Genomic DNA, 144179 nt, shown 5'->3' on the forward strand with positions numbered 1-144179 from the left:
TTCCTTCATGGGTGATGAACTGCGATGGTACCTGCTGTTCAAAGGCATAGCCTCGAGTAGGACTACTAGCTACAACCCCCGGGGTAACGGACAGATGGAGAGAGAGAACGCCACTGTCTGGAAGACCGTTTTACTAGCACTACGGTCTAAAGGCCTTCCAGTCACCTGCTGGCAAGAGGTCCTACCGGAGGCACTACACTCCATTAGGTCCCTCCTATGCACGGCAACCAATGCCACCCCCCACGAACGGATGTTCGTGTTCCCCAGGAAGTCTTCCTCAGGGACTTCACTACCGTTGTGGCTAGCATACCCGGGCCCTGTCCTGCTTCAGAAGCATGCCAGGACCCGTAAGTCTGACCCCCTGGTCGAAAGGGTACAACTCCTCCACGCCAACCCCCAGTACGCCTATGTGCTGTACTCCGACGGGCGGGAGGACACGGTATCTATCCGTGACCTAGCGCCCGCAGGTGACTTAGGGACCTCTATAGCCCCCAACCCCTCACCCCCAACCCCCGACTTTGCCCCTACCACATCAGAACCACTATTCACTCCTCTCGCCCCCGTATACAGCTCGCCTGAGCCCCAGGAGTCGTCACCACGCACCCGATGGGCGGATGAGACTATGGATGACAGCAACGTTCCGGCGCTCAAAACGACACCGCGACCTGAAACCACATCGGAACCGGCACTACGGTGATCGCAGCGGCAGAGCAGGCCTCCGGATAGACTAAATCTGTAAATATTGTAAATATTGTTCACTCTGCCTCACCCCCGATGGACTCTTTTTTAAAATAGGGGGTAAATGTGGCAAACCACTGTTATCTGTTATCTGTGGTGGTTAACCACTGTTAGTTAGTATTTATTATTACCTGTATATGTGGCACATCCCTGTCGGTTCCGCCCAAGACTCCTCCCCCTGGTCTGGGTATAAAGGCGGTGGCTCCTCCCCTTAGCCTTAAGTACAAACCAGATCTCCGACAGGGATGGCTCCAAGTTCTTGCTAATAAAAGCCTATTTGTCTTGCTCACAACTAGTCTCGGCTCGATTGGTAGTGCATCAGTCCCGGCTCAGTGAAAAATTCCAGCCTCTGTATTTGATACTGGCCCTCCTTAATGTGTTTCCTTCACACTATTTTTCTTTTGTTGGTGCCACTCCAAACTACTATCAATCATGTTACCTCTCCTATAGGTCCAAGAACATTGAAAACAACAGCATTCTCTTGCATTACAACGTGATAATATTTCGAAACATATTTTATTGTCTGTAAAAGTGAATAGGAACCTCTTGCGGTCATAGTAGCATTAATTAAATGTCCTGGCTGGCATGGTGGCACAGTGGTTAGCACTGCTGCTTCACAGCACCAGGGACCTGGGTTCAATTCCGGCCTCTGTGTGGAGTTTGCACATTCTCCCCATGTCTGCATGGGTTTCCTCCAGGTGCTCCAGTTTTCTCCCACACTCCAAAGATGTGCATGTTAGGTGGATTGGCCATGCTAAATTGCCCCTTAGTGTGAGGGGGACTAGCAGGGTAAATACATGGGGCTAAGGGGATAGAGTCTGGGTGGGATTGTTATCGGTGCAGGCTCTATGGGCTGAATGACCTCCTTCTGAACTGTAGGGATGCTATGATTCTATGTAAGTATTTTTTCTTTCTATATCATGTAATTTCTTCATTAGAAGATTTTATTTATTACTAGATTTGCACTGTTGCTTCATTTTTCCCATGATGCCAACCTTGAAGCATATGTGTTATAATATTGTTGTGATAAATAATTGGATGCAACACTATAGGGATCATTTTAATCCACCATAAAATAATTACTTAATTTTAGTGTTGACTTAATTTGAGTCTGATCACTTTCTTGGAAAGCTAATGGCGATCAAAGTGTTAAAAATGGTGAATAATTTGAAAAGAAAAAAAGACAAGGAGTAGATAACAGGTGAGATATCAGTAATGATGATAGAAAGGGAGAGAAAAAGAAAGTTTGAAATTGAAAGGAAAAATAAAGAACACATGTAGGCAGCTAAAGAGAATAATCAGATGTGTGATAAAGGGCCTGATTTTACCATTTTGAGCCTAAGTGCCGAATCTGGACGTCGAATAGATCCACGCCTGGAATCCTCTTTCCAGCTTACAGCGCGGATGCAGAACAGGCCAGAAGACGGTAAAGTGGGATTTGGCAGTAGGGTTGGGCGCGCGGTTCATTAAGTCGATTTAAATGCCTGCAAATGCATTTAATTCGTCGGGCCGCCCGATTCGGGCCTGTATTCATTGAGGTTTAGAAGAATGAGAGGTGATTATTTTTGCATGGTCCTTTTAAGTGGTAAACCTTTGCAAGTCACATGACTGGGCTGGAGCCAATGGAGTGCGAGTGTGCAAACCTAAGCCAATTGGGAGTAAGGGCGAGCAGCACCGGGGCTGGAAGGCTTCAGTTGGAGTTAGGGCATTGTTAGGAGTGAACCTGTATTAGTTGTGCTATTAAACTCTTTGTGTGTATAGTTCTTGTTATTAATAAATCCTTTTAGATAATTATTTGCGACATTGAGTCCCCTTGAGTTACTACATTGGTGACAAGAAAAAACAGTTAAGAGGCCACAGTGCAAAGTCGGAGAGGGAGGAGAGTGGTCACTCGAAGTTGTAGTACAAAAAGGTAAAGACTCCATCTCATTTTTTGGGAAGATGGAACGATTTGACCCCGAGATTGAAAGTTGGGGGCAGTGTATTGAAAGTCTGTGGTATTTCTTCCTGGCGAACATAATAGCAGCCGAGCAGAAACAAAAGGTCATACTGCTCATAGTCTGCAGCCCAAAGATTTACAAACTGGTGAGGAGCTTAACATCACCAGAAGCTCCGGACTCAGAAACTTTCGAACAGCTAGTAAATTTAGTTACTACCATTCCTGATCTTCTGTAATTATGGAAAGATACAAACCTCATTTGGCAGTTAGAGAGCCAGGAGAGACAGTCTCCGGCTTTGTGGCCAGACTTCGATGGCTGGCAGAGCACTGCGAGTTCGAGCTTTCATTGGGAGACATGTTGAGGGACCGTTTAGCATGTGGAATCATCAACCTTAACACCAAAATGAAGCTGCTGACTTAAACCAAAATTTCACGGGAGAAGACAATAGAGATGGCCCAAGCGACTGGGCGCGCTGAGCAAGGCATGTGTGAGCAGGAAGATGTGCAAAATGAGCTGACTCAGTTGAAGCTGCTGCTAGGAACAGCCTGGGTGAGGGCACAGCGGAGCCTGAAAAGAGTAATTCAACATCAGGGTTGGAGCCTGATGCAGCATAAGGGTCTGAGACATGTTTTAGATGGAGGGGCGACCACCTCGAAGAGATGTGCAGACACAGAAGTTATGTATGCTTCAGATGTAAAAAGTAAGGTCACCTGCAAGCTACATGTAGAGCAAGACAGGCCGCACAAAGTACTCAAAAAAAGGATACAGTTAGTACGAAACCCTGCAAAGAAGTTGGCAGAGGAACCAAAGGAGAGAACCAAGACTTACACACTCGAAATCAAGTCCAACTCAGCAAGGTAACTTCTATTGAGATTGTCTTAATGGTAAATGGCTGGCCGCTGAAGATGGAGGTTGACACTGGTGCAGTTCCCACTATCATTGGGGAAAAGACATTCAAGTATCTCTGGAAGGGACTACAGCCCTAAAGCCTCAGTCATTCGGACGAGTACTCAGATCCTGCGTGGATCAGCTGGCGGGGATATTCGCAGACATCTTCAACCTCTCTTTACAGCAATCCGAGGTCCCTATCTGCTTCAAGAAGACGACCATCATCCCAGTACCAAAGAAAAGCCTTAATGATTATCGTCCGGTGGCTCTGCTTTCCATCATTATGAAGTGCTTCGAATGGCTAATCATGGCACAAATCAATTCCAGCCTCCCAGACTGCCTGAATCCACTACAGTTCGCCTACTGCCGCAACAGGTCCACAGCAGACGCCATCCCCTGGCCCTGCACTCAACCCTGGAACCCCTAGATAACAAAGAACCTATGTCAGACTCCTATTTATTGACTACAGCTCAGCCTTCAACACCATTATTCTTACGAAACTAATCTCCAAACTCCGTGGCCTGGGCCTCGGCTCCTCCCTCAACGACTGGATCCTGAACTTCCTAACCCACAGACCACAATCAATAAGGATAGGCAACAACAACTCAGCCACGAACATCCTCAACACTGGTGCCCCACAAGGCTGTGTTCTCAGTCCCCTACTATATTCCTTATACACCTATGACTGTGTAGCCAAATTCCCCTCCAACTCGATTTTCAAGTTTGCTGACGACACCACCGTAGTGAGTCAGATCTCAAACAATGATGGGACAGAGTACAGGAATGAGATAGAGAATCTGGTGAACTGGTGCAACAACAATAATCTCTCCCTCAACGTCAACAAAACGAAGGAGATTGTCATTGATTTCTGGAAGCGTGGCGGAGAACATGCTCCTGTCTACATCAATGGGGACAAAGTAGAAATGGTTGAGAGCTTCAAGTTTTTAGGTGTCCAGATCACCAACAACCTATCGTGGTTCTCCCATGCCGACACTATAGTTAAGAAAGCCCACCAACGCCTCTACTTTCTCAGAAGACAAAGGAAATTTGGCATGTCAGCTACGACTCTCACCAACGTTTACAGATACACCATAGAAAGTATTCTTTCTGGTTGTATCACAGCTTGGTATGGCTCCTGCTCTGCCCAAGACCGCAAGAAACTACAAAAGGTCATAAATGTAGCCCACTCCATCACACAAACCAGCCTCCAATCCATTGACTCTGTCTACACTTCCCACTGCCTCGGCAAAGCAGCCAGCATAATTAAGGACCCCACGCATCCTGGACATAAAAGTCTGAGATCACGTAACAACCAACTTGACAACAGCTTCTTCCCTGCTGCCATCAGACTTTTGAATGGACCTACCTTGTATTAAGTTGACTTTTCTCTGCACCCTAACTAAGACTGTAACACTACATTCTGCACTCTCTCGTTTCCTTCTCTATGAACGGTATGCTTTGTCTGTATAGTGCGCAAGAAACTTTTCACTGTATATTAATACATGTGACAATAATAAATCAAATCAAATCAAATTCGATATAGAACATATGGAACATATAGAACGTGGGGCGGCACGGTAGCACAGTGGTTAGCACTGCTGCTTCACAGCTCCAGGGACCTGGGTTCGATTCCCGGCTTGGGTCACTGTCTGTGTGGAGTTTGCACATTCTCCTCGTGTCTGCGTGGGTTTCCTCCGGGTGCTCCGGTTTCCTCCCACAGTCCAAAGATGTGCGGGTTAGGTTGATTGGCCATGCTAAAATTGCCCCTTAGTGTCCTGGGATGCATAGATTAGCGGGATTAGCGGGTAAAATATGTAGGGATATGGGGGTAGGGCCTGGGTGGGATTGTGGTCGGTGCAGACTCGATGGGCTGAATGGCCTCTTACTGTACTGTAGGGTTTCTATGATTCTATGAGAACATAGAACAGTACAGCATAAGAACAGGCCCTATTGCCCATGATGCTGTACCAAGCATGATGCCAATTTAAACTAATCCCTTCTGCCTGCCATTGGTCCATATCCCTCTATTCCATGCATATTCATGTACTTATCTAAAAGCCCTTTAAATGCCCCTATCGTATCTGCCTCTACCACCACCCTTGGCAGCACATTCCAGACACCTACCACTTTCTGTGTACAAAACTGATATGTAATGAATCAAACAGAAATAGTGAAATGTCTGCAAGTTAGAAAACAAAAGAGGTGGAAGATTTCCAAATGTAATGATCTCACCTTCAAAGACTAAAGAGAAAGAGAGAGTGAGCACATGGTTTCCTGCCAAGTTTTAAATCCGTTTCTTTCACAATTTGAACCCAGGATTACTTAAAGGTTAAATTGGATTTTTTCAAATTCCAATTTATATACTTTGACTTCAAATTTTCAGTTGACTTTCCAAAAATTGTGTTCAATGTGACTTCCCCCCCACACACACACATATATATATATATATATATATATATATCGTATATCGTCTATTTCGAGTAACTGTGGCCATCAATTATGCTCAAAATTAAGGAATTTCAAACATTTATCTTGTTTCAAATTACACTTTTAATCTAACTCATAATTGTCATTTGATTTTAAATTCTGTATTGAAACCACTATTGTAAAGTCACAAGTTACAGGGGACATGTTAAAGCATTAAAGCAAACAACACAACAAAGAAAATTCACACAAATTCTTTATTAGACACACATTCATTCATGGAAGCCTCCCAGCACACAGAATCTCCACAACAGTTTGCTTTCATTTAATCTTAACAATGTAACCTGGAATGAAAATGAAAGAAAATAAAGGAAATAGATTAAGACAGTAGTCTTCATTCTTCTTTCTTCAAAACTGCAATCAAAACTCAAAGAAAAGGTAACTTCTCAAGAAATTTAAAACTTAAATTTAACACTCTCACAGCCAGCTTCAAAATAAAACCAAAGTGTAATGCATCACATTTTATTACCTCAAAATAACCAATCTCACCAGAACGAAGTAATTGCTTTAACAACTCAAAAATAGAAAATGCTGGAAAATCCCAGCAGGCCTGAATAGGATAGAGCCTAAGGGTCACTTAGACTCAAAACGTTGACTCTATTCTCTCCTCATAGATACTGTCCGACCTGCTGAGATTTTCCAGCATTTTCTATTTTTGTTTCAGATTCCAGCATCCGCTTTTATATTTTTGCTTTAACAACTCCTCAATCCAATTTAACAACAACCACATTAATTGAACAAGCAACCAAACCACACAGAGTTAACTAAGACTCAAATAAGGGGAAAAAAATCAAACACACACACTGCAACGCAACCAACAATCTGAGGTAGACTGAGCAGGTTTTCACACTGACTGGGACAGCCTTAGACCCATTCCTGAGTTTTGTGATGTACAGCACGGAATGACCTGATCAGAGTAGCCATTATCCCACAGGACACTTTTGATACGCCCAATTTCTCTCAGGAGGAGTCCGTCAGGATAGTGTCCAGGCCCAACCATCTTCAGCTGCTTCATCAATGACCTTCCTTCCATCATAAGGTCGGAGGTCAGCTTTCAGCTTTCCTCAAATCAACCTTGTGTTTCAAATGTGCACTCAGGATGAAACAATTCAAAAATCTTCCCTAGACTGTTCATTAGCTTTTTTCTAAACCTGTGTTTGTTCTGTAACTGAACTGTGTTTCCCACCATGTTTGCTCCACAGAAGTGAATCTCTAGGAAGTTTTTGCATCTTACCATTAATTTACAATATTTACAATAATTTACAATATTTCCCGGGTAACGTGAGAGGACATAGTTTCTTTCTCTCTCTATTCTGCAACACCACACTGCTCACTACCCTCCCTTTTTGTTTTGACACAAAGGGCCTCTTGGGGTTCTTTGCAATTTAAATGAGGGTTTGAGCTCCTGCTCCTTGCCCCATATGGTCTGTTTGAATGGGGTTCATGGACATAGCATTTTCTAATAACGCAAGACTGTCTATTGGTGGGGGGTGGTTAAGTCTGCGTTCAGAACTACATGCCCTGTTTGTGAACAGAATTCCCACTCACCTGAAGAAGGGGCTTGGAGCTCTGAAAGCTTGTGTGGCTTTTGCTACCAAATAAACCTTTTGGACTTTCACCTGGTGTTGTTAAACTTCTTACTGTGTTCAGAACTACATACAGAGGTGGGGTTCCATAGCATTCATTCCTTCCCAATTAACATAATCTCCTGGTAATTCCTTGTCTTTCTTGTGACTGGTAGTCACAGGATATATCGGAACAGGGGCAATTTCTAAATGCACTGAAGGATTAGGTGCCTCCGGAAAGAGAAGTGGGGGTTCCCAGTTAACAAATATCACCCTTATCTGTATCGACAACTGAGATTTTAATGTACTAATCTCCTGCCGACTCATTGAGTGATCAGTCCCGGAGCTACTGTTCTCTTTACTAACTTGATGCAGATCATAGAAATCATAGAAACCCTTCAGTACAGAAAGAGGCCATTTGGCCCATCGAGTCTGCACCGACCACAATTCCACCCAGGCCATACCCCCATATCCCCCCACTAATCCCTCTAACCTACACATCTCAGGACACTAAGGGCAATTTTTAGCATGGCCAATCAACCTAACCCGCACATCTTTGGACTGTGGGAGGAAACCGGAGCACCCGGAGGAAACCCACACAGACATGAGGAGAATGTGCAAACTCCACACACAGTGACCCAGGCCGGGAATCGAACCCAGGTCCCTGGAGCTGTGAAGCAGCAGTGCTAACCACTGTGCTACCGTGCCGCCCTTAAATCTTAGATCTTAAATCACAGCCTGCAAATCTGTGCACTTTTCATTCAACTCGGCCACAACCCTTTTGGCTGTGGCTCGATTGCTGTTGGCACGTTGAATTTCTTCATATGCTTTCTCACATTGAGTTTGAAACTGACTCATGTATAATAAATTTTCCTATTCTTTTGTTTCTGCTCTACTACCTTCACAGAAACATAGAGGAGGAGGAGGCATTTGGCCCTTCAAGCCTGCTCCGCCATTTATCACGATCATGGCTGATCGTCTAACTCAATAGCCTAATCCTGCTTTCTTCCCGTAACCTTTGCTCCCATATGCCCCAAGTGCTATATCTAGCCGCCTCTTGAATACATTCAATGTTTTGGCACCAACTACTTCCTGTGGTAATGAATTCCACAGGCTCATCACTCTTTGGGTGAAGAAATGTCTCCTCATCTCCATCCTAAATGGTCTACCCCGAATCCTCAGACTGTGACCCCTGGTTCTGGACTCCCCCACCGTCAGGAACATCCTCCCTGCATCTACCCTGACTAGTCCTATTGGAATTTTATAAGTCTCTATGAGATCCCCTCTCATTCGTCTGAACTCCAGTGAAAATAATCCTAACCTAGTCAATCTCTCCTCATACATCAGTCCCGCCATCCCCGGAATCAGCCTGGTAAACCTTCGCTGCACTCCCTTGAGAGCAAGAACATCCTTCCTCAGAAAAGGAAACCAAAACTGCACACAATATTCTAGGAATGGCCTCACCAGGGCCCTGTATAATTGCAACAACACATCCCTGCTCCTGTACTTGAAACCTCTCACAATGAAGGCCAACATACTATTTGCCTTCTTTACTGCCTGCTGCACCTGCATGCTTACCTTCAGCAACTGGTGTATAAGGACACCAAGGTCCCAGTGCACACTCCCCGCTCCCACTTTACAGCCATTCACCCTCCCACCCAACTTGGTATTATCTGCAAAATTTGAGATGTTACATTTTGTTCTCTCATCCAAATCATTAATATATATTGTGACTAGCTGGGGTCCCAGTACCGATCCCTGTGGCATCCCACTAGTTACTGCCTGCCAATTTGAAAAGGACCCATTAATTCCTACTCTTTGTTTCTTCTCTGCCAACCAGTTTCTATCCATCTCAATACACTTCCAATCCCATGTGCTTTAATCTTGCATGATAATCTCTTATGTGGGACTTTGTCAAATGCTTTCTCCAGAATCACTTAAAAGTTTTAAAAGTCCAACCTGAAGCAACTCTTACAGTTACTACAGATTGTTTCCCTGTTCGGGCAACATTAATGTTGTACAAACCTGTGTCTTTTAATCTCTAATAGCGAATAAAGACACCAAGTCGACTTTAAATGTTTAAACACAATTTTCTTTGTTTAACACTTTAAAACTCAAACTCACAACAGCTGCAACACTTTAAGTCATATATTTCAGTATTAACTCTTAACTTTAACTCTTTAACTGAAACTCTTACTCTTACACTGAACTTTAACTCTTAACTAAAATGAATACTATCTGGTCCAGAATGAAATGGCCAAATCTGTCCCTGATGGAGATTTTCCATGTGATTCTTTGTCTTCTCTGAAGATGTCCTTTCAGGGCACAAGTACAATGGTGGGTCTCGGAGTTATCGCTGAAAACAAAGGGCTGAAACACATGCCTTTATCCTAAGCTTCTCAGATTCTTTCAGAAAGTTCTCTGGCACTCAGCCAATGGTGTAACTGGAAATCAATAACATTGCTTGACCAGACCAATGGAGTTACTCACAAACAACTCCATGATGCTTAATTTAAATGGCATATAGGTGACCTTGCCTTAACCCATATAGGGGCAAGGCTCCGCCGTGTCTAGCTTAGTCTAAACAACTATCTTTATTTGATCAGCACAGGAAATGTCTGTCAGGTTACAATTCGCAGGCCAGGTCACAGCTTGCAACAACTTTATGATTTTCATCTGTTTTTGCTTTACCAAAAATCCCAGCATGCCTGACGCTTGTTGTCACAATTGCTCTTGCAGCTAATATTGCCATTAATGTTGCTGAAATCATTGCTGTAATTGGCTCTCCAACCATAGACCTTTGAAACTGCCAACTAACTGCAGGCAGACGAATCAGCTGCTGGTCCACCAGGTGACTCAGAGAGGAATGTGCCTGTGCATAATTAATGAGGTTTCGAGCACAGAATCAGGCTTGGGATGCCGCTATTCTGACCAGCAGAAAAGGACAACCAAAGCCACCCACTGACACACCTAGTTTCAAATTGGGAGAATTCCGCCCGCCCATTGGTTTCATAAAAGTTAATGGACAGAATTAAATGACCATCACCAGTGGTGACTTTGGAGGCAGGGAGGTGACATTTGATCAGATGGGAGGGTGTCAAGTGGGAATCAGAATTCCATGCTGAACCCATTGGCTCCACATCCCCTTTTCTGGCTTTGGTTATTTTCAGAAAACCTACGCTTTTGATTATTGAACATTTTATTTATCTGCGACGTGTTTGGAATGATTTATCAACAGCTATGGATGCAAGCTGTTGTTCATTAGCAGCTTTCATTAGCTAGTCTTGACTCACTGATTTCAGTCAATGGTCTCAGGTATCCCATTGTTGGACTAGATCCTCAGGTGTCCCAATTTAGCAATAAAATGTAACGTTCATTGTGGAAAATACTAATTAGGAATTGTATTATTTTTGTCAGAAAGGTTTTATCATTATAAGATAACTTATACTTATGAGGTAACTAAGTGTGTTGAGAGGTAACTAAGTGTGTTGATGAAGGTAGGGCAGTTGATGTCATATACATGGATTTTAGTAAGGCCTTTGATAAGGTCCCCCATGGTCGGCTTATGATGAAAGTGAGGAGGTGTGGGATAGAAGGAAAGTTGGCCGATTGGATAGGTAACTGGCTGTCTGATCGAAGACAGAGGGTGGTGGTGGATGGAAAATTTTCGAATTGGAGGCAGGTTGCTAGCGGAGTGCCACAGGGATCAGTGCTTGGTCCTCTGCTCTTTGTGATTTTTATTAATGACTTAGAGGAGGGGGCTGAAGGGTGGATCAGTAAATTTGCTGATGACACCAAGATTGGTGGAGTAGTGGATGAGGTGGAGGGCTGTTGTAGGCTGCAAAGAGACATAGATAGGATGCAAAGCTGGGCTGAAAAATGGCAAATGGAGTTTAACCCTGATAAATGCGAGGTGATTCATTTTGGTAGGACTAATTTAAATGTGGATTACAGGGTCAAAGGTAGGGTTCTGAAGACTGTGGAGGAACAAAGAGATCTTGGGGTCCATATCCACAGATCTCTAAAGGTTGCCACTCAAGTGGATAGAGCTGTGAAGAAGGCCTATAGTGTGTTAGCTTTTATTAACAGGGGGTTGGAGTTTAAGAGCCGTGGGGTTATGCTGCAACTGTACAGGACCTTGGTGAGACCACATTTGGAATATTGTGTGCAGTTCTGGTCACCTCACTATAAGAAGGATGTGGAAGCGCTGGAAAGAGTGCAAAGGAGATTTACCAGGATGCTGCCTGGTTTGGAGGGTAGGTCTTATGAGGAAAGGTTGAGGGAGCTAGGGCTGTTCTCTCTGGAGCGGAGGAGGCTGAGGGGAGACTTAATAGAGGTTTATAAAATGATGAAGGGGATAGATAGAGTGAACGTTCAAAGACTATTTCCTCGGGTGGATGGGGCTATAACAAGGGGGCATAACTATAGGGTTCGTGGTGGGAGATATAGGAAGGATATCAGAGGTAGGTTCTTTGCGCAGAGAGTGGTTGGGGTGTGGAATGGACTGCCTGCAGTGATAGTGGAGTCAGACACTTTAGGAACATTTAAGATAGGCACATGGAGCACACCAGGATGATAGGGAGTGGGATAGCTTGATCTTGGTTTCAGATAAAGCTCGGCACAACATCGTGGGCCGAAGGGCCTGTTCTGTGCCTGTTCACCTGAAGAAGGGGCTTGGAGCTCCGAAAGCTGTAAGTTTTAGGGCAAATCCTCCATGATTAAAGAACCCAGGGATAAGGAAAATGGCCGGCTGGCTGTCAGGAACTTTACAGCCACATGAATATGCAAGAGGCTGGGAATAACGAGAAGGTCGAGACAGGGATGATCTAATCAACAGGAAACAAAGGAGAAACCATGGCCAGCAGACGAGGAGTAAATAGCCCAGCAGCAAGACAATGAGAACAGAGATCATTCCATCCACAGACAACATCAAGACTCATCTCGCTGATGGGATTCCAATCAGGCTGACTCAGAGAACATTTAAAAGACATTAAAATATCGATTAAGGGCGGTCCCGACAGTTCCGGCCCTTTTGTTCCAGTCAATCGAAACTACCAATGATTAGAAACTGTTTTGTGTGAGAGAATCACTGGTTCAGATTTTTAAAAAGGGACAAGCAAGCTCTGGTCTCTTTCTCTCCTCTCTCTTCTCCTGTTCCTGCCTGCCTCTCGTTCGTCTCCAGCACGCAGCCCGAAGTCCACTGAGCAATTTAAACTAGGATTGTGAGTATCCTCTGGTAATTCGCGAAGTTCCGAGATCATCATAGTGGATGAGGCTTTGGGGAAAGGGGGGGGGGGGAGGCTTTTGCATGCACCTTTCATAGTTTAAGACACTGGTAAACTTGTGTAAAGTAAGCATTCTCGTTGTGTCCGTTTTAGTATTCCTTCCATAGCTATAGTCTTATAGAGCATAAGGCATTGTGTGTTGTTTTCCTGGTGTTTGGTGATCTTGACCTTGATGTTTTAATAAATATATATATATCTTTGACTTCCATTGGAGTCCGTTTTGATCTTTTCAATTTCTCACCAACGATCTCTGACCAAGTTACAATATTAAATATCCCTTACCATAATTCCGGAGTCTAGAACTGAGGGTACTCTGGGCGCTTTGAAACCGCCCACTCAGGAAAGGCTTTCCTTTCCTCTCTCTCTCTCTCTCTCTCTCGGGGGCGCTACTCTAGCGGAGTAGGCGCAAGGTGGCTGTGAGTCCACCGGTAAGAGGGAGAGGATCACCCGGGCTGTGGTGGGGTTTGGACAATCGGTGTGCCAAGACCAAAGTGAGCCCGTTGGGTGGAGTTAAAAAGGGGATCCCGCTACAAAGCTTGTGTGGCTTTTGCTACCAAATAAACCTGTTGGACTTTAACCTGGTGTTGTTAAACTTCTTACTGTGTTTACCCCAGTCCAACGCCGGCATCTCCATGTTATGATGGCCACAGGGGATTTTCAATATATTTGCTTGTGGGCCTCGTAGAATACAAGCTCCTCTTTTCGGCAATTGGAGGCTTGCCCAATAGGGAAGGAGCAGTGGGGGGGGGGGGGGGGGGGGGTGGTGGGGGGAGGCGGTTCAAAACCAGCTGGCTCCACACAGGCTGACAGTTGAAAGACTTTGGTGCTGACCTGCGCTCTGTAGCTGTTGAGCGGCACTTTGAGCAAGTTGTACGTAAAGGATGATTGGTGACAAAAGACTGGCCTCGGTAAGATTATTGCATTGACGATGAGGAGTAAAATTAGTTTTTCTCTTCTCTCTGGACCAACTTTTCTGTCGAGGCAAGTAATCCTCCGGTACAAAAATGCCTTTTTTTGGTAAACATGAAGCCTATGATACAAGTGTAGAAGACTGGACCTAATATGCAGAGCATGTGCATTATTTTTTTCAGGTTAACAATATTGAGGTGGATGAGAAGCAAAAAGTGGTCCTGTTGATGGTTTACAGGGTCCCACCCTTCAGTTTAATAAAAAGCCTGACCAACCCAGATGCCTCTGACTCTAAAACCTTGAATGAATTGGTGGACTTGGCTAAAGGCTATTATGGCCCGAAACCTTCCATAATACTCTAGCGATACCACTTTAACACAGCAGGTCAGCCCTGGGGAAATCTGTCACCAAATGTCTGACCAAGTTTAGAGTACTGTGAATTTAGGCCAGTCCTGAACAACATGTTGCAAGATGATTTGATTTGATTTATTATTGTCACATGTATTGGTATACAGTGAAAAGTATTGTTTCTTGCACGCTATACAGACACGACATGCCGTACATAGAGAAGGAAAGGAGAGAGTGCAGAATGTAGTGTTACAGTCATAGCTAGGGTGTAGAGAAAGATCAACTTAATGTGAGGCAGGTCCATTTCAAAGTCTGATGGCAGCAGTGAAGAAGCTATTCTTGAGGCTGTTGGCACGTTTCCTCAGACTTTTGTATCTTTTTCCCGACGGAAGAAAGTGGAAGAGAGTGTGTCCGGGACACGAGGGGCCCTTGCTTATGCTGGCTGCTTTTCTGAAGCAGCGGGAAGTGTAGGCAGTGTCAGTGGATGGGAGGCTGGTTTGAGTGATAGACTGGGTTTCGTTACGAGCCTTTGTAGTTTATTGTGGTCTTGGACAGAGCAGGAGCCAAACCAAGCTGTGATACAACCAGAAAGAATGCTTTCTATGGTGCATCTGCAAAAATGGACTGCTCTGTGAAATTAACAATGTGATCTAGAATTCATTATCAAAGATTTTATAGCAAAACACTTGGAAAACAGTGGCAGGATTGGACAGAGTCAGCATGGATTTATGAAAGGGAAATCATGCTTGACAAATCTCCTGTGAGGACGCAATTTGTAGAGTTGATAGGGGGAGCAGTGGATGTGGTGTATTTGGACTTTCAGGCAGCTTTCGACAAAGTCCCAAGAAGAGATTAGCATGTAAAATTAAAGTACATGGAATTGGTGGTGGAGTACTGAGATGGATAAAAAACTGGTTGTCAGACAGGAAACAAAGAATAGGAATAACAGTCTTTTTCCAAATGGCAGGCATTGACTAGTGGGGTACCTTGGGATTAGTGCTGGGAGCCCAGCTACGCAGATTACATATTAATGATTTAGATAAGGGAACTAAATGTAATATCTCCAAATTTGCAGATGACACGAAGCTGCGTGGGAGGCTGAGCTGTGAAAAGGATGCAAAGATCCTTCACTGTGATTTGGACAGGTTGAGTGAGTGGGCAAATGACTGGCAGATGCAGTCAATATAATTTGGATAAATGAGAGGTTATCTACTTTGGTCGCAAAAATGGGAAGGTAGATTACTATTGCAATGGCTATAAGTTAGAAGAGTGAAATGTGCAACTAGACCTGGGTTTCCTCATACACCAGTCATTACCAGTCAAGGTAAGCATGCAGGTGCAGTAGGCTGTAAAAGAGGCAAATTGAAACATTGAATGTTTTCAAGGAACAGTTAGAAATAACACCTGAGGCGAAGGCCATCAAAGGATATGGGGGGAAGGTGGGAATCAAGGTATTGAGTTGGGTGATTAGCTATGATCATAATGAATGACGAAGTAGGCTTGAAGAGCCCAATGGCCTCCTCCTGTTCCTATTTTCTATGTTTCTATGACAGTCTAAAAAAAAATTCAGTGTGTAGAAACTGTAGGTTTTCTCACCTGTTTTTTCAATGTGCTGAGTTTTGTGAATTTATGATACTCTGTTCAATACAGAGGCCGTCAGAAGATTCATGCCAGTAAGGAGGTGGTCAGAGCCTAATCTCGCCAGGGAGGCCGGCTGATGACTGCATGCCTCCTAGCCCGCTGGCATTGCCGGCTTCCCACACCCCCCCTCCTTGATCACCTCCCTTGCAGAATTCCCCCTGATCATCACCATCCCTCCCCGATCATGCCCCCTTGCAGAGTTCACCCCAACATCACCCCCCTCCCTGATCATTGCTCCTTGCAGAGTTCACCCCATCAGCACCTCTGCAAAGTAGCCCTTGCCTCCCCCTCTATTGAAACCAAGTAGCCTCTACATTAAAATCCCTGGAATTGACTAAACGGGCATGTCACTTGCCCAAACTGTCTGCAGCTGAACTCCCTTAACAAGGGAGAGCTGCATATAAGCTGTAACAATGGACACACAGGCAATCATGCCAGGAAGATGGCATCAAGAAGGAGTGCACCATGCTTTTAACAATGCAGAGCTGGGCCATCTTAGAGAAGAGGCGGGCAATAATGTACCCCGCAGATGAGCAAAGCCCCAGAGGTCAGGCCGCCAATATGGCCTGGGAGGCTGTGGCAGTGGCCGTCATTGCCCGTGCACTGACATAGAGGACCGGTGACTAGTGCTGGAAGATGAATGACCTTCTTCGGGCAGGAAGTGTGTGTCCATCTTGTCCTGACATTGGTCCCATTTATTGCACCTGCAATGTCGAGCCACCCCCTGACACCCTGCGGCCTTCCAGCACCCGGCCCCCCGGAACATTCCCCCAACCCCTGTGGCATCCCTCGTCATTACCCCAGACCGGTGAGGCGCAGCCCTGAAAAACACCACTCGATCACTCCCACCCTGACACCCCCTACACCCCGTGTTCTTACATCCATCAGACTTTCAATGCCCTCCTTATATCCCCGCACAAAATTGGGACCCATAGCCACTAGGAGTGAGCCAAGAGTGGAGGCAGGGTCCTTGAGCTGTGTCTTCTCACTGCCGTTGAGGAGTGTAGTATGGAGCTGGCAAGGGAGAGTGAGAAAGGAATGGTCATTGACAGCCAGTTCAGTGTTTGCTATGGAAGTAAACATCAGCTAAACCCTAATTCAAATGGCTTATTCCAAGTAAATGGCATGCTGCCCAGACACTTGTCCCTCTCTTGCACTGAAACTTTGCCATTTGTTACAGGAAATGACCCTGATGCCCTGGTCCTTAGGGAGTTGCTGCCACTCCCCCCACCCCTCCCCCACTGCATCCCCTTCCTGCTGCGATGCCAGCTGACAGCAGCAACGGCACCTCAGGGGGAGGACCCAAGGAATCCTCCAAGGCCAGCACGCTCCATTCGACACAGGCATCCACCACACAATCCACCAGCACAGATATTATCACCGAGGTGGAATATGTTAGTGTTGAGGCTTCTGGGTCACTTACTTGTGCACACAACATTGCCGTAGATGCACTTCGGATGGAGACAGAAATGTCCAAGGACTCGTGTACACAGAAGTCTGCCGGAGGCAAGGATTTGGCTGGCCCCAAGCCAATTACCAGGCCTCTGGGATAAGTCACCCTGAAACTGCTGAAGATGCATCAGCAGAACCGGGAAATAGTGGAGGAGATGTCAGCAACCCTGCAAGGTTGTTTGGAGGAGTCCAACAGACTTCTGTCGCAGGAGGTGGTACCAGCATTGCGTAGCACCCAGGCCAACATTGCAAGGGTGGCATCTGCAGTGGAAAGCCTAGGTCAGGAAATGGCCCCATTAATACACAGGGTGCAGGCCTTTCTGGATATGCAGTGGGCCATGGCATAGACACAGCGCGCCACGGCTGAGGGTGTCACTGGCATTCTGGAGGCACAGTAAGAAGTTTAACAACACCAGGTTAAAGTCCAACAGGTTTATTTGGTAGCAAAAGCCACACAAGCTTTCGGAGCCTTAAGGCCCTTCTTCAGGTGAGTGGGAATTCTGTTCACAAACAGGATATATAAAGACTCAAGCTCAATTTACATGAATAATGGTTGGAATGCGAATACCTACAGCTAATCAAGTCTTTAAGATACAAACAATGTGAGTGGAGAGAGCATCAAGACAGGCTAAAGAGATGTGTATTGTCTCCAGACAGGACAGCCAGTGAGACTCTGCAGGTCCAGGCAAGCTGTGGGAATTACAAATAGTGTGACATGAACCCAATACCCCGGTTGAGGTCGTCCTCATGTGTGCGGAACTTGGCTATCAGTTTCTGCTCAGCGACTGCGCCGTCGTCTCCACTCACATTGTTTGTATCTTAAAGACTTGATTAGCTGAAAGTATTCGCATTCCAACCATTATTCATGTAAATTGAGTTTGTGTCTTTATATGCCCTGTTTGGGAACAGAATTCCCACTCACCTGAAGAAGAGGCTTAAGGCTCTGAAAGCTTGTGTGGCTTTTGCTACCAAATAAACCTGTTGGACTTTAACCTGGTGTTGTTAAACTTCTTACTGTGTTTACCCCAGTCCAACGCCGGCATCTCCACATCATTCTGGAGGCACAGCAGGTCATGGCCATGGGAGTCAGAGGCGTTCTGGAGACACAGCAGGCCCTGGCTTTGGACTCCACAACTTAGCCCAATCTCACAGGGCTAATGCTGAGCGGCACCAAAGATTTGCCCAGTTGCAGATTGCTGTCGTGGAGGGACTGGAGAGCTTTAAGCAGTCTCAGAGGGCCATCGCTGAGGGCTCGCACACCATGGGGCAGATGCATCTGGGCCTCCAAGACTGGCAGAGCCAAGTGATGACGAGGCGTCTGGAGCTCAGTCCAGCTGCCCTGCTGTCCCATGGAGTATCCCCGGGGCCAAAGGGCACACCATGGGAGGAGGAAGGGCTGGAACTCATGCTGGCGCCTTCCAGCCAGGAAACTCTGGACATCCCCAGACCTTCCAATTCCCTCGTTCCTGACACTTGAGCGTCTCACAGGCAGCGAGAGGAACAGGATAGCATGGCTCAGGGTCATCCGCAAGTTGGCCGGGGTCCTTCAGGTCTTGGCCTCCAGTGGATGCCCACCAAGGGCATCACAGGCCACGTGGTGCAGATCGCAGCTGAGCACCCCTCCTCCGAGGTGCATCCTGTGGAGGGGGAGGATGGCACGGATTCCACCACATTTCATGTTACCATTGAGAAACTACTGCAAAGTTTCTGTATGCATGGGCATTTACCAGCACTGACTTTCAGATCTTCATGCTTTCCAATGGAATCAAACACACAGGACAGCATCCTATCACCTGTCTTCAAATGGGTTGGCTGAACGAGCGGTGCAAACTTTTAAGCTCAGCATGAAGAGGTAACCCGCATTGTCCATACAGGTCAAATTAGTTCAATTTTTATTTGACTAGAAGACTACCCCTCACACAGAAGTCGTCCCAGCGGAATTGTTAATGGGACAGAGGCTTCAGACAAGATTAAGCCTAATGTTCCCATACCTGGTGGGGAGGGTGAAGACACAACAAAAGAACCAAAAGAAAAAATATGATTATGCAAGGACAGGGAAAACACTCAAAACCAACGATCCAGTCCACATGAGGAACTTCGGGGACGGCTTCAGTTGGGCCCCCGGGATCATCATGGAAAACCGGAGCCCGTGTTATGCAAGGTCTAAATGCAGAGCCAAATTATCAGGAAGCACCTGGACCACCTCAGGAATAGGAAGCCTGTGCTAGTGCAAGCCTCATTACCAGCCATGGGGCTGACCTCTGTCAGCATCAGGCCATGACAAGAAGTCGACCCTACACCTGCCCCTCTGGATGATGAGGACACGGATTCCGTGATAGAAGTGGAAGAGATTGGCATTCCAACTGAAGTAAGACTTCAGGAAGAACCAACATCAGTGGCTTTACAATGCTCCCCTCAGAAGCGACGGTCTCCTATCCATTTCACACTCCTGCTCCGATCTTGCATCCAATCGACCCCAGGCCAATCGCTAAGTGACGGAAAAGACCCTCTCATGGCAGGGCTGTTGGGGAAAAAATGGACTTGAGAGGGGAGGGATATTATGATGGCCATGGGGGATCATCAATAAATCTCCCCGTGGGCCCCATAGAAAACGAACTGCTCTATTATGCGAATGAGTCTCAGCTCATCGCAAAGGAACAGCGGGGGGTTTAAAACCAGCTGGCTCAACTCAGGCTGGCACTTGAAATATTTACGGACTGACCTGTACACTGTAGCTGCTGAGTGACACTTTGAGAACGTTGTAAATAAAGGGTGATGGTGATGAAAGATTAGTCTCGGTTACATTATTATACTGACATAATTGTGGATGCTGAAAACCTTGAACACAGATGGGTTGGTCATCCAAGTCTTGTGATACATCGAACTTCTGGAATCGAAGGTTTCTTGGATCCTTGGATAACATTTCCAGCTGATTCTCTTTGTTCCTGAAGTTTCTCTTTGTTGTTTTTGTCACTCTATCTGTTATTTTGCTTTCCATTTATTTCACTATCTGCTACTTCCATCTTTTGACTCCCTGGGCCCGATTTTACAATCGCGTTGTGCCCATTTTCACCCAAAACGGGCGCGACAGCCATTTAAATGCATTTGCATGCATTTAAATTGACTTAATGGGCTGCACACCCAACTTTACCAGCACTTCCCCCTTTACCATCACATTTGCCCATCTAGAATCGGCACGAAACAGACATGCTCCATAGAAATCCGATTCGGGCGCTCGAATGGTGAGAAGGTAGGTGCCTAGTGTCCGACGGCTCTCTGCTTGAGATCAATGGTGGGGGGGAAGGGGGGTCCGCTGCCACTCTGCCTGAGATCAGTGGAGGGGAAGGGGGACCACTGCCACTCTGCCTGAGATCAGAAGGGGGGAGGGGGTGGTGGGGGGATAGGGGGGTCAGTAATGGTGTGGGGTTGGGGCAATGTCTGTGGGGGTCAGGGGGAGGCATTATCTGGGAGGGATGTGGCAGGGGAACAGCACGATTCGGAATCGCTGATATTTTTGCAGACAGAGTGCATATGGGGGTGCCTCAGAACGGGTCTAAAAGTCGGATCTGAAACACGCCGGGCCCTATTTTACCATTTTAACTCAAAGTGCTGGACAGACTTGAAACTGGAAGTGTTTCAGATCCGACTTTTAGACCCGTACTCAGGCGCCCCCACACGCACTCTGCCTGAAAAAATATCAGCAATATGAATCGCGCTTCAGAAGCCTGTGGGCGGGGCTTAATGTGCCCGATTGGCGCCTCCAACTGCGCATGCGCAGAAAAAAAAATGATAGAATGCAGCTCCCCTGCCACATCGTTCCCGGGCTGGATAATCCATCCCCCTTGCCCCCACAGACATTGCCCCACCCCCACAACATTACTGACCCCCTTATCCCCTCATCCCTTCCGTCACCCAGACCAATCGCGGGCCCATCCCCCTCTTGCCCCTCAATGATCACATGCAGAGTGGCAGCGGTCCCCCCCTTCCCCTTCACTGATCGCAGGCAGAGTGGCAGCGGAACCCCCCCCCCCTCACCGATCTCAAGCAGAGAGCCGTCGGACCCACCTTCCCACCGCCACCGATCTCAAGCTGAAAGTCATCGACACTCGGCACTTACCTCCTCACTAACTGGAGTGCCCGAATCAGACTTTTGTAGAACATGTCTGTTTCGTGCCGAATCTGGATGGGCGAACATGGTGGTAAAGGGGGAAATGTCGGTAAGGTTGGGCGTGCAGCCTATTAAGTCAATTTAAATGCATGCAGATTCATTTAAATGGCTGTTGTGCCTGTTTCGGGGGCGGTTCCGATCACGGCCATTTTCGGGCCTTGGTAAAGGGGGAACCGGCGCAGAGGCGGGCGGGAATCACGCTACTCGCCTCACGCCCGACTTTACCAAGTTTTCGTGCTCGAAAACAGGCGCAACTTGATGGTAAAATTGGGCTGCCCAGTTTCAAGTCCGCCCAACACTTAGAATCAAAATGGTAAAATAAGGCTCTTTATCTCCTTCCTTTCACTTTTGTCTCTAATTCTTTTCTCCCACTGTTTCTTTTTCTCTATTCTCTCGCAGACAGATGTTACCGATGGACTGACAGAAAACAATTGGTAAAAAGAAAGAGATAAAAGGAAATATAATGACATAAGAGCAAATCCTGACACCACTGCCAGAAAAAAAAGTAAAAACTGGGAAATAAGAATACTGGTCCGAACTGCTTTTGTATGCCTTAAAATGAAGCACCAATAAAAACGGGGAAATAAAAAAACTGGTTGGAATTATGTTTTGCTATTGGGGAGTGGCAGATCAACTGAGGAATGCTGAGCAGTGATGAGGTAGTTCTGTAGGGGGAGTTGGAACTAAGTCAACTCAAAATGATAAAGAGACTTGATAGGTAGATAGAGAAATTATTCCCTTTTTGGAGGGAAGCCAGGATAAGGGGGCACTATCTTATATTTAGAGAGCTAAATCTTTTAGGAATAGAATCAGTACGTATTTTTTCACATAAACAGTATTGAAGTTTGTAATGCAGTTCAGAGTTAAATTAAATTTTCAGTACTATGATTAGTAGATTGTTGTTAGGCAAAGGCATCAAGTGATATGGTTACAAGTTGGGTTAATGGAGATGATCTCATTGAATGCCAAAAACGTCTCGAGGGGCTGAAATGACCTACTCCTGTTCTTATGTTTCAGGCACTCCTCTGCACTTACTAGTCACAATTATCTTGGCCCAGCTTTTGGTGGCGGTCTCTTGCCTGCTGCAGTCTTGTGTGTTAAAGAAGGAGCAGCAGATGAGGTTAAAAATATGTGAAACAAACAAAATCTTCAAATAAATAAAATCTTCACTCTTTGGGGGAATATTTTTATCCGAATTGTGTGTATTTTGCAATAAAGGATGAATGAACTAACTTAAAGCAATTTTTTAGACAGTATAAGCATCATTTAATTGCAGAATGAGATGTTTCCTTCCACTAGTTGGGTGCAGCAGCTCAAGTTGCGTAGCCTACACCCATGCTTCAATAATTTTTAGCAAGGTATTCAAATCAAAGACAAATGAAAGCCATTTTAAGAGAGTGAACTGCTTTTACACCCTCTACATGCTCTTATGGTTCAATGTGAATTCAACAAGATTGCTCAAAGTGCAAAAACATTATTTTTAATTGTAACTTTAAACTTGTAGTCTAAGAACATGACATAATAGAGGATTGTTAAAAAACAGTATTTATTTCAATTCGGGGTGAGACATTTGATTTTTCTTACTTATAGAATCAATTCTATAATTGCCCTTCAGTTGAATATATGGTTTGAATCTGGACGTTAACGAACAGGCCAGTGCTATGAATGTGTTTTCATGGCTGGGCCAACAACTGTGAAAAATGGTGTCACACATCAGCTGTTTAATTTACACAAAGAAACTGGTGAAAAAGCATTGTGTAGCAACCTGGCTGAAGCTTCTTGACCCGCTCAGTCACAGCAGGTGAACGCAACAAATAAACATTCCTAAAACCTAAACTCTTGATTTCAGATTAGCAATCAGACATCAGATGGATAGAATTGGATGATTACTTCATGAAACTGTTACTAAAAAGATCCAGTGAATATTATACTTCTCATCTTAGGTTGCATAATAGCCAGTAAAATGCTGTTTTATTTTTTTATTCTGACCATTGGGAGCTTAGTTATAGTAATTGCATACAACCATTAAATATTTTAACAAGTAAAACAAATTCTATTATTTAAGGAAATGGTAAAAAAATCTATTCTCTAAGACTAATTATATAAAATAGTTTTCAAAAGAAAACTATCTGACAAAACTGAGAAGATAGGTGTGGCTGAATATGTAAAATGAACACCACACCCAGAAGAACAACTTGAAAGCATATATATAGATAGTTCAGTGTATCTGGCTTATTCGAGCCGAATACACTTGTAAATATTTCTTTAGTAACTATTGAAAAAATGGAGAGTAAGGATCAAGATATCAATGAGCACAAAAGACAACGCCGAAGCAGGTAATTTTTAAAAAAGGTTTTTGTAATGTGCTATTGATGTACAATTTGAAACACATAAACAATTCATTAAAATGTTCTGAAACATGAATATTTGTCATATGCCAATGAATTCTTGATATATATCTGGATTTAGAGCTGTTTTGCTAAATTAAAAGAGTAATTGCAAACCTTAGAGCACTGTGTTTATTTGAAGCAATACATTCTGCATCTGAGTGCAGTTGAAAGGTCTGGATGTGTTGTGTAGGGGGAAGCCTCTAAAAGAACTAAGGGTTGATAAAACTGCAAAGCGTTTCCGTTACAATAGTGCAACTAAAAACTCTCATATTTGGTCATCTGATAATTGGTTTCCCTCAGAAGTCAAATTAATTGCAATAAATTTTACCAAATTGAAAACTTTGTATTTTGCAAGAATGTGTAACAGACGCTGAGATGTAAACAAATTCTGATATGTACTGTTCACCTTCCTACCTTCTCTGCTTCAGCTATTAATAATTATCTTTATTGTGCTATATTTGAAATATTATGTAAAATATTAAACAATTTTACCTAAAACAAGTTACCAAATTTTATATTTACAATGAACAATCTTTAAAGTCCACAGAACAGTGGGTGCTTTATTATATATTGTATATTTTTTCATTTAGTTTCAGGAAAACATGGGATCCTTTTACTTTGAAAACAATAAATGATGAAGAAGAAATCACTGGGAAATTTGTGCTGCTCCTGCAGTATATAATCTGCTTTATCTTTGGAGTTTGTGTGCTGGGATTTATCTTTCTCAGCAAGGTTAGTAAATACTTGGAGAAATAGTCCTGGAATTTTTTTTAAAAACTTAAGTTTTGTTGCAAATAATTTACAGTGTAGTGTTTGTTAAACAATAGTAGTATAATGCATTTTTGCTAAATATCTATCGATCACAATATATAAACACTTTTTAAGACCTCAGAATGCCCCAAAGCAATCTTACAGTCAATGAAATACTTCTTGAAAAATATAAATAGCAATGAAATAAATAGCTATATTTTTGAATGTTTGTTGAGAATTAAATGTTGACCAGGGGACTAGGATAACTTCTCTTTGAGTAGTACCATGTAATATTTTACACCCACCTGAGAGTGCAAACAGGGAATTCAGTTTAATGTATTATCACAAAAGTATCTACCTATGACAGTGCAGCACTCCATTGGAGTATCCACCTAGATTTTGTTCCCAGTTCTCTGGTTTGAGGTTTGAACTCAGTACCTCCTACCTCAGAAAGAGTGAAACCACTAAGCCATAGCTGACACAGATCCATCAGGCTGATGAAATACAAGGGATAAGATTTTTGAAACAGGATTCGATGAAAGGTCCTCAATCTGAAATGCTAACTCGAGCTCCACAGATTATGCCTGTCCTACCAAGTATTTCCAGATTTTTCTTATTTTTCCACAATAAGATTTTGATCCACAATAAGATTTTGATTCCCTTTGGGATAATAAAACAAAGAAATATCCCAAAATATCCCAAACCCTGCGCTTCTTAAAAATATGAAAGTGAGATTGTTTACATTCACTTAGAGGAAACAAACAGCTTAGAGGCTCAACAGCAATCTAACAGTGCAGTACTCTCTCAGTACTGCACTGCAGTGTTAGCCTAGTTTTGTGTTCAAACCTCTAGAGAATTCACAACTGTCTGACTCGCCGGCAAGAGTGCTAATTTTTTAAAATACTTTTCCAATTCAATCAAATCAAGTCCAATTCAGAGTCTCAACAAGTTGAGACAGTTCCGATCCAGGCTGACAAGACAGGGCATGCAATCCTCTACCCTGTCTTGGGCCTGATCTGCATGAGCCAAGCTGATTGGAGTAGCCGGAGAATTCCTCCTCCGAGGCTTGATCCCATTTGCATCTTAGCCAAAAGGCCGAGATACCGCTTTTAAAAATTGCTTCATATGAAACATATGAAGCTTAAATGCAACCCAATGACCTCAACCAAGTGCAGCATCCGCATAACTACACTTGATCTTAGCCAAAAGGCCGAGACTCGCCGGCAAGAGTGCTAATAGTTGAGCCTGCGACTAACTGACATCCAAGGCAAAGTGAAGAGAGCTCCCCCCATACAGCTGATAAGGTCCATGGGTAAAACCATTTAGTTCAGTATGGCCTCCAGATTCATTCTCATTTTCATGCTCACCTCAAATGCTAAGGAGCAGGAACAAATAATACAGTTGCTCCAATTGCTTTCAGTGTTCACGAGCTATCCTGAGAGAGTAACAATATGTTGGGGTGCCTGTTACTGTTTGTAATTCAGTAATTTATTTTTGAAAGTTAGAGGGGTGAAATTTACTGTCCCGCCCACCACGGGAATCGGAGCAGGCAAGGGGCGGACCATGGCAAGGTACGTTGACCTCGGGCGGGATTTTCTGGTTTCGGGCCGAATGCGGCTAGAAAAGCCCACCCAGAGTGTATGTTTGTTTGAGTGTTATGTTTGAAAGTTAGAGCTGAAGGGAGGGTTATACTGAGCTCTCCAGTTAAGTAACGTATGGAAACATCCCAACCTTGAATTTCCTTCTGGCCAGCAATATGTTCCTGATGTAAGTTGTCCTGGGGTACAGTCGAAGCTCAGGAATTTTCAGCAGGACCCAGATATGCTGGATTTCTGTCAGGACTGGCAATATGTCCTGTCCAATCCTGGTTAACGGCAGTGAATAGTGCAGAACTGGTTGGAAGAATTTCCCTTCCATCAAGCGACCTGATGCTGGGATGAACTTGATAAACATGTCAGTTTAGGAGAGACACAAAACCCATCACTTGGAGACCAGGCATGGAAAATGCCAAAAATTGTTTCAATATCCTTTTCTGATTGGGGCGGCACGGTAGCACAGTGGTTAGCACTGCTGCTTCACAGCTCCAGGGTCCAGGGTTCGATTCCCGGCTCGGGTCACTGTCTGTGTGGAGTTTGCACATTCTCCTCGTGTCTGCGTGGGTTTCCTCCGGGTGCTCCGGTTTCCTCCCACAGTCCAAAGATGTGCGGGTTAGGTTGATTGGCCAGGTTAAAAATTGCCCCTTAGAGTCCTGAGATGCGTAGGTTAGAGGGATTAGTGGGTAAAATATGTGGGGGTAGGGCCTGGGTGGGATTGTGGTCGGTGCAGACTCGATGGGCCGAATGGCCTCCTTCTGCACTGTAGGGTTTCTATGATTTCTATGATTTCTAGTCCTCCAAGGGAGCTAATTATTTTTGAAACTGTATGGTAATAACTTGTGGTTAGTCACTATTTTGTCCCACTTTGACATGTTGAATTGAGTGATGTGAATACTGAAGAATGTACCCTTTTATGTTTTGCAGACCAGTCTTCTCTTATTGATCAGCATATCAAACACTCACTCACCCTTTGAAAACAAGCCTTTCATTCACCTTGTCTTAGCTTGTGCATTGTTGGTGCCTAATGTTCTGGCACTTGCAAAGGCTTTATGGAAAACAACATTTGGATCATCCATTACTCCTCCACTGAGTATTCTGGGAATGGTAAGCTGAACCACCTATCCTTTAGTTTATAAACTTTTAGAAATTTACAGATTTTCTTAAAAGTTTGGAGATCAGCCAGTGCTAATTGTTAAGGTGAAATTTCAGGAGCAGAGCTGAATCATCAATCACTTTGCATAGATTTGTTTAACCTGAAATTACCAAGCAATGAATCAGAAATAGAACCTTCAAATTTATTTTTTAAGGGATTAACTGCTAAAATGACAGGGAGAAGAATCTTAGACAGATTAATTCAGCACAAGATGCACAAGACAATTTTAAGGTCTTAGACACTCCACGTCCTTCTGTACGTTCAAACAGAAATCTAATTTAAATGTCTTTTCAAGTTATACAAATATTATTGTGACTTTATATATGTATTGACATGGCATTAATACAAAACAAGAGATTTTAGGAAATAGTCAATGTTGACAAATTTAGTTTGAATAGTGTAAATCTGTGAACTGAGTTCACTCATCCAAGTGTGATCTTTCTGCAGGAGTAACTTAGTTGTTACTTTGGAAAAAAAATAAGTAAAAATAGTTCCAAAATTACTTTTTTAGAATACACACTGGAAGCAAAGAGAAAAAAAAAGATGAATTGAATATTTAATTCATGGTCTATTAAATATGACAAGTACGTTTCACACTTTGGGCACGATCTTACCAGCTCATCGCACGGGTTGATAGTGTGTGAGGCCAAAAATCTGATTTGCGTCTGGTGCGAATTGAATTGCTATCTTCCTGGCCCTGTTTTGCCAGTGAGAAAGGCTTTGCGCCCTTCCTATTAGCATGGTTACTGGGTTTGGCACAGCTGTTTCTGCACCCCCCTCTCACCCTCCCCCCCCCCATCCCAGATGCTCCCGTGCCTCACTGGCAAGACATGACGCTGATAAGAAGCACTACTGCTTTGCCGTATTGGAGACCAGGCGCCATGGCCATGCCAGGGTGATCGGATGCCATTAACCAGGTGGTCATGGCCAATCAGTGCGCATTCAGTAGTACCCACCAGGCAGTGCCCACCTGGCACCCTGGCAGTGCCTACCTGGTACCCTTGGCAGTGCTTGATTGAGCACCATAAGTGTGCCAGAGGCAGTGCCAAGGGTGTGGCCTAAGTGGGGGTGGTGCCTGAATGGAGGTGGGCTACAACGGGGAATATGCACAACGATGGGGGGCTTATGCAGGGGAGGAGGTCTACAAAGGGACGGCCAACAAAGGGGAGCTCTGCAAAGGGGATGGTCAGCAAAGGGTGAGCTCTGCAAGCAGAGGTTCATGCAAGGGGAGCATTCAAGGGTGGGCTGCAGAGGGGGCGAGGGGGCATTTTGGTAGTCTACCAGGGGTCTCATTGGAAGGGTTCTGATGCCTCAATGCAAGCAACCCATGTGAGGGAGGTGACTGATGTCCATGGTGGGGGTCTCTCGGTGCACTAGTAGTTCAGGATGCCCCCCCCCCCCCCCCACCTCCGTCAAAAAGCTGCCAACTGTCAGAAAAACTGGCAGTGCCAGAAGATTGCAGTACCAGGCTCCCCCAAAAGACCAGCATGGAGGACTCCCATTTTCATGCTGTTATGACGCATTTTTGGGGAAAATTCCACCATCTATATTTAAATCTCACATTTGTCACACAAAGTCAAACCTGCAGCTGCACATTTCTACACTGGATGGAGCTTCATAAACACCAGGGATAGGAAGTCAGCTCGAGTATATGTGATTGACCACTGTTATTGGCACCGCCTGATATTTAAATCCATTGACTTGAAAGGCTTGAAAATTCTACTGAAGAAATTAGTAAATGCGAAAGGAGTTATCTTGTGGGTATAACATTCAGAACTTATCTATCAAGATAGATTAAATTAACTGAAAATCAATGAAGAACCTTATTGACCCAACTTTATTTCAATGTTAACCTTGTGTTTGCAACCTTATAATTTTGCTTCTTGGACTTAAAAATGTTTTAATTCTTTTCTTGCCAGGTTTGCATGATCGAAGCAGTTGTTGCTTTTGGCACTTCAGTCCTGGTGTTAGTCTGCATGCCTCACTTTGACATTATAACCAATCTGTACATTTTGAATGGTGTTTGCCTTCTTCCTTCTCTTCTGCAAGTAGCCTTTCAGCTGAAACCACTCAAACCTTCTATGTTACTCCCACTGGTCGGCTTTGGCTTTGTTTTCCTGGGCCTTTTGCTTTTTATTTTAGCTCACAATCCTCAACAGCATTTAGATGAGTTTAAACACATCCAACCATATGTGGGCGTTGCAATTTTTGCCTTAATAATTGTATCCTTCAACTGGTGGGAAAACTTTACATTGTATTGCAAAATTGGAGTGATGGAAAATATAAGGAAAAGCTTGAGACATACCAGAAACATCACATACGTTTTTACCAGTGCAGTTCGAATTCTAGTTACTGGCGTTGTAGTGGCAGCATGGATTCCAATCAAGGAATATAACTGGGAAGATGTGAAAACAGTCTCGCAATTCGAGTTAAAAATTATTTTGAGCCTCTTTGGAATACAGGCGATTTCTTCTGCCCTTTGCCACTGGTTTGGGGTTCTTGTGTGTAAAATGCATGCAGTCAGACGCAGTTTCATCGTGCCTTCCATATTAGCCACTCCAATTGTGTTTTTTGCTATTTTGATTGTGTTGTATGATGGTTCCAATAAGTATGGTGAAGTGGCTACTTTTAACTTGACTGCCCTCTGCCACACTTTAAAAACCTCCAATGACAGCGACCCTGTACAAATCCTGCTTTTAGAAATTCCTCGCAGCCTTTGCAGAGCACCAGCAATGTTAAATTCCAGCAGAGTTGGTTTGGCACTGCTTGGCTCCTTTGCTATCTGCTTTTGGCTAGGGCTGTTCTTCTCAACATTTTACGTGTGGGGCCGACACATTCAAAGGATTGAAAGGACATCCCAGCTGTTTGTTCGATGGTTGTATGAAGCAGCCTTCATGGAACAGTCAATGCTGCTCAATACGCGTGTCCAGAGAAAGAAAGAGAAGAAAATTAAAAGGTACAAACCTCTGTTATACTTTCTTCCTGATATCTTAAGAGAAAGATATTTTTCTCCAAAGTTGGTTAGCACAAGGGAGTCCACATGCAATGCACGTGATTTCACAATTACCATTCTATTGTGGAAGTCATTTCAGCAGCTTGTTGCCTTCCTGAACAACAAAAGTAGATGTTAAGTAGAAAGAAATTCTCTGGCTCTGTTATCCCTTAGTAAGAGTTTTAACAACACCAGGTTAAAGTCCAACAGGTTTATTTGGTAGCAAATGCCATTAGCTTTTGGAGCGCTGCTCCTTCGTCAGATGGAGTGGATCTGTTATCCCTTACCCTGAGGCAAATTCCATTTGAACAACCAAAACCAGTCTATAAAGCTCCTCTGTGCAATGTAATGCTCAAAGTGTAATGCAGTGAATGACCAGCTTCTTACTTTTAAAATGCTATGACTTCACAAAATAAGTTGTAAATTTTGGTTGCTTTAAGCCAACTCCCCACCATTGTATAGTTATCTAACCCCCAACATTCACCCCTTCCATTACCTGCCCCCCCCCACTCTCAGGTTCACTAGTAACCCCCATTCCCTGCTCAATTGGTCAGCAACAACATTCTACGCCACCCCCCACTGCCCTCACTCATGATACCATGGTTGAAATGCCCCTTATCTTATTTCATAAGGGTTGGTCAACCGGGAGAAAAGTTGGTAGGTACAGAGGTCTGTGGCAATGGGCCCGGTTGCTGGGCAGTGGGCCTTCTGGTGACTGTCAGACAGCAGCAGCCAAAAGGTCCTGATAGCAAATAGGGATGCCATTAGCCCAGGATTGTCCTGACCTCTCCACGAATTAAATTTGATCCTCAGGAAACCTCTGCAACAAATCCAGGAGGAAAATCACAAGGGCATAACAAATGGTTTTATTTGAATGCTTTTTTGAAAATGTTGTTGATGCTAAAAAAAACTGATTAACTGTCAAGGTTCATCCAATTAAGTCATGGGGTCTTTTCACATTCCAATTGGTGTGGAAAGGCAGGATGACATGAAGATCAACAGGCCAATGGAGGGAGAGTAGAAGCAAAGTGGGTGGAGATAGGAGGTCATGTGGTGTACCCTTCAAGCTACCTTCAACCAGAGTTGACAACCCTGATAGTCAAAGATGTGGCAGGTATTTGAAAAATAAATTGTTCTAATATGGGGTCTTCTTTGGTTTGCTGCCACACCTTTCTGACTTAAATGCCGGCTTTATCATCTGAATGATAAGTCTCTGTCTCCTGCAGACATAGATCCAGCAAATGGAAAACCTCAGAAATCTTGGTAAAATGGGACAGAGGATGAGGGAGGAACTGATGCCTCCGCCATCTATTTTCCTGAACTTTGCAACTGAAGAGCAGGCATTCCCTGGGCAAAGTTTAGGGAAATGTCTAAAATGTCTCCCAAGTCATTGAGATTTAAATAATTTCCTTTACATTTAACAGATACAATTATAATTAATAACAGTTATTATGAATTCCCAGTATTGTACATTATTTAAAAGGATTTGATATTAGTAACAAATGAAAACATTTTTCGAATAGGAAATCGGACCATGTCATGATATATTTGTGCGCCACAATGTGGCATGAAACAGCGGATGAAATGGCAAAGATCCTTACATCAATATTCAGGTAAATTCAAGGAAACTGTTTATGTTGACACTGACATTAAAGCCAATATGGGAGTTTCCCTTCAAGTTGTTTAACCACAAATTACTGTTATGACATTGCACAATCTTTATAACAATGCAATAATAACATTTAATTATCAAAGTTGAAGTTGCCTATGTAGTTGAAAGTTTTCATTTTGTATAGTGTCAGTTTGCATTGTCTGCTTTCCAACAATTTCCTTGTACTTCCTTCCAGTCTGAAGCTACATTGGCAATTGTGCTTTCAAGTATAAATTACCGGTCTTTGTTTTTTTTCTCGGCTTGTTTGAATGATGTATCGTGGATTGGCATGACAATGTCATTGAGGTAGGACATGGGTTCATTGGAAGTGAATCTCCCATCCCCGGCACTGCTTTCTTAGCGCAGCGGGCCAGGAGACTCTAGCAGGGGGCATTTTGCGGGCTCTCTGCTGGGCGCCCGTTCCTGAGCGTGTCTGCCAGTGCCGAATATCTGGTGCCATCAGCTTCACGCCGTAAATTGGCACAGAGCTGAATAAATTATGCATCCCCTAATTTTAATATAATTTAAATGTCATTAGCGGGCCTGGGATTGAAATCTCCGGGCCCGCTAGCATCTCCCCCCGCCAGGAGTGTTTCATTCCAGTGAGGTTTACAGTAGCTCCCCACATGGAGAGCTGGTGGCCCAACCCCACTGGAGTGAGGTGGGGGGGCAATCGAGGCCCCACAGCGGGTCGGGTGCCGGGGGGCATGCCCCTTTGGCATTGGCATCACCAGCCTGGGCCCCCTGGTACTACCCAAGGGGCAAAGTGCCAATGCCCGATGGGCACCGTGGCACTGCCCACCAAGCATAGGGCAGTGATGCCTGACTGTGATTGCTGTGCTGTCTTCCTGTCAGATCAGTTTCCAGCTCAAAGATTGTCTTCGCTGCCTCTCTACCTGTCCGACTGAAGTTGACGGAATGCTCAGATATGAAGAAGAAAGCAGAAAGCGGAGAGGGCGGATCTCTGACGATCATCCTCTGGTCGGGTTGGCGGGGGGGGGGGGGGGGGGGGGGCGGCGGTGGGGAGGAGGAGGGGGGGCGGGACCCAGATCATCCTCTGGTCGGGGGGGGGGGGGGGGTCCGCTGCCAGTCTGCGGCCAGTCGGTGAGTAGGGAGGGGGCAGGGGGGTCTGCCGCCACTCTGCAAGCGATCCCTCCTCCCCACCGGAGGAACAAATCCCTCCTGCCGGAGTGGATGTGTGGCCATGCCATCCCACAAAACCTTCAGGACGAAGCGATTCCTCGCTAAGAAGATGAAGCAGAACCAGCCGATTCCACAGTGGATCCACATGAAAACCAGCTACAAGATCAGTACAAGTCCAAGAGGAGACACTGGAGAAGGACCAAGCTGGGCCTGTAAAGGGATACGCCATCAGATTACTCTTCCCTGCAGGGACAAGAGAGCGGGAGAGATGGCTGTGGCTGGTAGTGTACCAGTGATGGTGTATCCCTTTACAGGCCCAGCTTGGTCCTTCTCCAGTGTCTCCTCTTGGACTTGTACTGATCTTGTAGCCGGTTTTCATGCGGATCCACTGTGGAATCGGCCGGTTCTGCTTTATCTTCTTAGCGAGGAATCGCTTCATCCTGAAGATTTTGTGGGATGGCATGGCCACACGTCCACTCCGGCAGGAGGGATTCATTCCTCCGGTGGGGAGGAGGGATCGCTTGCGGCCGACCCCCCTTCCCCCTCCCTCCCCACCGATCGGCCGCAGACTGGCAGCGGACACCCCCCCCCACCCAACCAGAGGATGATTTGGGTCCCACCCAACCCCCCCCCCCCCCCCCCCCCCCCCCCCGACCAGAGGATGATCTGGGTCCTGCCTCCCCTCCTCCTTCTCCCCCCCGCTGACCAGAGGATGATCTGGGTACCGCCCCCCCGCCCCCGCCCAGAAGAGGAGCTGGGTCAGAGAGCCGTTGCAGGCTCTGACCCCACTCTTCGGAAGCTGCAGCAATGACTTCAGACTTTTATTTTGCAGGTCGCTTACAGCGCGGATGCGGAACAGGCCAGAAGACGGTAAAGTGGGATTTGGCAGTAGAGTTGGACGCACGGTTCATTAAGTCGATTTAAATGCATGCAAATGCATTTAAATCATCAGGCCGCCCGACTCGGGCGCGGGCCGAACCCACGCCCGAATCGGGTGTTGGTAAAGCCGCGATCTGCTCAGAATCGGGTGCAGATCGCGGTATAGGCCCGACGCCCAACTTTACCGCGATTTCGCGCCCGTTGGCAAAATTAGGCCCTCAGTGTCATATAGGAGGTTCATCTTCCAGCCTCAGTATGTTTTAGGGGATCCACCTTCTTTCTCATGAGGTCCATCCTCTGACCTCAGTGTTCTCCTGGAGATTAATCTTCATTTTCAGGAGATCCACCTTCTTTCTTCAATAATGGATCATTGATGTTGGACATCTTTTCAATATGGCGCCCAGCCACAATGGCAGACTCTGCCATCAGGCCTGCCCCACCACGGAATATGGTGCAAAACACCTGGTCGCATAATTTATGAGGTTGGGGCCGGATTGTTTGGCTTGTATTCCTGCTGGCCTCCACAGTGGGAAACACTCCATGTTCCCAATCCTGCCAAGGTACTCAGTCATGAGGTGGAGATGCCGGTGTTGGACTGGGGTAAACACAGTAAGAAGTCTCACAACACCAGGTTCAAGTCCAGCAGGTTTATTTGGTAGCACAAACTACTAGCTTTCGGAGCGTTGCTCCTTCATCAGGTAAGTGGGAGTTCTGTTCACAAACAGGGCATATAAAGACACAAACTCAATTTACAAAATAATGGTTGGAATGCAAGTCTTTACAGGTAATTAAGTCTTAAAGGTACAGACAATGTGAGTGGAGAGAGGGCTAAGCACAGGTTAAAGAGGTGTGTATTGTCTCCAGCCAGGACAGCTAGTGAGATTTTGCAAGCCCAGGCAAGTCGTGGGGGTTACAGATAGTGTGACATGAACCCAAGATACCAGTTGAGGCCATCCTCATGTGTGCGGAACTTGGCTATCAGTCTCTGCTCCGCGACTCTGCGTTGTCATGTGTCGTGAAGGCCGCCTTGGAGAACGCTTATCCGAAGACCAGAGGCCGAATGCCCGTGACCGCTGAAGTGTTCCCCAACAGGAAGAGAACACTCTTGCCTGGTGATTGCCGAGCGGTGTTCATTCATCTGTTGTCATAGCGTCTGCATGGTCTCCCCAATGTACCATGCCTCGGAACGTCCTTTCCTGCAGCATATCAGGTAGACAATGTTGGCCGAGTTGCAAGTGTATGTACCGTGTACCTGGTGGATGGTGTTCTCACGTGAGATGATGGCAACCATGTCGATGATCCGGCATGTCTTGCAGAGGTTGCTGTGGCAGGGTTGTATGGTGTCGTAGTCACTGTTTTCCTGAAGGATGGGTAGTTTGCTGCGGACAATGGTCTGTTTGAGGTTGTGCGGTTGTTTGAAGGCAAGAAGTGGGGGTGTGAGATGGCCTTGGTGAGATGTTCACCTTCATCAATGACATGTTGAAGGCTCTGGAGAAGATGTCATAGCTTCTCCACTCCGGGGAAGTACAGGACGATGAAGGGTACTCTGTCCACCGTGTCCCGTGTTTGTCTTCTGAGGAGGTCGGTGCGGTTTTTCGCTGTGGCGCGTCGGAACTGTCGATTGATGAGTCGAGCATCATATCCTGTTCTTATGAGGGCATCTTTCAGCATCTGGAGGTGTCTGTTGCGATCCTCCTCATCCGAGCAGATCCTGTGTATATGGAGGGCTTGTCCGTAGGGGATGGCTTCTTTAACATGTTTAGGATGGAAGCTGGAGAAGTGGAGCATCGTGAGGTTATCCGTGGGCTTGCGGTACAGTGAAGTGCTGAGGTGACCGTCCTTGATGGAGATGCGTGTGTCCAAGAATGCAACCAATTCCGAAGAGTAGTCCATGGTGAGTCTGATGGTGGGATGGAACTTGTTGATGTCATCATATAATTGTTTCAGTGATTGTTCACCATGAGTCCAAAGGAAGAAAATGTCATCGATGTATCTAGTATAGAGTCTTGTGTGGTGAAGAGTCTTGTTCGAACCTGTGCATGAAGATGTTGGCATATTGAGGTGCGAATTTGGTCCCCATGGCAGTTCCATGTGTCTGGATGAAGAACTGGTTGTTGAAGGTGAAGACATTGTGGTCCAGGATGAAGCGGATGAGTTGTAAAATTGCATCTGGAGATTGTCGGCGTTGAGTACTGAGGCAGTTGGAGCAATGCCATCGTTGTGGAACAGTCATGGGGACCAAATTCGCACCTCAATATGCCACAGGTTCGAACAAGACCTCTTCACCACACAGGACCTTCAACTGATGCGATACACTAGATACATCGATGACATTTTCATCACTAACTGTCCTGGCTGGAGACAACACACATCTCTTTAACCTGTGCTTAACCCTCTCTCCACTCACATTGTCTGTACCTTTAAGACTTGATTACCTGTAAAGACTCGCATTCCAACCATTATTTTGTAAATTAAATTTGTGTCTTTATATGCCCTGTTTGTGAACAGAACTCCCACTTACCTGATGAAGGAGCAGTGCTCCGAAAGCTAGTGGCTTGTGCTACCAAATAAACCTGTTGGACTTTAACCTGGTGTTGTGAGACTTCTTACTGATGGTACTTAGTCACCAGGTGGGAGAATTCAAAGACAATAAACTTGAGGGCAAAGAGTGCGAGAGAGGAGTCAGTGGGGTTAGAAAGTGGGCTGTGTTTCTATTCAACACCATATGAGCATTGAATGAGAGTGAGCCACTGGTTTCGCTAATGGAGGGCACCATGCTTTGAGTTCTCACTCTCTTGAATATGTGTGCTTTTACTTCCTGCAAAGTGTGAGAAAGGTGACACAACTTGTTATATTGATGGCCTGAGGGAGGACACCCTTGAAATTGCTCGGGTGGCAGCTCAGCAGGGAGTTGTTGAGGACATTTCTGAGACAGGTTGAAATAATTTTATTATTTGCATGTGAAGGGGATCGAACTATCTTCTCATTTGTTTACTGCATACCATGCACAAACTGGGCTGCTGCAGCTCTGCAGAAGTGGTTACTGGTAGAGAAGCACTTTCCCAACTAAAGTCTGATGTCTACCCCTCGGTTAGTTGTGGAGGGGTAGCCTCAGAGTACAAGCATGCCATTGGCTGCGACTTCAAAACAGGAAGGTACATCCAAGATGACTATCACAGCAGTCAAGCGTATCTTCCACTAGCAGAGAAACATCTCAGTCACAACTGTGCTCAACGAGGCCAAGGTGCAGAGCCTCAGTGAACGTATAAAAGACAATCATTTTTTGTGCTCATTAATGAGATATGAGTGGCACTGGCAAAGCTAGCATTTGTTATCCATCTCTAATTGTCCTTGAGAAAATGGTGGTGAGCTTTGAGAGTCAGCAGGTGATTTATTCACAGCAGAAATACTTGAATTTTGACTTGTTCTTGTAGCCATAATATTTATGTAATGGGTATAGTTCAGTCTCTGATCAATGAAAACCCCCACAGAATATTGATATTTGGGGATTCAGTAAAGGCAATGTCTATGAACATTAAGGGGAGATGATCAGATTCTATCTTGTTATATTGCCGGGCACTTATGTCATGACACAGAGGTTAATCCCATTTACCTTGTGTCGTAATCTGCCACAAATATTTGGAAAGGTGTTATCTGTTCTTAATTAATGGTTAGAGGTTCATTAACATAAAGGCCTGACACTCGCTTTAAGTGAATAATTAACAAGGTATTTTATTTAAATAACCAGGAACTTTAACTAAACAAGTTACATATTAACTAAGGTACGTTTCGACTGAAATGCTGTTCGAATAATACAAGGAACATTCTTTACCAAAACAGTAATAACGGAAGTTTAGTCATTCTCAAAAACTAATATATACCCAGTTCTGATACCATTTGGAAGTTTTGGAGTTCGTCGGTAGTTGTCCGTAAGGTCTTTCTGACTCAGTATCCTTCTGTTAGACAGCTGGATAATTCTTTCAGGAGCTATTTAAACTGGCAGGGTGGAGGGTTGCTCTAGAGATGGATGCTGGCCTTTTGACTGGCTGCTCTGGCCTCTGGAGATGTTCTTCCAAGATCTTCTCTCTTGAAATGGCTGTTGCTTTGGCCTTTATACCTGCTATGACTTCGCAATTTTCTTACACCACGATTGGTTTGATGCTGTCAACACTATCAAATTCAAATAGGCTCTTAATAGTTGAGTGTTTTCTTTAAACCCATAGGTTGTTAGCTGAATGTCTTCTTTGAACTCATTGGCTAACAAAAATGCAAAAACCTGCTGAGCCAGTTACCAAGGCAACCCTGATGCTTTTGGTCCTTTTGAAATAAATCTTCCAACCAGAAATCTGTGTACTCTGCATTTTAGCACAAAACTCAAAAACAGCTTTTAAAGGGACCACACACTGTTTTTTTTCCCTCTAACATTTTTGCAATTCTTTTACATCTTTATAAACATTCTTTATATCTTTACAAACTCAACTTCACAATACTTATATGGCACAAATGTTACTTTTCATTTATGAGGCCAAGCCTGAATATATGCAGCAGATCTTGTTGACTATGGACACAGGCTGCTTCAGTATCTGAGGGGTCACGAATGATGCTGAAAACTGCAATTATCAGTGAATATCCCATGTTTGACCTTATGATGGAAAGAACGTCATTAATGAAGATAGTTGAGCCCAGGACACTATGCTGAGTAACACCAGCAGTGATGTTTTGAGGCTGACATGATTGATTTTCAACAGCCAGAATCATCTTCTTTTGTACAAGAAATGAGTGCAGCCAGAGGAAAGTTTGCCCCCTTTTTCCCATTGATTTTAATTTCGCCAGGGCTTTGATGCCAAAGACAGCCAGATCATCTCACCTCACCTCTGGAATTCAGCTCTTTTGTCCATGTTTGGGCCAAGGCTGTAATGAGGTCCAAAGCTGAGTGGCCTTGGAGAAACCCAAATTGAGCATTGGTGAGAAGGCTATGGCTGTGTAAATGCCGCTTGCTAGTACTGTTGAGGGCACCTTCCATCATTTTTTCTGATAATGGAGAGGGGACTGATGGGGTGGTAATTGACAGGATTGGATTTGTCCTGCTTTTTGTGTATACCTAGGCAATTTGCCACATTGTCAGGTAGATGCCAGTATTGTAGCTTGGTTTGATGTACGACTTGTTCTGGAGCTAATATCTTCAGTACCACTGTGGGATTTTGTCAATATCCGTAGCCTTTGCTGTACCTAATACCATTTCTTGATATCATATGGAGTGAATCAAAATTGGCATCAATGATGCTGGGAACTTCAGGATGCGTATAGAAAGTTCAGTGGGGAAGAGAAGCAAATGAAGAGTATGTGCAGAGACTGGCAGTTGACGTAAAAGCAAATCCAAAAGTCTTCTGGGTTAATAAGAAGAGCAGAAAGGGTGATTAGAGTCTAAAAAGTGGATTTACACATGGAGGCAGAGGGCATGGCTAAGGTATTAGCCGAGTACTTTGCAGCTGTGTTTACAAGGAAGAAGGTGCTGCCAAGTTCACATTAAAAGAAGAGATAGTTAAAATATTGTATATGCTAAAAATTGATCTGCAGGAAATATTAGAAAGGCTGGCTATTCTTAAAGTTGATGGGTGGAATTTTATGACCATGTTCCAGTTTTTGGGCATGAAAAATTTGTAAAGTAGGGCGTGAAGCGATTAGCGCGGTTTGCGCTCGTTTTTGTGCCAGTTCCCACTTTACCAAGGGAAAAAAATCGGCACAATCAGAAGCCCACCCAAAATGGGCAAGACGTCAATTTAAATATTTTTGCATTCATCTGTATGCAATTAGCGAGCTGCACGCCCCATTTTACGAGCCTGCCTGCCTTTACCACCTCATTTGCCCCAGCCGGATTGGTCTGGAAAACACCTCTGTAAAAGTTGGCTCCCGGTGCTCCATCAGTGAGGGCTAGTGAGGAGGTAAGTGCCTGCCGTGGGATGGCTCCGTGGCGCTCACAGGGGGGTTGTTTCACGGCGGCCATGTTGCATTTCAGGCCGGGAGGATTCTGTGAGTCATAGAGTCAGAAAGGCTTACAGCATGGAAACAGGCCCTTCAACCCAACTTGTCCATGCCGCCCTTTTTTTTTAAAACCCCTAAACTAATCCCAATTGCTCGCATTTGGCCCATATCCCTCTATACCCATCGTACCCATGTAACTATCTAAATGCTTTTAAAAAGATAAAATTGTACCCGCCTCTACCACTACCTCTGGCAGCTTGGTGCAGACACTCACCACCCTGTGTGTGAAAATATTGCCCCTCTGGACACTTTTGTATCTCTCCCCTCTCACCTTAAACCTATGCCCTCTAGTTTTAGACTCCCCGACCTTTGGGAAAAGATATTGACTTGTCTACCTTGTCTATGCCCCTCATTATTTTATAGACCACTATACGGTCACCTCTCAGCCTCCTACGCTCCAGAGAAAAAAGTCCCAGTCTATTCAGCCTCTCCTTATAACTCAATCCATCAAGTCCCGGTAGCATCCTAGTAAATCTTTTCTGCACTCTTTCTAGTTTAATAATATCCTTTCTATAATAGGGTGACCAGGATTGCACACAGTATTCCAAGTGTGGCCTTACCAATGTCTTGTACAACTTTATCAAGACGTCCCAACTCCTGTATTCAATGTTCTGACCGATGAAACCAAGCATGCCAAATGCCTTCTTCACCACTCTGTCCACCTGTGACTCCACTTTCAAGGAGCTATGAACATGTATCCCGAGATCTCTTTGTTCTGTAACTCTCCCCAAGGCCCTACCATTAATTGAGTAAGTCCTGCCCTGGTTCAATCTACCAAAATGCATCACCTCGCATTTGTCTAAATTAAACTCCATCTGCCATTCGTCAGCCCACTGGCCCAATTGATCAAGATCCCGCTGCAATTGGAGATAATCTTCTTCACTGTCCACCATGCCACCAATCTTGGTGTCATCTGCAAACTTACTAACCATGCCCTCTAAATTCTCATCCAAATCATGAATATCAATGACAAATAACAGTGAGCCTAGCACTGATCCCTGAGGCACTTCGCTGGTCACAGACCTCCAGTTTGAAAAACAACTCTCGACAACCACCCTCTGGCTTCTGTCAATAAGCCAATTCTGTATCCATTTAGATACCTCACCCTGGATCCCGTGAGATTTAACTTTATGCAACGACCTACCATGCGGTACCTTGTCAAAGGCCTTGCTAAAGTCCATGTAGACAACATCAACTACACTGCCCTCATCTACCTTCTTGGTTACCCCTTCAAAAAGCTCAATTAAATTTGTGAGACATGATTTTCCACTCTCAAAGCCATGCTGACTGTCCCTAATCAGTCCTTGCATCTCTAAATGCCTGTAGACCCTGTCTCTCAAAATACCTTCCAACAATTTACCCACCACAAATGTGAGGCTCACTGGCCTGTAGTTCCCAGGCTTTTCCCTGCAGCCCTTTTTAAACAAAGGCACAACATTTGCCACTCTCCAATCTTCAGGCACCTCACCCGTGACTATCGATGATTCAAATATCTCGGCCGGGGACCCGCAATTTCCTCCCTAGCCTCCCAGAACGTCCTGGGATATACCTCATCAGGTCCCGCAGATTTATCTACCTTGATGCACTTTAAGACTTCCAGCACCTCCTTCTCTGTAATATGTACACTCCTCAAGACATCAATATTTATTTCCCCAAGTTCCCTAACATCCATGCTTTTCTCAACAGTAAATACTGATAAGAAATATTCATTTAGGATCTCACCCATCTCTTGTGGATCCGCACATAGATTACCTTGTTGATCCTTAAGAGGCCCTACTCTCTCCCTTGTTACTCTTTTGCCCTTTATGTATTTGTAGAAGCTCTTTGGATTCTCCTTTGCCTTATCATGCCAAAACAATTTCATGTCCCCTTTTTGCCCTCCTGATTTCGCTCTTAACTCTACTCCTACACCCGCTATACTCTTCAAGAGATTCACTTGATCCCAGCTGCCTATGCATATCATGTCCCTCTTTCTTCTTCTTGACCAGGGCCTCAGTATCCCGAGTCATCCAGGGTTCCCGACTTCTGCCAGCCTTGCCCTTCAATCTAAGAGGAATGTGTTTACCCTGAACCCTGATTAACACACTTTTGAAAGCATGCCACTTACCAGACATCCCTTTTCCTTCCCACAGACTCCCTCAATTAACTTTTGAAAGTTCCTGCCTGATGCCATCAAAATTGGCCTTGCCCCAATTTAGAATATTAACTTTTGGGACAGACCTATCATTCTCCATAGCTATCTTAAAACTAATAGAATTATGATCACTGGTCCCAAAATGATCCCTCACTTCTGTCACCTGCCCTTCCTTATTTCCCAAGAGGAGGTCAAGTTTTGCCTCCTCTTTAGTCGGGCCATCCACATACTGAATGAGAAATTCCTCCTGAGTACACTCAACAAATTTCTCTCCATCCAACCCTCTAATACTATGGCTGTCCCAGTCAATGTTGGGAAAATTAAAATCTCCGACTATTACCACCCTATTTTTCTTGGAGCTATCTGTAATCTCCTTACATATTTGCTCCTCAATTTTTCACTGACTATTTGGGGGCTGCAGAATCTCAAGAAGCCAGCTGAGTCACTCAGCTATGGCCTGCTGTGACTCAGCCGTGGCCCACGGGACTCTACTGTGGCCTGCTGTGACTCGGCCATCGTTTGACCCTGCCACTCATGGTGATGATTTCTTGCCCCAGGCTTTCCACTGCGGATGCCACCCTTGCAGTGTTGGTCTGGGAACCATGCAAGACAGGCAATAGCTGGTCCACCTGAAAGCTTTGGGACTTCTCCCAACAGCCTTGCGGTCAATCCAGGGTTGCTGTCAGCCCCTCCTGCATTCCCTGGCTCTGTTGCTGCATCTCCAGCAGCTGAGGGAGAAGTGATCTTAGAGGCCCAGCATGTAGCCTGGGGCCAGCTGAGTCCTCACCTCCAGCAGGCCATCGCGTGCCTGAGACCTCGGACGTTCCCTCCTCCACACGATGTACATTAGCAGATGAGTTGTACTCACCAGAGAGTGACCCAGATGTTTCGCCACTTACTTGACCCGCCGATGTGAGAGTCTCTGTGAAGGTGATTTGCGAGATGGAAGCTGATGCTAAACAGATGCCGTCCTTGGAGGTCCCTTCATCCGCTTCCTCCGAGGAGTCATCAGAGGTGTCAGGGGTTTGATGGGCGGGACAGCAGTGGGGGCTGCGATGCCAGATGGTCCAGATGCGTCAGGGTCCCTTCCTGCAACATAGGACACAAGGTGAAGTGCAAGGGAGGGAGAGGATTCTGGGATGCAGGCAACTTACTTGACATTTCTCCATTGTACATAGAACAAAGAAAAGTACAGCACAAGAACAGGCCCTTCAGCCCTCCAAGCCTGCACTGACCATGCTGCCTGTCTGAACTAAAATCCCCCACCCTTCCGGGGACCAGATCCCTCTATCCCCATCCCATTCATGTATTTGTCAAGACACCCCTTGAAAGTCACTATCGTATTTGCTTCCACTACCTCCCTCAGCAGTGAGTTGCAGGCACCCACCACCCTCTGTTTTTAAAAAAACTTCCCTCGTACATCTCCTTCAAACCTTGCCCCTCCCAACTTAAACCTATGCCCCTTAGTAATTGACTCGAATTGAGTGGAGGGTTGACAGGTGCTCACTTCTCGACTCCAGCCTGACCATGCTGTTGCTGATTGCCTGGAAGCTCCAGCGCCCACTCCTCAAAGGGGGTAAGGACTTGAAGGTCAGGCTCACCACCCCCTATCTTCACCCTCTCCTAGCAGTTATGGGCATTCTGCGTGGGGACAGAAGGAGCCATGAAAAGAATAATGGCATGACTCCTGCAGAGTATCGGGGGTGGTCCTCAGAGGGCAAGTGCTGTGATAATTTTGGGGGGGGCGGGGGGGGGGGGGTAGGAAGGAGGTACTTAGGGGTCAGGGGCTGGAAGCATGTAGGGTGCTGGGTATGGGGGGGATCTGGGAATGATTTGGGGGAAGATGCTGGATGGGGTTAAACACTCACCCTTGCTGCCCCGATGAGGTCATTGATCTTGTGGCACTGCTTGCCAGTTCTTGAGTTGTTCTGACAGAGGGCTAGCAGGGACGCAACAGGCCTCTTTCTCTTTACCATTCTATTCTCAGATTAGCAAGCAGAAGGGGTATATACCATAGCGGGGACCCTGTTGTAGTTAACCTTCATTCATATCCTGAAGAAAGGACTTCTCTAACTGGTACTGTATAAGATGACCCAACAAAGTACTGACAAATCTCAGAAAACCAAATCAGTTAACATCATAGTTCTTGGAGTAAACCCGAAATTAAAAGATACAAGATGGTTACCTGGCACAAAATGGACTCTGTGAAAAGACATTAAGATGTGCCGACTTAGGCACAGACATTGCACAATGAGCTAAACCCTGTTATTGTCTAATTACTACAGGAAATAAACCAGATCTTGAGGCCCAGACGATCACCTTAACTTAAGATAAGGCAGAACCGAAACAATGAGTTTTGTTAACGAGATCAGTTGTTGATAGCGGGGGGGGGGGCATACTCGGATAACGATGTGATAACTGCTAATGTCCGTACTTGTCTACTCTCCGAAATGTATAACGATGTGATAACTGCTAATGTTTGTACTTGTCCACTATTTGAAAATGTATAAAAGAAGCTCAGCTGCCATTTTAAAGTTGAGAAGGTGACTGCGAGCACTGCGGAGAGCCCAGCGCTTCTCCCAAAGCTTTGACCGATAAACAGCATGTTGAATCTTTAAACCTGACTCCGAGTGGTGATTTTCCCACAACAAATTGGCGTAGTCAGCAAGGATCTCACTGCTGGTGAGTTGATCGGTTGGCCGCGATCGGCAAACTGGAGTAGAGATTATTGAACTGTGGGAGTCAGATTGAGCCAACAATGCAGTTAAAAACGGGTGAAAATTAGAGGAATTTATGGGACTATCGGATAGAAACAGGAATTGATTGCTTGTGCTGATCGACTAAGGACAAGGAAGTGCCTGTCTCAAACGCGCAGCCTTAGACCGGTTGCTAAGGGGGGAAATCCCCCACACGAAGGTCAGGACCCTGAAGTGGGCGTAGAGGCACCAAGGCACTTAGGATCGTGAAGCACAAGTGATAAAGGTCATTTAGCATCAAATTCTGTAGTGGCGAACAAACGCAGAGTTTGCCATCTGTATAAAAGTTTGTGTGTTTGTGTACTTGTCTGTCACGTTGTAAAGCGGTGCAGTAAGGAACTGATCACCCTGACCTAGAGCCGGACTCCGGTGGAGGAAACACGCTGCCGAGGAGGTGATCGTGGCTGTGAGTATAAATGGAAACCCCAACAGTGGAGAAAACACATTGCCTGAGGAGGTAATCGTGGCCGGGGCATAGAAGTCTGCAAGATGGCAGGTAAAGAAACTAAGTGGGGACCTGCGGGTTCCCTTATTAATAAATATATGACAGACAGACACTCGTTGATTAAGAAGATGCAAAGGGATGGCTGGGATATTTCTCAGATCTTAGAACAACAGAGAAAGTGGGTAGATGGGGAAAAGAAAGACAAAACAAAAAAGGAAGGGGTATTATTAGTACATCAATTAGCTGGACTAATTGGACAAGTAGTCGCTTCCACTAAAAAGTGGAATGAAGATAAAGATAAAATTAAAAAATTAGAATCCAGAGTTAAGGGAATTGGAGAAAAGGAATCGAGTATTCGGGGAGAATCAATGGGGAGGGGAAACTGTTCCTCTGCCCCCTTATGAGTCCACACAACAGGGACCAACCACCCCTCCAGAGGAAGGGGAAGCGCTAGAACACAACTTGGCGCCAGTAACCCGAGGGGGAACGGACACGCAGCCAAGAGCAAATTATAAACCAATCACCCCGGGCGAAAGACAACAGATAATGGCCTCCCTGGGTAAACTACAACCTAGAAGCGCAAATACGAAATTTTGGGCAGAATTAGATATGGTTTGGGTAGGACACCAACTGCACTTAAGGGATATACGCCAATTGGTTAGGGCCGCATGTCCAACGTATAAATGGAGGCAGGTAGCCGGAGGGCCCACCATTCCCTCGGCACAAGACTACAGTGGGGGACGTTGGACACACGCATTAGCCCTAACAGCAGAAATAGATGCCCAACAGGCACCCTTCGCCCTGTTTAAAATGGAAGTCCAGAGAGTTTAGGAAATGCCCCTACCAATTGGAGTAAAATCACAACGACCAAGCAACAAAAGGGGGAAAGGGCCTCTGAATATGGGGAACGGTTGTTCCAAGTATACCAGGAATGCTCAGGGCAAGGAAACCCAGGCCGTGGGGATCAAGCCTTTATTCAAGCTTTCAAGGATGGGCTCTCCAGCACCCACCAAACCATCTTAAAAATGGGAGTGATCATGTCCCAGGATTATGATGAACTGGTGGACTGGGCTAGCGGCGTACGTGGAGGGGGGGAGGAGAAATCTCAGACGAAGATAAAACAGGAAAGAGTAGCTGCCTACGGTAGCGGGAGCGGAACTAAGCCCAAACTGACCTGTCACAATTGTGGCCGACAAGGGCACTTTGCAAAGGAGTGCTGGGTCCTAAGGAAGGGAAATACATTTGGAAACAGTGGGAGACATTGTAATTATTGTAATAAAAATCGACACACGGAAGCAATATATTGGGACAAACATGGGAGACCCCCGCCCCGATCCATGTCCACAGCAGAATTGGAGGAACTAAGGAACTTCCGAGATCAGCAAGACTGACGGCCTGCAGCCCCCATTCATAAGGGTAAGAAGGAGGGAAGGATCTATGTGTCTGCACTAGTAGGGGGCAGGCAATGTGAGATACTGGTGGGCAAAGGTGCATCCATATCTGTCACCGACCTTCCCTTACCCACTACAAGTAGGATGATTTATCTAACAGGGATAGGAGGGAACAAAACACCCGCCTACCTGAGCGAGACCTATGAGATTCTATGTATGTAAAAATAACGAGGGTACAATAATGGGAAATGATTTAATACAGGAGTATGAAATTTTGATTGACTGGGAAGGGAGAGCTAATCTGGCCGAAACGGGATGGCCGGAAAACCGGAATGGAAAACCTCACGAGTCACCTCGAGACTATCAAGGTGGCCACAGCCACCACCAGAGATTGGCGACTAGAAACAAAGGGGTTTGGAGCCATCTGAGCCTCCGTCCCCGGAGTATGGGCCGAAACGAAATTAGACACTGGCCTAACCGAAACTGACCCGATAAAGGTGCCCGGACTGGAGCATAAGCCCCACCGACAGTACCCGATAAAACCAGAAGCAAAGGCAGCTGTAGTAGAAATAGTTAAAGGGTTAATGGAGAAAGGAATCCTGAGGGAAACTACGAGTACCACTAACTCCCCTACCTGACCAGTGAGCAAACCCGGCGGAAGTTACAGACTCACAATAGACTACACTGCCCTCAATAAAGTCACGTCCAAATTGCACCCCATTGTAGCAAGCCCCTCAACAATCCTGAATGGACTGTCACCGGAGCATAAAATCTTTACCGTATTAGATATAGCCAATGGATTCTGGTCCCTACCCTTGGATCCCGAATCCCAAGACAAATTCGCATTTACGGTGGGAGACAAACAGTACACTTGGACTCGCCTACCGCAGGGATTCCACAATAGTCCCGCCATCTTCCATCGAGTAATGAGTGACATCCTGAAAAGGGTAGAACTACCAGAGGGTAGCACGATTCTACAATACGTGGATGATATATTAATAGCCTCAGAATCTAAGTCAGGACATCAGGGAGCACTATACCTAGTGTTGAATGAACTGAAAACTGCAGGGTTAAAGGTGAGCCCCAAAAAGGCACAAATCGGGAAAGCACAAGTCCTGTACCGAGGACACTTAATATCACAAGGGCTTAAAGAGATGCCAACAGACCGAAAGAAGGCGGTACACAAATGCCGCGGCCAGTCACCGTAAGAGGAGTCAGGAAGGTGCTGGGACTGTTTAATTATAGCCGAAGTTTTATCCCGGAATTCGCAAAATTGACAGAGCCTATACAGAGGCTAGTTAAAGGGGGAAAGCCAGCTTTAAACTCCATAGAATGGGGACCTGAGCAAGAAGAGGCCTATAATAAGTTAAAGGCAGGACTGATATCAGCCCCCGGACTGGGACTACCAGATTCCAATAAAGATTTCCACATACACTGTAACAATGAAGGGGGTTCTACTCTGCAGTAGTAACGCAAGATCATGGCGATAAACGGAGACCCATAGGTTACTATTCAACAGCAGAAGGGCCGGTAGTAACCGGACTGCCAAGGTGCAGAGCTGCCTTAGATTGCGCCACCTGGGCCGTAAAGGTTAGCGAACCGATAATAATGACAGGGAACATAATCCTCCACACAAAACACACCTTGGTGGAAATGCTAAATACAGGAAAGTTAAGGTCCGTCTCGAACATGAGAAGGGCTAAATGGGAAGCCGACCTCCTACCTCCCAGCAAATCAGTTATAATAGCAAGAGACACAGGAGATAACCCAGCAGAAGGAATTTTGGATACAGGAGAACCTCATAACTGTGGAGACGTAGATATGGACATAGAAGAAGGTAGAGTAAAGGATGTACCTTTAGCAACAGCGGAAGAGACCCTTTTTATAGATGGCTCACGTAAATACGTGGAAGGATCACCTTGGACAGGGTGGGCAGTAGTAAATGACAGATTAAAAACGGTAAAGTCAGGAAGAATTGACGGAGGTCTACCCGCGGAGGTGGCGGAACTAGGCACTAGATTGTCCGAAGGAAAGACGGTAAATATATATACCGATAGTAGGTACGCATTCGGGGTAATACACGATTATATGACGGCATGGGGTAGGAGGGGGTTTGTAACCACAGGAGGAACTCCTATTAAACACCAACAAAGGATCGAGGCATTACTAAAGGCCAGCGAAAAACCCCGAGAAGCGGCAGTAATAAAAATCAAAGCACATCAGAAGGAACCAGAAAGGGATAACCCCGATTGGTTAAATTACAAAAGGAACCAAGCCGCAGATAGAGCAGCGCAATTAGCATTAGAACAGGAGGCAGTTGGCGAGCTGCCAATAGCAGTAACGGGCCAGACAGGAGACGAAATAAATATTCGGGACTTAGAGGAAGATACCTCGGAAGAGGAAAAGGGTAAGTGGGAAGCACAAGGAGTGAGCAGAGGGACTGATAATGTTTGGAGACGCAATGACAAGGTAATGGCACCGGAGTGCATACAAAACACCCTCTTGGAACTACACCATGGACTCTCACATGCGGGAAGAGAGGCCATGGCAACTAGCATAGGAAAAGTATGGTGGTGGAAAGGAATGTGGAGGGACAGAGCCCGACATTGTCACCGATACGTGCCATGCGCGCAATACAACCCCAGTTGACCCATAAAAATTAAGATGGGACACCAGCCCCGATCAGACGGGCCCTGGGAACATCTGCAAATAGATTTCACAGGGCCACTACCACAATCCCACGGCAAAATCTATTGTTTGGTTGTCATAGACCAGTTTACCAGGTGGGTAGAAGCGTTCCCTACCAGGAATTGTACTGCTACCACGGTGACTAGAATATTGGCGGAGGAGGTAATCCCTAGATGAGGAATACCCATACAAATTGATTCGGATCAAGGGACGCACTTCACCGGAAAGGTGGTAAAAACAGTGTGCCAACTGATGGGAATAAAACAAAAATTCCACATCGCTTACCACCCGCAGAGTTCTGGAATGGTGAAACACATGAACAGAACCCTTAAGAATGCCCTGGCTAAGGCCATGCAAACGTCAGGAAAAACGTGGACAGAAGTATTACCCACTATATTAATGAGGTTAAGAGCCATGACAAACCGGACAACCGGATTAACCCCTTATGAACTAATGACAGGACGGGCGATGCAATTACCAGAAAGCGTCATAACAGGTGGGACCGATGTAGGTCCACTAAAAGACAAAATTAAACAATATGTTTTGGAACTAAGCGCCCAACTAAAAGGGATGCCTAAAGTAGTAAAGGATAATCAGGAAGAAAGAGACGCACAGAGAGAGCTTGAAATGCTCCCTGACGTCCCAACAGCGGGAAGTCGCGTCATGGTAAAAACATTACCTGAAAAACCAGGGTTTGCACCAAAATGGAATGGGCCATATGAGGTCATAATTAGTGGAGATACCTGTGCCTGTTTGGACATAAGGGGGAAAGGTGTATGGAAACATTGGACCCAGCTGAAATTATACAAAGAAACGAGTGAGTGATATTAACAAGTAAGCCATAAAATGACCAGAGTGCTTTCCCCAAAACAGGTGACGACTACAAGCAAGATTAACTGACGTGTTCGGGTTGGCAATATAGCCTTTGGGAAGTTGTTGATATAGAGTAATAAGATTAAAACATGCCTGTTGTGGACATGTCTAAGATAGCGTATATAATTGCATCACTCTATGTTGTCACGGTTGTAAGATTGACAGGACTAGAAAACTTATTCTACAAGGCTCATGTACATTTACACAGCAATCGAACCATGTGTTACCTGCTAGCCCAATCTGTAGAGGCCCTATTTGTGGCCACCCCTGGGTGGACCCCCCATGACTTATATACGGCGGATACCTCGGACACACCCTGCAAAGGACAAACAGGCAAATATAAAAGGGGTATACAGGGAGGCTGTGTGGAACTAATAAACTCTGCAGATCCTGTGTGCAGGGGGCTCCAGGGAGTGGGAGGAAGAGTATGCTCAGATGATGCAAGCTACCCGCTTTGCTTCTCGGGGCTGGGATGGGGGTGTGCATATGCCTTGGTCCCCAAGAATGTTTCCTGTATACAGACACAGTGTGCCTGTCAGCGCTGTTGGGTAAACAGAGGCCAGTTTACTTGTACCTGTAACGAGCAAAGATGCCTAAACGTGACCGCGGGAAGGCAACTCATTTGTGGTCAGTGTAATGGGACTCATGTCAGCTCAGCCACATGGACAGACCCGTTTGATACCTACCAATTGGTAGGATCGGGCAGAAAGTCAAGTGAACTGGTATATACAGTTCGTACAGACCAATAACTAGGATATTAAATGTTACCGAGCCAAGAAGGGATTTGTGTTCCTCCTCAACAGCACCTTCACGACGGCAACACCAACCCTCCCGGTCCTCTTTGCAGTAGGAACGATAGGACCACTCGCTGTTCCATGCCCTCAAAAAGGGCATACCCGGAGAAAGATAGTGACCCGGGCCATCAGCAAGGAATTCTGTGCCGATTGGGAGGTCCCGGTCACACTGGGATCATCACTCGGCTACGGGTTTATTGGGGCCCTGTCTCTGGGGGGAGCAGCAGGAGTAATTAGTGCCAAAAATAGAAACCATCTTATCTGTGGATTAACCATCCTGGGAAACAGCACATCAAAGGCACTGGAGGCCGTCAACCAAGAACTGGCTGAATTAAGATTGTACGCGCAGCAGACCCGCTATGCCGTAGATTATCAGTTAGCCCAACAGAGGGGAGTATGCACAATAATAGGAGACAAATGTATAACGCATGTTACAGATGAATCTTACAACATCACCCAAGCCATTAATGACATAAGAAAGCAGCTCAATGACTTTAGACAAGGCCCCAAGAAGGGGAATAGCTGGCTCGAATGGTTATTGCGGGGATCCTGGGGGTCTTATTTAATGCATGGACTAATTATTCTTGTTGTAATAATATTTGTCTGTTGCCTGATTGTCGGATGTTTTAATGTCTGCTGTAAAGTCATGATGGCTCGGCTTGTGCCAGGGGCCAGTGTGGTCACCGAAGAAGAACATCTAATGGGAACACCCGAAGACACCGAGGAAGATGACGATAATGAAGGAAAGGGCGAGAAGGTGGAAGTCCACCTGTGAACGCGTGACCTGTTGGTTACAGGTCAGGCATATCAATTGCTGGACCCACGATGCTGGTATTGTTGGTCTATCGGATTATTAGAGCATAATCCTGACCAAAAGGGGGAATTGTTGGAGTAAACCCGAAATTAAAAGATACAAGATGGTTACCTGGCACAAAATGGACTCTGTGAAAAGACATTAAAATGTGCCAACTTAGGCATAGACATTGCACAACGAGCTAAATCCTGTTATTGTCTAATTACTACAGGAAATAAACCAGACCTTGAGGCCCAGATGATAAGATAAGACAGAACTGAAACAATGAGTTTTGTTCACGCGATCAGTCGTTGATAGTGGGGGGCATACTTGGATAACGATGTGATAACTGCTAATGTCCGTACTTGTCCACTATTTGAAAAGAAGCTCAGCTGCCATTTTAAAGTTGAGAAGATGACTGTGTGCACTGCGGAGAGCCCAGCGCTTCTTCCAAAGCTTTGTCCGATAAACTGCATGTTGAATTTTTAAATCTGACTCTGAGTGATGATTTTCCCACAACAATAGTGAATGCTGCACAAAAGTCTAAATGAATGACTTTCGAATTGGAAATCTAGCTCTTGAGCTTTCCTTTCCTTTCAGTCTTGTTATAGTAAATAAATGTTGATGCTGATAATGCTTGATATAACCCTCAATCATCAGATTATGACATAAGAGATCTAACAATAACTGCAATTATACTGTATCTGCTTTGATAAATCCAAAGCTCATTCAGCCAATGTTATCTTTTTCTGCAGATTGGACAAATACAACCCAACCTCTTCAAAATCCCATAAAGACAATTTTGACTTTGAAGCACACGTTTATTTTGATGATGCTTTTCATCTCACCAGTCCAGAGGACACTGTACAGGAAAGAGTTGTGAATGAATATGTGAAGAGCCTTGTTTGCATAATGGAGGATATTTACAGGTACTGGAACTACCTTATACTCATTATGAATTCCTGTTCCTGTAAATAAAACTGATCATAATATCGACATGAAAATTAGCTGGGAAACCAAATAGAATCTTGTGATAATTTTCAGGACAGGTTTAGACATTATTTGGGTACAATAACACTAGTGACCCTAAATACATGATCAAGTGCTTTATAATTGTGTTTATGCCATACTGTCTAATATCTAATTATAGAATCATAGAATCCCTACAGCACGGAAAGAGGCCATTCAGCCCATCGAGCCTGCACCGACAACAATCGCACCCAGGCCCTATCTCCATAACCCCACGTATTTACTCTGACACTGAGGGGAAATTTACCATGACCAATCAACCTAACCCGCACATCTTTATGGGAGGAAATCAGGGCACCCGGAGGAAACCCATACAGGCACGGGGAGAATGTGCAAACTCCGCACAGACAGTCGCCCAAGGCTGGAATTGAACACAGTTATGTATGAGAGATACCCCAGGGTGAAGCAATAATCTGTTATAATCTATCTACAATACATCTTTGGCATGTACAGTTCTCTGCTCTTTCTGAAGGTGGATTGAAACACTTTATGAATCATTAATCTGCTTAATTTTATGTAAAATAGAGATCAACAATCAAAAGCAAATTCCACATACTTGAATCAGTTTCAATTCTTTCTTTGAAAAATATGAAAAAATTAATTTTGAACCCTATCACTTCCATGTGCTGACTCACCAGGCTGGAATTCTCTGACCATTCATGCCAACAGGATTCTCTGGTCCCGTTGCAGTGAACAAAGATTTGGCTGAGTACCAAATTCTCCGTCCTCACTTGCAGCGACAGCAGGGTGCGAATGGCCAGAGAATTCCGGCCACCTGTCTTTAGAATCCATTTGTTTCTGAACAGCTTTTAACTGCAAAAGCTGACCTGAGTTTTAGTTTCCAACCCCAGCCTAATAAATTGACATTCACAGTTTAACTGTCCCCAGTGACCTGGCCAGTGATTCTAAGTTCCTCTCCATTCAGTAAGCCTGTCAATAACATTGGTGACTTATCCCTTCTTCCCTTGGGTTATTAAAAAAATGGAAAGATACCATGCTGACTATTGGGTCTTGGCATCGATTTCAAATGGAAAATGAGCTGTGAAATTCCAATATCAGACTTCTTTGGCTTTCGTACACACCTTCAATGTTTGTCGCCTTTGTCTTTTTAAATCTGTGAAAATTAACTTTGTTCTAAAACACATAACACAATCTTAAAATCTCTCTGAGAAAACCTTTTTCAAAAACTACAGGTACTGGACCCCTTACCCAGCATCCCAAATTCTGGAAGAACCCAAAAACTGGCTACGTTCGAAATTGGTGCCCTGGGTAGCAATTTAAATAAAACCCTTTTATTCGTTATTTTTCACACTTATTTTATGTATTATAAGTGCATTCTAGGCTTTGGACCCAAAATCCATAAAATTCCTTAATCCACACATCTGGTTCTGAGCTTCCTGGATACAGGTGCTGTGATTTACCAGGAGATTATAGTGCATGGCAATGTCACTAGACTAGTAATCTCAAGGCCTAAACTGATGCCCTGGGGATGTGGGTTCAAATCCCACCATGGCATGTAATGGAATTTAAATTCAATTAATAAATCTGGAAAATAAAGCTAGTTTTTAGCAGTAGTGACCATGATAGTTATCCTCAATTAATGTCCTTTAGGGTTAGGGTTAAAAGGAAATCCTTTTTTGGTCTGGCTTACATGTGACTCCAGACCCACAACAATGCAGTTTACTCTGAAATGGCCTAGCAAATCACTCAGGGGCAATTATGAATGGGGAACAATTGCTGGCCTTGCCAGTGATGCCCACATCCCATGAAATAATAAAAAAAGATTCTAGGTGTGAAATGGCTGAACTAAAGCGAAATGTTTATTCTATAAATGTACAGAAATTCATAAAACATGATCAATAAATATTGCAATTATCATGTAACATAGTTCAGAATTACAAAATAGATACATTTAATCCAAATTTAAATTAATGATTTGTTCAGGAAATAGAACACATTAAAACTATTAGCCAGTAACTTTATTACTCACTACTTTCTGATAGATAGCATTTTATTATAATGGCTGTAACTGTAGCAAACTTCAGCAAAATATTGGATCAGACAACTATGACATGATAGAAATAAGGAGCAAGCTGCAAGTCTTGTCTGACCTTACACAAGTATCCATTTAAAAAGAAAGTGCAATTATTATTACACCTTTCAAAAGTTAACAGAGTGGGGATTAGTGTAATGTAATTTACCCTTTGGTTTGTTTATCACAATTTTGCGAATACAATTTTGAAGTTTGTTTTTGTTTAGGTGAGTGGTATCATCGGTGGCAGGAGGAACATTTCAGAAGGTGCTAGTGTGAATATGCAGTTTTAACAGTAAGACTACTGCAGCATCACAGGTGTCTGTAACATGTATCTGTCATAGTGCTGAGGAATAAAATAGTTTAGGTTCCAATTTCAAGAACTTACTGTTAATGTTTTGGAGTTAAACCTTTTATTTTCAGAACTTTTTCACGTGAGAAGCAGACTTTGAAGGATGAACAAGAAGATGAGCAAATGGTAAAGCAAACCATAATGGAGACACCTTACGGGGGAAGAATCAGCTACACTCTCCCATATGGCAGTATACTACATATTCATTTGAAAGACAAGCAGAAAATTCGGCACAAGAAGAGATGGTCTCAAGTATGTTAAAATAATGAAAATACCACAAAACTAAACTTAACCATACAATTAGAAATGTGAAGCTGAAATCATTCCTACTAAATATGAAACATGAACACTCACTGCATGATGCTGAATATATTATTTGATTTATTATTGTCAGATGTATTAGTATACAGTGAAAAGTATTGTTTCTTGCACGCTATGCATTGTCTGGTACTTTAAAGTAGAATTTCACAGTTATTCTGAGACTGTGTCCTATGTTCCCCTCATGTTGCGTTCCCCCCCCCCCCCCCCATTCACATTATTGAACCTTCAATTTAAATTTAGGAAAGAATGTGATATTGGCTGGGATTCTCCCCAAATAATTTGCAGTTATTAATGTGTGAGAAAACGGGAATAACTCCCACTGGTTTTTTAACGTGATTTCCAGAAAGAATCTCCGACACCCTGTGCATCACAGAGTGTCCGAGAGTGATTCCCTTTGAAAAGTAGGGGGCGGGGCCTATTCCCACACGCGAGGCCAGCAGCATAGTCCTCAGCGGGCCACTGCGCATGTGCTGATCTGTCAGTGTCCAGATCGGCACATGTGCTGTGGTTCCCCCATTGCCGGCCTTCAGATCACTGGCCAGCCTGGAATCCCCCCCTTGCAGGCCTCCTGGACCTCCTCAGGCCAGCCCCTATGTCCCCCCCCCCCCCACCCCATCCCCTCGGCCAGCCTCGATCTCCCTGCTGGCCTTGAACCCCATCAACCAACCTGGATGGCCAGCCCCGATGGCCCACGTCAGCACACGCCACCCCCTCCCCACCCCCCCCCCCCCCGCCGGTCCCTCCACCTGGATGGCCAGCTCTGATCGCTCTCACTTCCTCCCTCCCCCACCCGTCCTATTGCAGAGTGGCAGTGGGTCCCCCTCCCCACACCAATTGCCCCAATAGGCTCCACCCCCAGTTGCCCCATTCCTCTGGTCCTGCCTTCTTGGCACTGCCCAGTTCCCAGTGGACAGTGCCAAGGTGTTCAGTGGGCTATACCAGTTTTCCCCTTGGGAAGTGCCAGGTGCCAGGCTGACACTGACCAATAGGCACCCCCTTACCCCCAACCTCCCGGGAGTTGTGGAGGTGCGGGGGGGGGGGGGGGGGGGGGGGGGGTTGCTCAGTGGCCTCTCTTTCGTCCCGGGTCGGCTAATCCCATGGAAATGTCAATTTCAATGGTATTTTCATATGATAATCAACTCCGCTCTGATTTCTGACACAGCGCTAATAACACCAAAAGACTGGTAGACGCGCGGAGGCCCTGATGCCCAGCAGCAATCCCACAAAACGGCCGTAGCTGATGTCTCCCAGCCCATTGCACTACCAAAGCAGTGCAGCAGGCTGGGAGAATTGCCCCCATTATGTACGCTGGCAATAAAGCCTGAAACAGTTAATACTTTCCAAATTTCATGATTATCATTTTTTAATGTAACAGAGAACTATGTCGAGGGAAGTTCTTCACTGAAATATGGTTAACACTATAATAAACAAAACACAAAATCTAAAATACATTTTTCATCATAACTTGACCCAATAAGAACACAATGGTCAGAATCTGTAATTCTCATTGTTCACAATTATATCGACAAACCACTTACTCTTTAACACTGTACAATACCATAATTTTGTAGTGTACTTAATGAGAGTTTTGAATTTCAGGGTGTGGTTGTCATTTTGTAAGTAAAGAAAAAGCATACTAAGCTTTTCATTTGGGAGTGTGTTGCTACCAGTAATAAAGTTCCCTCTGATAATAATAAGACTTCTACTACATAATACTGCCTACAATTTTTTTTCCAAACAGTTTAAGTACGTAGCTGTTCAGCAATTGCATTTCATAGATATCATGGCTCACTGAGAACTAAAAAATAAAAATATGTAAGATCCATACAGTTTTAGATACTGTTTAAATCAAATTCATAATCACAAGTGACTAGAACGTTTAAGGTACAAATGGTCTGGTTTGATGGGTTGGGGAGATGTTTGACCTCTTCAGGGATGCTATGAGGACATCCCTAAAGCAATTCGGTAGAGGTGGCTTTGAGTGATTTAGAGCCTCAATGCTGGGCATGTTGGCTTGTGAAGATGTGGCTCTTGCACTGTATGGGGTAGCCTAAGAACTCTAGCAATATCGACTGCTCCTTTACCAGCCTCAAGACATTTCAAATATCAATGCTGGGCTGATAGCTTTTCTTGCTTTCTTTACAGCATCAAGCACATTACTACTAACACTTACTAGGTGTTTCTCACTCGTGTTTAAAAGTGATTTAAAAGTCTCTACCACAGCAAAACTTCAAAAGTTAATAGACCCTGGCTTTGGATGCCTTTGTATTTTTAAAAAAAGATCAATGTTGCTTTGAATACCACACTACTCATATTGTATAGACCTGACAGAACCCAATGTTGCATGAAGAGAGCCAACGCGCACTGAGCAATGATGCAAGAAACATGATGATGTGATATACCCGAAATTGAGATTTATATGAGGGAAACAGAACGAAACAAATACTACTTTAATAGCAAATCGACTCAAATTGGGGCAACTTAAAATGAGGAATTACAGTATTGAATCTACTTCCATCGATCATTCAGGCCATGCATTCCAACTTGCTGCAGAAAAAAAAGTTCTGATTCATTTGTCAGTTATCCCTTTAACCTTCTGTTAATTTTGAGAGACAGTGTCCAATTAGTATTGGACCTGAATTCCAGGAGATTTATTGGGCCTGTTGTTTGATGATTTGAGAGGTTTGTGTTGTTTAGGGAAGCTACATGCAAAAGAGATAGTTTGTGCCTGATCCAAGATTGTAGAGTGGTGAGTTGCAATAATCAATTTAGTGGTTTTTAAATGGTTCCCTAAAGGCAGTTGTTTAAAGTTGCCTATGGCTGTCAATGTTCATATTAGTAGAAAGGCTCTTTGAAACTTCTCAAGGGTGGCACAGTGGCACAGTAATTAGCACTGCTGCTCACAGCATCAGGGACCTGGGTTTGATTCCCGGCTTGAATCACTGTCTGAGTGAAGTTGGCACATTCTCCTTGTGTCTGCGTGGGTTTCCTCCTGATGCTCCGGTTTCCTCCCACAAAGATGTTCGGGTTGGGTTGATTGGTCGTACTAATTTGCCCCTTAGTGTCCCAGGATGTGTAAGTTAGACGGATTAGCGAGTAAATATGTGAGGTTACAGGCAGAGTGGGATTGTTGTCGGTGCAGACTCGATGGGCCAAATGGCCTCCTTCTGCACTGTAGGAATTCTATGATCTAAGGTCTGAGGCACTTAGGTACCAGAGATATAGATCTGCAGCTTAATGAAGTATCTCTGTCTCCTGGACATTGTTAGTAATTTGGTCAAGAACTAGAAAATAATCACCTCCAATGTAATCGAGGAACTTGAGAGAGATTTGTGGTCTAAGCCCATGTACCAGAAACAGATTCAGTTATTTATTTCATGAGTCTCAGAGCAATAAATAATGGAATATGCTATGATTTGGCTTGCTCTGTGTATGCTAGCGTTTTTTATTGATATCTTGTATGCTTCTTTTCAGATCATGTACATGTATTATCTACTGGGTTGGAAGTTGAATAGAAAGTACATTACTTTATCAGGAAAATTTGAAGATGAAATGTCCACTGAAAATGCCTTAAAGGTAAAGAATGAGATTCACTTTCTTGAGCCGCAAAATGAAGATGTGCGATCGCAGTTTATAGTGCGTTTTTCTCTCTGTGCTTAGCATTTTAACTGATGTCACACTCTGTGTTAAACCGTAAGGGTTGAATTTGTAAATCCCAAACTAGCGATGGGTGTGAGTCGGGCTAGATGATAAAATAGAACATAGACATAGAACAGTACAGCACAGAACAGGCCCTTCGGCCCACGATGTTGTGCCGAGCTTTATCTGAAACCAAGATCAAGCTATCCCACTCCCTATCATCCTGGTGTGCTCCATGTGCCTATCCAATAACTGCTTAAATGTTCCTAAAGTGTCTGACTCCACTATCACTGCAGGCAGTCCATTCCACACCCCAACCACTCTCTGCGTAAAGAACCTACCTCTGAAATCCTTCCTATATCTCCCACCATGAACCCTATAGTTATGTCCCCTTGTAATAGCTCCATCCACCCGAGGAAATAGTCTTTGAACGTTCACTCTATCTATCCCCTTCATCATTTTATAAACCTCTATTAAGTCTCCCCTCAGCCTCCTCCGCTCCAGAGAGAACAGCCCTAGCTCCCTCAACCTTTCCTCATAAGACCTACCCTCCAAACCAGGCAGCATCCTGGTAAATCTCCTCTGCAGTCTTTCCAGCGCTTCCACGTCCTTCTTATAGTGAGGTGACCAGAACTGCACACAATATTCCAAATGTGGTCTCACCAAGGTCCTGTACAGTTGCAGCATAACCCCACGGCTCTTAAACTCCAACCCCCTGCTAATAAAAGCTAACACACTATAGGCCTTCTTCACAGCTCTATCCACTTGAGTGGCAACCTTTAGAGATCTGTGGATATGGACCCCAAGATCTCTCTGTTCCTCCACAGTCTTCAGAACCCTACCTTTGACCCTGTAATCCACATTTAAATTAGTGCTACCAAAATGAATCACCTCGCATTTATCAGGGTTAAACTCCATTTGCTATTTTTCAGCCCAGCTTTGCATCCTATCTATGTCTCTTTGCAGCCTACAACAGCCCTCCACCTCATCCACTACTCCACCAATCTTGGTGTCATCAGCAAATTTACTGATCCACCCTTCAGCCCCCTCCTCTAAGTCATTAATAAAAATGTAAAATATCTCAAGCTTGACTCCTTCTCATTTCAGGTTTAATAGAGATGAGACAATCAGCAGCTTGCCTACCTGCTCCCAGGATGTACCCCCTCTACCATCTGTGCCTAGGCCCGCCAAACAAATTTTCCCTGAGTTGAGGATCAAATCCACTGGGATCAGACCTTCCTGGAATCAGGAATCAGACTCTCCCTGTCCAAAGTTTGGACTTCCCCTTGGGTTGAAACCTTTGCTGAGGTTGGGATTGAACTGAGCTCAGTAGCAGCTGCATGCTTCATACTGACTTTCGAGAACTCTCCACCCATTGGAAGTCCTGCCTTGCATTCAAGCTGACTTCGGGAGGGGAATCTTTCAAAGGGAACAGGAATTCCATCTAGCCTGTCTGAAACTCTACCTCCTCTGTCCCCTGCTTACCAAACTCAGTATGTCAGTATTGGGGTTTTTCTCTTCCTGATAAATAGAAATGTTATGCAAACAGATCACTTACATGCTTCTATCACATACAGTGGAGGAAATTTTCCAGCATTGCTGCGCCTGACGCAGATCACACTGATCCCAGAAAATAGTGTTTGGGCGTAAAAATCAGTTTTGCACCAGGTGCCAGTTTGCAGTCGTCCCAGTCCCTTTCTGGCGCAAACCAGATTGCACCCAGAAAGGATGTGAGGCCAATTAGACTACTTAAAGTAGAATTTAAATATGCATAGTCTGTTTAACACCAGATTCTCCCAGCTCCCGGGATCTTCAGCTTTCAGACGCGGCATGAGAATGGCAAGAATCACTACTGCTCTCCACTAGCAGAGACCATGCGTGATAGCCCAGGGGCTTGGAGGCTATTGAACCCCCGGGTGGTTTGGGCATGGCCAGGCAGTGTTGATTGGGCAGTGCCCTCTTGGAACTGCCCATCTTGCACACTGGTGGTGCCCACCGGACACGCTGGCAGTGTCAGTTGGGCATTGCCAGTGTGTCAGGGGCAATGCCAAGGGTGTGGGGTCTGAGTGGGAGTGGGGCCTGTGTGGGGGTTATGAAAGGGTAGCTATGCGGGGGGAGGGGGGGGGACTATGCAGGGCGGTCATGCAGGAGTGAAGCATGATGTGGGTCATGATGGGGGGACATGTCAGAGGTCCTGATCAGGATGGATGTCAGGTGTCAGGCAGGGGAACCCATTGGGAGGGTCCCAGTGCTCCGATACCAGCGACCCGTATCATGGAGTGGATGGGGAACATGCTGCTGATGGATAGGGGCAGGGAGGTGGTCCCGATGTCCGTAGGGGAGGCAGAGGATCTTCCAGTGCACTGTGAGATTGGGGAGCTCTTGTGAAATGGTGCCCCAGTACTGTGCATCAGGCTCACCGGCATGTTTAGCCCCCCCCCCTCCCCCGCCTCCCATACTGGCACACAACCTACCACTCTCCCGAGAAGTGACTGAGTGTAGACTGATTGCATTGCGCAGCGCTCCTGATGGAAGGGCATGGATCGCTCTGCTATTATCACTGTTATGACACTAGTTTTCTTTGGGAAAATTCCACCCAGCATTTTCAGACCTTTTTATTCAGAAGCATGACATATTTCATGTTCTTTTTTATATTCATTTTCCTGAAAAGACTGAGAAGGAGAACACTTATATTCTGGCTTTGGATGGGGACATTGACTTCCAACCCTCAGCTTTGATCTTATTAGTTGACAGACTGAGAAGATATCCACATGTTGGGGCTGCATGTGGTAGAATACATCCAACTGGAACTGGTATGAAGTCACATTTAACTCTCTACAACCTCGTTTATGTATATTTACTTATTTGCAGTGTACATAATACAGAAGAACAAAAGATAGGATCATTGCTACATATCAATAATATCAATGTGTTACTAAAAAGAAGAAAATTGTGTTTCCACTGTTATTTGCATTTTGTGTTATGAATGAAAGTAATCAACTCACTTGTTATTACTATCTTGACAGCACAAAGAGCAGTAAATGAGTAAAAGCATTAACTAAGATATTTTGAAATTCTAAGTTCCATCACTAGTTATTACATTTAAAAAGTTCAGTTGTGCATTTAGTTACAAAAAGTAATTCCATTGGGAAAAAGACTAGAATTTGTTTAATATCACATGGAGGCAAGTTGAATTGAGGTATTCAAGAGGGCATTAGATTATTATTTGAATGGAAACAATGTTCAAAGTAATGGGGGAAAAGGCAGGAGAATGACAGTAAGTCATAATGCTCTTTTGGAGAACCAATGAAGACATGATGGGTTGAATGGCTTCCTTCTGCACTATAACAGTTCTGTGATTTGGTGATTTAAGCAGGTGTTCAATGTGTTAATGAATGAATGAATGAATGTGTGTATGTGTTTGGAAGGGATTGTCAGTTCAGGGACTAGTCAGGCCTGGTGGGTGGTTGTTGAGGGGTTGGGGGGAGTCAGGTGGTAGGGACTAGTCAGGTGGTAGGGACTAGTCAGGTCAGGCTGGGGGAGGAATTGTATCATGGATGTTAGTCAGGTCGGGTCGAGTGTCAGAAGGGGATCGGGGGCCAGAGGGAGGTAATCACTTGTATTATTACTAAGGAATTAGATTAGGGTTGGATTACTCCATTTTTATGCAGACTGGCAGTGTGTGGGAAAAGTGGGATTGAAGCCATCGGTCTAACGGCAGCTTTCTCCATTGTTTGCTTGGAACTTAGTTTTAAAAATTTGAAGGGCAGTTTCCACACTGTCATACTGGTGGATCAGACTCTGATTGAGCCCATCTATCAGCAAATTCATTTTTAAAGATTGGGGCACCATTTTTAAAGGCCACCCTAGTACACAAAAGTTAAAATGGAACCACCTTCCTCCTGGAACACCTCCACCCGGCACTGTCCCTTGGCTCTGCCTGGGTACTGCCTCCTGGCACTATTCAGACACTGCCCCCAGCACTTCCCTGGTACTGCTCCCTAATTAAATTCAAATTTAATATAAGGGGTTCCCAATGTTGAATGTCGGGATTTCCATTACGTCACTGGCAGGGGCAGGGCGAGACATCGTATCGATGCAGAACACGATTTGCACTTCTTGCGAAATTATCTGCTCCCACTCACCAAACCCACCCAAAAGAACAGGAGTGGAAAATCCCATTGTCTATAAATGCAAATTCTCTCCCTTTTCCTTTTAACATATTGATGGTGATAATTGGGCATGCGGTTGGTCCAAAGTAAAAAAAGGTGCATTTTATTTATTGTGAACATTTTTTAAAAAGACAAAAGCCCAGATTTTCAGTCAGTTTTGATTGAACGTGACTCATCATTCATTACATTTACAGACGCCTATAAATTTTATGTGTGCTTTATGTGCCAATTTACAGTCTTTGCCACATTTGAGCGGCATGGTGGCACAATGGTTAGCACTGCTGCCTCACAGCGCCAGGGTCCTGGGTTCGATTCTCGGTTTGGGCCACTGTGTAGAGTTTGCACATTCTCCCTGTGTCTGCATGAGTTTCCTCCCACGGTCCAAAGATCTGTGGGTTAGGTGGATTGGCCATGCTAAATTGCCCCTTAGCGTCAGGGGGACCAGCAAGGGTAAATGCGTGGGGTTATGGGAATAGGGCCTGGATGAGAATGTGGTCGGTGCAGACTCAATGGGCCGAATGGCCTCCTTCTACACTGTAGGATTCTATGATTCTATTTTCAGTATGACATGCTTGATAACATATCTATAGCATATGTGAACAGAGCATGTGTGTTTCTTCAACCAATCAGATTGAAGGATCCTCACTGTGCTAGGCAGGGTGATATTTTAACTCATGCCATTCACTTAGAATCAAAATCAACCCACAGTGTCTTAACCGGGAAGTATGAATTGTAATATTCAATTCAATGTAAAATTATGTAAAGAAAGCAAAACCAAAAGGCGGAAGGAAAGAAGGGATGAAGATAGAGAGAGCAAAAAGAGTTAGAATTTTAAAAATACATATATTGACCAGAATTTCCCAGCTGTTCCCATCAGCAGGATCTTCCGGTCTTGCAATGCAAACCCCTGCTGCGGGTTTCCCGACACAGGGGGATCCATACAATGGGAAACCCCATTGACAATAGCAGGACAAGAAGATTCTGCTGCCGGCCAATGCCAGGGCTCCACTGCCACCACGAAACAGGGGTGGGGAGGTGGCGGGTATGGAAAATCCTGCCCATATTAATTAATTTATCTGACAAATCTCAAACAAAAATTAAATTTTGAAGAAGGATACTCCACGCTTTAAAATTTTTTTTGAAGGGCCGAAGAGGCTATTTTGCGTACTCAAGACTCATTAATTAGTTGCTTCCAGTTGAATGCACCAGCCCTATTTTTTTCTGGTGTACTGCAACTTCAGATCCTTTACGCATTCCAATGCTGAGTCACTCAGTGAGGTATAGATACAGTGAAACTTTCAGAGGAGCAGGGAAAATCTGACAACAATTTCCCAGTTTCAGCATTTAAATACGCATTTGTATTCACTGCAGGATGCTGCCTAATTAGCCTCATAATAAATTAGTTCTAATAGACTCATCCTCTCACAAAGCCCAGGCCATTATGTTTATTGCGGTTAAAAAGTATTAAAATCTCCCCCCCTCACTGCGGCCTCAGTAATTTATGTTCTTGTTTTAAATAAAAATTAAAATAAGTGCCTTGATAGAAACATTGTCTTTATTGGTTGGCTTACTAATATTAGTTCTGAGGGAGGATCATGGTGTCCATGGAAGCCACATAGTCAAATTTGAATAGTGCTAATGCAGGTTGAGATGATATGCAATGATGCATTACCACCTTTGAAAGTCAGGGAATGACACAGAGGCCAGAATTTTACCAAGTTTAAGTTTTAAATTTATTTATTAGGCTTACATTAACACTGCAATGATGTTACTGTGAAAATCCTCTAGTCACCACACTCCAGCGCCTCTTCGGGTACACTGAGGAAGAATTTAGCATTGCCAGTGCACCTTACCAGCACACATTTCTGACTGTGGGAGGAAACTAGAGCACCTGGAGGAAATCCATGCAGACATGGGGAGAACGTGTAGAGTCCAAAGGAAATTCCACTGCCAGGACCTAAACCATGGGCGGACGATAGTACCTGGCCAGCATTTTACTGGCAGTGACCAATTAAGAAGCCACCACTGGAGCTACTGTCCAACTGAGGGCAGCAGCTACCCTCTGAGACTACTGGTCCAATCAGAGCATTGGCAGCTCAGCAGCTTTAGCAGGGTAACAGATAGAGATGGCCGCCTCTGAGACTATGAAAGAAGGGGATAACTCCATGCGAAGGCACCTTTGAAGGCAAAATTAGGATTTTTAAAAATGTGCTGGGGTGAGGCACACATAGGCCGGAGATTGGAGGGTTAAAACCTCCGGTAGCGGTGTTTGAGTATGGCCATTGACACGGGCAGTCCGTCCACGGGCCATGGAGCAGACATTGAAGGAGGGCCCCCTCGAGAACCCACTGAGAAGCTGCCACAGTCTACCTGGTGTTCACCACACATTGTAAAATGCCAGTGGGGGTGTTAATTAGCTGTGAATTGGCCAATTAATTGTTTTAATTTAACATCTGTCTTTCCTGCCCCTGAAAATATATGGCAAGATGTCAGGCTCCTCTTGCGACAACTTCCACTGCCAATTTGAGGTCGCCTGCCTCCCAAGCTGCCTTCATTGGCTGCTAAATTTTAGCCCCGAGTTTCTCCTCAGGCGGGGTACAGTTGATTGTATGCTATGGAACAAACAGGCTTGACCAAACAAATGTTCTTTCATTGTTCCAAATTTTCTTACAATAAATCATCAAATTTTTATTGAAATTAAAAAGATCTGTGTAGAACAGTAAAGTGTGTATTTCCACATGCCTCCTTCCTCTCAAAGGTCCCATGGTCTGGTACCAGAAGTTTGAATATGCTGTTGGTCACTGGTTACAGAAGACAGCTGAACACGTGCTCGGCTGCGTACTGTGCAGTCCAGGATGCTTCAGTTTGTACAGGGCAGCAGCCCTAATGGATGACAATGTTGTGAAAAAATACACCACCAATGCCACTGAAGGACACCATTTTGTCCAATACGATCAAGGTATGTAACTGACGTTCCCTTCTACATCGGGCAAGAATGTCCATAAATTTCTCTCCGTTACCCTGGGAATAGTGTAAATGACAAGTGCTGATGTTCTTCCATCAAAGGTATGGTGGGGGATTGGGCATAATTCTGTGGTAATTCTGTCCCCCAGTGTATAGAGGACCTGTCTCAGTGCGAATGGGAAAGCTTTATTTGGAAATAATAATCAGATCATAAGAAATAGGATCAGGAGTAGGCCATTTGGCTCATCAAGCCAGATCCACCATTGAATTAGATCACATTGTTCTGATTATGGCTTTAACTCCGTTTTCCTGCCTGACCCCCATAATTATTAACTTCTTTGTTGTCCATGATGCAAAGAAGTGTCTAACTCAGTCTTGAATATACTTTTTGACCCGGTTCTCTGTGGAAGAGATGCTCAAAGAGCAACACCTCTCTGAGAGCAAATATTCCTCCTCACCTCCATCTCAAATCAGAGAACCCATATTTTTAAACTTCCTTCTTTCAAGATTCCTCCTGCAATACAGTCTGTCCCTTCACGAGGTCGTTGATATGGATTAAGAATAATTGAGGCCCAGCACTGATCCTGGCAGCAGTCTCTTTGTCACAATTTGCCAAACTGAAAAAAAGAATTCCAGGTCCTTGTTTCATGTTAGTTAGCCAATCCTCCATCCATGCTAACATATTATTCCCAATACCTTGAGCTCTTATCTTTTATATGGCACTTATTCAAATGCTTTTTGGAAATCCAAGAATATATGCTGGTTCCCCTTTATTCATCTTGCTTGTTACATTCTGAAAGAATTCCAATCAACCTGTTGAACACAATTTCCCTTTTACAAAACGATGTTGACTCTGCCTGATTGTATTGTGATTTTCTAAGTGTCCTACTACTACCTTTTCACAGGAGATGCCTCCTTTAGGGATGGCCAATAAATGCTGGCCTAGCCAGCGACACCCACATCCTGTTAAAAAGAGAATAAAGTAAAAGATTATAGAATTTTCCCAATGATAGATGTTAGATTAACTTTTTTATAGCTTCTGGCTTTGTGCCCCTCTCCTTTCTTGAATATTGGTATTGCATTTGAAGTTTTCTAATTCTAAGGAATTTTGGAAGATTACAACCAAAGCAGCCAGTAACTTCCTTTAAGATCCAGATGCAGGCCACCAGATCTAGGGTATTGTCAGCCTCTAGTGCCATTAGTTTTTTTTGTACTTTTTCTCTAGTGACTGTGATTGCTTTAAATTTCTCATTCCCTTTTGCCACTTGATTTCCTCCTATTCTTGGGATGCTTCAAGTGTCATCTACTATAAAGCCAGATATTAAATATTTGTTCAAAATCTGCCATTTCTAGTTCCTATTATTAATTTCCCCATCTCAACTTCTAAGAGACCAGTGTTTATTTATCTACTCTCTTTATTTTTATACATTCATGGAAGCTTTTCCTGTCTGTTTCCTTGTCTGGATTTTTCTGGCTGATGATGAACCCTGACCCCCGATGGTGGGGGTGTATAAAACGGCAAACCTCATTGACAGCAGCGTGATCAGAGATCCTGCCACCAGCCAATCACAGGCCACCTCCACTGTGGCAAAACATGCAGTGGGCGGGAGGGAAATCCCAAAATTTCTTTCTCAAGGGAATCTATCTTTGTTGTGAGTTATGAATTTCTCCTTAAATGTCCACCATTGTTTTTCTACCATCTTACCCTTTAATCTACTTTCCAAGTCCACTTTAGCCAACTCTGTCTTCATTCACTAGAATTGCCATTATTTAAGTTTTAAGTCAGTAGTTTCAAACCCAAATTTCTCTCACTCAGACTGAATGTGAAATTCTATCATGTACTGATCACTCTTACCTAAGGGATCTTTTACAATGAGGTCTCATTACATGTTACCTAGATCTAAAATATCCTGCTCCCTGGTTGGTTCCAGAATGTTAATTTCTATGAAGCTGTTCTGGATACACTCTATGATCTCATCTTCAGGGCTCCTTTTGCCAACTTGATTCATTCAATTTATGTGAACATTAAAATCTTCCACAATTATTGCAGTACTTTCTTGCAAGCAAGCCTTATTTCTTGATTTATACTGTCCTACAGCGTAGCTACTGACATAGGGCCGCTAAATCACTCCCATCAGTGACTTCTTTCCTTTGCTATTTCTTGTCTCCACCAAACTGATTCTCAATTTTGATCTTCTGAACCAAGATCATTTTTCACTACTGTACTGATATAATCCTTGATTGACAGAGACACCCTGCCTCCATTTCCTCTCTTCCTGTTCTTCCAAAATGTCAAATAGCTTTGAATATGCTGGACACAACTGTGTCCATTATGTTACTATGTCTTAGTAATGGCCTTCATGTCATACTCATTTTTATTTTTGCTCTCAGTTCTCCATGTTGTTACGAGTTCTGCATTGAGATAAAGGGGGCGATTCTCCAGGCCCACTAGCTACTGGCGGGATTCACATTGGCCTGGAGAATCAGTTGTTGGTCGGCAAACGGCAATGCTCCCAGCCCGCTACACGAGCCCCAATTAGGTTCCGTCAAGAGTGGGCAGGCACCCGATAAATATTTAAATCTACTGATTGGCGTGTCACTACTGAACCAATACAACGGCCTCACGCGATGCCCTCCAGGGGGAAATCACGCAGGCAGGATTTGGTACAGGTCCTCAAAAGCAGGGGCCTGGTGGAATGAGCACCGAGGGGGAGCAAGGAGTTGCCACTTTAAAGTTATACTGGGGTGTACGGGGTATCCTGCAAAGCACCTGGGGTTAGGCGTGTCTGTGATGGTGGTGAGGGGGTGACCTCGTGGGTTCCCCCTTGGCTATCCCTCGTGGTGAGAGTGGCCTGGCTGAATGTCCTCATGCTATGGGGAAAGGGTTGAGAATGATCATAAATATGACACTCTCGGGCAACTTGACTTGTCATTATGTTGATTCCGTAGGTTTCATGTCTGAGCTGTAATGTCTCCTTTGCCAGTGATAATGCCATGCACTCTGCCCATCTGGAAGTCTGCACTATTCTCTAAGGAATCCACTCATGCACTGGGCTTGCCCATGGTTCAGTCGATGACTCAGACCTGTTGGCACACCTCCATGAACTTCTTTTATTCATGAGGGTTGTCAGTCGCAATAGGAATTTTGCCCTTTCAAGGCTACTGTGGTCAATGCGCAAACTCTCTCAATTCCTATCAATCACAGTTGCAGACTTGTGAATGAGGGGATTAGGCAAGGAGAGTTATTTGAATGAACACACCAACCAGTATCAGCTGAGTTTTTAATCTGCCTGTCAGCTCATGTGACACAGCGGAATTGCTTGTTGAGTCAATCACTCAAGGCCCCATTAAGCCTCTTGTTCTTCATCTCAGTACCTCAGCTGCTCAATCTGGCCACATCTACAGGTCGGTAGATAGGATTTTTAAACCCACAACTCGCATCCCCCCATTTGAGATCTGAAGTGTTGCATGACAGCCCATTCTCCAAAGCAGTGGATTCATATCTCCACTCCACAAGATTCTGACATAGCTCATACATGGGCCCCCCTCCTTTGCGCTCCCAGGGAAATGCAGGAGGAGCTCAGTGGAGGCTATCACAGATACCTTTTGTTGCGGACATACACTCCCATCCACATGAAAAGCCTATGTGAGGTCTGAGGGTCAGGTCACCTAGAGGGGGACAGGGTTGTCAAGTGAGGTGGTAGCTCTGGAAGGGCATGGGTTTGATGGTGGTGGGGGGGGGGGAGGTAGGGTTGCACATATGTGTCAGGCATGAGTGGGAAAGCTGCCTGGTCCTTGTACGGCAATACTACAGTTTAGAGTCTGATGATGTGCCATCAAAAAGGTGGCATTGTCCTCATGGCTGCTCATATTGGCCATAAATCATTGCCTGTGTGAGCCATAGACCCCTTTCACTTAGCTGCTAGCCCAGAGCCTCCCATCAACTGACCATCATGAAAGAGAACTCAGAAAACCCCCAGGCTTAACATCCAACTAAGGCTCAGGGGATAAACTGGTTTTGGCGTTCCACGAGCCAGGCAGACATGGGGCCACAGAGGGGTATCCACCCTCAGTGCGAGAGGAAGCGCAACAAACATTTGCAGTGAGGTTAGGGATCATCTGATCCAGAGGCCAGGGGTGGGTCTGAGGGATCAGGGACAAGTTTCTGTGACCCTGCATATCACTGTTGATGCAAGCAGCTCTTGCATGGAGCGTGGGTCGGCTGCAATGGAGGGGGTTGGTCATTCTTCAAATGCAGCATGACTCACGGGTAAGGGAGGACTTGAGGGCAAAGGGATGGTTGATGATGCTGACTGTGTGACTCTCTCTTTCTCTCTCTCGCTCCCCTTCTCCATCCTCTCCACGGAGAGAAGATGAATTTTGACTTGCAACCAGGCTAGCTAGCCTCTTTGGTACTGACTGCTGCTGAGGCAGATAGACATTGGCAAGAACATCCCATGCCTGATCCAGCATCACTGGAGCCAGACACCAAATATCAATGCCAGAATTTTACTGCCTCGCCCGCCTGAGGCTCGTAAGATCTCACCTAAGGCCAACAGAGAATGCCATTCTGGGGCGGGTGTGCCAGTAAAATTCTGGCACATGGGTCTGCCATAGAGGCCGAAGTGCCTGAAATCCCATCTGGCATGAAGGCAGCCCTTCTGGAACTCCTGGGTGTACAGGAGATGCTGGTCATTCAACAAGCTGTCAGACAACATGTGCTGCCGAAGATTGCACCTTCACAGGGAGTGGTGCTGCATCTGTGCCAGGTTCTCACTCACCTGGCACCAAGAGGAGGAGGAGGAGGACCCGGTGGTCGTGAAGCTCATGGCTGCCTTGAATTTTTTGCATCTGGAATATTCCAGGGCTCGAACTGTGCAGAATATCACAAATCTCCATGCACAGGTATATCCGTGAGGTGACGGATGCCGTATATGCCCGAGCATCAGACTAAATTACCTTCTACATGGACCAGGTCCACCAGATACCTAGCTGCAGGATTCTCTGCCATCGCCAGGATCCACATATCCAGGGGCAATCAGTCGCACCCATGCTGGCCTTCGAGCTCCGACTCAACATGGGGTGCTCTTCATTAACAGGAAGGGATAACACTCCATTAACATCCAGATATTGTACAACCATCTCTTAAACATCATGCATGTCTGTGCATGCTATCCTGGGAGTATGCATGACAGCTACATCCTGGGACGCTCAGAGATACCCGGCATTTTCAAGAGTCACCCTCGGCCAAGGGGTTGATTAATGGGGTACAAGGGCTACCCGCTGATGGTTGATGACGCCAGTGAAGAGACCCCAGATTGAAGGTGAAACCCGATACAATGAGGCTCACTCCACCAGGAGCAATATTGTGCGATACATAGACCTGCTGAAGATGTGTTTCGACTGTCTGGACCGCTCTGGCAGAGTTCTACTATACTGCCCCTAGAGGGTGGCGTGGATAGTGGTCACATGCAGTGTGCTGCACAACCTGGCACAGCAGTGGGGTGACATGAGGAGAAATGGCCTGTCTCGTTAGATGAGGAGGATGAAGACCAAAACAGCGAGCAGGAGGAGGACGAGGAGGAAGCTGAAGGAGCTGAGCAGGTGGTGGCCAGGGTCCAACAGGAACGTAGGACCAGGGAGGCTCGCATTGCCTCCAGATTTGAAACATAGGGACCTCACTGACTGGCAAAGTGATCCCCACCACCCCTCCGACCCTCAAACCCTTTCTTGCCCAGTCCCCTGTGCCCCTTTCCCATGGTACTGGTCTCCTTCCCACCCCACTTTCCCCCAATCCATGCCAGCCCTTTCTATTCTCCCCCCGCCCCCCCCCACTTCTATAACATTTTTCCCATCCCCCGCTCCAAGGGTCAGCGTGACATCACACTAGAGTGATGGTCCTCAGTTGGCAGTGTTAGCGGGTCTCATCGCAAGGCTGGAGGGTGATGACAACTTGCTGTGAGGAAAACTATGGTGCTCCTCAGAATCTGAAGTCTGACTCCAGCCTTTCTGATGACACACCACTTACCTCCCTGTTCATCTTTGTTGTAGGAGCAAGGGGTCACTTGAATATGCCTAATAGTAAGGGGGAATAGTAAGGGGGAGGGGGTGATGAGGCTCAAGGGTGAAATCTTTGGGATGACAGACCGGTGATGCTGTCAAAGGCAGATGTCTTACCCCTGTTGCTTTCAGAGACCTCCCCCCTTCAGAATGAGGGTGTAGGGCCTGTGGGAAGATTAGAGGTCCAATCAGTTAACATAGCCCCCTTCCCCATGAGGGTTAGACGTAACAATGAGAGCCATACGTATGTGTTTATTAGTGAATATGTACAATTTGTGTCCCCTTCCCCCTAACTACAACTGTGAAACTTCACCCATGCCTACTTAGTGGTCCTCTATCTTCCTCTTCTTTCATTCCGTCCCGCTCTTTATACGTGTGTCCCCAGAATACACATAGTGGAGGCAGTTTGCCTCCACACCTTCTTGCCTGTGATGCCCTTGGCAAATGTCCTCTGGAGGGCCTGAATCTCGAGGGCCTGGGGCGACTTTCAGATGTTACAGGCGACAACGTGCCATCCTGTTCTGCCTGCTGCCCAGGAGATATGCCAGTGTCAGTAAGAGGGAGAAGGACTGGTGGTGGCCTGAGTCTACAAGGTTGAAGGCCCCAGGCTGCACTCCAGTGCTTCCTCCTCCCTCGGGGTGCTTGTTGGCCCCTGGGGTCACTCCTTGGGATAGAGGGGCAGCTGGAATGAGTTCTAGAAGCCTCACCTTCATCTGGCACTGCCACTCCTGGAGGACCTCCATTGTCTGCACCATGGTTCTGATGCCCTCAGCCATGGCCTCTCAGCAACTAGCACATGTCCCTCTGCGATTTAGCAATGCTGCGGAGGAGGAGGCCATTCGGCCCATCAAGCCTGCACCAATCCCACCCAGACCCCATCCCCGCAATTCCACAATCTACCCTAGCTAGTCCCCCTGACACTAGGGTCAATTTAGTATGGCCAGTCCACCTAACCTGCATGTCTTTCAGACTGTGGATGCGCTCAGCCATGTCCTGTATGACTTGGCTAATCTCTAATGCGAATCAGTATGGTCCCTCAATGCCAGCGACATGTCCATGTGTGACTGGGCTATGGTGCCTAGGGCATCAGCCATCTACACCACTGAGTGTGCCTTGGAAGTCGTCAGTCATGATCTATGATCCACAGCATTGCTAAATCGCAGAGGGACATTTGCCAGTTGCTGAGAAATCTATGACCAGGCTTTCCATTATGGATGCCACCCTTTCAGTGTTCCCCTGGGTGTCATGCAATGTTGGCACCATCTCCTGCAAGATGAGGCTCCCAGACTCCTATTCCAGTTGTGCCTGCATTTGCTGGAAGGTCACTGACACCCCCTCCTGTAAAGCCTGGCTCTGCTTTTGCATCTCCATCATTGTTGGAATGAATGTTTCCAGAAACCTGGGGCTGATGGCATCATCCATCAGACCTCTGACTGCCCACTCAGACTCCACCTGATGTGCAATAGCAGCTGTGTGGTACTCACCAGAGAGTGCCCAGAAACCTGTCCACTAACGTTTCCCAAAGAGATAAGTATTTCTGTACTGGTGATGGTGAATGCAGTGGTGAGATTTCAGTGTCCTCCCTGGAGCTGTGACCCGGGGTGCTCTGAGGTATTGGATGTCAGGATGCAACCCCAGATAGCCCAGCCTCATCTGATGGAGATCCTGCAAGACAAAGGACATGGGGTCAGCTGGTGGGAATATCAAGGGTGTGGAGGAATGATAGACTCACTTAAGATAGGTCATCTGGATCACAGTGCTTTGGGCTCTTACTTGCTGGGAGCCTGTTGACCTCGCAATCAGCGACAGTGACAAATCTTGGGACTGCCACCTCCTGTCTTTGCCCATTCCCTCTTGTTGATGGCAATCTGTGCCTATGGGGACACAAAGATGACAGAGTAAGAGGGTGGCCTGACTAGGATGGGGGAGGGGGTTGATACCAGGTGGCATTTATAGGCAGGGTGCCTTGCTAGTGGTTCTGGTGGAGATGCTGTGTGGCAATGTTAGAAGGTAGTGTGGTGGGATAGAGGAGGTAAAGATGAGATGCTGGAGGTTAGGTACATGAGTGGTTCCAGGGGCAGGGAAGTGGGCACTCACCCTCGCAGATCAAAGGAGGTTATTCATCTTCTTGTGTCATTGGATGCCCACCATCCTGGTGATGCTCCTGGAACTTACTGAGTCTGCCACCACTTCCCATGATTCAGAGATTTAGGATGATGGCAACCTCCTGCCAACTCTCTTCCACAGCTTCCAGCATCCTCTGCACCTCTGCATTTAGGAATCTAGGCGCGGACCTTCGTCCCACCATGTTGCTGGCTGAATGGAGAGTGGCTACTGCAGAGAGTGCTGAAATACTGCTCCTGCTTCTATGAGGCTAACAGCTGATTCCTGACTGCAGTGAATCAGGCACTGGGTGAGTTGAGAAATCAGAATGAAACATGTAGTAGAAGAGCTGGCCTATTAGCATATGCCGCATGGAGTGTGCAGATCATTGCTATCGCCAGTAGGAAACACTCCCGTTTTCATGCAGGATTGGACACTTTGAGCCCAATTGGCAAAGAATCTTTAATTCTGCCTTTTTACCATTCTTCTGCTCTCTAACCATATTTGCTGGTGCGCATGTATATTTGTAAACTCTGTCCCATCCTGCCACACCCGTCAGCTTCTTTCAATCGGAAAAGCTGATGAAAACTGAGAGGCAATTACATCAAATTTCCCTCGCCACCATTTGTCATGTTGTAGCAATGGGGAGCATCAGGAACAATCAGTTAAAAGGGAACAATTATAACTATGTAAATTTGTACAATTACTTTAACCATACACTAATCATTTAGTATATGAATCACCCAGGATACATATTTTACTGAAGGTACCAAGAGAATCTCATATTTTTGAATGTATTAAATGAGCAGTCACAGTATGATGGGCTGGTGAGCAGTTTTAACAGTAACGTGCATTAATCAATTCTAACAGGAGAAGACCGTTGGCTATGTACATTATTACTACAGCAGGGCTGGCGTGTTGAATACAACGCAGCTTCAGATGCCTATACAAATGCACCACAGGAGTTCAAAGAATTCTACAACCAACGACGCCGTTGGGTGTCATCAACTTTGGCGAATACAATTGACCTTTTAAATAGTGGAGCACAAACCTCCAGGAGAAACCCCTCAGTTTCAAAACTCTACATTCTGTACCAGATTATTGGAACAGCAGCATCGATTCTAGGTCCTGCTACTGTGGTTTTGATGATAGCAGGTAATTATGTTTTTCTACCATATTGTGGTAGTTTCTTGTTTATATTTGGGATGCTATAAAGTTTTAAGTTTAAAGTTTGATTATTATTGTCACAAGTAGGCTTACATTAACACTGCAATGAAGTTACTGTGAAAATCCCCTAGTCGCCACACTCCGACTGTGGGAGAAAACTGGAGCACCTGGAGGAAACCTACGCCGACACAAGGAGAAAATGCAGACCCTGCACAGACAGTGACGCAAACCGGAATTGAAGCCGGGTCCCTGCCACTGTGAGGCAGCAGTGCTACTTCAACTATAGGCATTATTTCATATTGTATATAATATCAGTGCTGCAAATGTATTATTGATTGTGTTTAGCTGCATATAAATTGAAGGACAGAGGCTTTTTGACCCATGAGTGGCAGTGCAGATTTCTGCATCAGTATGAAAAGTGGACTGCCACATAGTCATCTACTAATGTTGCACATCAGGATTTGTCAAAATAATTATAAAAGTATCTAAGATGCCAGTCTGGCCTTAGGCTTCAGCTGCAGAAATGACATCATGAACTGATTTCTGACATTAGTGTGCAGCCTCATAGTGGGTTGTACACCCCTAATTTTCCAGCAATCACACCAAAGGTCACAGTTTTCATTAAAAACATGGGACATGATTTTCTCGGCCTGCGCTGATGCTCGAGTTGTTCAGCGGGCCGGGAAATATCAGGGGGAGGGCTGTATTGGGATTCGCGACCTGGGCCATTTTTTATGGCAGAATCAGCCTCACGCCGGGAAACACCACAAGGCTGATTACAATATTTAAATTAAAATTTTAATATCATTAACAAGCCCAGGATGGTATCATCTGGGCTCAGTAATGTTTCCCAACCTGTCGGGGGATGTTCCCACCAGCCAGGATTAAAGGTGGTCCCCATCAACGGGACCAGGCATGATGGCCTCACAGGTGGGCCAGTGGCCATGGAGGCCCCCCCCGGGAGGTCAGGGGCGGGGGAATGCCCCTTGGCTAGTGCCAGCCTGGCACTGCCTACCGAGCACTGGGCAGTGCCTAAGGGGTGGGGCCTTCTGGGGCTGTGGGGCCAGATTGGGGGTGGGCCGATAGGTGATGATGGGAGGTGGGGCTGCTGTGTACTCTGCACAGCAATCAGAGGGGGAGGGAGAGGGTGATCGGAGGTGGCCTTAGGGGTTGGCGATCGTTGCTGGCCTGGGAGGTGGTAGGGGGACGGGGGTGGCAATGGGGGCTGGCCTGGAGTGGGTTGGCGATTAGGGCTGACCTGGTGTGGGGGGGATGCAATCTGGCTGACTGTCTTAGTGGGGATGGTTGTGGAGCCATCAGAGGCCGGCGATCCAGAGGGAGTGGTAAGGCTACCTAGTGGGAGATTGCCGCATGAGCAATGGGCTGCCCAGCACGTTGCTGTTCAGCCTCTTGCACAGCATTAGGCCCCCCACTGCTTTGCAGGCGTGAATCCTCTGGCGGACTCTGTGATGCACAGAGTGCTGGAAATTCACTTGACTAAGTGTGCCCAAAAAATGGGCAAGAAAATTTCCCGTTTTCCCACCCATTGGGTACTTAGTTTCTTTTTGGGAAAATCATCCCCACGATTTGGAAAACCTGGTTACATTTGCTTATAAACATATGAGAGCAAGTTCAGAACTCTTGTGCTTCCAATGAGAAATGTTGTTTGCTCGGAGTCCTGATTGTCTACAAACCTGTTGCACTGATTTCTTAGCCCTTCATTCCCATCAAGCAAGGTTTTTGACTAGGAGTGGAGAATTGCCTAGTTACTCTTGACATAAATCAGGCTGAAATATATAATGGTGTCATTTGAACCTGTCATCATCAAAGCTTTTCATCCTCATCAAATAAGCAAAATAAGTTTACTAATTACCTTTTTATGCTGTCAATGTCCGCCGAATACTTTGTCAACAATTCCACTCACACCCAATGTCATTTATCATGATGTCATGTCATCAATATCACATGAAGTGGGCCTTCTAATGGTAACAACACTTACACATTGCTACAGCAATGTGATTCAGGTCTACAACAACACCAACAAGTTTTACTTTGCAGAAAGAAGGGCAAAATGGACACCAAGCAGCAGGGTCAGGAATGTTCTCATAGTTGACCTCGCTCTGCTATCTTAACTTCATTGGAAGTGCAATGAAAAAATTGTTTACTGTGAAAAAATTATGGCTCAGCAGGAATAATTTAGAGCATGTTCCTGATTGTTGTCTAACAATTAGATTATTGGTACCAGTGAATGAAAAACAGAAAAGTCTAATGGGATATATTTATTGATTAATATTAAATTAATAAGGCTGATAATGGAAAGCTGTTCTTTGTTTAATCCAGTTTTAATAATATAAATGTTTTTAACACAAGGTAGATGACGTTTTGCTATACAATAACCTTTACAGGAGCATTTACCTTTGTGTTTAACTGGAATGGAAATGTTGCTCTGGCACTTGGAATCGTGCCTCCTGCCATCTACATACTAATCTGTTACAAAGTCAAATCAGATACCCAGATCAATATTGCTGCTGTCCTGAGTATTTTTTATGCCTTTCTAATGATTGCAACAATAATGTCCATTATTGGTGAGTGTTTCATTCATTATTCACAAATAAAGTTTATATTATACAGGAACTAACTTTATCAACATAAGCATTTGAAATGAATCCTCTTAAAATTTTGTAATTATCTTTTCATGTTTATATTAGTTTAGTAATTAGTATTGCAAGACATTATGTATCACCATATTAAAGATATGTAGTGGCAATCAAAGCTATACTTTGCCATCTGAAGTTGCGAGATAAGAAAGTGGAATGTAACTTAAAAAGCAATGCAAAGTATTGAAGAACATAGGAACAGGAATATGTGAGAGTTTGTCAAAAAGTTACTTTTAACATCTACCAATGTATGTTAGCATTTTTTGTTACTACCATGTTTTAAATGTGTTGCCAAATATGTTCTGTGACCTTCATATGCCTTTATTAGAGGGTGTAACCATTTCAATATTCAATTACCAAACTGATGGGTGTGACAGTGTTAAAATGATTACCCTAAATGTCAAGGAAGCTTTCAATTGAATAGAACAAAGTACACACTATGTTTAAGAAGGAGCCCAAACGGGTATCGTTACAGCAAGAAAACCATTGACTTACAAAGATAAAATGTGATGGGAGAAATTGAATTCACATCTGCCCAATTTATGCTTGAAAAATGTGTGGACAGCTGTTAAAAATTTTGGGAGGCTGGATGGGAATTGACACCCTGTTTTAGGTAAACACAGTAAGAAGTCTCACAACACCAGGTTAAAGTCCAAGAGGTTCATTTGGTAGCAAACGCCACTAGCTTTCAGAGCGCTGCTCCTTCGTCAGGTGGAGTGGGAGATCTGCTCACAAACAGGGCATACAGAGACACAAACTCAATTTACAGAATAATGATTGGAATGTGAGTTTTTACAGCTAATCAAGTCTTAAAGGTACAGACAATGTGAGTGGAGAGAGTATTAAGCACAGGTTAAAGAGATGTGTATTGTCTCCAGACAGGACAGCTAGTGAGATTTTGCAAGTCCAGACAAGCTGTGGGGATTACAGATAGTGTGACATGAACCCAAGATCCCGGTTGAGGGCATCCTCATGTGTGCGGAACTTGGCTATCAGTTTCTACTCAGCGACTCTGCGTTGTCGTGTGTCGAGAAGGCCGCCTTGGAGAACGCTTACCCGAAGGTCAGAGGCCGAATGCCCGTGACCGCTGAAGTGCTCCCCAACAGGAAGAGAATAGTCTTGCCAGGTGATTGTCGAGCGGTGTTCATTCATCCATTGTCGTAGTGTCTGCATGGTTTCCCCAATGTACCATGCCTCGGGACATCCTTTCCTGCAGCGTATCAGGTAGACAACGTTGGCTGAGTTGCAAGAGTATGTACCGTGTACCTGGTAGATGGTGTTCTCACGTGAGATGATGGCATCCGTGTCGATGATCCGGCATGTCTTGCAGAGGTTGCTGTGGCAGGGTTGTGTGGTGTCGTGGTGACTGTTCTCCTGAAGGCTGGGTAGTTTGCTGCGGACAATGGTCTGTTTGAGGTTGTGCGGTTGTTTGAAGGCAAGAAGTGGGGGTGTGGGGATGGCCTTGGCGGGATGTTCGTCTTCATCAATGACATGTTGAAGGCTCCATGGGGAAACCATGCAGACACTACGACAATGGATGAATGAACACCGCTCGACAATCACCAGGCAAGACTGTTCTCTTCCTGTTGGGGAGCACTTCAGCGGTCACGAGCATTCGGCCTCTGATCTTCGGGTAAGCATTCTCCAAGGCGGCCTTCACGACACACGACAACGCAGAGTCGCTGAGTAGAAACTGATAGCCAAGTTCCGCACACATGAGGACGGCTTCAACCGGGATCTTGGGCTCATGTCACACTATCTGTAACCCCCACAACTTGCCTGGACTTGCAAAATCTCACTAGCTGTCCTGTCTGGAGACAATACACATCTCTTTAACCTGTGCTTAATGCTCTCTCCACTCACATTGCCTGTACCTTTAAGACTTGATTAGCAGTAAAGACTCGCATTCCAATCATTATTCTGCAAATTGAGTTTGTGTCTCTGTATGCCCTGTTTGTGAGCAGATCTCCCACTCCACCTGACGAAGGGGCAGCGCTCCGAAAGCTAGTGGCGTTTGCTACCAAATAAACCTGTTGGACTTTAACCTGGTGTTGTTAGACTTCTTACTGTGTTTACCCCAGTCCAACGCCGGCATCTCCACATCATGTTTTAGGTAAGCCTGTAAATGACAAGCAATCTGTCTAAAAAAGCATTAGAACCTTTAGATATACAAATAGGGATACTACATTTTTGTCAGTCTGATTGGAAAATCCTGGTGGAAATGGGTGGAGGATGGCCTCAGCAGAGATTCTTAAACTAGGCAAGGGATTTCCATACACCCACATTAATATGTACATTAATTTGTGGAAAAGATGAACCATAAACTCTTTCTTTAATGCTAACATCAGATTATGTGCTTTTAGGTGAAATGGTCAAAGAAAACACCTTTATTACACCGACAGGCTTGTTCTTCATCTCCATGATGATCCTCTTCGTCTCAACAGCAATGCTGCATCCCCAGGAATTCCCCCTTGTTTTTTATGGACTGTTGTACATAATTTGTATCCCCAGTGGGTACTTGCTGTTGCCAATTTACGCCATGGTAAACATGAATAACGTTTCATGGGGCACACGCGAAACAGTCACTCCAAAGATACAGAGCAAAAAGAAATCTCAGCAGGTTCTGCGCTATGAAAAGAAATGCAAATGTATCTGTTGGGATATTGAATTTGTTGTCAAAGAGAATAAAAAAGAACTAACTCAATATGCAGACAGGTAACTTGCTTTCAAAATAATTTACAATGTTCAAAAGTAGTTTGCTGTAGTTTTCATATAAGACTGTAATTGAAGTGTATCCCAGGACATTGTGGGAGGCTAGGAAGGGAATTGCGGGTGCCCTAGCCGAGATATTTGAATCATCGATAGTCACAGGTGAGGTGCCTGAAGATTGGAGAGTGGCAAATGCTGTGCCTTTGTTTAAAAAAGGTTGCAGGGAAAAGCCTGGGAAGAACAGGCTGGTGAGCCTCACATCTGTAGTGGGTAAGTTGTTGGAAGGTATTTTGAGAGACAGGATCTATAGGCATTTAGAGACACGAGGACTGATTAAGGACAGTCAGCATGGCTTTGTGAGTGGAAAATCATGTCTCACAAATTTGATTGAGTTTTTTGAAGGGGTGACGAAGAAGGTAGATGAGGGCAGTGCAGTTGATGTTGTCTACATGGATTTTAGCAAGGCCTTTGGAAAGGTACCACATGGTACAAAGAACAAAGAACAAAGAACAATACAGCACAGGAACAGGCCCTTCGGCCCTCCAAGCCTGTGCCGCTCCCTAGTCCAAACTAGACCATTCTTTTGTATCCCTCCATTCCCACTCCGTTCATATGGCTATCTAGATAAGTCTTAAACGTTCCCAGTGTGTCCGCCTCCACCACCTTGCCTGGCAGCGCATTCCAGGCCCCCACCACCCTCTGTGTAAAATATGTCCTTCTCAAATCTGTGTTAAACCCTTCACCTTGAACCTATGACCGCTCGTGAACGTCACCACCGACCTGGGGAAAAGCTTCCCACCGTTCACCGTATCTATGCCTTTCATAATTTTATACACCTCTATTAAGTCTCCCCTCATCCTCCATCTTTCCAGGGAGAACAACCCTAGTTTACCCAATCTCTCCTCATAACTAAGCCCCTCCATACCAGGCAACATCCTGGTAAACCTCCTCTGTACTCTCTCCAAAGCCTCCACGTCCTTCTGGTAGTGTGGCGACCAGAACTGGACGCAGTATTCCAAATGCGGCCGAACCAACGTTCTATACATCTGCAACATCGGACCCCAACTTTTATACTCTATGCCCCGTCCTATAAAGGCAAGCATGCCATATGCCTTCTTCACCACCTTCTCCACCTGTGACGTCACCTTCAAGGATCTGTGGACTTGCACACCCAGGTCCCTCTGCGTATCTACACCCTTTATGGTTCTGCCATTTATCGTATAGCTCCTCCCTACATTATTTCTACCAAAATGCATCACTTCGCATTTATCAGGATTGAACTCCATCTGCCATTTCTTTGCCCAAATTTCCAGCCTATCTATATCCTTCTGTAGCTTCTGACAATGCTCCTCAGTATCTGCAAGTCCTGCCAATTTTGTGTCGTCCGTAAACTTACTGATCACCCCAGTTACACCTTCTTCCAGATCGTTTATATAAATCACAAACAGCAGAGGTCCCAATACAGAGCCCTGCGGAACACCACTAGTCACAGGCCTCCAGCCGGAAAAAGACCCTTCCACTACCACCTTCTGTCTTCTGTGACCAAGCCAGTTCTCCACCCATCTAGCCACCTCCCCCTTTATCCCATGAGATCCAACCTTTTTCACCAGCCTACCATGAGGGACTTTGTCAAACGCTTTACTAAAGTCCATATCGACGACATCCACGGCCCTTCCTTCGTCAACCATTCTGGTCACTTCTTCAACTTGTTGCATAAGGTTAAATCTCACGGGATCCAGGGTGAGGTAGCTAAATGGATACAAAACTGGCTTGATGACAGGAAGCCAGTTGACAGGGTGGTTGTAGAGGGTTATTTTTCAAATTGGAGACCTGTGACCAGTGGTGTGCCTCAGGAATCGGTGCTGGGTCCACTGTTATTTGCCATTTATATTAATGATTTGGATGAGAATATAGGAGGCATGGTTAGTAAGTTTGCAGATGACACCAAGATTGGTGGCATAGTGGACAGTGAAGAAGGTTATCTCGGATTGCAACGGGATCTTGATCAATTGGGCCAGTGGATTGACGAATGGCAGATGGAGTTTAATTTAGATAAATGCGAATTGATGCATTTTGGTAGCTTGAACCAGGGCAGGACTTACTCAGTTAATGATAGGGCGTTGGGGAGAGTTCCAGAACAAAGAGATCTCGGGGTACAGGTTCATAGCTCCTTGAAAGTGGAGTCACAGGTGCACAGAGTGGTGAAAAAAGCATTCGACATGCTTGGTTTCATTGGTCAGAACATTGAATACAGGAGTTGGGACGTCTTGTTAAAGTTGTACAAGACATTGGTAAGGCCACACTTGGAATACTGTGTACAGTTCTGGTTACCCTGTTATAGAAAGGATATTATTCAACTAGAAAGAGCGCAGAAGAGATTTACTAGGATGCTATCGGGATTTGATGGTTTGAGTTATAAGGAGAGGCTTGATAGACTGGGACTTTTTTCTCTGGAGCATAGAAGGCTGAGGGGTGATCTTATAGAAGTCCATAAAATAATGAGGGGCACAGATCAGCTAGAAAGGCAATATCTTTTCCCAAAGGTAGGGGAGTCTAAAACTAGAGAGCATAAATTTAAGGTGAGAGGGGAGAGATACAAAAGTGTCCAGAGGGGCAATGTTTTCACACAGAAGATGGTGAGTGTCTGGAACAAGCTGCCAGAGGTAGTAGAGGCGGGTACAATTTTGTCTTTTAAAAAGCGTCTGGACAGTTACATGGGTAAGATGGGTATAGAGGGATATGGGCCAAATGCGGGCAATTGGGACTAGCTTCGGGGTTTAAAAGAAAGGGCGGTATGGACAAGTTGAGACGAAGGGCCTTTTTCCATGCTGTAAACCTCTATGACTCTATGACTCTAACTCTTAAAGCAGATAAAAGTCCAATCTCCCAATTCTCAGGATTTATGATTCCTTTGTTCTGAAGGTTTAGTTATTAACTTTTGATTGATTAATTTTCTTTGGATGAAATTGGCCTCTCAAATTGCTACCTACAAACGTGCAAAGATAATTGATACAGAGTCACTGGACCTTCTTGCATCATGAGAGATCACAGTCTTTATAATAGGCCTTTTTATCAGATTCCCCTTCATCTATGATTCTCTCTACTTGATATGTGGAGGGGGAGAAGATGGTCACCTGGCTGGTTGGAGTGCCAGCTTTATTTGCACTTGACTTATTTGGTATTGTCCTGACTTTGGAAATTGCTACTTGCTGTTGGAATCTTGGTCCGTGCAAGTGCACAATTTACTCCCCACCCCCTTCAGGCAATGGGATTTCTTTTGATTGGTTTCTGAAATTGAGGTAGGTATAAGAACATAAGAACATAAGAAATAGGAGCAGGAGTAGGCCATCTGGCCCTTCGAGCCTGCCCTGCCATTCAACAAGATCATGGCTGATCTGATTGTTCCTAGGATTGTTCCTAGGATTACATTTCTTCAGTTTTGTTTTTGGGTAGGGGTGTGAAAGGAAAAGAAAATTCTGTTTTCAAAGGGCAATTCTGAGTGTTTCCACTTCCATTTTTAAGCATTTGAAAGATTAGCTATATATTTTCCCATGAACTAGGATGACAGGAATCTAAGCAAACTCTTAAATTATTTCAAGGTTTACAGAGGCAAATTCTTCTTGATATTGTTCTAATGAATATTTAAATCAAGTATACCTGCAAGCATTTCTACACACCTGAAACTTGATATTTCTTCCAGTCACCCAAATTAGCCTTCATAGAACATTTGGAACTAAGAGACCTAATTTTAACCCATTCATAACCCATTCAAAACCCATCCACTTGCACAGAGTTAAAATCAGGCTGTTTTTTTCCACTTTCTCTGCTTTTCCATTTTGTTTTGTGCTATGTTCTTGAGAGTTCTGGGTGTATATTTGAAATATTTTGTCCCTCAAGGGTATCCTTCCTTTTATCTTTTTAATTAGGTCTTCTCTTTAAAGTCTAGAAATTGACAACATTCTTTGTGACATTTCCTGTCTGTATTTCATACTTCCTAGTATTACATTGATTGATGTTCTGAATTGAAGACTTTGAAAAATTATTCAGGGATTATTTGATTTATTTTCCTTCAGTGTAATTGAAGAAGAAGAATTGGAGCCAAGAGTTGAAGATAGTGAGTATTAATAGGCTTTAGAAAATGCAGACTTGTTAATTGACAGGACTTCCAGAAATAAATAAAGTCCAACACAAGCTTGATTGTTATTAGCATTGCTGGATTTTCTTCCTGCAGAAGTTGCAAAAGTAGTAAAAGGACATAACTAAAGGCTGTGTTTCTAATTGCATGTAGCACTTGTAACAAGGCAGATGAATTGAGAGCACAAATAGAAATAAGTACGTATGATCTGATAGGCTTTATAAAGACATGACTACAAGATGACAATGGCTGGGCCATGAATATTCACGGATACATGGCATTTCAGAAGGAAAGGGAACTAGGAAAAGGTGGAGGGGTAACTCTGTAGATTAAGGATGGCATTAGTACATTAGGGATGGCCTTAGTTCTAAAGATCAAGATGTAGCTTTGGTAGAGATATGAAATAGTAACCTGTGAGAGTAGTTATCTGTCTCTAACAGTAACCATACTGTAGGATGGAGTATACAGGAAGAAATAATGGGGCTTGTGACATTGTTAATAATGAGAGATTTAAATCTACTAATAGATTGGATGAATCAGATTGGCAAAGGCAGCCTGAAGGATGTGCTTCTTAAAGCAGCACACTACTCTACAGCCAACCACAGAGCATAATATTATGAATCTGATAATGTGCAATGATGTGGAGATGCCGGCGTTGGACTGGGGTAAACACAGTAAGAAGTCTAACAACACCAGGTTAAAGTCCAACAGGTTTATTTGGTAGCAAACGCCACTAGCTTTTGGAGCGTGCTGCTCCTTCTCCCACTCCACCTGACGAAGGAGCAGCACACTATTAGACACTGTGTTGTTAGACTTCTTACAATGTGCAATGAGACAGAATTACTATTTTTTTTCTTTATTCTTAAATGGGATATGAGCAATGCTAGCTGGGCCAGCATTTGTTGACCATCCCTAATTGCCTTTGAACTGAATGGTCTGTAATTGAAAGCCATTTCAGGGGGCAGTTAAGTGCCAGCTGTGGGTCTGGAGTCACATGTAAGCCAGACCAGGTAAGGATGAAAGAGTATCTTCCCTAAAGGGACATTAGTGAACCAAATGGGTTTTTACAACAACCAACAATGGTTTCATGGTCATCATTAGGCTTTTAATTCCAGATTTTTATTGATTTCAAATTGCACAATCTGCCATGCTAGGATTCAAACCTAGGTTGCCATGGCATTACCCACAGTCTCTGGATTATTAGCCCAGCAACACTACCATTATGCCACTGCCTGACCTCATAGTAAAGTAACCCATAGGCAGCAGTGATCATAACATGATTCAATTTTGCATTCTGTTTGAGGACAGAAGAATGGGTTGAAGGTTAGTATATTAACCTTAGATAAAGGAAATTATGAGGGCATGAAGATAGAACTGGTTAAAGTGAGCTGGGAAATTAGGTTAAGGGGTTGGTCAGTAGATATGCAGTAGCAGACATTCAAGGATATATTTCGTAACGCTCAGCAAGTGTACATTCCAGTGAGAAAAAGATTTCAGGGGAAGAAAACACCAGCTGTATCTATCTGTAAAAATTAAAAGAAGTATCAAATTGAAAGAAAAAGCATATAATTCTGTGAAGATTAGAAGATTGCAAATAGTCAATGTAGCTCCTCTATTCAAAAACAGGAGGGAGACAGAAAATAGGAAACTACAGGCCAGTTAGATTACCATCTGTCACAGGAAAATGCTGGAATTTAATTATGAAGAAGGTGCAACATAATTTTGTGAAAAGAAAATTATGTTTGACCAATTTATTAGAGTTCTTTGATGAAGTAATGATCCAGTGGATGAAGTGGAGTCTGTGGCTGCAATTTAGTGGCCCCATTGAACATGGGTGCAAATCCCAGAATGGCCGCTAAATCTCACAAATGGCCAAAAACGGGATTTAGGCCAGTGAGATCTCAGAATGAGATTTTAAAAAAGGCGCACCAATCTTGGGATTCCTGATGATGCTGGCTTTCTTCGGTCCCACGTCTCCAGCTGACTATGAATTTCGTTTCTCCTTTGAAATTTCAAATGTTCAGCTGTTAAATATGGCGAAAAAAGCGGCTGTGCAGCCTGTGAACTTCACAATGGTTTTCTCATCTGAGCCAACACTCTGTGCATTTTTGAAAGCATTCTGGTCTGTGAATATGGTGTACTGAGATTTCCAGAAGGCTTTTGACAAGGTGCCACAGCAAATATTGCTACACCAAGTAATGGTATAGGGGCTGACATAGAATCATAGAATCCTACAGTGCAGAAGGAGGCCATTTGGCCTATGGAGTCCACAGCGACCACAATCCACCCAGACCCTATCCTCCTAATCCCACGCATTTATCTTGCTAATCCCCCTGGCACTATGGGGCAATTTACCATGGCCAATCGACCTAACCGCCACATCTTTGGACTGTGGGAAGAAACCAGAGCACCCGGAGGAAACCCACACAGACATGGGGAGAATGTGCAAACTCCGCACAGACAGTCACCCGAGGCTGGAATTGAACCCGAGTTCCTGGCACTGTGAGGCAGCAGTGCTAACCACTGCGCCAGCGTGCTGCCCAACATTGGCATGGGCAGAGGATTGGTTAGCTAATAAGAAACAGAGTGTAGCCATGAATGGATCATTTTCAGGTTGGCAAGACGTAATGAGTGGAGTGCCACAGGGATCAGTCTTGGGGTTTAACTATTTGCAATCAATGTCAATGATTTGGATGAAGGGATTGAATGTATTGCTGCTAATTTGCTGATAACATAAAGATAGGTAAGAAAGTAAATTGTGGAGGGGTCTGCAAAGAGACAAAGGTAGGTTAAGTGAATGGGCAAAACTATGGCAGATGGGAATAATGTGGGAAATGTGAACTTTTACACTTTGGCAGGAACAATAGAAAAGCAGCATATTATCTAAATAGGGAGAGATTACAGAACTATGAGATGCAGGGATCTGATTGTCCTGGCAAATGAATCACAAAAAGTTAGTATACAAGTCCAGGAAGTAATTTGAAGGGAATGGAATATTGTTGTTTATTGCAAGGGGAAAGGAAGATAAAAGTAGGGATGGTTTGCCATAGATACGAGGCACTGGTGAGACCATGGACCAAATCTTCTGTGCAGTGGCAATTAGCATTGGATTGTCATCAGTCTGCAGGCTGAAAAGATGACATAATTTGTTGTTTTATCAGCCTAATGATTGAGTAATACTGGGGGTTTTAATGCCACATAACAATGCTGGGAGGTCTGGGTGTAAATGATACCCCATGCAAATATGCAAAATCTTGATGTTACCCAAGGCTCAGTGGCTGCATCAAGAAATTGTCATTTTGAGCTCCAATCTAAACACTTGATCACACAATCCAGGCTGACACTCCACTGCAGTATTGACAGTGTACTGCATTTTCTGAGGTATAATTGTTCAGATAGATGTTAAACTTTGGCTCTATCTGCCATTTCAGGTTAATATAAAATATCCCATGTTACTATTCGAAGAAAAACCAGGCAGTCCTCTCTGATGTCCAAACTCTCCAACATCTTCACGAAAATCAGATTATTTCACTGCTTACGTCATTGCTTTTGTCAGACTTTGTTGTGAGCATCAATTGGCAGCCCTTTCTCCTCCATTGTAACTGCACAAAAATGCTTTGTTCACTTTGCGACACTTCAGATCATCCTGATAACATGGAAGATGCAATATAAATGCAAATTGTCGCTGTTCTTTTTTAACTGTTAGAAAAATATTACCACGGAGATTCATGTATTTTCAGTATATTCAAATAGAGTTTTGGGTCATCTGCAGTTTAAAAGTCAAAATTAAGGATATTTTGTTGCTTAACTGACATGATGACAATGATTTTGGGAATCACCTCTACCTTACGTTTTTATTGTGTAGATTGGATAAGCAACTTGCAAGAACAGTCACTCCATATACAGCTTGTTGAAGAAGAGCTTGATGAAGTAAGTTGTTGCTAATGACATTGCTCTTAATTTCCTGATGTATTTATTTCAGTGTGTAATATGAACACTGCTCTGTTGTATGTAGTTATTCACCTGCACAAAGCAAAATATACTGTTCAGATAGACAATTGGAGTATAACCATTTTATTGATATTACTGGTCCATATTTCATATCTACAGGCAGAAAACCCATTCTGGAATGACCTCATCAACCTGTATCTTAAACCAATTGAAGAAGATAAAGAGAGACAGGCCGAGATAGTAAAACAACTGAAATCTCTCAGAAATAAGGTAAACCCTACTGACAGGTGCCCATTCTGAATCTGGTCACTTGTTCAATCCCAAAGGTTGAACAATGTTGAATTATTTTTGTGTGTGGAAGGAGAAAGCAGGAGGTAGAGAAGGACAGAGAAAATAAGCAGATTTCAGGGTTTCGCATATGAAATGGCTTACCAATCTTTCTCGTGATCTTTTAGCTTTCTGGATATAACAGACCAGCCATTAGTTCTACATAATCTTGCCAATGCTTGGCCATTGTACAAAATGCCTTCTAATTGAAAGAATGCAAATGCATGTGATGAGGGGATAAAGCATACATTTTGTGTGGCTTCATTCTCTGAGTGAAATCTGCCTCAGTACGTCTGAGAATTGGAGATTCACTTGGTGTGTATCTCAATAGATTCTGTTCCTGTTTTCTCAGTGATGAAAGTGAATTAGGGGTTCCAATTGAATGCCTGAACTGATTAATTAGATTTACTTTAGTTCTTGCATGGAGAGGGCTATAAGAAAACAACATTGCTGAGAAATGTGTATTCACTCATTGTACTCAAGGGGAATATTGCCTATAATTGACCTATAATGAATAAACCCTTTCATTTTTTTCAGGCAACTTTTCTGTACTTCATCATTAATATTCTTTGGATCATTTCAACATTTTTCCTACAAGCAATTGGTCCAGAGATACTCATCAAGATCCCTAAAATCCTCCCAAATGGTATATTTTCCGAAGATGAAATTCTAACCATCGAACCACTCAGTTTCATGTTCTTGGTATCGTTTGCTGGGCTACTGGGAATTCAATTCCTCACCATGTTGTACCACAGGTATTAATAAAAATGTATCTTAATTAACAAAGAATTAATACAATATTATGGGAGTGCTGATTATTTTATTTAATTTTTTTCCAGGATTAACACACTCATTCACTTTATAGCATATAAAGGAACAGAAATAAAACCACATCAGAGTGTTGGAAAGTATCACCAAATGGTAAGACTGACAGATTTCACTTTATATTTTATTGAAAGGAATAAAATTATTGATAATTCTTTAAAAGTCTTGCATTTAATCCTAACTTCCTGTAATCTTTGCACTTCTTGACACACTTCAAGGGAGGCAATGGCCTCGTGGTATTATCACTAGACTATTAATTCAGAAATTCAGCTAATGTTCTGGGGACTCAGGTTTGAAACTCGCCACAGCAGGTGGTGGAATTTGAATTCAATTTTAAAAATCTGAAATTAAGAATCTATAGATGACGAAGCCATTGTCGATTGTTGGAAAAACCCATCTTGGGGTTCACGAGTGTCCTTTAGGGAAGGAAATGTGCCATTCTTACCCAATCTGGCCTACATGTGACTGCAGATCCACAGCAATGTAGTTGATTCTTAACTACCCTTTGAAATGGTCTAGCAAGTCACTCAGTTCAAGGGCAATTAAGGATGGGCGATAAATACTAGCCTTGCAGCAACGGCCACATCCCATTAATGAATTTTAAAAAAAATTGGATCTTGTTGCTTCACTCAAAGTGAACCAGCAGAAAATCAGAATTGAAGATGCAGGAAACCTTGAACATCCATTAGTCCTTTTGGTATATCACGTCTCACATGACATGACACCCCAAACATGATCCCAGAAATAGTTGCAAAATAATTCCAAGTTTACTGCATATGCATTTCAAATGTGCAAATTGTCCATCAACTTGCAACAATAAATAAATATTCCTCTGTTAGCCATGTAAATAGATTGAACTGAATTATCACTCTCGCATTTGCTGTGTAGAGTTGGGAGAATTCCTGGCTCCATGAGCTTAATTCCTGAAAAAGTGCTCCAAATCTTTATATTTTCACTCCAGGATGGGGTGGAAGGGTGGGGGTGGGAGTGTCTGGCTTCTATTGGAGTCATGCCCACTGTCCCTGGAAAGAATTTGGAGGCAGCCACAGGATCTGCTGGCGGGTGGAATGTGAGAATGGCCCACTTCGGTGCTCCGGCAGTTGCTCTGCTGTGAAAAAAAAATGAAGCAGAAAAAAACCTCCAGCGCTCACTGCTCACACTCCCGATCACTTTCCTCATGCCCATCAATGTCGACCCATGCTATATCATGTCACCCATCCACCCCCCTGGACCCTTATACCCTTCATGCCCACCAATGACTCTCCACCTTGGCCTTCTATGCTCCCTATGCTAACCTAATGCTGATTCATGCCATCTCATGCCTCCAACACCCCCTTAGCCTTCACCATTTTCCCTTACACCATCCATGTTAATTCACCCAGTTCTCTACCTGGGCAGATCTCAAGATACATACGAAGATTAAATAAAGTTCTTCAGTCCCTATTGATGAATTCACTGTTTTAAAAAAAATCTTGTTGATAAAAAATCCATTCACTTCCTTTAATCCCTTATAAAAACAAACATTTGTATTCATTGTCCCATTGTTATGAAATCAGTTTTACTGCACTAGTCCCATAATAGTAACCTTATGTCAAGAGACAGAATGAAATAGCATGCATAGATTTTTTTAACACTGATAATTTTTTCATATATTTAAATGGCTGGAGATTTCTAGGCCTTGACAGCTCCCTTGGCTGTTCCAATGACTTTGACAGTTTCAATGGGTTTATCCACATTCTCTGTATATTCATGTCTATTTTCAATAATCCCAAAGGGCACCTCATCCCTTTCAAAGGGCATCTTGCCTCTCCCAAAGCGCATTTCATCTCTCCCAAAGCTGTCCTGGAACCATATTCAAAAGGGTTCCCTCTCTAAAGAACTCAAGTAAGTTATACCTTCTCCTAACAGGTCTAATGTGCACAGGTTATATTTCTCAGGGAGTTGACGAAATTCAGCATGTCCGCTACGACTCCCACCAATTTTTACAGATGCACCATAGAAAGCACCCTTTCCAAATGTATGACAACTTGGAATGGCTCCTGCTCTGACCAACACCGCAAGAAACTACAAAGGGCCGTGAACAAAGAACAGTCCATCATTCAAACCAGCCTCACACCCATTGACACTGTCTATACTTCACGCTGCCTTGGAAAGCAGCCAGCATAATCAAGGACCTCATGCACCCTCGATCCTGAACTTCCTAACTCACAGACCGCAATCAGTAAGGATAGGCAACAAAACCTCCTCCATGATCATCCTCAACATTGGTGCCTCACAAGGTTGTGCCCTCAGCTGTTTACTAGTGGGTTGTGCTGTTAGTGCCTGTGCCGAATCACTGGTACTGTCTTCGGAGGATTTTTCAGGGTGTCATCAGAGATGTCCATTGGAGTTGGTCCCCGAGCAGCAACACCAGAAGGCCTGGTTCATCAGGATCCAGCACTGTAAGAGAGGACACACATTTGGGGATGGGAGGGAAAGTAGCCCATGCAACATGGCACGTATTTCAAAGTTATAGGAAGAGGGTTCAGCTGATGTTCACTCGCATGCCAGACGCCAACCTGGCTGTCAGTAACCATTTGAGGCACGGCCCCCCCTGCCAGCTCCAGGGCATGCTGCTCAGACCACATCAGCAGGCATACTCCACCTCCAGTTTTCTCCCTCTCACGCCGGTTGTGTGCAGTTTTCTCCTGTGGGGACATAAGGGGGATTGAAAGCATGATGTATGGAAGGGCATGGGGTGCAATGTGTGTCAGGATTGGGGAGCTTGTGTTGGCTGTTTTGGGGAAATGGGTCCCCACTGGGGGGGGTGCTGATTGGGAGGGGTGCCACAGGGGTTGGAGACAGTACTGAAGGTGGGGGGCGGCAGTTGGTGGCTGCCCTTGAGGTGTCTGGGGATGGTTTGACATTGTACATGTTTCAGAATGGGTGCACACTCACTCTTGCAGCCCAAAGAAGGTCGTTCATCTTCTTATACTACTGCCCTCCAGACCGAGGGGTCAGTGTCCTGACATTCACTGCAGATGCCACTGCGTCCCATGTGACGCTCGCTGCGTGATCCCTTGGGCGGTAACCCTGAGTGGGGTACAGCAGATGTTGCCTCTCCTCCACCGCTTCCAGCTGGTGGACCTGCTCAGTTTCCGAAATTCTTGGAGTACTTTTCTTCAAGGCCATCTTCCTGCTGAGACAGCCTGTGTGTCCGTCATTGCAGCTTATATATAGCACTGCTTGTTAAGGGAGTCCAGGTGCAATCAGTTTGGGCCAGCTATGGGCCCGTTAGTTAAATTTCATTGTGAATAAAGTACAGCCAACCTGGTTTCAACAGAGGGTGAGCTAGCTCCAAAGGTGCTGATTGGGTGAACTCAACAAGGTAATGTGGCCAGGAGGTGCAATGCTCGAGGCTCTCACTCAACGAGGGGGAATGCTCGCAGGCAGGGGGTGTGCACGGCAGTACAGCATTGTGTGTGTGAAGGAGTGAGAGGGAAGATCGGGAGGCCAGCGACGTCGGGGTCAATGGGGTATGGGGAGGCTGGGAGACCAGCAATTTCTGGGTCAATGAGGAATGGGGAGGCAAGGAGGCCAGCAATGACCGGGTCAGTGGGGCATGGGGAGGCCGGAAGGCCAGCAATTTCCGGGTCAATGGGGGATGGGGAGGCCAGTGATGTCCGGGTCAGTAGGGGATGGGAATGGGAATGGGGATGGGGATGGGGAAGCCAGCGATTTTCTTGTGGAGGGGAAGGGGGTGAGAGGCCAGTAATGTCCGTGGGAAGAGGGGAGGACGGAGTGAGAGGCCAGTGATGAGGCCAGCAATGTCCGGGGTGGGGTGGGGGGGGAGGGGGGGGGGGGGGGCGGTGTTGAGGCCAGTGATATTTATGCTGGAAGGACTTATTTAGCGATCTCCCAGAGATGTGCGCATGCGTGGGGGCCCACTCAGCACACTGATTCCAGCTGTTCAGCGGGAATAGACCCCACCCCTGGATTTTTCATGTGATTCACGCTAGTGCCCTCTGCAGTGCACAGAGTCTGGAAGATTCATTTTGAAACTCCCACTGAAAAAACCAGCACGATTTACTCCAGTTTTCACACAAATTCAGCACTGAGATTTTTTGGGGGAGAATTCCCCCCCTGTTCGCCCCCATGTATGTATTTAAAGCTGGATTAGCTGTCAAAGATTGTTTTCATGATATTCTAATTGTTAATTAATATCGAGGATCTCCATGACACTGAAAATTATCTGTAACACATGCAGTCTCATTCCTTCTAGTTTTAATTGTTGTTGAACATTTTAAAAATGTGACATTTTAACTTTTCCTTTTCTATTTTCTCCCAATTCAATCTTTATTCTCTCCATCCTCTACGCTTCTCTTTCTGCACCAGATTTGGCATTGAATGCCACCACCCTATCTTGTATTTGCTTTGATAATCTCACAATCCTTTAATTTAATTAGTTAAGAAATACATAGTTCCTTGCCCTGTTCACTCAAGTTCTAGCTTTTCAATTTCAGCATAGATTATTGTCAAACTTAAAATGGCATGGATAAATTTAACTAATGATGTGGAGATGCTGGCCACGCCGGCCACACAGCCACACAGTAACCCCCACAGCTTGCTTCCTGGACTTGCAGAATCTCACTAGCTGTCCTGTCTGGAGACAATACACATCTCTTTAACCTGTGTTTAATGCTCCCTCCACTCACATTATCTGTATCTTTAAGACCTGGTTGGCTGTAGAGATTCGCATTCTAATCAGTATTCTGTAACTTGATTTTGTGTCTCTGTGCCCTGTTTGAGAGCAGATTTCCACTCCATCTGATGAAGGAGCAGCGCTCCGAAAGCTAATGGCATTTGCTACCAAATAAACCTGTTGGACTTTAACCTGGTGTTGTTAAAACTCTTACTAAATTTAACTAAAGCAGATACTGTTACATTTACTGCTACAGCAAATTTTGCCGAAATATAATGACTTTTATTGCTAATTAAGTGAAAACATTTTTGGTTTTCAGACACAAAATCCAGAATGAAACTTAAATATTGAACTTTCTCCTTTTTTTAGTATAAAGATCTTGAAGTTTGACATCATACAGAAGAAAAATCGACAGAGCTTAAGAATCAAACTTCAACTCACCAGCTCCATACTATTACTATCATTGCTGTCTGTGCGAAACACAACTGACAACTACTCAGGGATATTGCAGCAAACATCTGTGGATTGTATTACAAATCAGAAATATATGCAATGAGATAGTTACTTATCAAAATACTGGCAATTCTCTATGTAAGTGGGTCTCAAGAGTTGTTGCTCCTGCATCAATTTGTAAATAGGCACCTAAGTGCCAATATGGCTGGAGGCACATGCAGGTACTTTTTTGTCCCATTTTTCTTGCCTCTCCTTTCATCTTTGACTCTTCTCATCACCTGGATTGGCATCTAAACCAGCCATTCCTTGTATTTCCTGAGACTAGCGAGCTGTCTTAAGGCTGTCAACGGCTTGCTGTTCCAGGAAGAATGGTGATCGGATGACTTGAACGTCGATCTAGGTGTATGAGGCTAATTTTGCATTGTTCTGCCAACAGTGTTAGCTGGCATGAACAATTTGTGCTGCAACAGGATTACAACCTGATTCGGAAGTAACCCAATTATTAGGCTATAAAATGAGTATAAACATCTGTTTCAAGTGAGTAAACCTTTCTGAAGTATTGTTGGGTCTATATTATCAGATCTGGCTCATGTTTCCTACATCTATATGTAGAGAATAGCCTTGATAAGACAAACGTCTCTACAAATTAGATTAACCAAGTAACTCAGGGATGAATAAGTTTTGATCAGCCTCAAAATTGTAAATATTTACAATCAAACATGCCAATCTGTTACATAATTTACTCATGACACTTATTTAATTGTAGAATTGAGAAGATAATTTCCTCCATGTTTATGAATTGCTAAACTGTAACTATATTATTTATTACACTTTTACAATGTTTTTTACATATTGACCACAAAGGAAACCTGTCTCAAGAAGTCACACAGAGGTGCAGCAATAAGCCTTCACTTCTCCTGGACTCTTTTTTTGTTACCATCAGGCCCACTTGTTCCATGCTGGATATGTGTGGCAAAGACAGGACCTTGTATCAAACCTTATTTTTCCATTTTACCAATCAGCTTTATCCAAGTTTTAAAAGTGAACAAAATTTGCTTTTAGCCAAGATCTAAAGATTCAGTGGATATATAAAAAGGGATTATAAACTCCCTTGTGTGTGCAATGACTATTAACTGATGCATCTAAAATGTACACACATGAAGATGATACTTTTGTACACAAATGTGCATCATGCCAAACATAAGGAATCATTCAGGTGCAATTATGATACTTTACAATTGATCATGAATTCATCTATCTAAACTTTTGCACAAAATGGTCAGTTGTTCTCATCTATGTTTACAATAATCTTGAAGATGCAAAATGTCTAACGCAAATATGAATGTTAATTTATGAAATAACGAAGTTACTTAAATGTATCATTGATCAAATGTGACCTGTTACTTCTTCAGATTTAAGCTGCAATTGTTTGATGTGGGTTTTGTCTGTGCACATTTTACATTACAAAATGCAGTTGACCCTGCAGACAAGCATGCTTGATTTACACACAATTCTAATTTAGACTTAAAACTCCCGAGTATCAGACCATTCCATTTTCACTCTACAGAATTTTAAAGCATCAAACACTTCTTGTTCTCTCTAGTTTATAGACTTCCTGTTCCAAACATAAACACAGAATCCTGCAATGTTCATCAGATTTTCCCGATGAACCTTTTCATGATGCACTCAAATACTAATGTTCACTGAATTTTAACTGGAGACAAGTGGTGCATTTTATAAACAGCTGATTTAATTTTATATAAGCTCTTTTTGTAGGATTTTGCTTTTAGATTTACTGAATGGATAGCTAACTGATCCGTGGTGCCAGTTTTAAAATTTTCTAGGTTGTTATATAATTTATTGGAAAATTCAACAAAGGGTGAATTTGGCCTAAAGAATGTTTTTTTAAACATAGGTGACCAGGTTATTTTGATTCTTCCATTGTGCGTTAATTTATGCTCAATACTTACCGCTCCTAATGTGAAGATGATCACTTATTATATGTGGACAGTCTCTGAGGCTTACACTAATAACTATATTTGTAAAATTACTTCATTACATATGACAGGGTAGATGCTAGCCACATTTTCAAGATATCTAATCATTGATTTGTGAAACCATTGCTTACTTAATAAACTGCTCTTAAGTTAAATTTAGCGTTTTATCTGATTATTTATTACTGGTCAGATGTGGTCGATTGGTTTTCATCAGGATTGTCCCTCTGCAATTAATTAATGAATTGGTATTAAGTGCCCAGCCTGCGGGAGATGAATTGAGAAAGCGCGCGGGCGATAGGCTGGCGTGTGGGGCACATGTGAATCCCACAGCCTGGAGCAGAGAGCCATGCTTACAACCGTTTAACCCGTTTGCCCCAACCGCCCTTCACCCCCCCTCTCCTTTGCCCCTCTTCACCCCCTCCCCCTCCTTCGTCCCTCCTTCACCTGCTCCCCTCTTCTTTCCCCTGTCCCTTCCTTTCCCCCGTCCCCTCCTTTCCCACATCCCCCACCTTTGCCCATTTCCCTCTCCTTTGCCCACTCCCCCCTCTTTTGCCCACTCCCCCCTTGCACCAAACTGCTTTGCCCCCATACCCCCTCGCCCCACCCACTCATCCCACCTCCCCTCACCCCACCTCCCCCCTCCTCACCCCACCCCCACCTCCCCCATCTCACCCCACCTCCCCTCACTCCACCTCACCTCACCCCTCCTCACCCCACCCCCACCTCCCCCATCTCACCCCGCCTCCCCCTCACCCCACCTCCTCTTCACCCCCTCACCCTCCTTCGCCCCTCCCTCACCCCCTCCCCTCTCCTTTCTCCCATCCCTTCCTTTCTCCCATCCCTTCCTTTCCCCCATCCCTTCCTTTCCCCCATCCATTCCTTTCCCCATCCCCTCATTTCCCACATCCCCTCCTTTGCCCATTTCCCCGCCTTTGCCCACTCTCCCTGCCTTTGCCCACTACCCCTTCGCCCCAAACCCCTTTGCCACCATACCCCCTTGCCCAACCTCCCCTCGCCACACCCCCCTCACCCCACCTCTCCTTGCTCCACTTCCCCACCTCCCCTCACCCCACCCTCTCACACCACCTCCCCATACCCCAACCCTTTGCCCCACCTCCCCTCACCCCACCCCCTTGCCCCACCTCCCCTCACCCCACCTCTCCTCCCCCTCCCCTCCTCACCCCCTTGCTCCCCCTCCCACTCCCTCCCTCTCCCACTTCCCCCAAACCTCCCCCCAAACCTCCCCCTCGCCCCACCTCCCCTTGCCCCACCTCCCCTCGCCCCACGTCCCCTCCTCACCCCCTCTCTCTTCCTCTCCCCCCTCCTCCTCTCCCCCCTCTCTCCCCCCCCCTCTCCCCCTCCCCCCTCCCCTCCTCCTCTCCCCCCTCCTCTCCCCCCCTCCTCTCCCCCCTCCTCTCCCCCTCCTTTCTCCCCCCCTTCCCCCTCCCCCCTCTTCCTCCCCCCTCCTCCCCCTCCCCCATCTCCCTCTCCCCCCCTCCTCTCCCCCCTTCTCTCCCCCCCACCTCTCCCCCTCCTCCTCTCCCCCCCTCCTCCTCTTCCCCCTCCTCCTCTCCCCCCTCCTCCTCTTCCCCCCTCCTCCTCTTCCCCCCTCCTCTCCCCCCTCCTCCTCTCCCCCCCTCCTCTCCCCCCTCCTCTCTCCCCCCTCCTCCACCTCCCCCTCACCCCTCCTCCCTCTCCCCCCTCCCCCCTCCTCCCTCTCCCCCCCTCCTCTCACCCCCTCCTCCTCTCCCCCCTCCTCTCCCCCCTCCTCTCCTTCCCCCTCCTTCTCTCCCCCCTCCTCCTCGCCCCCCTCCCCCCTCCCCCCTCCCCCTCTCCCTCGCCCCTCCTCCTTCCACCCCCTCCCATCTCCATCCCCTCCCCTCTCCTCTCCATCCCTTCTTTTGCCCCGCCCCTGCCTGTTCCCCCCCTTTCCGCCCCGCCCCCCTCTCTGGCCCCGCCCCCTCTCTGGCCCCACTCCCTCTCCGGCCCCGAACCATCTCCGCCCCCCCCCCCCCCTCTCCGGCCACCCGCCCCCCCTCTCCGCCCACCTGCGCCCCCCTCTCCAGCCCCCCCCCTCCCTCTGGCCCCGGCCCCCCCTAGAAACCATAGAAAATTACAGCTCAGAAACAGGCCTTTTGGCCCTTCTTGTCTGTGCCGAACCATTTTATGCCTAGTCCCACTGACCTGCCCTTGGACCATATGCCTCCACACCCCTCTCATCCATGAACCTGTCCAAGTTTTTCTTAAATGTTAAAGCATTTACCACTTTATCCGGCAGCTCATTCCACACTCCCACCACTCTCTGCGTGAAGAAACCCCCCCTAATATTCCCTTTAAACTTTTCTCCTTTCACCCTTAACCCATGCCCTCTGGTTTTTTTCTCCCCTAGCCTCAGCGGAAAAAGCCTGCTTGCATTCACTCTATCTATACCCATCAAAATCTTATACACCTCTATCAAATCTCCCCTCAATCTTCTACGCTCCAGGGAATAAAGTCCCAACCTATTCAATCTCTCTCTGTAACTCAGTTTCTCAAGTCCCGGCAACATCCTTGTGAACCTTCTCTGCACTCTTTCAATCTTATTTACATCCTTCCTGTAACTAGGTGACCAAAACTGTACACAATACTCCAAATTCGGCCTCACCAATGCCTTATATAACCTTACCATAACACTCCAACTTTTATACTCGATACTCCGATTTATAAAGGCCAATGTACCAAAGGCACTCTTTACGACCCTATCCACCTGTGACGCCACTTTTAGGGAAATCTGTACCTGTATTCCCAGATCCCTCTGTTCAACTGCACTCTTCAGAGTCCTACCATTTACCCTGTATGTTCTTCTTTGGTTTGTCCTTCCAAAGTGCAATATCTCACACTTGTCTGCGTTAAATTCCATTTGCCATTTTTCAGCCCATTTTTCTAGTTGGTCCAAATCCCTCTGCAAGCTTTGAAAACCTTCCTCACTGTCCACTACACCTCCAATCTTTGTATCATCAGCAAACTTGCTGATCCAATTTGCCACATTATCATCCAGATCATTGATATAGATGACAAACAACAATGGACCCAACACCGATCCCTGCGGCACACCACTAGTCACAGGCCTCCACTCAGAGAAGCAATCCTCCACAACCATTCTCTGGCTTCTTCCATTGATGTGGAGATTTACCTGAAGTTTTTGCCTAGTCCCACTGACCACCTGAAGGCAGGTCAGTGGGACTCACCTGAAGAAGGGGCTTAGAGCCTCGAAAGCTTGTGTGGCTTTTGCTACCAAATAAACCTGTTGGACTTTAACCTGGTGTTGTTAAACTTCTTACTGTGTTCTTCCATTGAGCCAGTGTCTAATCCAATTTACTACCTCCCCATGTATACCTAGCGACTGAACCTTCCTAACTAACCTCCCATGAGGGACCTTGTCAAAGGCCTTGCTGAAATCCAGGTAGACAACATCCACCGCCTTCCCTTCATCCACTTTCCTGGTAACCTCCTCGAAAAACTCTAATAGATTGGTCAAACATGACCTACCACGCACAAAGCCATGTTGACTCTCCCTAATAAGTCCCTGTCTATCCAAATATTTGTAGATCCTATCCCTTATCGCACCTTCCAATAACTTGCCCACCACCGACGTCAAACTTACTGGCCGATAATTTCCCGGATTTCTTTTGGAACCTTTTTTAAACAACGGAACAACATGGGCCACCCTCCAATCATCCGGCACCTCCCCCGTGAATACTGACATTTTAAATATGAGGGGGCGGGGCCTCTACAGCCCTGCCCCCTCTCTCGGCCCGGCCCTGCCCCCTCCCCGGCACCGCCCCCTCTCTGCCCCGCCCCTGCCTCACCTCCTCTCTGTCCCCTCTTTCGCCCCACCCCCTCTATAACAAAGAACAAACAACAGTACAGCACAGGAAACAAGCCTTTCGGCCCTCCAAGCCTGTGCTGCTCCTTGGTCCAACGAGACCAATAGTTTGTATCCCTCCATTCCCAGACTGCTCATGTGACTATCCAGGTAAGTCGTAAACAATGTCAGCGTGTCTGCCTCCACCACCCTACTTGGCAGCGCATTCCAGGCCCCCAGCACCCTCTGTGTAAAAAACATCCCTCTAATATCTGAGTTATACTTCGCCCCCTCACCTTGAGCCCGTGACCCCTCGTGATCGTCACTTCTGATCTGGGAAAAAGCTTCCCACCGTTCACCATATCTATCCCCTTCATAATCTTGTACACCTCTATTAGATCTCCCCTCATTCTCCATCTTTCCAGGGAGAACAACGCCAGTTTACCCAATCTCTCCTCATAGCTAAGTCCCTCCATACCAGGCAACATCCTGGTAAACCTTCTCTGCACTCTCTCTAACGCCTCCACGTCCTTCTGGTAGTGCGGCGACCAGAACTGGACGCAGTACTCCAAATGTGGCCTAACCAGCGTTCTATACAGCTGCATCATCAGACTCCAGCTTTTATACTCTATACCCCGTCCTATAAAGGCAAGCATACCATATGCCTTCTTCACCACCTTCTCCACCTGTGTTGCCACCTTCAAGGATTTGTGGACTTGCACACCTAGGTCCCTCTGTGTTTCTATACTCCTGATGACTCTGCCATTTATTGTCTAACTCCTCCCTACATTATTTCTTCCAAAATGCATCACTTTGCATTTATCCGGATTAAATTCCATCTGCCACTTCTCCACCCAATTTTCCAGCCTATCTATATCCTGCTGTATTGCCCGACAATGCTCATCGTTATCCACAAGTCCAGCCATCTTCGTGTCATCCGCAAACTTGCTGATAACACCAGTTACACCTTCTTCCAAATCATTTATATATATCACAAATAGCAGAGGTCCCAGTACAGAGCCCTGCGGAACACCACTGGTCACAGACCTCCAGCCGGAAAAAGACCCTTCGACTGCTACCCTCTGTCTCCTATGGCCAAGCCAGTTCTCCACCCATCTAGCCACCTCTCCTTGTATCCCATGAGCCTTAACCTTTTTAACCAACCTGCCATGTGGGACTTTGTCAAATGCCTTACTGAAATCCATATAGACAACATCCACGGCCCTTCCTTCGTCAACCGTTTTGTCACTTCCTCAAAAAACTCCACCAAATTTGTAAGGCACGACCTCCCTGTTACAAAACCATGCTGTCTGTCACTAATGAGATTGTCCCGTTCTAAATGCACATACATCCGGTCTCGAAGAATCCTCTCCAACAACTTCCCTACCACGGACGTCAAGCTCACTGGCCTATAATTACCCAGGTTATCCCTGCTACTCTTCTTAAACAACGGGACCACATTCGCTATCCTCCAATCCTCAGGGACCTCACCTGTGTACAAAGAAGCGACAAAGATTTCCGTCAGAGGCCCAGCAATTTCATTTCTCGTCTCCCTGAGCAGTCGAGGATAGATGCCATCAGGCCCTGGGGCTTTGTCAGTTTTAATGTTCCCTAAAAAACCTGACATTTCCTCCTTTGTAATGGAGATTTTCTCTAACGGGTCAACACCTCCCTCCGAGACACTCCCGATTAACACGCCCCTCTCCTTCGTGAATACCAATGCAAAGTACTCATTTAGGATCTCCCCTATTCCCTTGGGTTCTAAGCATAATTCCCCTCCTTTGTCCCTGAGAGGTCCGATTTTCTCCCTGACAACTCTTTTGTTCCTAACGTATGAATAGAATGCCTTAGGATTCTCCTTAATTCTGCCTGCCAAGAACATCTCGTGACCTCTTTTTGTCCTTCTAACTCCCCGTTTGAGTTCTTTCCTACTCTCTCTGTATTCCTCCAGAGCTCCATCTGTTTTCAGTTGCCTGGACTTAACGTACGCCTCCCTTTTCATTTTAATCAAATCATCTATTTCCCTGGTTATCCTCGGCTCTCGAATCCTACCTTTCCTATCTTTCGTTTTCACAGGCACATGCCTATCCTGCAGCCTTATCAATTGTTCCTTAAAAGACTCCCACATGCCAGACGTTGACTTACCCTCAAACATCCTCTCCCAATCAACATCCACCAATTCCTGCCTAATCCGGCTATAGTTAGCCTTCCCTCTTTTGTCCCCTCTTTTGTCTATGTCCCCTCTTTTGCTCTGCCTCCCTCTGTCCCCTCTTTTGCTCCGCCCCCCTCTGTCCCCTCTTTTGCTGATATTGATTCAACATTGAGGAAAGCATAGATGACGTGGAATCTGTATGAACAAAGAACAAAGAAGAACAAAGAAAATTACAGCACAGGAACAGGCCCTTCGGCCCTCCAAGCCTGCACCGACCATGCTGCCCGACTTAACTAAAACCTCCTACACTTCTGGGGACCATATCCCTCTATTCCCATCTCATTCATGTACTTGTCAAGACGCCCCTTAGAAGTCACTACCGTATCCGCTTCCACTACCTCCCCCATCTCCCCCGGCAACGAGTTCCAGGCACCCACCACTCTCTGTGTAAAAAATCTGCCTCGTACATTTCTTTTAAAACTTGCCCCTCGCACCTTAAACCTTTGCCCCCTCGTAATTGACTCTTCCACCCTGGGAAAAAGCTTCTGACTATCCACTCTGTCCATGCCTCTCATAATCTTGTAGACTTCTATCAGGTCTCCCCTCAACCTCTGTCGCTCCAGTGAGAACAAACCAAGTTTCTCCAACCTCTCCTCATAGCTAATACCCTCCATACCAGGCAACATCCTGGTAAATCTTTTCTGTACCCTCTCCAAAGCCTCCACATCCTTCTGGTAGTGTGGCGACCAGAATTGAACACTATATTCCAAGTGCGGCCTAACTAAGGTTCTATAAAGCGGCAACGTGACTTGCCAATTTTTCAACTCAATACCCCGGCTGATGAAGGCAAGCATGCCGTATGCCTTCTTGACTACCTTCTCCACCTGCATTGCCACTTTCAGTGACCTGTGTACCTGTACACCCAGATACATTTGCCTATCAATACTCCTAAGGGTTCTGCCATTTACTGTATAAAATGGAAATGTCAGGAGTGGGATTTGAACCCAAGCCCCTAGAAAGGGACCAGAATTCACCAGGCTTAACACAAGGCAAGGAATCACACTCCTTGAGTCTGGTGCCTTCGACCACTCAGCCATCCTGACAAGTCACTCAGCCATCCTGACAAGTCTGGGTCGAGTTAAGAAACAACAAGGGGAAAAAACATTGGTGGGGATGATATACAGACCACCAAACTGTAGTGGTAATGTTGGGAAAAGCATTAGACAGGAAATCACAAATGTGTTAAAAGAACATCTGTGATTATGGATGACTTTAATCAGCATATAGATTGGAAAAGTCAAATTAGGCACAGTAAAATAGAGGAGGAATTTCTGGAGTGCATATGGGATGGTTTTCTGGAGCAATACATTGTGGTACCAATTAGGGAACAGACCATCTTGGACTGGGTGTTGTGCATTGAGAAAGGATAGTTGGCAGTCTAGTTGTGAGAGAACTCTTGGAGACGAGTGACCATAATATGGTGGAATTCTTTGTCAAGCTGGATAGTGATGTAGTTGATTCTGAAACTGGGGTCCTGAATCTCAATAAAGGTAACTATGAGGCATGAATTGGCCATGATGGACTGGAAAATATTACTTAAAGGTAAGACAGTGGACAGGCAATGTCCAGCATTTAAAGAACGAATAGGTGAACTCCAGAAGTTGTTTATTCCTGTTTGGTGCAAGTGTGGTAAGGGAATTGTGGCCGTTATTTACAAGGGAAATTAGAGGTAGTATCAGATTCAAGAAGCATACAAATTGGCAAGAAAATTGGGAGCAGCTAAAATTCAGCAAAGGAGGACCAAGGGATTGATTAAGAAGGGAAAATAGAGAATGAAAGTAAGCTAGCAGGAAACATGAAAAATTACTGTAAAAGTTTATATAGGTCTGTAAAGATAAAAAGATTGACAAAAATGAATGTAGGCCCCTTACAGTCGGGAATGGGAGAATTCATAACGGGGAATAAAGAAATGGCCAAGGAATTGAATTCGTACTTTGCTTCACTCTTCACAAAGGAAGACATGAATGATGTACCAGAAGTTCTGAGAAGAACATGTTTCAGTGAGGAGCTGAGGGAAATCAGCAATAGTAGAGAAATGGTTTTTGGGAAATTGATGGAATTGAAGGCGGATAAATCTCCTGGTCCTGATAATCTTCATCCCAGAGCACTTAAGGAATTGGCCCTAGAAATAGTAGATCCATTGGTGGTTACTTTCCAAAATTATTTGGATCCTGGACTGGTTCCTACAGATTGGAAGGTAGCTAATGTAAGCCCACATCGACCCTTCGACAGAGCATCCCAACCAGGCTCTATCCCTATAACCCCACACATTTACCCAGCTAATCCCCCTAACCTACACATCTTGGTTCATCTAAAGGGCAATTTAGCATGGCCAATCCACCTAACCTACACGGAGTTGGACTGTGGGAGGAATGAGAGCACCCAAAGAAAACTCACGCAGACAAGGGGAGAACATGTAAACTCCACACAAAGTTATCCAAAGCTGGAATTGAACCCGGGTCCCGGGCGCTGTGAGGCAGCAATGTGAAACATTGTGACACCATGCCGTGCTGTTGAAAGCATGAACAGATGTTTGAAGTGAAGAGACCATTTGGGCAGGAACACTGAACTAGAAAACAATCACTGGAATCAAATTCTTGGAGCACCCTGATTGATGTCAATATCTGTTTGCTGCTGCACGCTTCCAACCAACATTTATTGCCTAAACTCCAATATGGTATTTGGCTCCACTCACCTTCACAGCTTTGCATGCATTATGCATGCCATTTGGGACTCTGAGGGCATTCCTGGTGCACAAAACATGGGTGCCCTTAAGCCGAATTTCTTGCCTGACCTTAGAATCCTTTGACATTAGTTAACAATAATATTTTCCCAAAGGACAGCACTATTTCATTGAAACAAGATGGTTTTGTTTTCCACAACTAGCTAGGGTTTTTTTCCAATGAAATATGATATGTTATTTATTTGAGGCTGCATTTTATAATAGTAACATAGAACATAGAACATAGAACATTACAGCGCAGAACAGGCCCTTCGGCCCACGATGTTGCACCGACCAGTTAAAAAAAAAACTGTGACCCTCCAACCTAAACCAATTTCTTTTCGTCCATGAACCTATCTACGGATCTCTTAAACGCCCCCAAACTAGGCGCATTTACTACTGATGCTGGCAGGGCATTCCAATCCCTCACCACCCTCTGGGTAAAGAACCTACCCCTGACATCGGTTCTATAACTACCCCCCCTCAATTTAAAGCCATGCCCCCTCGTGCTGGATTTCTCCATCAGAGGAAAAAGGCTATCACTATCCACCCTATCTAAACCTCTAATCATCTTATATGTTTCAATAAGATCCCCTCTTAGCCGCCGCCTTTCCAGCGAAAACAATCCCAAATCCCTCAGCCTCTCCTCATAGGATCTCCCCTCCATACCAGGCAACATCCTGGTAAACCTCCTCTGCACCCTCTCCAAAGCCTCCACATCCTTCCTGTAATGTGGGGACCAGAACTGCACACAGTACTCCAAGTGCGGCCGCACCAGAGTTGTGTACAGTTGCAACATAACGCTACAACTCCTAAATTCAATCCCCCTACCAATAAACGCCAAGACACCATATGCCTTCTTAACAACCTTATCTACTTGATTCCCAACTTTCAGGGATCTATGCACACATACACCTAGATCCCTCTGCTCCTCCACACTATTCAAAGTCCTCCCGTTAGCCCTATACTCAACACATCTGTTATTCCTACCAAAGTGAATTACCTCACACTTCTCCGCATTAAACTCCATCCGCCACCTCTCGGCCCAACTTTGCAACCTGTCTAAGTCTTCCTGCAAACTACGACACCCTTCCTCACTGTCTACCACACCACCGACTTTGGTGTCATCAGCAAATTTGCTAATCCACCCAACTGTACCCTCATCCAGATCATTAATAAATATTACAAACAGCAGTGGCCCCAAAACAGATCCCTGAGGTACACCACTTGTAACCGCACTCCATGATGAATATTTACTATCAACCACCACCCTCTGTTTCCTATCCGCTAGCCAATTCCTGATCCAATTTCCTAGATCACCCCCAATCCCATACATCTGCATTTTCTGCAGAAGCCTACCATGGTGAACCTTATCAAACGCCTTACTAAAATCCATATATACCACGTCCACTGCCTTGCCCCCATCCACCTCCTTGGTCACTTTCTCAAAAAACTCAATAAGGTTAGTAAGGCACGACCTACCTGCCACAAAACCATGCTGACTATCACCTATCAATTCATTACTCTCCAAATAACTATAAATCCTATCCCTTATAATTTTTTCCAACATCTTGCCGACAACAGAAGTGAGACTCACCGGTCTATAATTCCCGGGGAAGTCTCTGTTCCCCTTCTTAAACAATGGGACAACATTCGCTAACCTCCAATCTTCTGGTACTATACCAGAGGCCAACGACGACCTGAAGATCAGAGCCAGAGGCTCTGCAATCACTTCTCTTGCCTCCCAGAGAATCCTTGGATAAATCCCATCCGGACCAGGGGATTTATCTATTTTCAGACCCTCCAGAATATCCTGCACATCCTCCTTATCAACTGTAATACTGTCTATTCTACTCCCTTGCAACCCAGTGTCCTCCTCAGCTATATTCATGTCCCCTTGCGTGAACACCGAAGAGAAATATTGGTTCAATGCTTCACCAATCTCCTCCGGTTCCACACATAACTTCCCTCTGCCATCTATAACTGGCCCTAAACTTGCCCTAACCAACCTTCTGTTCTTGACATACCTATAGAACGCCTTAGGATTCTCTTTAACCCTATCCGCCAAAGTCTTCTCATGTCCCCTTTTAGCCCTTCTAAGCTCGCTCTTCAACTCCCTCTTAGCCAATCTAAAGCTTTCTAGTGCACTACCCGAGTGCTCACGTCTCATCCGAACATAAGCCTCCTTTTTCTTTTTAACCAACAAAGAAACTTTTTTGGTGCACCACGGTTCCCTAGCCCTACCAATTCCTCCTTGCCTGACAGGGACATACCTATCACAGACTCGCAGTAGCTGCTCCTTGAAAAAACTCCACATGTCGGACGTTCCCAGTCCCTGTAATCTCCTAGTCCAACCTATGTTTCCTAATTCTCTCCTAATAGCCTCATAATTACCCTTCCCCCAGCTAAAACCATTGGCCCGAGGTTCATGCCTATCCCTTTCCATCACTAAGGTGAATGTAACCGAATTGTGGTCACTATCACCAAAATGCACACCAACTTCCAAGTCTAGCACCTGGTCTGGCTCATTTCCCAGCACCAGATCCAATATAGCCTCACCTCTAGTTGGCCTGTCTACATACTGAGTCAAAAAACCTTCCTGCACGCTTTGAACAAAAACTGACCCCTCTAACGAGCTAGAGCTATAACAATTCCAGTCAATATTAGTCAAGTTAAAATCCCCCATAACAATTGCCCTATTACTTTCACTCCTAAGCAGGATTGACTCCGCAATCCTTTCCTCAACCTCTCTAGAACTTTTAGGAGGTCTATAAAAGACTCCCAACAGGGTGACCTCTCCTCTCCTATTTCTAATCTCCGCCCATACTACCTCAACAGATAAGTCCTCATCAAACCTCCTCTCTGACACTGTGATACAATCTCTGACCAATAATGCTACCCCTCCCCCTCTTCTACCTCCTTCCCTACTTCGACTAAAACATTTGAACCCCGGGACCTGCAGCATCCATTCCTGCCCCTGCTCTATCCATGTCTCTGAAATAGCCACAACATCGAAGTCCCAGGTACTGATCCACGCTGCAAGTTCACCCACTTTATTGCGAATACTCCTGGCATTGAAGTATACACATTTCAAACCTTGCTCCACCCCACCTCTGCAATGCCGTGCATTGCAGTCCCCATCCATGCATCCCTCACTTTCAGCCCCACTACTCAGGATCCCTCCCCCCCCCCGAATCAGTTTAAACCTCCCTGCATGGCCTTAGCAAATTTACCCCCCAGGATATTGGTCCCCTTCTGATTAAGGTGTAGACCATCCTTCTCATAGAGGTCACACCTTCCCCAGTACGAGCCCCAATTGCTTAAGTACCTGAACCCCTCCCTCCTGCACCATCCCCTCAGCCATGAATTCAAACCTTCCCTCTCCCTATTCCTCTCTAAACTATCCCGTGGTACAGGCAAGAGTCCAGAGATAACCACTCTGTCAGTCTTGGCCTTTAGTTTCCACCCCAACTCCATAAATCCCTGCCTAATATCCCCTTCCCCTATCCTCCCTATGTCGTGTGTCCCCACATGTACAATAACTTGTGGTTTATCTCCCTCCCCCCTAAGAGTCCTGAATACCCTGTCAGACACATCCCGGACCCCAGCCCCTGGTAGGCAACACACCAACCCTGAGTCCCTACCTTTAGTTCCGACCCTCCTATCTGTCTCCTTAATTGTGGAGTCCCCAATCACAAGGCCCAGTCTTTTACAGCCCCTAACCACCTGAGCTTTCTCACTCGGCTCACCCCCAGAGATCTGCTCTCTATGCTCAGTTGATTCCTCCTCAACTGTAGCCTCCAGCACCGAAAACCTATTATGGAGGGGAACCGCCCCAGGGGATTGTCTTCCCGATTGCTTCTTACCCCTCCTCCTGGCATTGACCCAAGCCTCATTTCTAGGAGTTACTATTTCTCTATAACTCCTATCAACTTCCACCTCCGCCTCCCGAATTATGCGGAGTTCCTCTACCTCCCCCTCCAGCTCCTTTACACGCTCCTCCAGAAGCTGCAATCTAATGCACTTCTTACAACTAAAATCTCCTGAAACACTACTGGATTTCCTCACCACATACATCCCACAGGAGATGCAGCATACTGCCTGAACTGCCATCCCTGAAGCCATTACCAGCAAGAAAAAAAGAAAACAAAAAACTTCCCCACACTTCCCCAACTGTCACTCTCCACTGCAGCCCGAGCAACACTCCCTCACTGAGACACCAACTGTCACACTCTACTGCAGCCCGAGCAGCACTCCCACACTGAGACACCAACTGTCACTCTCCACTGCAGCCCGAGCAACACTCCCTCACTGAGACACCAACTGTCACTCTCCACTGCAGCCCGAGCAGCACTCCCTCACTGAGACACCAACTGTCACTCTCCACTGCAGCCCGAGCAGCACTCCCTCACATATCTTCATACCAGAACCCCTGGAAATATCACCAAAAGCAGCGAGACAGCCATGGGGTGGGTGTTGGAATGTAAAGCACAAATATGAAGAATAATCAGAAGAATTATCTCAAATAGCCCACGAACATAAAGTGCAAGATATATTTATATATATTTACAGCTTGTAAAGAACATTTATAAAATGTGCTGCTCAATTTAAAAATTCTGAAGCATTATTGAAACCTCAGGATTTGTAAAGCGATTCTAAAGACAAGGCTTCAGCAGTTTTATTAATATCAGGAAAAGGATGTTCAGTTGAGACATAGCAAAATGTGAGAGACATTTCCTTAAATGCAAACCCATTAGCAGCAAATGTTCTATTTTATCCTGAACTGAGATTCCGATCTCATGTAAACACCACTGAAGAGATCTTAAAATGCAAATAAGAGGGACAAGTACAGAATATGAGAATAATTTAGTAGTGAACATAAAAGGGAAATAAGTCTTTTATAAACACAAAAATAATAACTGGGTAGTCAAAAGCATGGTGAGCTGATTAAATCAAAAAACAAAATTTGCTTGTGGAGTTAGTGGGCATGGCTGAGGTATTAAATGAGTACTTTGCATCTATCTACAATGTAGCACTAAAGGAGGAGAAAAATGAAATGGAGATGGGCAGTCCTCAAAATACATGCCATGCATCCTGTTTACAGTGGGATTAGCTGTAATCCCACTGTAAAACTAGTTTGCTCTTGCAAACCAGGTTTGTACCTTTCAAAGAGGAGGTGCCTTCTGACTACAAGTGGTGCTGGAAGTGGCTGGAAGTTGCCGAGAGAATGAATATGCTGCAACATGGAAAATAGCATCTTCAAAGGTTCACCGATGCAGCAGGAGGCTTGGCCCTCTGCCGTGGAAGTCTCCCAGACAGAGACTGTAAAGACAACGGGAGAAAATAGTTATCACAGTCAATGCCAACAGTGTAGCCCTGAAGTCCCAGATGAAATGTTGCAAGAAGCTAAAATCATAGTTTTCAAGGGGAGGAGGAAGACCACCAGAGTGAGGGAGAGAAGTCCAGTTGCAGACAGCAGGAGATTGGCAAGCTCAGGCCAATGGAAGGACCTGCATAGGGGTGGACACACTGGAAAAGGGCGCAGAGGAGCATGCCTCCTGATCACAGCTTCCTTCCAAAGAGGGTCTACTATCCAAGGAACTACACGCAAAATCCAAGCAGCAGTGTCACCAAAGATTGTATCTCTCCAAGAAGGTTGTCACTGGTCCACGCACCATGCTGGAGGATGAGCTGAGTCCAATGAGAGGTGGTGATCACCCAATGTTAGTAACACTGAGCCATTATGACACTAAACCTTAAATTTTCCAGTTCAAATTCAGGATTCATTGGAGATTTGTGTGTAATATCCCAGTCTTTGACATAATGATACATCAATGAGGTGAACAATGTTCTGTTCAAGAATCTGTATATTTCTGCACCAATCTGGACAATCAAACTAAGAAAGCCTTTGGGATTAGGGCCATTGCTAGGATCTCTGAGGTGCAGAGTGTAATCGACTGCACACATGTAACCATCAAGCCTCAACAGACCAGCCCATAGCCTTAACCAAGAGGCGGGGTTTCCACACACAACACTCTCATGGATCGCAATGCCTCCTCTGACAATTAAGATGTGGGCAAACTTCCTGACCAGATGAAGTCAGAACAGAGGCCCATGAACTCCAGGCCAAGGCACAATAAGATGCATGGGATGGACTAATAATAGGTATTTCATTTGACCCCTATTATCTGTAACAATGTAGTATTTTCTTACTGCATCCCTGCTGTCACCTCCTTCACGTAGTATTCCCTCGCCCAGCGCCCAGATGCACATTGCACAGTGACATAATGTATCATTGACCACATGTGGCACAGACCCCCACCAGCTGCTTGAGACAGCCAGGGTACAATTGAAGTCCAAAAGAGATGCAATGCCAATACATTAATAATTTATTAAACACAGCAACAAATATGTGGCTTCACAGTCTGGCTCATTATTCACCTGTAAGCTGTAAGTGCAACTAAACACTCTTCTGCCCTGACGCTGTCAGCTGAGGTGGAGGTAGCGTACCAACCTTGTTGTCTCATGGTTTGGAATGATTTTGATGACCATTCTCTGACTGTTTCTGCAAGTATATGAGAAAGAACAATAGTTATAGAAAACATTGGTCCCTGAGGGGATGAGACAGGATAATTAATAATGGGGAAAAAAGGGAACAGCAAAAACTTTGAACAAGTATTTTGTGTCTGTCTTCATTGTGGAAGACACAGAAAAGATCCCAAGATTGGTAGAAAATCAAGAGGCAAAAGGGAGGGAGGAACCTAAAACAACCAGAATCACTACAAACTAAATACTAGGAAAACAAATGAGACTAAAGGCCGGCAAGTCCCATGGAGCCGATGGCCCGCATCTGAGAGTTTAAAAGAAAGTGATTGCAGAGAGTGGCTGCATTTGTTGTAGTCTTCAAAAATTCCCCAAATTGAAGAAATGAACTCGCAGATTGGAAAACCACAAATATAACACTACTATTCAAGGAGGGAAACAGAAACCAGGGCCTGAATTTCAGTGAGATCAGAAGTGATCGCGATATCTGCCTCTGGCCGCCATTGTGACTCACAGCGATGTAATGTTGGCTGGCAATAAAGGCCACAGTAAGAAGTCTCACAACACCAGATTAAAGTCCAGCAGGTTTATTTGGTAGCAAAAGCCACATGGGCTTTTGCTACCAAATAAACCTGTTGGACTTTAACCTGGTGTTGTGAGACTTCTTACTGTGTTTACCCCAGTCCAATGCCGGCATCTCCACATCAATAAAGGCCAGTCAGCATAAAATTCACCCAAACATTGGCATAGCACTGTCAGCGGAACCGGAGCATGGTGGGCACCAGGTCCAATGGTGACCGTGAAGGGGCAATAAAATGAGTCCGGGGTGCTCGCTGAAGGCTGCCGAAGTTGAGGTGAGCCTTCGGGAGCTGTCCAGGAGAAAGACATCGATTTGATAGCAGTGGTAGCCCCAAAGTTAGTGGACATGCCAGGTGGGAGGGCAAAGCCGGTGGCCACTCTGCCCCACAATTCTCTTAAAATTGTCAGCACTAAGCTGGAGGCAGTGTGTCCGGCATAAAACACTCATGCTGCGGGATGGCAAGACGAGGCCACCCCATCAGATAAAGAAGGCCTGAATGGAGATGGCTGCCCAGGTGAATGGGCATGATGTTGTACACTGTACATGGATCTAGTTCATAGAATCATAGAAACCCTACAGTGCAGAAAGAGGCCATTTGGCCCATCGAGTCTGTACCGACCACAATCCCACCCAGGCCCTACCCCCATATTCCTACATATTTACCCACTAATCCCTCTAACCTGCGTATCTCAGGACACTAAGGGGCAATTTTAGCACGACCAATTAACCACAGTTCTGAAATGGTTCAATTATCTTTTTTACTCCACAAGAATGAGTCCCAAGTTGGTATGATAACGAGTATAGATGTCTTGGAGTGTGGTCATTCTTCGTAGCATTAAGGAGCATGAGATACTGTGTGCCAAATGGCAGATATTCCTGTGCCAGCCAAGGGTAGATGTGGATACTTACCTTGTCTGCATAGAAGTATGAGTTGTGCCAATCTGACAGGCACCTCAGACATGCTCTCTGGTTGGAGGTGGGGGGGAGGGGATGAGAAGCTGGTTTGGTGCAGATAGAGGATGGATGAATGAATACACCTTTATTCATGCAAAGGAAGAGAAGCTATTAGGAGCTGAAGCATGCAAGATTGAATGGTGGTGTGCCAAATATCCTTATCCTCTCAAGATTTGGATGGACACCCTGGACATGGAGTGCAAGTGTGGAGCAAGGTCCACAGGTCCCAGAGAGGCAAGGGTATCAGAGGGTGGTGAGAGTCCAATGGGCAGATAAAAGACTGGGAAAGTGTGCACGAAAAGTATGGGTTGTGGCAACTCCAATGGAAAGTCACATCCGGAGTGCCCATTGTCAAATTGTAATGCTTCAATGAGGCAGTTCTCAGTTGTGGCAAACTACTGCCTCACGTGCACAGTGACTTTGCATGATGATCTCAACTGAAACACTGTGTTCCTCCCTCAGAAGCACCATCATCACAAAACGTTGCAGATCCTGATGACCCCCCTTCACACCCAAGGAGAAACTGCCGACTGATGCATCTGCATGCATCATGTCCTCTCTCTGCACAAAGCACCACACAATACAGGCACGTCAGTGGGCACTACCATGTTGGCTCAATTGATTTTGTACACATGACACTTGTATGAAGAGCTGGCAGAGGCAGAGTGTGCCCAAAGCACCAGCAGTCAGAGGATTAATGTGAGAGTTGAAATGGGCAACTACTCTCCCTGCTAGATGCCCATCCATTAATGTTTAGCGGGAAGGATTAAACTGGCCTCATGATGGCGGATGAGCTGCCTCTCATCTCTGTGGGATCCTCTTAGGGTATTTTCTATGAGGGCAGCAACTCCTCTGCCCCTAGGCCAGTGATTGTGGTATTTGAGGAGTCCATGACAACTGAGGAGTGCCTAGCCATGGCATAGGGCATACCCTCTAAGGTGGAACCTGCTTCAGTCCTCTCAGCCAGAGGTCAATCTCTGGTGTTGCTTCACTAGCCTCATCCTCCAATGGGTCCCCCTTGTCAGTGCCAGGTTGTGCAGAGCACAATAATAAGCAAAATGTGCTCTGGGGGATATTGCAGGGCACCTCCTGATCAGTCCAGGCAGCAGAACCTCATTTTCAGCAGCCTAATGGTCCTCTCAACCACCACCCTTGTGGAGAAATGATTCCTATTATACCTCTCTCTCTTGCCTCTGTCCTTGGATGCTGGAGTGGTGTCATGAACCTCCTTTTCAAGGGATATCCTTTGTCACCCAGCAGCCAATCATCCAACTGAGCTGAAGCCATGCATATCCTTAGGCATCATGGGAGTTACTGGGGTACCTTGCACAGACTTGCAGAATCTGTGCCTTGTGATCACATATTTGCTTGACGCAACTGTGGACTGCAGATTGGGACATTCCACATAGATCTCCCACTGGGAAAGAACCAGATGCAAATAAATTGAGGGCTACTGTGACTGTTAGAGCCACTGGCAGAGGATGGATATCCACACAGTTCAAGGTGAGATTTGGCCTATTCATCTGGCAAAGAAATGCCGCTGTCTCCCTCGAGAGGCACTGGATCTTGGACATGTTGAGGTAGCTAAATCGCTGCCTGTACACTTTGGCAGCAGTACACTGGGGTCTTCTGCAGTGCCTTGCTCCTTGCACTCCCTGCTGGCCCTGCAGTCTCTGTGCCTGCTGCTCTCCTCCTACAGATTGTTTCTTGCGATGCTGCCTGCAGACACATGGCCTCTCCTCTTCATCAGGTGAGTAAACAATTTTCATTATGTATAATGCAGATGAAACTGTCTCATGCACTGAAGGGTGCACTGGGCAGAAATCTTCGAAGAGAGTTGGAAGGATAAAAAGAGTCCTCAAAACAAAGCTAATTAAACAAAGACTTCAGCAGAAACCTCATGAAAGGGTGTGAAATCTCAGCAATAAAGTAGCAGCAAATTCTCACCTGACCTCTTCATAACTCGCACTACCAATGTTCCAATCTCTTTTTACCCTACCTTTGGAGGAGAAATCTGAAAAAGGGCATTGTCCACCTTCCCATGTTGCCCTTAGAACGAGTGTAAAATTCTGAACCATTGTCTTGTTAATTGTCTTAATTGACCATTTAATTGTCAGCAGGCCTGCTTCAAACTCCATGTGCACCCGCTTACTGACTGTAGCATTAATGCCAGGGTGCGTAGCCAATGTCTTACAAAGAACAAAGAACAATACAGCACAGGAACAGGCCCTTCGGCCCTCCTAACCCACGCCGCTCCCTGGTCCAAACTAGACCATTCTTTTGTATCCCTCCATTCCCACTCCGTTCATATGGCTGTCTAGATAAGTCTTAAACGTTCCCAGTGTGTCTGCCTCCACCACCTTGCCTGGCAGCACATTCCAGGCCCCCACCACCCTCTGTGTAAAATATGTCCTTCTGACATCTGTGTTAAACCTCCCCCCCTTCACCTTCAACCTATGACCCCTCGTGAACGTCACCACCGACCTGGGGAAAAGCTTCCCACCGTTCACCCTATCTATGCCTTTCATAATTTTATACACCTCTATTAAGTCTCCCCTCATCCTCCATCTTTCCAGGGAGAATAACGCCAGTTCACCCAATCTCTCCTCATAACTAAGCCCCTCCATACCAGGCAACATCCTGGTAAACCTCCTCTGTACTCTCTCCAAAGCCTCCACGTCCTTCTGGTAGTGTGGCGACCAGAACTGGACGCAGTATTCCAAATGCGGCCGAACCAACGTTCTATACATCTGCAACATCAGACCCCAACTTTTATACTCTATGCCCCGTCCTATAAAGGCAAGCATGCCATATGCCTTCTTCACCACCTTCTCCACCTGTGACGTCACCTTCAAGGATCTGTGGACTTGCACACCCAGGTCCCTCTGCTTATCTACACCCTTTATGGTTCTGCCATTTATCGTATAGCTCCTTCCTACATTATTTCTACCAAAATGCATCACTTCGCATTTATCAGGATTGAATCCATCTGCCATTTCTTTGCCCAAATTTCCAGCCTATCTATATCCTTCTGTAGCTTCTGACAATGCTCCTCACTATCTGCAAGTCCTGCCAATCTTATAAAATCTTATAAGATTTTCAAGCAATTTCAATGTTGGACATGTGCCCGCTCAATCCTTGGAAAATTCTGGCCTCAGAAATCATAAGCCAGTTTGTATAACAAGTGTCATTGGGAAAATGTGAGAATCAATTATTGAAGAGGTCGTAGCAGGATACTTAGAAAATTATAATACAATCAGGGAAAGTCTACATGGTTTTGTAAAACGGAAATTATGTGTTACAAATTTATTAAAGCACTTTGAGGATATAAAAACAGGGTGAATAAAGGGGAACCAGTAAATTTTCAAATTCCCCTCCAAGTCACACATTATCCTGACTTGGAACTACATCTTCATTCTTTTACTGTTTTTCTATTCTTCCTGCCAAAATGAACAACTTCTGATTTTCCTATATCATACTCCATCACTTTCTCTAGCTATAATCCTTTGATGAGCAGTGTATTTGGATTTCCAACGGCATTTTGATAAGGTGCTACATAAAAGTCCTACAGAATTGTGAGTGATATATTAGCATGGAAAGAGGATTGGTTAACTAATAGTTCAGTAAGAAGTCTCACAACACCAGGTTAAAGTCCAACAGGTTTATTTGGTAGCAAATACCATAAGCTTTCGGAGCACTGCTCCTTCGTCAGATGGAGTGGTCTCTGCTCTCAAACAGTGCACAGATACAGAAATCAAGTTACAGAATACTGATTAGAATGCGAATCTCTACAGCCAGCCAGGTCTTAAAGGTACAGACAATGTGGGTGGAGGGAGCATTCAACACAGGTGAAAGAGATGTGTATTATCTCTTTAACCTGTGTTGAATGCTCCCTCCACCCACATTGTCTGTACCTTTAAGACCTGGCTGGCTGTAGAGATTCGCATTCTAATTAGTATTCTGTAACTTGATTTCTGCGTCTGTGCACTGTTTGAGAGCAGATATCCACTCCATCTGACGAAGGAGCAGTGCTCCGAAAGCTTATGGTATTTGCTACCAAATAAACCTGTTGGACTTTAACCTGGTGTTGTGAGACTTCTTACTGTGCTTACCCCAGTCCAATGCCGGCATCTCCACATCATAACTAATAGTTAACAGAAAGTTGAATAAAGGAGCCATTTTCAGGAGAACAAACTGAAACTAGTGGAGTGCCATAGGGATTAGTGCTGGGGTCTCAACTATTTACAATCTATATTAATGACTTTAATAAAAGGACATACTTTCAGCCAAATGTGCTCTTGTTACAAAAATACGTAGAAAACAAGTTGTGAGGAGGAAATAAAGAGTCAGTGGGGTAAAGATAGGGAAAGTGATGGAGTGCGATATGGGAAAATCAGAAGTTGTCCACTTTGGCAGGAAGAACAGAAAAGCAATAAAGGAATGATGAAGTAGTTCCAAGTCAGGATAATGTATGACTTGGAGGGGAACTTGAAAATGGTGGTGTACACATTCGTCTGCAGCTCTTCGAGGTGGTAGAGGTTGTGGGATTGAAAGGTGCTGTCAGAAGAGGGTTGGTGGGTTACTGCAGTGGATCTTGTAGATGGTACACCTGCCACCACTGTGTGTTGGTGATGAAGGGAGTGAATATGATGGTGGAGGGCACTGATCAAGCAGGCTGCTTCTTTGTGGAAAATATTAAGCTTTTTGAGTAAGCGTTGGAGCTGCACCCATCCAAGCAAGTGGAGGGTATTCCTTTACACTCCTGACTTGAGGCTGGTGGATAGTGGACAGGCTTTGGGGAGTCGGGATGTGAGCTACTCACCTCAGAATTCCCAGCCTCTGACCTTCTCTTGCAGCTACAATGTTATATGGCAATCCAGTTATGTTCCTGGTCAATGGTAAGCCCCAGCATGTTGATGTTGGGAGGTTGAAAAATTCAGTGAAGGGATGGCATTGAATGTCAAGGGGAGATGGTTAGATTCTCTCTTGGAGATGGCCATTGTCTCGCACTTGCGTGGTGTGAATGTTACTTGTGACTTATCGACCCAAGCCTGACTGTTGTCCAGGTCTTGCTGCATACGGACACAGGCTACTTCAGGATCTGAAGAGTCGCATATGGTGCTGAACAGTGTGCAATCATCAGTGGGCATTCCCATTTTTGACCTTAAGATGGAGGGAAGATTATGAATGAAGCAGTTCAAGATAGTTGGGTTAAGGACACTAGCCCTAGGAATTCCTGCAGCGAAACCTGAGACTGAGATGATTGGCCTCTAAGAACCACAACTATCTTCCCCTGTGCTAGTTATGTCTCCAGTCCAGTGCAGAGTTTCCCCGATTTTTATTGACTTTACTTTGTTTGGGCTCTTTGATGACACACTGGCTCAAATACTGTCCTGATGTCAAAGGCATTCTCACATTACCTCTTAAATTTAGCTCTTTTGTCCATGCTTGGATGAAAGCTTTAATGATGGCAGTAGCTGAATCGCCTAGGCGGAACACAAACTTAGTATGTGTGAGCAGTTTATTGCTGAGTAAAGACGGTTTGATAGACCTGTCCATTAAGCCTTCCATCAATTTGCTGATGATCGAGAGTAGTCCAGTTAGATGTAATTTCCCGTTTTAGATTTGTCATAATTTTTGTGGACAGGACGTACCTGGGCAATTCTCTTATTGAGTAGATGCCAGTGTTGCAGATGGACTGGACCAACTTTTCAAGGGGTGCAACTAATTCTGGAGCACAATTCAGTAGCAGATCTGAGATGTTGTCAGCACGCATCAGTAAACATTCCCACTTTTGACCTTATGGTAGGAGGGGAGGTCATTGAAGATGGTTAGGTTAAGGACACTACCTTTAGGAATTCTGCAGCCTCCTGGGATTGAGATGATTGTCCTCCAGCAACCACAACTATCTTACTTTGTGCTGGCTATGACTCCAGTCCAGTGCAGTTTTCTTTGCTGCATCCGGTGCCTTCAGTCATTTCTTGATATAATATGGAACAAATCAAATTGGCTGAAGACTAGCATCATGATGTAGGGGCCTCAGGAGCAGGCCAACTTAATCACTCACTTGGCACTTCTGGCTATAGATGGGTGCAGTGCTTAAGTCTTGTCTTCTGCACAAATGTGTTGCATTCCCCCATCATTGAGAATGGGGATATTTGACTCACAAGGAATCTTTGAACCTCCTCAGCCCCTCTGTCCTTCTCCCTCTCCCATTAGGAATTCTCTGGAGAATCTTGTACCTTATTCCTTATAAGGTAATCTTATAATGATGTCCATTCCTATGCATCCCTGGGAGTGTCATCCTGCTGCCCAATTTTCTGCTACTCATCCAGCAACTCTAATGGCTTTTGTGCCACCTTGAATGATGCCATGAATTAAATTGCATTGGCTCTCATGCTGTGGGCACTCATCCTGCCATGGACCTTCTCATATTAAAATCAAGGCTCTACATGGTTAGAATTTACATATTTTCAACTTGCATGTTGTGGACAGACAGTGAATGAACTGAAATGAAACAATCCAGGCTTGAACTGCAAACTATAATTATGTGCTAAATGTTCCAAGGTAGGTATATAGTGCACTAAACTGGCCAAAGGCTAAACATTTAAATAGAATGGCATTTTTATAACCAATGGGTGTGGTTGTAATGTTTTCTTTCTACACAGAGAACTAAGTATAATGGCTGATTTGAACAAGATAGAAAATCCACATTGGTCAGAGGATTGTCTTTGGCCAACCAGACCACAACCACTGACCTAAATTAGTGTTACTTTATTGCTGTAATTTTTGTCAATGAAGACCAGATAACTGCCTGCACTACATAGCATATACTGCAGGGTGTTGATGGAGTTTAGATATTGAATGTCAGACACTTTGGGGGTGGTTTTCACACCTGGGTGGTAATCTGGTGCAGCAGATCATTCATATGTTTAGAACCTGCTCGCTTTTATCCCTTTCATTTCAATTAAACACTACATATTGAAATCAAGGAATCATTGGACATTAATGTTAAAAGACTTTAGAAATAGAGACAGAGAGAACAAAATGAACTATTATACCAGTGGTTGGGCCTCAGCTGAAGAACTGACCCTGATGTTTCCTGGAGCCATATCAGTTTGGGTGGGGACTGGGGATGATTTATGGTCAAAAAGCAGGAAAGTCTCTTCCTAAATGTGTTGGAATTTCAACTCCATTGCACATGCGTTTAATGTGAACAGGTTCCCACTGAGAAGCCAGTTGAATTGACATGTTTGGCTGTCTCTTGGGTGCCTTTTTCATTCTCTCCCCTGTTCATTCAACAGCATTACCATCACTAAATAACCCAAACCTCAACATCCTGGGGATCATCATTGACCAGAAGCTAAACTGGACAAGCCATATAAGCGCACACTGGCTACACAAGCAGATCAGAGGCTGGGAATTCTGCAACGAGTAACTCATCACCTGACTGTCTGAAGCCATCATCTCTAATGCACAGGTCAGGATTGTGATGGAATACTCTCAACTTGCCTTGATAAATGTTGCTCCAACAACATTCAAGGCGCTTAACACCATCAAGGACAAAGCAGCTCCACATCCAACACTTTAAACGTTCACTGCTTCCATGTTGTTTCTTTTGTGGGATCCGGGCATCATTGACAAGGCCAGCATTTGTTGCCCACCTTTAATTACCCTTGAACTGAGTGGCTTGCTACAGCATTTCAAAAAACAGTTAAGGGTCAACCACATTGTAGTAAGAAGTGTCACAACACAGGGTTAAAGACTAACAGGTTTATTTGGAATCACGAGCTTTTGGTGCGCTGCTCCTTCCTCAAATGAGTCCAACGCCGGCATCTCCACATCACATTGCTGTGGGTATAGAATCTTACGTCGGCCAATCTGATTTGGAAAAAAGTTCACTTGAAAAATACACTTATGGAAGATGAACACCACACCCAAAGGAACAAGTTGAAAGCCTATATATAGACAGCATTTGGTGTGTTTCGCATATTCTAGATGAAAACACTTGTAAATAAGATTTCTCTACCAACTTGAAAAAATGGAGAGTAAGGATCAAGATATCAATGAGTTGAGAAGACGGCGCAGAAGCAGGTAAAAATTTAAAAAATTTTCTTCATGTGCTACGAATGTATAATTTCAAAAATTGTGCACATAAATAATTCATTAAAATATTTGAAACATGAACATTTAACATTTGCCAATGAACATTTGATATAAATATCAACTTTTAGAGCTTGTTTTGTAATTTCAAAGAGTATTGTAAATCTTAGAGCACTATTTATTTGAAACAATAACATTGTGCAGCCATATACAGTTAAAAGCCTTTGTGTGGAGAGGAAATATCTGCGCATAAAAAAACATATAATGAACAATATTTAAAGTCCTCTGTACAGCAAGTGCTTTATTATATATCTTCTTTTCATTTAGTTTCATAAAAACATGGGATCCCTTTAAGTTGAAAACAATAAAAGATGAAGAAGAAATCACTGGGAAATTTGTGCTGCTCCTGCAGTATATAATCTGCTTTATCTTTGGAGTTTGTGTGCTGGGATTTATCTTTCTCAGCAAGGTTAGTAAATACTTGACGAAATAGTACTGGATATTTAAAACAACTTAAGCTTAGCGTCTCTTGTTTAAGACAGTATTCTAATGCATTTTTTGCAAAAGATCTATGGTCCACAATATAAGCTAGAGCTTGTATTTATAAAGCAATTTATAAAGCCTCTCCAGTGGGAATAGGCTCCACCCACTGAATTTTTGCGAGATTTACGCTAGTGCACTCTGCAGTGCAGAGTGTGGGAAATTCATTTTGAAACTCCTGCCGAAAAACCAGCGGGATTTACTCCAGTTTTTACGTGAATTCGACACTTTATGACTTATGACGGGGCAGCACGGTGGTACAGTGGTTAGCACTGCTGCCTCACAGCGCAAGGGCCCCGGGTTCGATTCCCGGCTTGGGTCTGTGTGAAGTTTGCGCATTCTCCCCGTGTCTGTGTGGGTTTCCTTCGGGTGCTCCGGTTTCCTCCCATGGTCTGAAAGACGTGCAGGTTATGTGCATTGACTCGGACAGGCGCCGGAGTGTGGTGACTAGGGGAATTTCATTCTTCATTCAGTGATAATGTAAGCCTTACTTGTGACGAATAAATAAACTTTATCTTCCTCCATAATTATTGGTATGGCTATTAATCCCCCTCAACTACGATTAACATCCTGGCCAGAAACTGACTGATTTTGATTTGAATTTGATTTGATTTATTATTGTCACTTATATTGGTATACAGTAAAAAAAATATTGTTTCGTGGGCGCTATACAGGCAAAGCATACCATTCATAGAGTACAGAGGGGAGAAGAAAAGGAAAGAGTACAGATTGTATTGTTACAGTTATAGTTAGGGTGTAGAGAAAGATCAACTTAATATGAGGTAGGTTCATTCAGAAGTCTGATGGCAGCAGGGAAAAAGCTGTTCTTGAGTTGGTTCTCAGTCTTTTGTATCTTTATCCCAACAGAAGAAGGTGGAAGAGAGTATGTCCTGGGTGCGTGGGATCCTTGATTATGCTGACTGTTATTCTGAGGCAGCAGGAAGTATAGACAGAGTCAATGGATGGGAGGCTGATTTTTGTGATGGAATGGGCTACGTTCACAACCCTTCGTAGTTTCTTGTGGTCTTGATTAGAGTAGGAGCCGTACCAAGCCATGATACATCTGGAAAGAATGCTTTCCAGGGTGCACCTATAAAAATTGGTGAGAGTCATAGCGGACATGTCGAATTTCCTTAGCCTCCTGAGAAAGTAGAGGCATTGGGGGCTGTCTTAACTATAGTGGCAACGTGGAGGGACCAGGACAGGTTGTTGGTGATCTGGACCAGTCGTATAAATACTGTGGCTACAAAAGCATGTCAGAGACTAGGAATTCTGTGATTAGTAGTTCACCTTCTGACTCCCCAAAGCCAGTCCAACATCTACCAGGTGCAAGTCAGGAGTTAAATGTAATATACTCCACTTGCCTTGATGAGGGCAACTCCAACACTCAAGGTTGTTCCTACCATCCAGGACAAAGCAGTCTGCTTGATTGGCACCCCATCCACCATCTTCAACATCCACTCCCTCCACCAGCAACGCACAGTGGCAGCAGTGTGTATCATCCACAAGAGGCACTGCAACAATTTCCCAAGGCTTCTTTGACAGCGCCTTTCAAATCCACAACCTCTACCACCGAGGACAAGGACAGCAGACACAGAGGAACACCAGCACCTGCAAGTTCCCCTCCAAGCCAGATATGATCCTCGCTTGAACAATATCACAATTCGTTCACTGTCGCTGGGTCAAATCCTGGAACTCTCTAAAGAGCACTGTGAGTGTACCTACATGGACGGCAGCAGTTCAAGAATGTGGCTCACCACCACCCTCTCAAGGGCAATTAAGGATAGGCAACAAATGCAAGCCTTGTCAGTGACAGCCAAATTCTGTGAAGGAATAAACTCAAAATAGCTTTTGTAAGGGTGGTTTGTACTTTAATTGACATGAATTTTACTGCCCCGCCCACCACGGGAATCTGAGGACAATGGGAAGGTATGTTGACCTTGGGCGGGATTTTATGGTTTCTGGACGAGCGAAGCCGTTAAACCCTGCCCACAGTTTGGGAAATGTGGCTGGTATTTGCTGAAGGGTAGCTGGTACTCTGGGGACAGAGTGGGCTCAGAAAGACAAGGCCATAGACTGGTAATTAGAGTTGGGTTGTCACTTGATTCCTAGATTCCCACTTCAAAATCCAGGCAATTCCTTCTTGCCTCACAGGCGAGAAATGTGCAGCATGCACCGGAGGCCTTCAGTCATATGCTGATAGTAAGCAGTCACAGTAAGGAGAGCATGCCCCCTTTTTATGGCACCAGCTGCCAAAAAGCACGTATAAAGGCACAGACACTTGCAGAAACCATGGAAAAGGTAAATTTGTAAGGTAAGTGGGTAGGAGTGGGTAGGGGAGGTGATCGGATGGGATCTTGTTTGGGGGAGGAGGCTTAATTGGTGGGGAGGGTAACTTGGTCGGGGGGTATGGTTAGGAGTCGGGTGGCTTTGGGAGGGTGAAGCTTGACTGGTCAATATGTGGGGTTCATTGGGTCTGATGGGAGAGTTTGTAGTGGGAGGGGCACGGGCCGCGTGGTCTGTGGGGCGGACACGGGCCGCATGGTCCGTGAGGGGGGAGGGCGTGGGCCGCGTGGTCGGTGGGGGGAGGGGGGACGGGGGGGGGGGGACGACGGGGAGGGTGTGGGCCGGTGGTCCATGGGGGAGGGGGGCGCAGGCCACGTGGTCCGTGGAGGGGGGGGGGGTGGGCCACGTGGTCTGTGGGGGGGGGGCGTGGGCCGCATGGTCCGTGAGGGGGGCGGGCTACGGGCTGCGTGGTCCATGGGGGGTGCGCGGGCTGTGTGGTCCATGGGGGCGGGGCATGAGCCAAGTGGTCCGTGGGAGGCGCAGGCCGCGTGGCCCGTGGGGAGGGGGTGCGGGCCACGTGGTCTGTGGGGAGGAGTCACGGGCCGCGTTGTCCGTCGGGGGGGTGACATGGGCCGCATTGTCTGTGGGGGGGGGGGGGAAGGGGGGGACATGGGCTGCGTGGTCTGAGAGGTGGAGGGGGGGACATGGGCTGCGTGGTCTGTGGGGGGGGGACATGGGCTGCGTGGTCTGTTGGGGGGGGGACGTGGACTGCATGGTCTGTGGGGGGGGGGGTGGTGTAGGCTGTGTGATCCGTGGGGTGTGGGCGCGGGCCGCATGGTCTGTGGGGGGGAAGTGGGCCGCGTCGTCTGTTGGGGGGGGCATGGGCCGCGTGGTCCGTGGGGGGGGGGGCGCGGGGCACGTGGTCTGTGGTGGGGGGGAACGCGGGGTACGTGGTCCTTGGGGGGAGGGCACGGTCAATGGGGATGTGGGCTGACTGACTGGGTGTACAGTGTGAGTGGTCCATGTGGGGTATGGGCTGAGTGGTCATTGTGGGTATGTTTGGTGTGGAGTCACTTGGATATTCATAATGGGATGTCAGTAGGGTGGGGGAGTTGATCAGGGGCGTCGGGTGGTCAGTGTGGGGACTTTGGTCAAGGTGGTTGGTCATGAGACTTTGTCAGGTCAGAGTCAGGTGGTTCGTGGGATGGTTAGATGTGGTGTCTTAGTTTAGGGTCAGGTGATCAGTATGGGGGCTTGATCTCATGGTCAGTGGAGTTTGGCCAGATTGTCAATGGGGTGAGTTTTTTTTGGCGGTCGGTGGGTTAGGTGGACAAAGGATCCAGTGGTCAATTCAGGGTCAAGTGGGCTGTTGTTTGGGTGCTCAGTGGTAGGAGTTGATTGAGTGTTTTGGATGGTCAAGGGGGGCTGCGGGACAGTTGGTGGGTGGGAGTGAGGGACAGATGGGCAGTGGATAGTGTATGTTAAGGGGTGGATTTGTAGAGCGGTCATTGGTTTAGTGGGGCATATGGTTTGATCGGTTAGGTGATCAGTGGGGTGGGTTAGTCGGTAGAAGGGTGTCAGATGGTCTGTGGGTGGGGGCATTGGGTGGTCAGTGTGGAGGGGGTTGAGTGGTCAATGAGAGGTTTTGGGTTAGGTGGACAAAGGGTCCGGTAATCAATGCAGGGTGAACAGTGGGGGCAGTTGTTCAGGTGGACAGTCGCTTGGTCAGTGGTGGGAGTTGATTGGGGGATTTTGGGTGAACATTGGGGCGGGTGTTTGGTCAGCAGGTCAGCGGGCAGGGATTAATTGTTTGTCAGTTGGGGAGATTAATCTGCTGGTTAGCGGAGCATTGGTTGGGGGTGGTTGGATGGTCATTGGGGTGTCTGGTGGAATGGATTGGGGTACAGATGGGTAGTGGGTGGTGTGAGTCAAATGAATATGGGGGGGTGGTCTGCAGGGTGGGTTTGTCAGGGGCAGGTGTGCTCACTGGGGTTACGAGTTGACTGGTCAGTGGAGGGGGGGCAGTCAGGTGATCAGTGGTGTGGGTTTATCAGGGAAAGTTGGATGGTCAGCAGGGAGAGGTGGGATACAGTGGTGTTGGTCGAGTGGGTAGTCAATGGAGAGCTGTGGGTTGGGTAGTCACTGGGGGGGGACGAGGTCACTGTGGAGATTTCAGTCAGGATCGGTTTGTCATGGGGGTTTTGTCGGGGGTGGGTAAGGTAGACAGTGTAGGGGGTGCTGTGTGGGGGTTTGGTCAGGGTGGCTTGGTTTTGGGGGGCAAATCAGGTGTTCAGTGGGATGTTTGTCAGTTTGGGGGGTGTTGGTTGGGGAGAGTCAGGCCGTCAGTGCGGGTGAGTGTCGGTTGGTAATGTGGGGCGTTCAGTCAGGTTGGGTTGGTGAGAAGTTGTCTGAGAGTTGAGGTAGTTTGTGGGAAGGTTGGTGGGGATGTGTTAGTCGAGGGTCAGGTGATCAGTGGGAGGGCAGAGGTCGGGTGGTCAGCGTGGTGGTGGGTGATTGGTTTCGAAAAGGATCAGTGGTCAGTGCAAGGTGAACAGTGGGAGCAATTGTTCAGGTGGTCAGTAGAGTGGTAAGTGGGGGGTGGGTCAGCTACTCAGTGGGGTGGATTTGTCAGGCAGGATCAGCTGGTCAGTGAGGCCTTTGGGTGATCAATGAGTAGGTTGGTCAGGTGGTCGGTGAGATGAATTGATGCAGGTTGGGTGGACAAATAGGGGGTCAGTCGGGTGGTCTGTGGGTGTTTAGTCAAGTGGTAAGTGGATGGGTTGGTTGGATGGTAAGTGGATGTGAAGTGGTGGGTTTGAGTGGTCAATTGGGGGGACATAGTCATAGAAGCAGGAGTAGGCATTTGGCCCATTGAGCCTGCTCTGTCATTCATTTTGATCATGGCTGAATCTCGAGTTCAATATCCTGACCCCCCCCTTACCCCCATATCCCTTGATCCCTTTAGTCCCTAGAGCTATATCTAATTTCTTCTTGAAATCAGACAACGTTCTGGCCTCAACTACTTTCTGTGGTAGTGAATTCCACACATTCACCACCCTCTGGGTGAAGACATTTCACCTCACCTCAGTTCTAAAAGGTTTACCCCTTATCCTCAAACTATGACCCCGAGCCCTGGACTCCCCCACCATTGGGAACATTCTTTCTGAATTGGGTGATTATTGAGAGGGGTGTTGGGTGACTAGTGAAGGAGTGCAGGTCAGATAGTCAGGGGGATGGGCATCAGTTAGTCAGTGATGGGGGTGGGGGGGGGTGGGTTGGGTAGTTGGAGGGGATGCGTGTCAGGTGGTCATTAGGGGGGTCACTCAGTTGGTCAGTGGATGGGGAGGTCACTCAGGTGGTCAGTGGGGGGGGGTCACTCAAGTGGTCAGTGGGTGGTGCAGATCCAGTGGTCATTAAGGGGTTGCTTGGGTGGTTGGGAGGGTGGTCAGTGGAGGTTCAGATCGTTGGGAGTCCTGTGGAGGTGGGTGGGGGGAGGGGGTGGGGGGGGGGGTTGGGGGAGAGTGGTGCAGGGTGAATGGCAGATGTCAGTACTATGATTACAGTAACAATTTTAACAACACCAGGTTAAAGTCCAACAGGTTTATTTGGTAGCAAATACCATTAGCTTTCGGAGCGCTGCTCCTTATCTCCACTCCATCTGACGAAGGAGCAGCGCTCCGAAGGCTAATGGTATTTGCTACCAAATAAACCTGTTGGACTTTAACCTGGTGTTGTTAAAACTGTTACTGTGCTCACCCCAGTCCAACGCCGGCATCTCCACATCAGTACTATGATTACCCAGTATTGGAAGTAGTTTGAATTCTTTGATTTTTTTCTGGTAGCTGATACAGACAGAACAATCCAAAGATTATAATTCAAATCGTACTTTCAAATGGCTCTACGTGCAGGTCAGTTGGCCAATAAAACGTTGAACTTCCCAAACAATTGCCAGACTCTCCTTACCTGGGGGATTCTGGGGGGAGTGGGGGGGGGGTTGCTGTTTGAGATTAACTGCTTTGTCATAAGCTACACAAATACTGGGCGGGGGGATCTTACCAGCTTGTTCCCCTGGTCGGTAGGTTTGGTGAGCAGGTAAGATCACGAGAGAGATGGAAAATCGAAATGGCACCCGGTTTCTCACTTCTCGTGATCTTACTGGCACCGGATTGCCAGCATGATCAGCCTTGCACCCGGGAAGGGCGTGAGGCACTGAATATAGCATTTAAACATTACAAGTGAGTCCAGGACGCAGTTGTCCAGGCTTACCTGTCTTAATGTCCTCACCGTTGGAGATCGTCACCGGTGAGGATCATGTATGGCCTCCATCAACAGGGACCTGATGAAGTGGCCTTGCCGGTGGAACCAGAGGCCACTGAGGCCACCGGATGGTCAGGGGCAGATGTGCAGTGCTGCTTCAGCAGTGCCAGCCTGGCAATGCCAGCTTTGGACCCTGGCACTGCCCACTGGGCAACCTGGCACTGCCATCCTGACACTCTGGCAGTGCCCACTGGTCACTAGGCAGTGCTAAGGGCTAGGGCCTGAAAGGACGGGGCCTAAGGGGAGATGGGGAGCTGTGCACTCTGCAATTGAGGATTTGGGAATCGCCAAGGCCGCGATCAACTAGTCCGAGGTGGACGGGAATGGGGTGGTGATTGACCAATGGGGTGGGGGGGGAAACAGAGACAAGGGCAGTGTTCAACCAGGAGGGATGGGGGGTGGGGGGGGGTGGGGGGGGGGGGGGGGTGGGGTGGTGGGTGGCATGTGGCGATTGACTGGGGGGGGCGGGGTGGTGGTGCCAGCAATTGCGGGTGGCAGGTAGAGGCCAGCAATTGGAAGGGGAGGTGGAGGCCACTGATGGTGGAGAGGGTGTGGGAGATCTCTTAATGTATTGTCTGCACTTGAACAGAACATGGAGAGATCAACACAAGAGCAATGGCACACTCTAGCTTTGAGCAGCCAGCTTTCCGGCATGAAGAGACTCCATCCACTCCCTCTACTGGCGTGAATCATACTTTGCCTCTTTGTTTGCATTAAGTGCCATAAGATTCTGTCTGAGTGCTTGCCGAAAAGATGGGTGCAATTCTTCTCCTGTTTCCTCGCTCATTCAGCACTTAAGAGCTTTTTTGGTAAGATCGCCCGCACAATCTTTATTCCAATGCAACTAGCCTCACCCACTCCCCCACACCCTAACTACGCTGGCTGAACCCCCAACTAGTATCCCACCCCTCCTGATACCCCTAACCCCCTGATCACCTGATCCCACCATGCTCCAACTGCACCCATAACTACCCGACTACATGCACAACTGCACCCTAATTCCTCCCCTCCTTCCCTGACAACAACCAACTCCTCCCACCCCATGACTAGTTCCTGATGAACCTTCCACCCTCCCATTCATCCTCCAACTACACTCCCCAGCCACCCAGCTTACTCCTAGACAACACCCCCTCGACCATCCAACACACCCCAGAAATCCTTGCCCCCCACCTCCTGCAATTACACCCCTGATCACCAGACAACACGCCAACTACATCCTTCTCAGAATTTTGGCTAAGATCAAGCTTCGGATCAAGCCCAAGATGGGGTGCAATGCCTTATCTTGTCAGATTGGATCTTGTTTGTCTCCCTTGTGGGGTCATGAATTTGATTCAGTTGGAATTCAACGTTTTTGGAGCAAGCAAGGAGATGCATTCAGGTCCACCTGGTCTACTCTGAGCATTGGCTTTGTAACTTTAAGAAGAATGGAGTAAAAAATTTTTCAAAAAGATTGCTCACCTAGCCTTCAGCTACATCTCTTGACGACCCTCCCACCTCCTGACTAACCCCCCTGACTCCCAAATGAGCACCTCACACCTGACTAACCCCCACTGAATACCAAAGACTGCCACATCCCGACCACCCTGTGACCAAGCAATCCCCCACTCCCAACTACACCCCACCCCTGACTACACAATCGCTAGCACTGCTGTCTCACAGCACCAGGGACCCGGATTCCATTCCAGCCTCAGGTCACTGTCTGTGCAGAGTCTCCCTGTGTCTGCGTGGGTTTCCTCTGGGTGCTTCGGTTTCCTCCCACAAGTCCGAAAGACATGCTGGTTCGGTGCATTGGCCGTGCTAAACTCTCCATCAGTGTTGTTCTCCCAACAAGCACTGGAATATGGTGACTAGGGGATTTTCACAGTAACTTCATTGCAGTGTTAATGCAGGTCTACTTGTGACACTAATAAATAAACTTTAAACTTTACACTCCACCAACAATACAACTAACCCCCCACCAAGACTACACTCTATTTGATCATGAACAGGTCTCACGTCCTTGACTTATGCGCTCTGACCACCACCAGCTGACTTCCCCATGATCTGACTATCCCCTGACTCCCCAACTAACCTCCCCACACCTCGACACTCCCATCTCCGACTACCCCCAAGCCTGAACTCCCTCCCCCCTCAAACCACCTGACAAAACCCCCACACCTCAACTGCACCTTCACCCCTGGCTACACTTTCTTGACATCCCTACTACCTCCAAATGACCAATCCACTCCAAGATTGCTCCCCTTTTAACCGTTCTCCCATCTCTCCCCCCCTCCCCTCCCCCACCACCCCCCCCCCTCCCCCCGACTAACCTCGGCCAACCATCTGATCTCCTCCAACACCCATCAAGAAATGTAAGAGCGAGAACCAGATTTGAATCTACATGGATATGTGGTCACCAAATCAAGGTATAGGGTGAGAAAGACATTTGATACCATCAACTGATGACTTCATGGAGAAAGTGCATGATGCTAAACACTTCGCTAAATCTGATCTCGATGCAGGATACCATCAAATTGAGTTTGTAGAAGAATTCTACACTTACTCCAAACTTTTTCAATACAAGAGACTCAACTTTGAAGCCAGTTCAGCAGCTGAGGAATTTTAGCACATAATTCAATCTGTCCTTCTCGGACATGAAGGCATGCTGAACGCAGGTGGAGGAGGTGGTTAAGAAGGCGTATGGTGTGCTGGCCTTTATCAATCGAGGGATTGAGTTTAGGAGTCCAGGGACAGACCCCACTTGGAGTACTGTGCTCAGTTCTGGTCGCCTCATTACAGGAAGGATGTGGAAAAGATTGAAAGGGTGCAGAGGCGATTTACAAGGATGTTGCCTGGATTGACTGGCATGCCTTATGAGGATAGGCTGAGGGAGCTCGGTCTTTTCTCCTTGGAGAGACGTAGGATGAGAGGAGACCTAATAGAGGTATATAAGATGTTGAGAGGCATAGATCGGGTTAACTCTCAGAGGCTTTTTCCCAGGGTGGAAATGGCTGCTACGAGAGGACACAGGTTTAAGGTGCTGGGGGGTAAGTACAGGGGAAATGTTAGGGGGAAGTTTTTCACACAGAGGGTGGTGGGCGAGTGGAATCGGCTGCCGTCAGTGGTGGTGGAGGCAAACTCAATAGGGTCTTTTAAGAGACTCCTGGATGAGTACATGGGACTTAATAGGTTGGAGGGTTATAGGTAGGTCTAAAAGGTAGGGATGTGTTCGGCACAACTTGTGGGGCCGAAGGGCCTGTTTTGTGCTGTAGTTTTCTATGTTTCTATGTTTCTAAGTGATAGCATTCTCATTGTTATATATTTATGTGGTTGCATGATTGCTTTAAGAGCCGGTCACATGATTTAATGGTAATGTAATTGGGTTGTTTCACAGGCTCCTGTTTAGTTTCATTTCTACTTTCTACTTCATTTTTGTGCAGGCAACAACTCCTGCAGTAAATCTGTTGTTATTTTGAATTTACGTGTACAAACCACATCTTTTCCTTTTTGCTTAAAACACATAACCCCTAAAAGTAGCTGCCATCAAAACAAAATGAGATGTTAAAACTATGCAAGACGGCTATGAATGCACAAAATTGAAAAGCCATTATTGAGGGAGTGCCTACAAACAAGATCGCTCACACGAATAGATCTTTGCAATATATAAAATGAGTTCATCATTATAACCACCTCTGATCTCAACTTACGTAACAATTGGATTCTCATACTATAATCATTGAGGGGATGTGTTGTCAATACAATACGTGAAGGTCAGAGAATTGTCAAAACCAAACAACTCAGATTCTCTGGAATTGACTCATGGTAGAGCACCAAAATCAGTGTTCTGGCAAATAACCACAACGTCGAATCTTTGTGATCCGCTCAAGATGTCGGAACTACCTCCAGGACCATGGTTACTGTTGATTTCACATATTTACGCACTTATTGGCACTGATGACCAGTCTTGGGAATAGTTACATTAACTTCAACAAATGCAGATATCCCAACTATGACCAGATTTTTGCCTTGTTTGGAATCACTCAAACTGTGAGAAATGACAATGGATCCCATTCAATGGCTATGAATTGTATAAATTTGCAAACTATCGATGTTTCATTCCTTGAAAAATCCCACCCCATTGGCCAAGAGCTAATGGAGAAGTTGTGAGATTTATGCAAACCTTTAAAAAGTGATGCATAGAGCTACAGCTAAGAGCAAGTCATGGAAGCAAGAGTTGTATCATTTTCTTCACAATTACAGAATGACTCCTCATTCAACTACTTGAAAGCCTCCAGGTACACTCATTTTTGTACATCCATCTTCCTGAACTGTGCCATGGAAGTAATGATTAACATGTTTGCAAACACGATTGAGAACAAAAGATCAAATGAGAGTAAATGCAGAGCAAGACATGACATTTCGCACTAACCATTTAAAGTGCTTTTGAAATGAGTTTTTCCTTTTGGAAAGCAAACAACATGTTAGAACATCCAGTCATTTGCTGTGACCAACACAAAAGGATCAGTGATCACTGCTAAGAATGGCTCACAAATCAGCGCATAAAATGTGTCATTCTTCAAAGCATGGAAAACACCATTTGTAAGCACTGAATCTGATTCCAACATCAGCATCTCAGATGAAGAACCTGTGTTAAATGAGACTACAACTGATGTTAGATATTCCCACTTGAGAGAAAACATCACCATAATTAAATCCTTATGTTACGAAGCAAACAATTTCTAGTTGGTGAACAAATCTTGTATCTGACTGCATAATGGGTACATTAATACAAGAGTTAGCATGTGTAATATGTTGAATGTTTAATTATGCTTAGGCTTATTGTTTATATTCTGGAGGCAAATTATTGAAACATCTATATCATTCATTTACTAAGAAGGGGAGGGATGTGTTTCAATGTTCATTTTGTTCACTTGAAGCTACCATATGTATTTGTACCAGCAGAGGGTGCCTGCTAGATTCTGCAGAAGTTTAATTAGTGGAGCCATTTCTGCTTGTGCATTTTTATTTCTGGGTATCTCAGGTTGTTTTACATCCTAAGAACTTCACAACATACTTACAAACAATCGCCCAAGGTTTTTCACTGGGAATTTGCTCAGCACCAGACTCCCTTCCACCCAGTGACCTGATACTGGGATGAATTTGATGTACAGGTCAGCTCAGGGGAGAAATGGAGCCCATTGTGGTTTCCAGGTTAGGAGACCCAGCATGGAAGATGCTGGAAGTGGTTTCATTATCATTTTGCCAATTAGACTCACTTTTGTATCTTCTCTGACACACTGAAGCGACTGATGTGAGTACTGAAGAACACACACTTTTATGTTTTGCAGACCAGTCTCCTCTTATTGATCAGCATATCAAATGCTCACTCACCATTTGAAAACGAGCCTTTCATTCACCTTGTCTTAACTTGTGCGTTGTTGGTGCCTAATGTTCTGGCACTTGCAAAGGCTTTATGGAAAACAACATTTGGATCAACCATTGCTCCTTCACTGAGTATTCTGGGAATGGTAAGCTGATTCTCCTTTCCTAAAAAACATCTTGGATAGAAGCCAAAGTTAGTTGGAATTTTGGGGCAGAAGTGATTCATCAATCACTTTGACAGTTTTGTTTTTAGAACCTGAAATTAAACAGCAATTACTGAGAAATACAATATGTTAATTTATTTATTGTAAGGGATTACCACCGCTGGAAAATGACATTTTGATGATATATTTTCAAGGAGTTGACAATGTTTGAGGAAATGGTCAACGTTGACAGATTTGCTTCATCTGAATATAAATCAGTAAACTTGAAAAGGGGCAAATTTAATTTCCGTGTACTCATCCAAGTGTGCTCTCCTTTTGCTTGGAACTGCTTGTTAGCTATCTTTTCAAAGTTACTTCTCAAAACAAAGATTAGAACCAAAGTGGTGAAGAAAGAGGAAAAATTGAATATTTAACAGATTATATATTAAATATGATGAGTATGTTTCACACTCCTTGATGGAATTTTATACTCTCATCCTGGAAATGGGTTGACAGGTGGGGTAGGACTGGGCCATAAAATCTAGAAGCCTGATGGGAGGCACTGCACCTGTCATTTAGCCACCTCCACTGCTATCTCCTCTGTAGGTACAGAGGAGATGTCAGGGGTAAGTTTTTCACTCAGAGGGTGGTGGGTGAGTGGAATCGGCTGCCGTCAATGGTGGTGGAGGCAAACTCGATAGGGTCTTTTAAGAGACTTCTGGATGAGTACATGGGACTTAATAGGATTGAGGGTTATAGGTAAGCCTATATATAGGCCTAGGTAGGTAGGGACATGACTGGCACAACTTGTGGGCCGAAGGGCCTGTTTGTGCTGTAGTTTTTCTATGTTCTATGTTCTATGTTCTATTTTACCAGCGACGGGGAAGGTCAGGCTTCTTGCCCTGTGGCTAATCGAGGCCATTAATTGGTCAATAAACTGACACTTGATGGTCACTTCCTACAACGGCTGGTATTTACCAACAATGGGAGCTGTCTATATCAGGTAACAAGGCCACCAATGGAATACTGATGGGCTTGTAGGCTGCAGATCAGTACCTCCTATTGAGCCTAGTGGAGGCCCCCCCTGCCCTTGGATATTCTCACCCTCTGCCCTCCTTTTGGTCCCTCCCACCCACCTCACTAGTACCTGCCCAAAACCATTCACTCATCTATCCAACTCCACTATGTTCACTGATGTGGACTGTTTGTAGTTCCAGCAGTGGCCAATGCTTTCTGTGGCGCTGGCAATTTGATTTCTCAGCAGCTCTCAAAAATGGGTCTTCCTCACAGATGGGGGTGGAAGTCTCACCTTCAACCAGTTGCTGTAAAATCTGGTTTGGATTTCCTGGCCTTGGAGAGGCTGGCTTCCCTCTGACTTTTCAGCTGGAGGGTAGAAGGGTGAGCGGGGGAATGGAGACCACGACTCTATGGTGTTGTTGTGTTGCAGTAGTTTTAATTTCTCCCAAAGAATGTTGGCTGCAAACACTCTAACTTTATGGTAATGTGTTTACAGTTATGAGAAGAATATGCCCTTACACTTTGCATACTGCTTTCCCCAAAATGGTGTCATTGATCAACCATAGCAAACAATCACTAACAGTTAGTCCACAACAAATCCAGCTCTGATGTGAGCAAATCTCCTTGATTGCGATCTTTGGAAATCACAACAACAATGTATATTTATATGGCAACTTTAATGTAATAAAGTATCCCATGGCATATCACAAGAGCATTGTAAAGCAAAATTGGACACATAGCTGCTTAAAATTATATTAGGGCAAATGGTCAAAATCTCGATCAAAGAGCTCAGTTTTAAGAAGATATGGAAAGAGAGGTAGAGAGGTTGAAGAAAAGCATTCCTGATTATACCTTTTCCCTTCCAAGCACTTCACACTTACATCATTATGCATAAACTGTGACCAAAACTATTATTTTCTGAAAGAAAACAACTCAGTTTGCATTTCTGAATGTTGAAACAACTTTGTATCCTGAAAATGATCACTTTCCAACAATAACCAGAGTGTGGTTGGGGCAACTGGCACAAGAACATTACCCAGACAGAAAAAAGTTCCAAAACCTCGAATGCAGCAACACTTTTGCTGGAGTCAGACTTCACAGATTCCTTGGGTGGGATTTTCCAGTGTCGCTCGCCCCAAAACCGAAACATCCCACCCGAGCTCAACGGATCTTTCCATGGTCTGCCCCACGCCCACTCCGATTCCCCTGCTGGGTGGGACGGTAAAATTTGCCCCCTTGATCTCATTGGCTGAATGTCATACCAAGTCTATAAATCACATCACCAACAAAATCCTATGAACTGTGCGATGAACGTCTGATACATGAATACAATTCATTTTACTTGAAAGTTGGGTATTTACATAAGATAATGGAGGAGTAGGAGTACATTACCATATGTGCATAGCGTCTGTGTGGGTGTACAGATTGTTGAATATGTTTTTGTTATTCAATAGCCTTATTTGAATGATGATGCAGGATGCATTTTCTATTCCACTCAGTTCCAAGAAGTGCCTCAGTTAATGCTTTGGAAATCATATATTTTAATAATTTGACTCATTGCATCTAAAGTTGCAATCAAACTGACAGCATTTCTTCATGTTTATGTTCAGTGGTCTCAAACCAGGATCCTGCTGGCTTCTTTATGACCTTTTCCATCTGCACTCCCACCTTTAAAAGTCTGAAAGGGACTTTCCAACCCCATTGGTGGGGGTGAGGTGGGCCAGCCAGAAAACCATTGACTTCTGTTTGCCAGAGAGATCCTGACCCACACATGTGCAGTTCTCAGTCTCTCTGAATGTCTACTGGATTAGAATCACTGAGAGGGACAGGAAGCCACTTTTAAAGCTGACCATCCTGAGGCTGAAACCATCAGCTGCTGGGCCTCTGCCTTATTGAAGGACCCTGACACTGGGAAGAGAATCCTGGACTGGTGTATTGGGTGGGTGTCCAGTAGACAAGGCCTGAAGAATCAACTAAGATGGAGGTTAGGGTGGAGTGGGTATGGGGCAGGATGGTGCCTGTAAGTTCATGACTGAACATGTTAACTCTAATAGAGAGGCATGATTTCATGAGTATACCTTTGTTTATTAGGTTATTGACCCACTAGTTTATTAGCATTCCTTGACTTTGACAGCTGAGCCAATTATGCCCACTTACTCAACACGAAAGTGTATGAGTGTCCCTGATTACTGAACAGCAGTTAACCCTTTGCGCACTGATCTCCTGATTCTGTGGGTGTCCCTTGGTTTTTCCCTTTTTTAAAGTTTATTTATTAGTATAACAAGTAGGTTTACATTAACACTGCAATGAAGTTACTGTGAGAATCCCCTAGTCGCCACACTCTGGCACCTGTTCGGGTATACTGAGGGAGAATTTAGCATGGCCAATGCACCTAACCAGCCTCAGACTATGGGAGGAAACTGGAACACCCAGAGGAAACCCACACAGACATGGGGAGAACATGCAAACACTGCAAAGACAGTGACCCAAGCTGGGAATTGAACCCGGGTCCCTGTTGTGAGGCAGCGGCACTAACGACTGTGCCACCCTTCACCATTCACTGAGAGAACAAGCACATACACCCTCCTGACAAAGAGCAATGGCTAAAAGGCTCAGCAGAGCACCCAGCTCCCTCAGGTGTGGCAGCTGTGGCACGCTTACAGGGCCCCCTGTCCTCACTTGACAGGGTTGTACACGGGGCCTTACAGTGATCCAAGGGGCAGATACCTTTGCCTTACATGAAAGCTCAGGAGACAGGAGGATTTCGAAATCTGAGGCTACTCGGTCAGGCTGGGTGTGGAGAGGTGGTGTGGGGTCCTGTTCATTCTGGAAGACTGTAAAGGAAAGGTCCTCAATGCGATGGCTAGCACAGTGGTCAGTGACCATTGAAACGCTACTCCCAGGGGTGGATGGAACATTCCTCAATGTTACTCTCTCCCCTTGCAGTGAATGGCACGAGAGAGAGATGGAGCCTGTGGAACTTGCTATCATTCTGCTAGCACATTGAGAGGAGGGAAAATGTCGATGGAGGTGTCTGGCTCTCCAGGGGAGGAGAAGAACCCTGAGGAAGAAGGTGTGACAGGACCAGCTCCGCTGCCACAGGAAGACCCCAGAGAGCAGCCGCTCAGAGGTGCCTTCTGCGGCCCAGTTTCCACAGACAGTGACTGGCCTTCCTCGAGATGAGTGAGTGTCAGAGAAGAATTCACGTGTCCGGGGATACGATGGCTTCTCCAGGAGATGGTGCCAAATGGTCTTGGAGGGGCATCCACGGTCTGCGGCTTTGAAGCTCACAGTCACCCTCAACTTTTAACTGCATCAAAGAGGTGATGGACTTATTCTACGCAAGAACTCAACCATTTCAGCCGGGAGCAGGCTAGCTAGGAAGTAAAAGCCACGCGATTTGCGCACATAACAGGCTTTCCACAAGTTCAGGGAGCCATTGACTGCACTGACATGACTCTCCAATCCTCGTGGCATCAAGAAGTACAAGGGTTTCCACTCTGTCAATGTTCAGCCAGTCTGCAACCAGACAAAGTGCATTCTCCAGATGTGTGCTAGATTCCAGGGAAGTGTTCACACCAGCTTCATCCTGAGCTGCTCTCACATACCTGATGTCTTTGAAGGAGCTCAGCGACTACAGGGTTGGTTTCTCGGGGACAAAGGCTACCCCTTGAGGATGTGGCTGATGATGCCAGTGCGGAGCCCATAGAGTGCGGCAGAGACCCGATATAATGAAGCTCATGCTATAATTTGCCTTTTCGTGGAGCAGACCGTCAGAATGCTAAGGATGCGGTTCCTGTGCCTGGACCAGTTTGGTGGAGCCTGGCAATATAATCCACAGCGGATCTCTCGCAATGTGATTTCCTGCTGCATCCTCCACAACCTGGCACTTCAGCAGGATGAGGAATACCTGAGGAGGTGATGGAGGAGCATCACATCTCTGGTGAGGAGGATGTTGAGGTGGACAATGAAGAGGAGGTCCTGGAGGGAGCGGAGGAAGACCATCAGGCAATGGCAACGGCCAACAGAGGCAGGAGAGCTCGGAACACTCTGATTGCCTCCGCTTTCCTAGATGATGAGCATTAGGGTCAATGATAACATCCACTCAAGCTGATGTCCCTTCCTATCTGGCTGCTGGCAGTGCCACCCTCACTGATATGGCTCATGTGATGGGAAGGGAACGGTTGCCTATAGTTCCAATGTTGCAGGAGGATGATGATGATTTGCAGTGGGGACAGTGCATTGTTCCTCAAAGAGCTACTATTGTCTGACTCCGGTCTAGCTGAAGGAAACACACAAACTCTCAGTAACCAGGCTAATAACAGGACAATGATGCGTCGACAGTCTCATCTCTCCTGATCTGGGCTCCTCCTGAGTTAGGCGTGTCCCTGAGGTTCGCTGTCACCAGAGGCAGATGCACACTTTGCATGAGGGCTTATCCACTGGGTTCCATGTATTAAATCAGACATTCACAATGACTGGGTTAAGAGGTAGCCCTGACCATTGTGGGGACCTCCTCAGTACCAAGGAGACACTGGCATGACAGATATGTTCTATCACTGTGAGGAACCGCCAACCAATCATCTGCCAGCCTTGCAGAGAGGAGATGGAGGAGGATCTGTAGTGAGCATCCAGCTTTTCAATGGAAGATGGACACAGCTGGCTCAGGCGTACTTTAGGAAGAAATCTTATGAGAACAGGAAGCCACAAAGTGAGATTTATTTCATTGACAGAGGTGGTTGCTAACTTAAATAGATGGTCATACCTACAAGTGCCTAACACTCGTGCCCATGGCTGTGCAACTAAACTTTCTTAACTTTTTGAACCCTGCCACTATGTTTTGGTTTAACCCAGGGTTCACAGCTGAGGTGGAGGCAGCCTGCTGACTTCCACGCCCTGTTGTCTGTGATGAACTTGGTGGGTCAAGACCTGGAGTGCCCTGGCTTAGTCACAGGAAGAGGGGAGTCAAATGGACTAGACTCTTCCAGAGTTTCCTGGGTGGAAGGCCCCGGGTTAAGTGCCAGCTTCGCATCTTCCCTGTGGGTGCTCCAGGGCCCCTAGCTTCCTCCTTGGGGTAAAGGGGCAGCTGGAGTGAGGATGAGGAGATCCGCTGTCCTCTGGCGTGTCATTCATGGGTGCTTTGTTCTTTGCCCACAAGTGTTTGCACCATGCAGTGCACACCCTCCATCTGAAGCGCTGAAGTCTCACACCAAGGTTTCCACTGTGTCCATCACCCTTGCAGTCTTGACCTGGCTGCCTTGGAGTGCTGACACGATCTCCTCAGATAGAAGGCATTGGGACTGCTCCATTCAGCCTTTCAAGCTGAGGAGTGTAGCTGACATCCCTCCCTGAAGTTCCCAACTTTGCCTTTGGGAGTTCCAGCAACTGAGACATGACCAAGTCCAGAGATTTGTCATCTGACTGGGGCTCAGCAGAGTCCTGGCCTTCAGCAATCCTCCAAGTGCTGGCTCCCTGGGACATCCCTGTCTTTGCCTGCTGTGGATCAGACAGAATGAGATGTCATCAGATTGTGAGCTAAGATACCTCTAATACAAAGTCCCACCATAGTGTGTGTCTCTGCAATGGTGGAGGGTATGGGAGAAAGCTATGATGCCTTTTCAATAACCACTTTGGAGAATTCATCAGAGCTGGTATCTGGGGAAGACTCCAGTGGCTGGCCTGTGGAGGCAATGGGTTACTCCCATGATGTGCCTTAGGAGAAGGGAAATATCATTAATACATGGCAGGGACCTCACAACAGAAGAGACAGGACTTGCATTAGGTTGGTTAATGGATGATGATGTTGTGGGTCCTCGCTTTGTTTTTTGACATCCATCTCTCCCTCGGGCAGGAGTGGTTGTCTTTCTCCCCAACCAGATGGAGGGCTCTCTCCTTGAATTGCAAGAGGATTTTTATTTTGGGCATTCCTCTGACCATGTGGGGTCTTTCCCTTTTATTATGTGCTAGCTTGCCCCACATGAAAAATGATGGGAAGAGTGTACGCAGGCTGATTGCCAGGGAAGGTGGTGAGGATGCCTGGCATGTGTGAATGATGTGAGGGGAGTGGGAGCAGGGAGATAATGAAGACATGTTCAGTGGTGAGGTGGCAGTGACTGAGCTCCCTTTGGATGTGTGTATGCGTAGGTAAGTGGTGATAGATGAGAAGAGTGGCTTCCCCTGGTTGAACATAGGAGATCATTTGGCCCATCCTCTGCAAGGAGCTGGCACTTAACAGCAGTGCCACTGCATCCCATGCTAGGTTGGTGACTTTGCTCGAGGGTCTCAAGCCCGTCTGCGGGAACAAGATGTGACGATGTATCCAGCTGTTATGGTTCAGGTCAGAAATTCCAAAGTGTTCTATGGAGCCTGCCTGGATCATAAGTCTTGCATCTTGAATTTGGCTGGGATAAGCAAGAGATATTTCACAGCAGGTATGATTCAAGTGACCCACTAGAGAGCTTTTATCAAACAAAAGTTACTTAAGAATATAGTTAACATGTGTAGTAAGAAAATTAGCAAGAACTTTTATCAATTACAAACAAAAAACAAGCAATCATGATAATGTATAACCTTTAACAAAGATATCTAAAATGTTCCAATCAAACCAATCCCATAGACAAAAGACACTTTTCTCAGGTTTAACACAGCACAGACTAATGCTCAGGTGATACTGGATATTGAGTCCTTTGGTTGAAATCTGCAGTCCTCTGGATTCACTCTGAACAGTTTGAAGACAAGGCAGCTTCCCAAAACAGCAGCGAGACTGTGGTCCAGCCCCCAACAACAGCAGATTTTCACCCTTCAGGAAAACAAGATCTTGTTTTCAGCTAACCAACAGAATTTTCAAAACAACAGGGAGAGAGGGAAAACATTTCTTTTTAGCTTGCTGTCCTTTCTAAAACTAAAACTCAAACCTGTCGCTCCAAACTGAAAATGTAAAGAAAAACTGTCCAAAAATACAAACAACTCCATTTAAGCCACTTAAGTAGCGATAAAAGGACATTTCTAGTCAAACTGGCAACAATGACATCACTGAAGCTGTGAGCTGAGAAACACTGACTGTGAGAGCTGCAGAGGCTATGATTTAAAAAAAAACCTTTCTTAAAGGTACGCTAACATCACACCAGCAGTCTACGAAGAGATGTCTCTGTGAATTTTAGGACTGATTTCTTAACAGCCATTCTCTGCCTGGAACAATGAAGAAGTAGCTGGGGAGAGCTGGGACGGCTTTTAAATGTAGTGCCCCAATGATTGAAGTGCATAACTGATGGTAGATGGGTGAATCAGAGGCCATGGAGGCAGCGTGGAACCCATCCAGAATCTTTTTTCCATATACCTAAAAATAGGACACACAAACCACCCACCCACAATTGGCCATCTAATTACCACTTTCCTGCCTAAAACAACACAAAGAACGAACAAAGAACAGTACAGCATAAGAAACAGGCCCTTCGGCCCTCCAAGCCTGTGCCGCTCATTGGTGCAACTAGACCATTCGTTTGTATCCCTCCATTCTCAGACTGCTCATGTGACTATCCAGGTAAGTCTTAAACGATGCCAGCGTGTCTGCCTCCACCACCCTACTTGGCAGCGCATTCCAGGCCCCCACCACTCTCTGTGTAAAAAACGTCCCTCTGATATCTGAGTTATACCTCGCCCCTCTCACCTTGAGCCCGTGACCCCTCGTGATCGTCACCTCTGACCTGGGAAAAAGTTTCCCACTGTTCACCTTATCTATACCCTTCATAATTTTGTACACCTCTATTAAGTCTCCCCTCATTCTCCGTCTTTCCAGGGAGAACAACCCCAGTTTACCCAATCTCTCCTCATAGCTAAGACCCTCCATACCAGGCAACATCCTGGTAAACCTTCTCTGCACTCTTTCTAAAGCCTCCATGTCCTTCTGGTAGTGCGGCGACCAGAACTGGACGCAGTACTCCAAATGTGGCCTAATCAGCGTTCTATACAGCTGCAACACCAGACTCCAGCTTTTATAATCTATACCCCATCCTATAAAGGCAAGCATACCATATGCCTTCTTCACCACCTTCTCCACCTGTGCTGCCACCTTCAAGGATTTGTGGACTTGCACACCT

General features: G+C 45.5%; 1 protein-coding gene and 1 non-coding gene across 2 annotated transcripts; one reads left to right on the forward strand and one right to left on the reverse strand.

The window, feature by feature from the left end:
- The first annotated feature begins 18760 nt into the window (after nt 1–18760).
- Nucleotides 18761–95958, forward strand: LOC144504729 (uncharacterized). Its single transcript, XM_078230474.1, has 24 exons — nt 18761–18880; nt 21818–21852; nt 24399–24540; nt 27078–27257; nt 29226–30274; nt 31822–31911; nt 36938–37215; nt 48865–49146; nt 51739–51865; nt 52643–52816; nt 55372–55552; nt 59096–59197; nt 61932–62073; nt 66191–66391; nt 75430–75714; nt 78132–78311; nt 80747–81098; nt 85166–85206; nt 89093–89157; nt 89338–89448; nt 90043–90260; nt 90345–90426; nt 92650–92771; nt 95901–95958. The coding sequence occupies exons 1-24, from the start codon at nt 18761–18763 to the stop codon at nt 95956–95958; spliced, it is 4617 nt and encodes a 1538-aa protein (XP_078086600.1).
- Nucleotides 95959–104440: 8482 nt separating this feature from the next.
- trnal-caa (transfer RNA leucine (anticodon CAA)) lies at nt 104441–104560 on the reverse strand. The gene is made up of 2 exons: nt 104523–104560; nt 104441–104486 (listed from the first exon to the last, which is right to left on the reverse strand). It is a non-coding gene; the product is annotated as a tRNA-Leu (tRNA).
- Nucleotides 104561–144179: the final 39619 nt, after the last annotated feature.

Source organism: Mustelus asterias, chromosome 15 (genome assembly GCF_964213995.1).
Source record: "Mustelus asterias chromosome 15, sMusAst1.hap1.1, whole genome shotgun sequence".
In the NCBI taxonomy this organism is placed as follows: Eukaryota; Metazoa; Chordata; class Chondrichthyes; order Carcharhiniformes; family Triakidae; genus Mustelus; species Mustelus asterias.

Coding starts and splice junctions, on each gene's coding strand:
- LOC144504729 (XM_078230474.1), top strand. CDS start 18,761: ATGGCTCAGGGTCATCCGCAAGTTGGCCGGGGTCCTTCAGGTCTTGGC. Junction 30,275..31,821: donor ATTAAAAGGTACAAACCTCT/GTTATACTTTCT, acceptor TTTTTCGAATAG/GAAATCGGACCATGTCATGA. Junction 55,553..59,095: donor ACAAGAAGAGATGGTCTCAA/GTATGTTAAAAT, acceptor GCTTCTTTTCAG/ATCATGTACATGTATTATCT.